The sequence below is a fragment of the Lampetra planeri genome, chromosome 3 (assembly GCF_965212315.1).
Source record: "Lampetra planeri chromosome 3, kcLamPlan1.2.h2, whole genome shotgun sequence".
NCBI classification, from domain to species: domain Eukaryota; kingdom Metazoa; phylum Chordata; class Hyperoartia; order Petromyzontiformes; family Petromyzontidae; genus Lampetra; species Lampetra planeri.
This window is the reverse complement of record NC_136109.1, coordinates 919360-1045073: the sequence shown is the minus strand read 5'-3', so window position 1 is coordinate 1045073 and position 125714 is coordinate 919360. Positions and strand designations below refer to the sequence as shown.

At 56.6% G+C, this 125714-nt stretch overlaps 4 protein-coding genes across 11 annotated transcripts; all 4 read left to right on the top strand.

The window, feature by feature from the left end:
• Positions 1-15: 15 nt before the first annotated feature.
• ZCCHC8 (zinc finger CCHC-type containing 8) lies at positions 16-16625 on the top strand. Its single transcript, XM_078618313.1, is given in 15 exon segments — positions 16-1995; positions 2568-2642; positions 2840-2921; positions 3706-3765; positions 4490-4593; positions 5185-5250; positions 5850-5910; positions 6985-7121; positions 7725-7861; positions 8599-8729; positions 13403-13489; positions 14665-14776; positions 15264-15467; positions 15826-16352; positions 16354-16625. Coding segments are annotated over 14 exon segments (1956 nt in total). The 5' UTR covers positions 16-1995; positions 2568-2622; the 3' UTR covers positions 16582-16625.
• A 3165-nt stretch (positions 16626-19790) lies between these two features.
• LOC144735798 (uncharacterized) lies at positions 19791-42555 on the top strand. Of its 4 annotated transcripts, XM_078618319.1 has the most exons (7): positions 21753-23314; positions 24645-24720; positions 31176-31261; positions 32213-32818; positions 33159-33410; positions 34392-34439; positions 37389-42555. In XM_078618319.1, exons 2-7 carry the CDS (start codon positions 24651-24653, stop codon positions 37731-37733), a joined length of 1407 nt encoding a protein of 468 aa, XP_078474445.1. In that variant the 5' UTR covers positions 21753-23314; positions 24645-24650; the 3' UTR covers positions 37734-42555. The 4 variants fall into 4 exon arrangements, with proteins under 4 accessions (XP_078474465.1, XP_078474459.1, XP_078474445.1 ...); XM_078618339.1 differs by lacking the exons at positions 21753-23314; positions 24645-24720 and adding an exon at positions 19791-19973; XM_078618333.1 differs by lacking the exon at positions 34392-34439 and having other exon boundaries at positions 21739-23314.
• A 1460-nt stretch (positions 42556-44015) lies between these two features.
• On the top strand, positions 44016-89219 carry LOC144735755 (unconventional myosin-XVIIIa-like). Of its 2 annotated transcripts, none has more exons than XM_078618266.1 (47): positions 44016-44152; positions 49569-49889; positions 50813-50954; positions 51364-51395; positions 51705-52032; positions 52286-52559; positions 53015-53226; positions 54703-54772; positions 55190-55284; positions 55709-55885; positions 56409-56616; positions 57267-57409; positions 57997-58097; positions 59018-59081; positions 59497-59638; positions 59778-59873; positions 60531-60621; positions 61448-61721; positions 62183-62269; positions 63012-63159; positions 63527-63689; positions 63853-64036; positions 64874-64963; positions 65055-65142; positions 65281-65384; positions 65484-65549; positions 65844-65972; positions 66454-66597; positions 67110-67199; positions 67827-67946; positions 74191-74305; positions 74486-74613; positions 74761-74915; positions 75248-75371; positions 75678-75765; positions 76523-76635; positions 76954-77064; positions 79270-79374; positions 80434-80580; positions 81147-81260; positions 81923-82039; positions 82658-82741; positions 83527-83664; positions 83920-84105; positions 85389-85516; positions 86753-86824; positions 87426-89219. In XM_078618266.1, exons 2-47 carry the CDS (start codon positions 49771-49773, stop codon positions 87469-87471), a joined length of 5952 nt encoding a protein of 1983 aa, XP_078474392.1. In that variant the 5' UTR covers positions 44016-44152; positions 49569-49770; the 3' UTR covers positions 87472-89219. The 2 variants fall into 2 exon arrangements, with proteins under 2 accessions (XP_078474392.1, XP_078474385.1); XM_078618259.1 differs by having other exon boundaries at positions 51705-52059.
• A 1481-nt stretch (positions 89220-90700) lies between these two features.
• Positions 90701-115345, top strand: LOC144735767 (uncharacterized). 4 transcript variants are annotated; one of them, XM_078618298.1, is made up of 3 exons: positions 90701-90710; positions 91151-91255; positions 109681-115345. In XM_078618298.1, exon 3 carries the CDS (start codon positions 109700-109702, stop codon positions 112253-112255), a length of 2556 nt encoding a protein of 851 aa, XP_078474424.1. In that variant the 5' UTR covers positions 90701-90710; positions 91151-91255; positions 109681-109699; the 3' UTR covers positions 112256-115345. The 4 variants fall into 4 exon arrangements, with proteins under 4 accessions (XP_078474424.1, XP_078474414.1, XP_078474406.1 ...); XM_078618288.1 differs by having other exon boundaries at positions 91147-91255; XM_078618280.1 differs by lacking the exon at positions 90701-90710 and having other exon boundaries at positions 90717-91255.
• Positions 115346-125714: the final 10369 nt, after the last annotated feature.

Sequence of the window (125714 nt, the reverse complement as noted above, 5' to 3'; positions counted from 1 at the left end):
TGTGTGCTTGGGGAGACAAAGGCGGCCGGGCGTGGTGCTGGCCACCCACCCCCTCTTGTGCCACAGTGCCGGCCTTCATAGGTGCTCGCTAACAGCACTTGCCCCCACAATCTGTTAAGGCTACACGGAGGATCTTTGTGTGTTTGCCGCTGCTGCTACCTTCGTCACTTTAACGTGGCCTCAAAAGTGCACCTAGCCTGGCACGAGCGCAGTGGTGACGTCGCCGTCACTGAGTGCTGAACGGCTGTCACGTGGTGTGTGGCACAGGCGGTGCGTTTCCTCTGGTCAAACTCGCTCAAGTCCGCAGTGATTTACTGCTCGGATTCACAAACAACAACAAATACTTACTCTAACGTGCGTCAATAACAACACGGTGTGTGTGTGTGGCCTTATGCTCACAGCAACGAGCGGAGCGCCGGGCGGATAAAATGTAGCAAGTTGGCACAGTAGGGGTACAGCTGGTGGGTCATCTCAGCCGACCCATGGGACCTGCAGGGTCTGTCATGAGACCTGCACCTAGCCTGGCACAGTAGGGGGTGCATAGGTGACGTTTTGGGCAAGATGCCTTATGAAATTAAAACAAAATGTGCAATTAATGAGGGCAATTTCCCTAAACGGTGCCTAATATATTTTTCCATGTAAGGCCACGCTGTTTTTGATGAACATTTGGTGTTTTAAACTTTATTTGAAGCTTTTGTGACTGCGGGAATTATTCTTTGCTTCTTTCGGTAAAGTCACGTAGAAAGAAAATAAATTAAATAATAGAATACGACGTTTCGATTGCAACACAAGCAATCGTCACCAACACAGTCGGCTAACACGACAGTCAGCACCTTACCTGGTTGATTACGTTCTTCCAAAGATTGCAAAATTTGTATTCTATTATTTTATTTATTTTATTTCTACGTGACTTTACCAAAAGAACCAAAGAGTTTTGTGTTTTTTGTTGTTAAATGTTCTACGCTATATTTTGCTATACTAGAATAGTATAGTGCACCACTGGCAATGTAGCATCATCATCACCACATAACTGGCTCGCATGAGGCATGTAGTCCATGGGCCAGAGTAGAAAGTGCTACCACTTTAAGGTCGCAAACACTGCAGCAATATCCCACCGTGTGACTTTACCGAAAGAACCAAACAGTATGGATTCGTGCAGTCACGAAAGCTTCAAATCAAGGGAGTCAAATCACTTGACAACACCGCTCATGTACAGCGGCTGCCACGTAATTCGTTCTTGTTGGCCACGCAAAGAAATCGAAACCAGTAAAGTTAACTTCCACTTGAGGTGGTACCAAAGCACTGTTGAAATATCTCGCCTGTGCTCATTGGCTAATGAGGGTTTTGCAGCTCTGAGCCGAGGGGTAGGCAGTCCACATTTCTACGGCAGGAGCGAGAATATGCTGTACGTACAGAGCACGATTTTTGTTGACTTGACCACAAAGTAGTACTGCTTTTATTGACACCTTAGGGATGATGGGCTGAGTTTGCCATAAACCAGGATTTTAACTCCCACTCCCCCTCAGTCCGTATACCCCTTAACATCCGATAATGAAGGTTTTTTTTGTTAGATTGCGTAAATATGAATGTGTCGTTAAACCCGCCACCACCCAAAATAGCCAATTCGTGAGGTTTGTTACGTAAACAGAACGTGCCAATTCGTGACTAGTACAGCACACCGGGTCTGTTGGAGAGTAAACCCACAACATTTGCACGTTTAGTCCGACGTTTCGCTGGTGATTACAACAAGCTTCGTCAGGTGATTTGTCAGAACATGGGTCTGCCTCTTAACATTTGACACTTCGCGTGATGACCTCAAAGTGCACCTAGCCTGACACGGGCGCTGCGGTGACATCACCGCCACTGGCGGCTGCTGTTGGTGGTTCATGTTGTGTGTGTCTGTTATGTTTTTTATGTTTTGGTATCGCGACAATCCTTGACGCCAGTCGCAAATGATCAGCTGCGGAGGCAGGTGCAGCTTCTGCAGCAGAGCAGGTAAGTGCCACCCATTTGACATGTATCCTTGTCTGTTTACATATTGTTATTGCTAAGATGGTCGACTTACGCTTAAGAGTTTTAAAATTCTCGCGGGACAAAACTGATTTTTATTTGTGTTATTTAGCAATCGAAATCACCTTCACTTGTGCAACCTTCTTATCCGTTACCGTATTCTCTGGAGTTTAAGATGCACTTTTCCCCTCTGCATTTTTAAAGCGAAAGTTGGGGGGTGGGGTTGCATCTCATGAATCGATAGGTGTGTGTGTGTGCGTGCGTGCAACCATATTTCGACAACTTTATTGACACCGGACGCAGGTTTGGGTGTGTCTTACTTTCCGGAGAATACGTTGCCCTGTGTTGAACAGGTCAGATGTTGCGGTTAATTTATTCCGACACGAGAGATGGAGCCGTTTGGCGGTGCAGCTGACGTGGACTCTGGCCACTCTGGGACCTCGCTTCAGGACCGAATTGCGCGCGGCAAGACCGGCGAGGGCCGCTGGTGGCGATGTGACTGGCGCACGCGTGTAACGTGTGTCGCCTGCATGCGTGCGTGCGTTTGTTTGGCCCAGCGATCTGTTGATCCCAGATCCGGTGAAGGATGGCCCTTTCCTGCACGTCCTCTACATGGACGGCGCGCGCAGCACGTGAGTGGTGATCTCATTGCCGTACGGCGTCACAAACTCTGCATTGTGTTAAGGACTTCGTGAGAGGGCGATTGCGGAGTTCCCGATACGTACGTATGTTGAACTTCTTGTTGGTGGGTCGAGCAGTTGGCGAGATGGTGATCGTGTTAATGGATGGGCGCTCTCTCTCTCTCGCGTGTGGTGGTGGCTGTGTTCAGGCACTGCCAAGCTGAGCTGGAGGGGATCCTTCTGCAACTGATGCATCAGAGTGGAGGGGAGCGGGATCCCATTCCATCGCAGGTAAGGCGTTGTGGAATGCGAGTCGTTTTTGTGTCGGTGCGCGTGTGGTACCAGCGGGGAGCGCGGTAGGGTAGCGGTTAGCGCGCCGCTGCCGTACCAACCCGGCAACCCGATTTAGATTCCTGCTCACGGCGAACACCGTGGGCAGGAATTTAACTCCGGTCCTGGGACTCCCCTAGGTTGACTCGGCCTAAAATGAGGACCTGGTGTGCCCACTAGCGAGATAAAGGCGACTGAGCGTGGTGCTGGCCATCCACCCCCTCTTGCGCCGTGTCGGCCTTCATAAGTTCTCGCTAACAGCACTTGTCCCAACAGTCTGTTACAGGCGATACGGGGCATCTCCGTCTTTGTGGTACCAGTGCCACTGCTTTCGCATGTACCACGATGCCTTTAATACTCACACGTGAAATCAATGAGAAGTTGGGTGAGGTTAGATGGTTATTCTGGCTTCCTGGAGTTTTTGGATCTTATCCTTAGGAAGTTCGACACCGAAGTTTCAAGCCGAGTGCCGCGTATCTAATTGGTGCCAAATTTGGTTGAAACTATAACAATTGACGTGTTGTTAAACGCTTGCACACGTGACAATTTAATTTGTTTGGCCACGTAGGTTGGTGGACAAACTTAAGGTTAGACATTTAGCCAAATCGTTGTGCCGCCTAACCCAGCTATCTCTTATGAATTGCTAAAATCAATAATCACATTGCCGCCGAAGAGATCGTTGACGTTAATCGCGAGTGGATTTATCTGTGCCTGTGTATGCGGATCTCTGGGCCCTCTCTCCCAGCCCTCCAGCGTGGTCCTGGGGAAGCGGACCAAGGGGAAAGATGCAGACGCCTGCATCAAGGTGAGCGCCCGGGCGGGCGGTCGGGCACGCGAGCACAACGACGCGCCGATGCCATTTCGGGTCGCACGCACACAGGGAACGCCGCCAGCAACACGCCACGGTGTGGCTTGCATGCCACGCGACCACCGCGCGGCACGTACAAAGACCACCAGCTAGATAGAGATGAATGTGCGGCCACATTAAAGAAAAAAGTAAGTTGGCAGTGCTTCTTGGTTTTTGGGGAATCGAACCAAGGGGAAGATGCAGACGCCTGAGGACGGCTGCTTGCGTTGTGGCCGAAAGGTCGTGAGAATTATTTTATTATTTCCCTTCTACGTGACTTTACCGAAAGAACCAAGAAGATGAATCCCTGTAGTCATGAAAGCTTTAAATCGAAATTTAAGTTTGCAGTTGTTGTAATAATACGCCCACGTGCACGTTCAGCTCTATTGAGCTGGTGTTCTTGACAAGGCTGAGAAATGTGTACTTGCACTGTGGTGGTCACATGGTGTTTCGTGCAAGGCATGATGGGGAGTCTTTAAACATTCCCGCACCTGCTGTGTGAGCAGTGGCAGCACAATTTTGCTGCCTTTTCCATTTAGTTACCAGCCTGCATGAAGCTTTTCTCCTGGTTTAATGGGGTCTCTCCGTTATTTACAAGACAACGTTGGGCTTTAAGGGACACCGCTGCGTTCGAGGCTTCGCGAAACGTGAGTGGCCGTGTGCCCAATGCGCCGTGTGCCAGGTGGTGAGCAACGTGCGCTATTATCGCTCGTTCTGCTTGGACAGCATCGGCCGCCCGCTTCTGCGTGGAAATCCCGCGATCACGGAAGGCTGGAACATCCCGCAGTATGTGCGCACGCAGACACACACACACACGCGTGCACTAATATCCCTTTACCAGACTGCTGGGTCAAGTGTTGTGAGCGAGTAGCATCTGTGAAGGCAGGACACTGCAGCAAGTGCTGACTAGGGGGGAGGCCCAGGACCGGTTCAGGTATTCATCACACGGGTTGGTGCCGAATCGCCCGCTTGGACACGCTCACGCACGCATGGGATCCGCCTCGTAACGCGTTGACGTCATCGCGAGGGTGTGGTGTCTTGTAGACACTGCGGGCTCGGTAACATTATTATACCGCTTGTGGGGAAGTTGATAAGGTGTCTTGTAGACACGGCGGAAATTACCGATTTGCTGCGAAGGGCCGTTGCCTGAAACGTCACTGATTGTACCTTTTGAAGGCCACGGCGTTGTTTGACGAACGTGAGATTGTAGTCATTCGTGCTTGTGTGCACACCCACTCGAACTCAGCGGAAGCAGCGCCAAGCAATCCGACTTATTTTGTCATCGTTAAACTTGTTTTTTTTATGGTTCCCCACACACTGACGCATTGCCACATCAACATCAAAACGCACGCACGTGATGCACACATGAATATGCAGGTATCAGACGATTTTCAAGCAAATCTTATCCAACGAGATCAGCGAGGGGCAGGCAAAGCCTCAGAGGTGAGTGCCAGACGTTGGCAGTGTTCACCAATGCACACCACGCTCGCTCGCACGCACACACGCGCCTGGGTGAAGCACCCAGTTCCAACCGCACCGCACTTGATAGGATTCAGAGTAAGGCAGTGAAGGTGATTGAGGATTCGGCACTCATTTGTGTTCACTCCCGTCACTCGCTCGCTGGCAATCCGTTGCCTCTGCTTGTCATCGCTACTGTCGTGGTTATGTTTCATCGCACGGTGACGGTCCTGCACACACGTTACACAAGTCGCACAAAGACAAAGATCCCCCGTACAGCCTTAACAGACTGTCGGGTGCAAGTGCTGTTGGCGAGCAGCACCTATGAAGGCCTCGCCAATGGCGATGTTTACACACCGCATCGCCAGGTACTCGCTTGAGGCTGAGTCGACCTAGGGGAGGCCCAGGACCGGTTCAGATAATTGTCACCGGTGTTGTCCGTGAGCGGGAATCGACCTCGGGTCGCCGGGTTCGTAGTGCAGCGTCCTAACCGCTACGCTACCGCTCCCCGCACACACACACGTGCATGCAAATGGCCACTGCACGTGTGCTCACTTGCTAATTGCTGCCCTGTGCCCCCGCAGGCCCAAGGGGATGTGCTTTAACTGCGGCTCTGAGGATCACATCATGCGCACCTGCCCCCAGGTGCGTTTGGGAACCCTCGTTGTCCTCCTGACGGTATTCTCCGGATTGTTTTACGACACTCTGGAAAAGTGAGATACGGATACCCCAAAAGCCTGGGTTCGTTTTGAAAGAAGAAAAAAGGTTGTATTTAATAGTCGGGAGAATGGTCTTGCTATGGGGAGCCACGGTCTTCCAAGGGTGCCACGGTGGCTACGTATGCAAGGAGGTCGTGGGTTCGATCCCGACCCTAACTACTGTATATTTGGAGAGAGACACACAAACTCCGTGGGCGTGTGGATTTTTCTCCGGGTCCTCCGGTTTTTCCCTACACGTTTAGAATTAATTTGCGTTTAGAGTATTTGGCGGGTGTCAATGTCCACATAATCAGCCATTTCGTTGAGCTATCATTTGTGGACAGTTCACTTGTTAAAAGAGCTACATAGCTCAGAGGGCTTTAACTGGTATAAAGACGCATGTTTTGGATTGGTTAGAGATGTCTTGCCGCTGATGGTTTATGAACGGCTGGCAGTGTCGTCTGCACTTCTGGGGTGGTCATTTATCTGCGACGGAGAAGTGTCTTCCGGAAGATGATTCTAATCAACCGGAGTTCTCCGAACCGTTCTTCATGGGCCTCTGCATGCTATGAAGTAGACCCATTACCCAAAACATCGCCTATTACGTACTTCTTCTGGATAGGCCACTCATTGTTCTTTTGCTTGTTATTAGTTTAAGGAGGAGGGTCAGGCCACCTTTATGTACGCGCTAATAGAATGTGCTGGGGGGAAGGACAACCAACCAAACGCACAAAGCGGTTCTAAAGCTTTAAATCTAGATGATGATTTAAAAGTGCAATGCTCCAGTCTCTTCCTCATATCGAAGGGAAGAGCGTTCCAGACGGCTTCTGCGCGCATCTGAAAGCGTGCGAGGCGATGACCGTTTTTGTTCAACGGTTCGCCAAAAGCCACTGCAAGGATGACCGGAGGAGTTTGCGCGACGATGTTGGTTCATGCTCCTTGCTTGATGTTTTTATACACCGCGCCACATGCTACTTTGTGTCTTAGCGTGTGCGCTTGGCTTCCCTCCGCGCGTCTGCAGAAGCGAGACTTGGCGGGGATAAATCTGCGGCGCCGTCAGTTCGAATCGTTCAGCAATTCTCCGAAGTCGAGGAATCCCCAGCGATATCACAATGAGCAGGAGGAGCGCTTCGCGCACTTCAAACCCGGCGTCATCAGGTGACCACCACTGTCTTGATTTGGATCCTAAGAGTGCTTCTCTCTCTCTTCTGCGCCACGTCTGCCCATCTGTGTCAGCGTCGTGTGTGTCTGCCTGTCTGTCCCAGTGTGTGGCGAGTGTCTGTCTGCCCCTGTGTGTGTGTCCCCATCTGTTCGAGCCCTGGTGTGTGTGTGTGTGTGTCTGCCTGTGTCCCGGTAGTGTAGCGGTTAGCGCTACGCTGCGCTATGAACCTGGCCACCCGGGTTCGATTCCCGCTCACGGCCAACACCCGGTGACGATTATCTGAACCGGTCCCGGGCCTCCCCTAGGTCGACTCGGCCTCAAATGAGTACCTGGTGCAATGTGTAAACATGGTCACTCGGGAGACAAAGGCGGCCGGGCGTGGAGCTGGCCACCCACCCCCTCGTGTGCCACAGTGCCGGCCTTCATAGGTGCTGCTGCTCGCTAACAGCACTTTGTATTTTGTGCATGTGCCGTTGGCCACCCACCCCCTCGCAACTAACAGCATTTGCCCCAACAGTCTGTCAAAGGCGATACTGAAGGGAGGATCTTTGTCTTTGTGGTGTCTGCCTGTGCGTGTCCGTGGGTGGCCCCGTGTGAAGTGAGAGTCTCCGTCTGGCCCTGGCGGTGGCGCCTGGGCAGCTGCCCCCGTACATCTACCGCATGCGCCAGCTGGACTACCCCCCGGGCTGGCTGCGCGAGAGCTGCCAGGAGGGTTCTGGCATCACCATCCACGGGGGTAAACCTGCCCCCACCGCCCGCCACATCGCACGCGGGGGCGCGATGCTCGCAAGCACAACGACACTACCGCCACCACCGCCACCCATACTACTGACGTTTACAAAGACAAAGACCCCCCGTATATCCACCAGAGGGGGTTAGGTCACTGCGTTACTAGTACAGCACACGGGTACGTCGGAGAGGAAACCCGCAACATTTACAATTCACTCTCCAACACACCGGTGTAGTGCTGGACTAGTAACGAATTGCCACGTTTTGTTTACTTGACGAACCTTACTAATTGGCTGTGGCGGGTTTTAACGACACATTTATATAAGTACGCGATCTAACGCTAAAAAATCCTCGTGGAGAGTATTGGTCGCGAAAGCCTACGTGTGAAATCCCCCGTATAACCTGAACAGACTGTTGGGGCAAGCGCTGTTAGAGAGTTGCACCTATGGAGGCTGGCACGGCACACGAGGGGGTGGGTGGCCAGCACCACGCCCGGCCGCCTTAAGTCACCCCAGTGGCGATGTTCAGACACCGTACCCGGTACTCGTTTGAGGCCGAGTCGACCTAAGGGAGCCCCACGACCGGTTCGGATGATCGTCACCGGTGTTGGCCGTGAGCGGGAATTATCGAACGCGGTTCGCCGGGTTCGTAGCGCGGCGTGGCGCTGACCGCTGCACCACCGCTCCACCTTGTCGAGCGCCGTCGCGTAAGTCGCTGCGTCGCCCCTCGCCGTGCCTTCTGCAGACTTGAGCGACGGAGAAATCGACGAATCGGAGGAAGCGGAAATTGAGAAACAGAAGCGGAAAGCCTTCAACCCCACGAAGCTGATCTCCTACCCCGGCTTCAACGTGCCCCTGCCTGCAAACACGCTAGACGTGAGCATACACACTCGCGTGGACACAAACACACCGGGACCTACGGGTAAAGACGCGGACTTTATTTAAATTGGTAAGACCTGTTGAGCTAAAGAGCTCTTTTACAAGGACCACCAGCCGTCAATAGTGTCAGAATTTGTACACACACTCATCACACACACACACTCCTCATCACACACACACTCATCACACACACACACTCATCACACACACACACTCCTCATCACACACACTCATCACACACTCATCACACACACACACTCATCACACACACTCATCACACACACACACTCATCACACACACTCCTCATCACACACACACTCATCACACACACACACACACTCCTCATCACACACACTCATCACACACACTCTTCACATACACACACACTCATCACACACACTCATCACACACACTCACACACACACTCCTCCCCACTACACACACACTCATCACACACACTCCTCATCACACACACTCCTCATCACACACACACTCCTCATCACACACACACTCCTCATCACACACACACTCCTCATCACACACACACACTCATCACACACACACACTCATCATCACACACACACTCATCACACACACACACACTCATCACACACACACACTCCTCATCACACACACTCTTCACATACACACACACTCATCACACACACTCATCACACACACACTCCTCCCCACTACACACACACTCATCACACACACTCCTCATCACACACACACTCCTCATCACACACACACTCCTCATCACACACACACACTCATCACACACACACACTCATCACACACACACACTCCTCATCACACACACACTCATCACACACACACACTCATCACACACACACACTCATCACACACACACACTCATCACACACACACACTCATCACACACACACACTCCTCATCACACACACACTCATCACACACACACACTCCTCATCACACACACTCATCACACACACTCTTCACATACACACACACTCATCACACACACTCATCACACACACACACTCACACACACACTCCTCCCCACTACACACACACTCATCACACACACTCCTCATCACACACACTCCTCATCACACACACTCCTCATCACACACACACTCCTCATCACACACACACTCCTCATCACACACACACTCCTCATCACACACACACACTCATCACACACACACTCCTCATCACACACACACTCATCACACTCATCACACACACACACTCCTCATCACACACACACACTCCTCATCACACACACTCTTCACATACACACACACTCATCACACACACTCATCACACACACTCATCACACACACACTCACACACTCCTCATCACACACACACTCCTCATCACACACACACTCCTCATCACACACACACACTCATCACACACACACACTCATCACACACACACACTCCTCATCACACACACACTCATCACACTCATCACACACACACTCATCACACTCATCACACACACACACTCCTCATCACACACACTCTTCACACACACTCATCACACACACTCCTCATCACACACACTCCTCATCACACACACTCCTCATCACACACACACTCCTCATCACACACACACTCCTCATCACACACACACACTCATCACACACACACACTCATCACACACACACACTCATCACACACACACACTCATCACACACACACACTCATCACACACACACACTCATCACACACACACACTCACACACACACTCCTCCCCACTACACACACACTCATCACACACACTCCTCATCACACACACTCCTCATCACACACACATTCCTCATCACACACACACTCCTCATCACACACACACTCCTCATCACACACACACACTCATCACACACACACACTCATCACACACACTGCTCATCACACACACACTCATCATCACACACACACACTCATCACACACACACTCCTCATCACACACACACTCATCACACTCATCACACACACACACTCCTCATCACACACACACACTCCTCATCACACACACTCTTCATATACACACACACTCATCACACACACTCATCACACACACACACTCACACACTCCTCATCACACACACACTCCTCATCACACACACACTCCTCATCACACACACACACTCATCACACACACACACTCATCACACACACACACTCCTCATCACACACACACTCATCACACTCATCACACACACACACTCCTCATCACACACACACACTCCTCATCACACACACTCTTCACATACACTCATCACACACACTCATCACACACACTCCTCATCACACACACTCCTCATCACACACACACTCCTCATCACACACACACTCCTCATCACACACACACACTCATCACACACACACACTCATCACACACACACACTCATCACACACACACACTCATCACACACACACACTCATCACACACACACACTCATCACACACACACACTCACACACACACTCCTCCCCACTACACACACACTCATCACACACACTCCTCATCACACACACTCCTCATCACACACACTCCTCATCACACACACTCCTCATCACACACACACTCCTCATCACACACACACTCCTCATCACACACACACACTCATCACACACACACACTCATCACACACACACACACTCATCACACACACACACTCATCACACACACACACACTCCTCATCACACACACACTCATCACACACACACACTCCTCATCACACACACTCATCACACACACTCCTCATCACACACACACTCCTCATCACACACACACTCCTCATCACACACACACTCCTCATCACACACACACACTCATCACACACACACACACTCATCACACACACTCCTCATCACACACACACTCCTCATCACACACACTCCTCATCACACACACACTCCTCATCACACACACACTCCTCATCACACACACACACACACACTCATCACACACACACACTCCTCATCACACACACTCATCACACACACACACACTCATCACACACACTCCTCATCACACACACTCCTCATCACACACACTCCTCATCACACACACACTCCTCATCACACACACACTCCTCATCACACACACACACTCATCACACACACACACTCCTCATCACACACACACTCATCACACACACACACACTCATCACACACACTCCTCATCACACACACTCCTCATCACACACACTCCTCACAACACACACACACTCATCATCACACACACACTCATCATCACACACACACTCATCATCACACTCACACACTCCTCATCACACTCACACACTCCTCATCACACACACACACTCATCACACACACACACTCATCACACTCACACACTCCTCATCACACTCACACACTCCTCATCACACACACACACTCCTCATCACACACACACACTCATCACACACATTCCTCATCACACACACTCATCACACACACTCATCACACACACACTCCTCATCACACACACTCCTCATCATACACACACTCATCACACACACTCATCACACACACACTCCTCATCACACACACTCCTCATCACACACACACATCACACACACACACTCCTCATCACACACACACACTCCTCATCACACACACTCCTCATCACACACACTCCTCATCACACACAAACTGTTCATCACACACACACTCCTCATCACACACACACTCCTCATCACACACACTCCTCATCACACACACTCCTCACAACACACACACACTCATCATCACACACACACTCATCATCACACTCACACTCCTCATCACACACACACACTCATCACACACATTCCTCATCACACACACTCATCACACACACTCATCACACACACTCCTCATCACACACACTCATCACACACACTCCTCATCACACACACACACTCCTCATCACACACACACATCACACACACTCTTCACATACACACACACATCACACACACACACTCCTCATCACACACACTCATCACACACACACACTCATCACACTCACACACACTCCTCCCCACACACACACTCCTCATCACACACACACTCCTCCCCACACACACTCCTCATCACACACACTCATCACACACACTCCTCATCACACACACACTCCTCATCACACACACTCATCACACACACACACTCATCACACACACACTCTTCACCACACACACTCCTCCCCACTACACTCACACTGCTCCTCCCTAATAAAGAGACAAAGATCCCCGTCATCGCCTTAAGACTGTTGGGGCAAGTGCTGTTAGCGAGTTGCACCTATGGAGGCCGGCACGGCACACGAGGGGGAGGGTGGCCATCGCCATGCCCGAGTGGTGATGTTTGACACACCACACCAGGTACTCATTTTAGGCTGAGTCGACCCAGGGGAGGCCCAGAACCGGTTCATATAATCGTCACTGGTGTTGGCCTTGAGCGGGAAAATAATTCGACTCGCCAGGTTCGTAGCGCTAACCGCTACGCTACCGCTCCCCACGTGTTCGCATACAAAACAAAGCTCCCCCGTATAGCCTTAACAGACCGTTGGGGCAAGTGCTGTTGGCGATCGCGCACATACACATGCACACGAGGCACACTGCCGTGAGCACGTGGAGACTACGAACGTCCCGCGTGTCCGTGTGCGTGCCGTCTGTGTCCCCGCGTGCAGGACTGGCGCACGTTCAATTCGTGCCCCATGCAGCCGCAGCAGTTGAAGGAGGCGATGATTCGCCGCTTGAAGGAGGCGAGCAAGAAGGTGGGAATTCACCCCCACACCCCCCACCCCCACCACACTCCTCCCCCACACAAAGGTAAACTAAATATTCCCTCGACCCTGGGCCGTCGTGTCAAGTTGATGTGAGCGAGCGCCTACGAAGGCCGGCATGGCACACGAAGCGGGGGGGGGGGGGGGGGGGTGGTGTGGCCGGCACCACGCACGCCCAAGTCGCCTTTGTCTCTGCAGGTGGTGATGTTTTACACACTGCAGGTGCCTCGTTTTGAAGTCTTGACTCAACGCTGGGGAGGCGCTAGGACCGGTTGATATATTCGCCGCTTTTGTGAACTCTCATTTGGAGCGCAGTGCGTTAACCGCCGCCGCACTACACCCTCCCTTATGCGCGCACACAAAGACCCCCCATATAGCTTGTTCAGACTGTAGGGGCAAGTGGTGTGAGTGAGCACCTATGAAGGCCGGCACGGCACACGAGGGGGTCGGTGGCCAGCACCACGCCCGACAACCTTTTTCTCCCCAGTGGAGATGTTTACACACCGCTTACTCATTTGAGGCCGAGTCGATCTAGGGGGAGGCCCAGGACCAGTTCAGATAATCGTCACCGGTGTTGGCCGTGAGCGGGAATCGAACTCGGGCCGCCGGCTTCGTGGCGCAGCGTGAGCGCTAACCGGTCGCGCTACGGCTCCCCACACGGGCACAAACGCACAGTTGATGTGAACGCGTCGGTTTTGGCCTCCGGTGACGCGATCCGTCGTCGTCGATTCGTTCTGACTTTCTGGGTTTGCCTTCTGGAGGCGTTGGGACGAAGCTGCTCACGTCGGAGATTGGGGGGGGGGGGGTGCGGGGGAGGGGGTCTCACGACACAAGCGTTGGCCTCCTTGGTCTTGTGCCATTTGTTTATTCAAATTGTAAAAAAAAATGAATGAACGTTTGTAGTTTTTGTTTTATTTAAAGCGATTGAAATTATGGTGGAGCTAAAATCTCGATACAGCTAGAGGGCCATGTGGTGTTTCACACTTCTCAACGGAGTTATGTAATCCCACCGTTAAACAAAGGACACTTGACCCGTGACCAAAACTCACGATCGCCAAAAATGAACGAAACTAACGCCCTGACCATTTACCCATCGCCACACCCACCGCCACCGCCGCTCATCCGTCGCTCATTCCGTGTCGTCCCCCCCCCCACCTCCGGCGCAGCAGGTGAAGCGGACAGCGCCAGCGGAACAGGGTTCCCACACCACGAAGAAACAGCGCTCGCGCGCCAGCGATGACGTCACCTTCGACAACAGCGACATGGACACGGACTCCGGTACCGAATCCCGCTGCTGCAGGACTTGCCGGGTTACGAGATGCACGTGTTGTGCCTTCTCCTCGTGGTGGTGCTGGTGGTGCTGGTGGTGCTGGTGGTGCTGGTGGTGCTGGTGGTGCTGGTGGTGCTGGTGGTGCTGGTGGTGCTGGTGGTGCTGGTGGTGCTGGTGGTGCTGGTGGTGCTGGTGGTGCTGGTGGTGCTGGTGGTGCTGGTGATTGTGTCGAAAGCAGTTGTGCAGTCATGAAGCTGATTACGTGGAAAGTGGCAGTGTGGTGATGATGATGGTTGTTGAAGCTGATAGTACGGTAAGCGGCAGTGCGGTGCTGAGCAGTTTTAGTGTGGGGTGCGGTGATGAAGGTGATAGTGCGTTGATTATGGTGACGGCGTGGTAAGCGACGGTGTGTCGTGCCTCGAGTTGCACGGTCGGTGGCGGCGGCTGGGATCGGCGCTCGCGACGCTCACGACGGCGTCGTCGTTGACTTTGCAGAGCTGACGTCCCGCGAGGCGCCGGCGTGGCCCCCGCTGCCGGCCTCTCCCGGGTTCCGCGCCCCCCTCCCGCCGGCGACGCCCCCCGTGCCACGCGGCACGGGCGGCCACGGCGGTTCCCCCATGGCGCCGCCGCCGCCGCCCCCCGACGTGACGCCTCCCCCGCTGCCCAAGGACACGCCGCCCCCCTCGCCGGCCACACCAGGTGGGTTTTGAGCGCTCGTCGTGCGTACGTGGACGCGCGTGAGCGTCGGCGTGCGTGCGTATTGGCGCCGGGGAGACGAAGGTGGCCGGGCGCGGTGCCGCCCACGCGCCTCTTGCGGGCACGCTGGTTCTTCGCAGATTTACTCCCCCCCCCCCCCCCCGCCGTTGCGAACGGAAGATGAGCCACCGATTCCTCGGTGATCGTTTGAGCAGGAAATCACTTTCGGTGGCGGCGGCGGTGGTGGGGAGGGCCTGCGGTGTCTGAGTGTAGTTCCATGCATCGACAGTTGCGATCGTTGGTGGGTGCGTGGCGGTGCCGAGCAGCGGCGATGAGAGCGACGGTGCGTGCCTCCTCGCAGACGCGCGCTCGCGCGTCGAGGCCGGCGCCCCAGAGCAGGAGGAGGAGGAGCAGGAGGAGGAGGCGCTGTCTCTGGAGGACCTGGAGGAGCAGCAGCGCCTCATACAGGCGGCGCTGGAGCAGTCGGAGGGGACCGCCGAGCCCGGCGGCGTCCATCCCGCCGCTCCCAGCGCTCCGGCCGCCCCGGCGGAACGCGACGAGCCGGCGGGCGTGCGGAGAAGTCCACGGATCAAGGTGGAGCGGGAGGGCGGTCCGAGCGTCCGTCCCGAACGTCGGCGAGCTCCGCGCGGACGCTCGCCTTCGGCCGCGGAAGCTGAGCCGTCGCCGGAGCCGTCGATGGGGGAGCAGTTGGCTGAGACGCCGGGGGAGACGCCGGAGGAGTCGTCGCCGATGGTGGTGGGAGGCGAGGGCGGCGGCGGCGGCGTGCCGAGCTCCGCCGGAGACCCGCCGAAAGCTCCCGCGCTCGACGAGGAGATGGAGGAGATGGTCTTCGACATCGCCGACGACGATGACGAGGCGGAGGAGGAGAAGGCTCGAGGCGGGGGGGGGCAGCGGCGGCGACGACGACGACGAGGCGGAGGCGGTGCCGTGGCGCGTGAAGAACGCGCAGCGCAGCGTGCCGGACAGCTCCAAGTTTGCGGCGGGAATCACGGATTTCACTCACCACTTGGAGGAGTCCGGACAGCCCACAGGGCTCTACGCCCGCCTCCGGAGCGTGCTGCAGCGCGCGCCTCGCAAGGCGGCCAAGAAGCCGTGAGGCCGCGTGCGTGTCGGGAGTGGGGGGAGGTGGGGGGGTAGGGGGGGCAGGGGGGGCCACCCGGCACAGGCCTCCGATTCTCGTAGACCGGATTCGAGCGGCGATTTGGATGTGCGGGACGTTTCGCTTGAAGCCGCGGTGAGCGTCATCCAGGACAAGATCCTGGAAGGTCCAGAATAAAAAGCGGGGGGGGTGGGGTGTTGATTCGGAAGTTGTAGAAGCTGCCTTGATGCTTGTTCCTGTTCAGATTGTTTTAATCTTTATTCCCCCCCGAATTTTAACATGCTCACAAATTTGGTCCATCTGCCACGGGCTCCCCGGAAACTGCACGGAGCAACAAGACTCCCCACGCTGGAAACGCCTCGTCGCAAACTCCACCGCTCGCCGAAATGCGCAATTTGACCGCACGGCCCCCGGCAACTTCCACCGAACAACGCAGAAGTGAGCATCGGCGGTCGCTGCCGCATCGATCAACTGGCTTATCGGTGGCCAGCCAGGGTGGCTCATGCGCAAGCGGTACATTTACAACAAGAAAATTGTATCCGTAGATCACAAACGTGCCTGATGGCAAGGGGGGGGGGGGGGGGGACGCCATTGTAGGTAAATAAAAACATTTATACATTACACCGGTCAACACACTTTTTCTGGCATAAGGTATTCCAACGGTTGTAAGATAATTTTGGGGTGCTGATTCCAAATCTGGCATCAGTTTTTGTCTATCACATCAGGTTTTTGAGATATCAAATATTGCATTTTCAATAAAAACTGCAGAAGAAAATTATTAAATAAATGTGGATATCTACATAAAATAATTTTATAAACACACTATCCTAAAAATACAGCACCATATTTTAACACCAAAGCAGTCACTGACTCGCAACAACTTGCAATCATAAGTGACAGAGTTAATTTCGGGTAAAATCAATGAAAATGGGGAATGCCGATAGCATAAAAATGAGATGTGATGGAGCAAATCTGAGATCAGATTTGGAATCGGCACCCTGAAATTAGTCTAGAATAGCTGCAAAAGTCCAGGCCAGAAAAAAAAAAAAATTTTGTTGACCTGTGTTATTGGGTGGTGTCGCTGGTGCGTCGGGCAATGTTGCACAATGCACACAACGCATTTCTCAATAACCGCACGCGCGCACACGCGTTCGCGCGCACACGGCCTTAAAAGGAAAACATAGTTGGCTACGTTTCTGGGAAAGATATGGCGAGCAAATAAATGAATGTAAGATGAGTCGTCGAAGAAGAGGGGGGCATTGCATTTCATGGAGACTTTTCGTTTTGGGAAATGTTTGAAACGGCGGTTCCATGTGAAATATCCAACGGTCTGTGAAAATCAAATGGTGAACGCGTCGATAAACAAACGGACGTGTTGCGTTCGCCAAGCTCCCCTCTGCCCGTGGTGGACACTCCCCGTGGTGGACACTGGCACCATTTTCCAGCGTCCACCGAGCAAAGCCCCTCGCTCGTCGCACGAGCTCCTCTGTGCGGATGATGGGGCCACGGTTTGGGGGAAAAACTTCGTCGTGTTTCTCGTTGGGTTGTGTTTTTGGCGCGGTTTCTGTTCCTGGAAAACATTCAATAAAGTTGGCCGACCCACCGGCCTAGGTTCACACGCGCCTCCCTCTGCTGTCTCGCCAGTGGCGTTGTCTCGCCAGCGCCCCCGTCTCGCCAGCGCCCCTCTCACCAGCGCCGCTGTTCAGTGCAGGGGGTTGTTTGCCGTGGAGCGGAGCTGGATCGCCAGTGGCCTGTCAAATTTTCGAGTCCCTCTCTCTCTCCCCGTGGTCACGAGGATTTTTTCTCCGGGTCTTCCGGCTTTTACCTCTTCCACGTTCAGGAACAACGTCGTGCGTTTCGGAGTATTTGGCGTGCCGCTACGTATTTCTACCTGATGATCATAATAATAAGCCTCTTCGTTGAGCTATTTGCGATAGAAAAGGCCGCTTCTGAAAAAGAGGTGGGCATCGCCTGGTAAAATAAAACATTGTTAGGTGGCCCATCGGAGGAGGTATTCGGGGCCCGCTCCGTGTACAGAGTGGGATTCTGGGCGCTTGTGGCCGCGTAATTATCTGGACTTTGACATTGCGATTATGACCTCCCTCCCCTCCACACCATCTACCCTCCCAAGTAAACGGCCATGAGACTGGGCGAGGTGAACGTGTGGACATCGTAAATAATAATCGGAAGGATCTGAACATTTATACTGGAGGAATTCGACGATCTATAAAGCTCCCTTTGTCACAGAGCTGTCCAGTCGGAGGGAGGGCGTTGAACGAGAGCGGGAGAACGCATCGTGCGCAAGCAGCTGCCCATGGAGCCCTGCCACACTTTGCAAGTTTGGTTTCGTTCGTTTGAATGTCCTCACTCGAAAGTGCGCTGCCACCACCACCACCACCCCACCTCCCACGGTGGGGATTGTGTGGCTTGACTCTGTGTGTGTGTGGTAACGCGTGCTGGCTTGCGATAAGCTTTGGGTTGGGTTGAAAGGCGGAACGGGGATTGACAGCTGCAGGCACATGCACACGCACACACACGGGCATCTTTCACAAGCACGCGCTCACAAAAAAACCGAGTTCCTCCGTGTCGCCTTGACTGTTGGGGCAAGTGCTGTTAGCGAGCACCTATGAAGGGCCGGTACAGCACACGAGGGGGGGGGGGGTGGCCAACACCACGCCCGACCGCCTTTGTCTCCCTAGTGGCGATGTTTACACAGCGCACTGGGTACTCATTTGAGGCCGAGTCGCCCTAGGGGAGGCTCAGAATTGGTTAAAATAATCGTCACCGGTGTTGGCCATGAGCGGGAATTGAACTCGGATCACCGGGTTTCTAGCGCAGTGTGCTGACTGCTACACCACCGCTCACCACACACAAAAAAAGACAAAGATCCCCCCTATAGCCTTAACAGACTGTATGGGCAAGTGCTGTTAGCGAACACCTATGAAGGCAGGAACGGTACACGAGGGGGTGGATGGCCAGCACCACGCCCGACCGCCCTTGTCTCCTTAGTGGCAATGTTTACACACCGCACCAGGTACTCATTTGAGGCTGAGTCGACCTACGGGAGGCCCGGGACGGGTTGAGATAATCGTCACTGGGTGTTGTCCGTGAACGGGAAACGAACCCGTGTCGCCGGGTTCATAGCGCAGCGCGCTAACTGCTGCACCACCGCTCCCCACACACAGACACGCACGCGCGGGCATCTTTCACAACGCGCGCTCAGGGACTGTGCCTCAAGGTTTCACACGCACTCGCGCGAACACCTCTTGCTACAACAGGCTGCTAAGGCTCTACTGGGGATCTTTTGGGTAGCCAGCACCACGCCCAGCCGCCTTTGTCTCCCCAGTGTCTCTACTCTGCACCAAGTGCTTCTTCAGCTACTGCGCCAGGTACTGTCCTCATTTAAGGTCGAGTCGACGTAGGGGGAGGCTCGTGGTCCAGTTCAGATGCACGTCGCTGACGTTGGCCGTGAGCCCAGGGATGACTGCTGCGCCACCGCTCCCCGCTCGCGCAAATCCCACGTTGCCTGTTGGTCGTCGGTGAGGTCGGTCGGTCCGTCCGTGCGGCAAACCGCTGGCGACCTCCTGTCGCTCGGCCCCTGGACGGACGGACGGGGCCCCCCTGATTCGGATTGGAACCTGGGCACCCTTGCGAGTGTGAGCGGCTGGCACAAGCCGCAGAGGCCGCCTTTGGGGAGCTGCCCCCCCCCCCCCCCACGGCAGGAATTCGATGGGCGATGGGGTTTGAAGGACCCTTTGGGAGGAGGAGTCGGGGTCGGTGGGGACGGTCCAGGCCCTGTTCTGTTCTGTTGCGTCTCGGCAGTCGGGACGATCCCAACCGCCGGTGACAATCCCAAATGACCACGTCAATCCCAACCGCCGGTGACAATCCCAAATGACCACGTCAATCCCAAACGTCCGTTCCAATCCCAAATGTCCACGTTAATCCCAACCGTCCGTTCCAATCCCAAATGTCCACGTTAATCCCAACCGTCCGTTCCAATCCCAAATGTCCACGTCAATCCCAACTGGCCGTTCCAATCCCAGATGTCCATGTCAATCCCAACCGTCCGTTCCAATCCCAAATGTCCACGTTAATCCCAACCGTCCGTTCCAATCCCAAATGTCCACGTCAATCCCAACCGTCCGTTCCAATCCCAAATGTCCACGTTAATCCCAACCGTCCGTTCCAATCCCAAATGACCACGTTAATCCCAACCGTCCGTTCCAATCCCAAATGTCCACGTTAATCCCAACCGTCCGTTCCAATCCCAAATGACCACGTTAATCCCAACCGTCCGTTCCAATCCCAAATGTCCACGTTAATCCCAACCGTCCGTTCCAATCCCAAATGTCCATGTCAATCCCAACCGTCCGTTCCAATCCCAAATGACCACGTCAATCCCAACCGTCCGTTCCAATCCCAAATGTCCATGTCAATCCCAACCGTCCGTTCCAATCCCAAATGTCCACGTTAATCCCAACCGTCCGTTCCAATCCCAAATGTCCACGTCAATCCCAACCGCCAGTGACAATCCCAAATGACCACGTCAATCCCAACTGCCAGTGACAATCCCAAATGACCACGTCAATCCCAACCGTCCGTTCCAATCCCAAATGACCACGTCAATCCCAACTGCCAGTAACAATCCCAAATGACCACGTCAATCCCAACCATCCGTTCCAATCCCAAATGTCCACGTCAATCCCAACCGTCCGTTCCAATCCCAAATGTCCACGTCAATCCCAACCGTCCGTTCCAATCCCAAATGTCCACGTCAATCCCAACCGTCCGTTCCAATCCCAAATGTCCATGTCAATCTCAACTGGCCGTTCCAATCCCAAATGACCACGTCAATCCCAACCGTCCGTTCCAATCCCAAATGTCCACGTCAATCCCAACCGTCCGTTCCAATCCCAAATGACCACGTCAATCCCAACTGCACCGTGACAATCCAAAATCTCCGTGACTGCCCAGTTTGTGATCGGTGGCGTCTCAACGTCCCCCCTTTGATGTTCCTCCGCCAAATTTTCCGAAATCCACGCAGCTCGTCCCGTGTCGTCGCTTCCAGGAATACACGCGTCTGTCGACACAAAGGCAAAGGTGCCCCCCCCCCCCGCCCCATCGTAGCCTTAATAGACCGTCGGGGCAAGTGCTATTAGCGCCGGCACGCCGTGTCGCTTTAGTCTCGCGCGTGGCAATGTTTACTGCCACGGCACCACCGGGTTTGAGTCGACCCAGGGTGGAGGCCCAGGATCGGTTCAGATAATCGTCACCGGTGTTTGCGGTGGCCGTGAGCGGGAATCGAACTCGGGCCGTCGGGATCGGGGGTGCAGCGTGCTAACCGCTGCGCCACCGCTCTCCCACTCGCACGGACGCGCGCCTCTTATTTTGCGAAAGTGCAAATCGGGTTAAGCGCTTCGTGCAGTTGCGAAAGGGAGTTGGGAAATCGGCGGGTGTCGTCGTTGTGGTGGTCCTGGTGGTGGTTCTTTCTTGTTCTTCTTCTGCTGTTGTTGTTGTTGTCGTAGTTCTGCTGTTGCTGCTGTTGTTGTTGTTGTCGTAGTTCTGCTGTTGCTGTTGTTGTTGTTGGTTGCCTGCTGAGGCTGCCCGCGAGTGGCGGCCGCCTCTTCCATCGCCGGCCCGGTGCCGATGCGCCGTGTGCGAGTCGGTTCCCTGGTTGATGGTCTCCAGCGATGGTTTTTATCAGAGTCCTGTCCTCAAATGTCAGACTCCCACAGTAAGGAGGGTGTGTGCGTGTGTGAGTCGAGGGAGTGATGTGGTACGGGAGGACGTGGAGCTGAGTGGACTTTCCGATGACTGTTACCAGTGGTGTCAAGATCGGCCTCTGTGGAGGAGGCTCGTGAAGGACGCTACTGGGCAGTTGGAGGCAGTCGCCCTCCAACAACAACGGAGGGCGGAGGAGCGACGCTCACAACAACGAGCGGAGCACCGGGTGACTAAAGCGCAGCAAGTTGGCACAGTAGGGGGCACAGGTGGTGCATCAGCCAGTCATCTCGGTCATCTCAGTCAGTCGACCTGTGGCACCTGCTGGGTCTGCCCCGTGACCTCCTGCCAGCGGGCGTTTCACGTGGCCTCAAGGTGCACATGGCCTGGCACAAGCGTCGTGGTGACGTCACCGACACTTCGTGGCGAATGTTGTTGTTGTTGTGAGTCGCGGGGAGCGGTGGCGCAGCGGTTCGCGCCGCAATGCGCTACGAACCCCCGGCAACCCGCGTTCGATTCCGGCTCACGGCCACCAACATCGGCGGCGAATATCCTGCCCCCCCCCCCAGGTCGACTCAGCCTTAAATGAGCACCTGATGCGTTGCATGAATATTAGCACTGGGGAGACCAAGTTGGCCAGGAAAAAAAGAGTTTCTCATGGGCTACACGGCGAGGGTGGAGAGGGGGGGTGGGGATCGATCCTTTAGCGAGCGTCTGCCTGGGCGTGGTTGTGGTTTTCCTGGAGCCCTTTTGGGTCCCGAGCGGGACCAGTGGAGGACTCCAGACCGCTGAACCTCGTTCCTCCGTGGCAGCCGCGGCGACGGCTCCTCCTCTTGGCGATCAATCGAACGAGCGATCGATCGAGCGATCGAACGAGGGAGCTGTCGAGCGAGTCTAAGGACGACGCAAGGAAGGAGGGGAGTGAAGGCGAGCCCCGCTCGTTGTCTGTGCGCCATGAATACGACCCGTCTCCCCTCCCCGCCTGCACGGTGTCGTTCCTGCACAGGTAAGGAGACGCGTTCTTCTTCTTCGCGTTCTTCGCCTCCTTCGCGTCCCTTGTCCTTGTTCGCCCTCCTTCTCCTCGTGCACAATGATGGCAACAGCAGCAGCAGCACAGAGAGAGACACGGAGAGAGTCGGCGTCGCCGTTGCTTCACCGTTGACGGATTACGAAAAGCTACGGCCCACGGCGTTGGGTTGCATCGTCAGAGTGACACTTCTTTGCAGCTGTATCTCTGTGGGTCTAGATGTGTCCCGATGTGCCTACGCGAGTCTCCACATATACAGCAGCAGCAGCAGGCGTCGTCAGTGTTGGTATCGAACCCACGACCTCCTGCACGCCAGGCGAGGTAGTTAACATCTCCTAGCCCATCGTGCTTGGGGTCTGGGCACTTCGCCTCCGGTGGCTGATTCCAATACTCTCCACGTGAGTTTGTGTCGATGGTGCAACTCCTTGCGTGGGTGGCGTTGGGGACCCCCCCCCCCTCACATCGAAGCGCTTTCTGCCCCCCTCCTCTTGAACGCGCGCAACCCGACTCAGCTGATGCATAGAGACCCATAGAGATGCATAGAGACCCATAAGACCCATAGAGATACATAGAGACCCATAGAGATACATATAGACCCATAGAGGTGCATATAGACCCATAGAGATGCATATAGACCCATAGAGATGCATAGAGACCCATTGAAATCAATGTGGGGACCCATAGAGCCGCGCGGCATTTTCCACCAGGCACGATTTGAGGTCGGAAGCCGACTTCGTGCGTGTGGAGCGATGGAAATCACCTGGCTGGGCGTCGCACGTGTTTACACCCTCCACTCCCTCCCTCCACTCCCTCGCTCCCTCCCTCCCTCCCCTCTCTCCCTCCACTCCCTCCCTCGCTCCCTCCCTCGCTCCCTCCACTCCTTCCCTCCACTCACTCCCTCCACTCCCTCCCTCCACTCCACTCCCTCCACTCACTCCCTCCCTCCACTCCCTCCCTCCACTCCCTCCACTCCCTCCACTCCACTCCCTCCACTCACTCCCTCCACTCCCTCCCTCCACTCCCTCCACTCACTCCCTCCACTCCCTCCCTCCACTCCCTCCACTCACTCCCTCCACTCCCTCCCTCCACTCCCTCCACTCACTCCCTCCACTCCCTCCCTCCACTCCCTCCACTCACTCCCTCCACTCCCTCCCTCCACTCCCTCCACTCACTCCCTCCACTCCCTCCCTCCCTCCTTCCACTCCCTCGCTCCACTCCCTCACTCCCTCGCTCCCTCCACTCCCTCCCTCCACTCCCTCCCTCCACTCCCTCCCCACCCCCGCCCTCCCCTCCCCCCTGGCTCCCCAAGAGATGAATGAACGGAGCCTCACGCTACCACGCCGTGCGAGGAAGGAGGCTAATCGGGATCGACCTTCACGTTCGCGGTTTGCAAACGCGCCGAGCCAAAACACCAGCCCCGTGCCGAGAATCGTTTCATAAAATTGATGACGGTGGTGGTGGTGATGATCGTGATAGTGGTGGTGATGATCGTGATGGTGGTGATGGTGGAGATGGTGGTGGTGATGGTGGAGATGGTGGTGGTGGTGATGGTGGAGATGGTGGTGGTGGTGGTGATGATCGTGATGGTGGTGGTGGTGATGATCGTGATGATGGTGATGTTGGAGATGTTGGTGGTGGTGGTGGTGATGATCGTGATAGTGGTGGTGGTGGTGGAGATGGTGGTGGTGGTGGCAGTGCCCGATGAAGCTACTGCGGGGCCTGCAGCTTTATGTTATAAAGGGGCCCTAAATGCAGAAAAAAACACTTAAATATTAAAACATATTTTTTTTACTTGCACAGTAAAGTAATTGCATTTTTTCTTTTGCCATACAGCCAGATAATACGACAAATCTATAACCTTAAACACCCGGTTCGCTCGTAAAAGTTGAAGGCGGTATAGTACTATAGTAATAGAGCAAGTGCAGAATCACCGAACCGGAATTGATAGCTTGACAGCATTTAGCGCGGGTCCCTTGAAAGTGCGGGGCCCGTAGCTACTACACATGTAGCAGCTACATATGTAGTAGCTACTAGTAGTAGCTACATATGTAGTAGTAGCTACATATGTAGTAGCTACTAGTAGTAGCTACATATGTAGTAGTAGCTACATATGTAGTAGCTACTAGTAGTAGCTACATATGTAGTAGTAGCTACATATGTAGTAGCTACTAGTAGTAGCTACATATGTAGTAGTAGCTACATATGTAGTAGCTACTAGTAGTAGCTACATATGTAGTAGTAGCTACATATGTAGTAGCTACTAGTAGCTACTACATATGTAGCTACTAGTAGTAGCTACTACTAGTAGCTACTACTAGTAGCTACTAGTAGTAGCTACTAGTAGCTACTAGTAGCTACTACTAGTAGCTACTACTAGTAGCTACTACATATGTAGCTACTAGTAGTAGCTACTAGTAGTAGCTACTACTAGTAGCTACTACTAGTAGTAGCTACTACATATGTAGCTACTACTAGTAGCTACATATGTAGTAGCTACTACATATGTAGCTACTACTAGTAGCTACATATGTAGTAGCTACTAGTAGTAGCTACTAGTAGCTACTACTAGTAGCTACTACATATGTAGCTACTGCACGTGTAGCTGCTTGTCCTACGAGGATCATCCGGCGCTGGGTAGATGGTGGTTGGTGATGCTAATCGTGGTGTGGCACGTTTAGCAATCGCGGCGGAAGGAGCTGACGCTGTTGCTGCTGCTGCTATCGCTGCGTTTCGCAGACACGGATCGCAGTGGTTTCACGGCTACGGCGGGTTGTGGTGGCGACGTTGCTGCGCGTCATGCCGATTGAGAAGCGACTTCCTTTGCGGTTTGAGAATTTCAAATTTGTGCAAACAAATTCGGACCGTGACCGCCAGGCGCACGATGGCGCTGCCTTCGTTTCCCCGAACGACGTCGCGGGGGAGGGAGGGGAATCTTCAACGTCCGCTGTGAACGAAGCGGACGCCACGTGGTCGCGACGAGGTTGAATACACCCACACCGCGGTATTAACCAGGGCGGCCTGCCAGGTCGCAACCGTGTCACCTCTCTAGCGAGCGGCGAATACGCTACCAGCGCGCCACGGTGGCCAGCAGATGTGAACTACCTCGCCTGGTATGCAGGAGGTCGTGGGTTCTATCCAGACGCTGACGATGCCTGCTGCTGCTGTATATTTGGAGTTTACGTCTCTCATCATCATCATCACGGTGGCTATGAGATGTTAACTACTTCTCCTAGTATACAGGAGGTCGTGGGTTCTATCCAGACGCTGACGATGCCTGCTGCTGTATATTTGGAGTTTGCGTCTCTCTCATCATCATCATCATCACGGTGGCCAGGAGATGTTAACTACCTCGCCTGGCATGCAGTAGGTCGTGGGTTCGATCCTGACCCCTCCTGCTGTATATTTGGAGTCTGCGTCTCTCATCATTACGGTGGCTTTGAGATGTTAACTACCTCGCCTGGTATGCAGGAGGTCGTGGGTTCGATCCCTACCCCTGCTGCTGTATATTTGGAGTTTGCGTCTCTCTCATCATCATCACGGTGGCCTGGAGATGTTAACTACCTCGCCTGGTATGCAGGAGGTCGTGGGTTCGATCCAGCCCCTGGCGCCTGCTGCTGTATATTTGAAGTCTGCGTGTCTCTATCCGGGTCCTCCTCCACATTTAGAATCAACATCACGCGTTGAGAGTTTTTGGCTTCTGATATACATTTCCACACGCCGATAAGCCATTGGGCTATCATTTGTGGCAGCCAGGTCGCTTCTGAAGAAGAGCTGTAGAGGATGGCCCAGTGGGCCTCACCTGGTAAAATAAAAATCGTTTGAGTTTAGTTTTAGGTGCCAGAGATTTAGGGTCTGTAGCTGCTATGTAGCCAGGAGATGGACGTTAAGTACAGCAGTCGAATCACTGAAACCATCTGTGCGGAGATGGTTTACTAATTGGCCGTGTCGGGCGGTGGCGGGTTTGACGACACATCTAACCCAACAAAAACCCACCTCTATTATGGATGATATTGGTCGCGAAAGCCCAACTCCTGCCAACTACGACATCTTCAATTTAGCCCCCTGTTCCGTGATGCCTACTCCAGAACTTGTTTTGCGTGAGATTCTCCTCCCAGTCGCGTCGAGGAGTTCACGTCGCTCACAGGAAACTCAAAACATTCGCCGACTTCTGCACCGGTGCCCCCCTCTTTGCCGCGCGACCTGGAACGACGGCCTCCCCAAATTTCAGGCCCACATTCGTGTCTCTCTCTTTTTTTATTTCACGTTCATAGGAAACAAACAAGAAGATGCTCGGTGTAGTCGGCACTTTGCTTCGTTCATCATTTCAGTTTTTTTAAAATGCTTTTCTTTATGTAAACCCCCCCCCCCCACCTTTTTAAATGAAAGATGTCACGCTCTGCTCACCTCACCCCTCTCCCTCCCACTCTCTCTCTCTGTTTGATTTCTCATCGCGCGATTCGCACGGAGTTTCCGCAGCTGGCGCCGTTCGTCTTCTCACGGACTGTTCATCGTGTCGCTACGTCCAGAGTCCGTTCCGTGAAATGGTTCAAGATCCTTCCTTAAAGGAAACAAAAAACGACAACAAAAAAATCCACGTGTTTCACCCACCCTCCCTTATGAGGGGATGTCGGGTTCCCTGGTATCCCTCCCAATCAATGAACATCGGGAAAAAAAGCACAAATTGTCGTGGCCTCAAGTGGGGACGTGGGTTGGTGGTGTCAAGCGATTTGCCACGATGGTGTGGGCTGCATCTGTTGATGTTGTTGGTTTTGCTGCTTTGCCCCAAACCTTTGTAAATCGGACATTTATAATGAATGCGGTTTTTTTCTTTGGTACATTTATATTTAGTCACTTGCTTGCATTCTTCTCGATTTGTTGTTGACGTTGTTTGCTGTTGCACCTCCGCCGACCCCGTGGCCGGACTGGACATCGGTGCAAAAGAGCTTCACAGCTCACCAGATTCACTCCTGCAGCCTAAACACACATTCTGAGTCTATGCCCCAATGCCCCCCCCCCAGCCTCCCAACATCTTCCCTCTGCCCCCCACCTCCCCCCCACGTCTCTCCCCCCCCCCACGTCCCCCCCCCCACGTCCCCCCCCACGTCCCTCCCCCCCACGTCCCCCCACCCCCCCACCTCCCTCCCCCCAACTCCCCCCACCTCCCTCCCCACCACCTCCCCCCCCCACGTCCCTCCCCCCCGTCCCTCCCCCCCACCTCCCCCCACCTCCCTCCCCCCCACCTCCTCCCCCACGTTCCTCCCCCCCGTCCCTCCCCCCCCACCTCCCCCACCTCCCTCCCTCCCACCACCCCCCACCTCCCTCCCCCCACCTCCCCCCCCATGTCCCTCCCCCCAGTCCCTCCCCCCTACGTCCCTCCCCCCCACGTCCCCCCACCCCCCCATCTCCCTCCCCCCCATCTTCTCCCACCTCCCTCCCCCCCACCTCCCCCCCCCACGTTCCTCCCCCCCGTCCCTCCCCCCCACCTCCCTCCCTCCCACCACCCCCCACCCTCTCCCCCCACCCCCTCCCCCCACCCCCACCCACCTCGTGGATCCGCCACTACACTCCACTCCTTCTGTGGTTCACGATGAGAATCTCGATCTTGTCCTGGAGGAATCCGATGAGCTATAAAGCTCTTGTTCACACGTGTCCAGGAGAAGGGGGGGGGGGTGTCAGCGGGTTACAATGACATATAATCATAAAAGTGATGCAATAATTGTGGCAATAATAAACCCGATGGGAGTGCAAAGTAAATAAAAGGTAAGCAAGTAAAACAAGCCACTGGGTAATATTTTTTTAAATATTAAAATAAATATAAAAGTGCAAATTGCACAAGTGCCTAAACTTCCTGCTGATCTTTCAACACTCAATGCGAGCTTGGGGCAAGGCAGCAAAACAACAACAGTCCCAGACCACACCAAGACAACAACAACAACAGTCCCTGACCACACCAAGACAATAACAACAGTCCTAGACCATGATGATGAGAGGGACGCAAACTCCAAATATACAGCAGCAGCAGCAGCAGGCGTCAGGGTCTAGATCGAACCCACGACCTCCTGTATACCAGGCGAGGTAGTTAACATCTCATAGCCACAGTGATGATGATGATGGGGGGGGTGGTGGTGGTGGGGGGGGGGGCTTCAGTGGAACCCACGAGTTGGAAGTTGTGGCTTTGGACACGGGACGTGGGCTCCAGACGTTTCCTCCGGAGTGACGCGCTCGCACCGCGCTCACACGCAACAGGCAGCCCGCACACAGCCACACCGCACACAGCCACACCGCACACAGCCACACCGCACACAGCCACACCGCACACAGCCACACCACCAAGACAATGATCCCCCGTGTAGCCTTAACAGACTGTCGGGCCAAGTGCCGTTAGCGAGTAGCAGCACCATTTGTAAGACACCGCTCACCACCAGTGGCAGCTCCTGCAAAATCTCTCAGGGGGGGCAAATGTCTGGATGATTGATAAGGATAAGGTCCACCAATGCAATGGATAAATTAACAGCTTAAGCATGTAAAGGCAACTTCACTTCTTTAATATTAATGAAAAATAAAGTGACTCTTACAATACATCTTGTTTGTTTCTATACTCACTATTAAAACAAACCACTCAAGTTTCTTTTATTCAAGATTCCACTAGGTGGCGACAAATTATAATGTTGGATGAAACGTGCTTACGTATGATGACGTAAGCACGTATGATGACGTAAGCACGTTAGGGCGAGCACTCCCGGAAGCCATAGAGAATGCATTGCAGCGCCCCTGTTCGAAAAAAACATCTTTGAATGTAAGTCTATGGGACCACTCGGGGCGATTCTCAGCTGGAGGGAAATCGCCCAAAACGAGGCGGTACTCCACAGAACGTAGCATGACGCTGATTGGACTATATCCAGAGGCACAGTGACGGCTAGCGTGACTCTGTGGTTGAATGACATTGGTGGTGCGTCGCCCAATCGCCCTAATGAAGAAACCGCCCCTGGTCACCACAGTGCCCAAACCACAGTTATAAATCATGCTTGAGGGTGCATGCAAGATTGTTGTAACATGGGTAGAGGTAATGGAAGGCTATTCCAACAGCGTCTTGGCTGACATTTGTGTTCAAGTTCTATCTATTGGATTTTCTGTTTGCACTCAGTCACAGATTCACTTTAAGATGTTTTTTGTTCATGTTTTTGTTTTTTGTTTGTTGCGGTTGCACCCGATTCAAGAGCCGAATGGCTCACAGGGCTATACCTAATAAATGAACTTGAAATAAATAAATAAACTTGAACTTGATTTGTGATCGCCACGTCACAGCTAAAGAGCTCAGTGGGACCTCACGTGGGGAAATAAAACATCTTTAAGTCATAGTTCGCTTACAAAATACAGGATTTTTATTGGGGTTAGATCACGTAAATATATAAATGTGTCGTTAAGCCCGCCACCACCTGGCACAGCCAATTAGTAAGGTTTGTCACGTAAACAGAACGTGGCCATTTCGTCACTGGTACAGCACACCGGTGTGTTGGAGAGCAAATCCACAACAGTTACAACTAGTTTCATCTGGCTGTCACCTGATGCAGCTAGTTGCAATTACTGGCGAAACTTGTAAATGTTGTGGCTTGGCTCTCCAACACACCGGTGTGCTGTACTAGTGACGAAATGGTCACGTTCTGTTTCTGTGACAAACCTTACTAATTGGCGAATTTAACGACACATTTATATATTTACACGATGTAACCCCAAAAAACCTCTATTATGGATGATATTGGTCGCGAAAGCCTCCTGCGTGTTAAACAGTTTGCTTGTTGTGCCTGTTGCTTACCCCCCCCCCTCCCGGTGTACTGTGCAGGTGCTGCCATGGCCATGTACCACGTGGTGGTGATCTGCACACTCCTTGCGTCCACGTCTGGGACGTCCTTGACATCATCCGTGCCGGTGAGGCTCGCTCCACTGGGGTGGCCCCCCTCGCCTGGCCGGGGTTGGAGGCGGGTCGTCACGCGTCCATCCTTCTTTGAGGGTCGCTGCGGGTGAAACCACACGCAGTCGGAGCAGAAACTGTTCTTTCTGTGAGGGGGTCACGGGAGGACACCGTCATCCGATAAAGCAAACCACAGTCTAGGGCAGTGTTCTTCATTGCAAGGCCCGCGGGCCACTGGTGGCCTCTGGTGGCCTCTCGCGCGAATCCCTGACGCACCCCCACCATGTCCCGCCAAATCCCGGTGGTCTCAAACGTTTGGCGGCCCTCACACTGATAATGTCGTATCGGCAAGAGTGGCCCCCCTCTGCAAATTAGCGAAAATGTGGACGTCAAGGGTCACCCTTCGCCTCGTCGTCAAAACAGGCCCAGGCCGGGGGCCTAGCGGTCCCCATGTCGCCGGAGAAGCCTGTCCTCCGCCGCCGAGATTACGATGCCCAATATCGGGCCTCAACCGTACGCGTCTATGTAACGGCCTCGGTATGCACCCCCCCCCCCCCCAATCACCGCCAGTGTGCCTTAGCCAGGCGACATGTCCGAAGGGCCGGAGCCTCCCGGCTGTGATGGCAGGCAAGGACACGCGTCCCAAAAACGAACGAGTGTTGGGCACAAATGCCGAGCGCGTGCGAGGTCCTGGGGGTATTATAGGTCCAGGGGCTTCCACGTGGCCCCGACAGATTGAGTGAACACCGCAGCAGGGTCACGACAGATATGCCCCAAGCACGGTCCTCAAGTGACGTCGCTATCGCGCCGTGTGTCCGCACGTTCTAAGGAGCTGCCGGTGCGTGTCGGCGAATGTAACGAGGGTGGCTCTGTTGGAACCGTTGTCGATAATTACTAATGGCCGGAGGCCTCCTGTGCTCGTGGACAGACGTGTCAGCATTTCTGTTGCTCCCTGTCCTGTTTTCCAGGTCTCCATTCCCAGCAGCCGAGTGCCCACAATGTCGCTGCCTGTGCCCATCCTGGCCCAAGTTGCCCCCACCACAGTCGCATCAATTGCAGCAGCACCAACCGCAGTCGCCCCCACCGCAGTGGCATCAACCAACGTTGCCCCCACCACAGTCGCATCAACCACAGTCGCACCAACCACAGTTGCATCAACCAAAGTTGCCCCCACCACAGTCGCCCCCACCACAGCCGCCCCCACCACAGTCGCATCAACCAAAGTTGCCCCCACCACAGTCGCCCCCACCACAGTCGCGTCAACCACAGTCGCCACAACCACAGCCGCTCCTACAGCAACCACTCCAGCAGTGATATCTGCAGCTACAGACGGTGGTGAGACCTTGGCTGCCACGGCCATAGCCAATGAAACCACAGCAGCGACAGCCGGAACCGAGCTGGGCACGGCCACCCCGATCCCGGCCAAGCAAACGACGGCCGGCCCGATTACAACCGCGGGTGCGGCCTCCTCCGAAGCCACGACCCGCGCCGTCCCTCCGACTGCTGCCACCGCCGCTCCTCCTCCGACAGCGATCACCACCGCCACCGCCGGAGGAGCGTCGCACTCCCCGCAGGTGACCGAGGCGATGGTGCAGGTGTAGTGGCTGACTCAGAGACACTAGGAGTAGGACGAAGACTTCCAGCAGCACGACGGGATGCCACTCGCTAGGGGTGCCCTTTTATCCTGCCAGCATGGCCTCGCTCCGCCCCGGCCACGCCCCCCTTCTAGAACAAACTCGCGGGTTGCCAGGCTCGCCTCACGTGCCCCCCCCTCCATCAACTTTCCCCTACATCCCTCTCTCTGACTTGTCACGTGACCTGCTGACAGACAGGGCTGCTGCAACTGCAGATCCCCTTCGCTGCCAGCAACCCGCGCCACGCTCCTTAGTGACCCATGTCCATGTCACGGCACAGGCGACGGTGGAGACGTGGAAGGTCGTGGTGATCGTGATGGCCGTGCTGCTGGCGATCGTCTGCATCGTCGTCTACGTGCGCCGCCGCAATCGGCAGAAGTGCGGCTCGGCCAACCTGTCTGGCGCCGAGATGCCACGGATGGGGCGGGAAAAGGGCAACAACGCCTGGGCAGGGCCCGCACCACGGCCCAACACCTACGTCCATGTGGATGGCGAGTTCGGCCCGGACTTGCTGCTGCAGGCCGACACGCAGGTGAGTGGGGGGGGGGAGCGATGTAGACGCAGATCAGGCGGTTGAGCCAGACAATCGCGTCGGCGGGAGCCGTAGCGGGGTAAAGCATCATCGCCGTATTCGTGGGTCTCGGGGCGTTGCGTCGTCATGTACGTTGCACGCTCTGTTCTGGATGACCGCGGTAGCACGCTGCCGCAGAGTTTTTAAGTTTCCATGTGTGCATCGGGTATCCGCGTCTGCTGCTGCTGCCATGGTTTGCGCAGTGGATGATGCGATTTAGGATAGAGCATGAGCTTCGTGGTCGATCATACCGCAGGGATCTTCGGCGTTGGGTCTTCCACAGCCCCATAACGGCAGGGGAGGTCCCCCCGGCTCATCGCCTCGCGTGCGCACATCCTCACGCACAAATGCTCCCCAGCCTTATCTAGACCACCAGCTCAGAAGGGTAGTTGTATGCGGGTCGAACTTCTCTCGCACCATACGCAGCCAACCCGTGCTCATCGGAGTTAGAGCCGGATCCAACCACAGCCTGCCCCAATCACAGGAAGGTGGCTACGCTGCTGCTGCACGTGGCTGCCTGTAATCCAGCACTGTGGAGGCAGGGCACATGGACTCATCGCCATCTGTTTCCGTCTGTACGGGGATAGAGCGTTGCCCCCTCGAGCGCCCGTGCGATTTCTTACGGGTGTTCCGTGTAATAAACGTTGATCGTGAATTGGCCGAAAGCACCTTTAAATAGGAACCCAATGCAGCGAAGACCCTCCTGAAAGGAGAAGGGTGAATGAATGGATCGGTGAGCGAGTCGGTGAATGCGCGAGCGAGTCGTTGAATGCGCGAGCGAGTGGGCGAGCGAGTGGAGTTTGAGGTTGCGTGACAAAAATGTGAGGGCGAGCGAGTTCGGGTTTATCCGCGGCAGCCTTCATGGGCTACTCGATGACCGCGGTCGCCCCGGCGGTCTGCTAAGCGTGCGATCTCTGTGTCTGGGTGCGCACCCGTGGTCAGGATGTCAACCACCAGGACGGAGACCCAACGGTGCACGGAGCGGCAGCGGTGAGGCACCGTTAGAAAAGCACCACGGGCACACGAACCCCCGCGCCGTGCCAAGACACCGCGTTGGAGGGGCTGTGTGTGGCAGGCTGTGTGTGGCAGGCTCTGTGTGGCTGTGTGTGGCAGGCTGTGTGTGTGTGGCAGGCTGTGTGTGGCAGGCTGTGTGTGGCTGTGTGTGGCAGGCTGTGTGTGGCAGGCTGTGTGTGTGTGGCTGTGTATATGGCTGTGTGTGGGTGGCTGTGTGTGGCAGGCTGTGTGTGTGTGGCTCCTGCAGCGCCACACCTATTACCATCATTAGAGGAAAAAACGGTGATCCAATCTCCGACTCCCAGGAACAGGTTTGCAGATTTGCTGAGCATTTCTGTGAGGTCCTGGGGGAGGGAAAATCTCTCAGCCAGGAAAACATCATGGCACAAAGTGGGGATAACCCTGCTGAGGCTGCGGTGCCTCAAATATTGGAAGAGGTCACCCCCTGTGAGTGGCTGGCTGAGGTGCCAGCTGTTGAGGAAGTACTGAGGGCGATCCGGAGTCTGAGACCAGGGAAGGCACCGGGCAGAGATGATCTCCCAAGCGAAATGCTGAGGGAGGGTGGCGTTTGTGCACAGACTGCCCTACATGACATCATAACAACAGTCTGGACCACTGGACGGGTTCCGCAGGACTGGAAGGATGCCCTGGTGGTCCCCCTCTTTAAGAAGGGGGACCGTACCGACTGTAACAACTACAGGGGCATCTCACTCCTCAGTGTGCCGGGTAAGGTCCTGGCAAGGATTATTCAACATCGCCTTGCTAGGCACGCTGAGGAGAGGCTTGCGGAGCCCCAATGCGGTTTCAGGAAAGGGCGGTCCTGCACAGATGCCATATTTTCTGTCCGTCTGCTACAGCAGAGGTGTAGGGAATTCCAAAAAGACCTACATCTCTGCTTTATTGACCTGGTCAAGGCCTATGATACCATCAGTAGGACTGGGCTCTGGGTTGTTCTTCGTGCTTTCGGAGTCCCTGACCCTCTGCTCACGATTATTAAGGACCTTCATGATGGTGAGCGGGCCCGGGTAAAACTACGTGGCCGGGAGTCGGAGCCTTTCCCTGTACACCTTGGGGTGCGACAGGGATGTCCTCTGGCTCCCACATTATTTAACATCTATTTCGACTGCGTAGTTCGTGAAGCCTTCAATAGCTGTACCGGGGGAATTTCCGTTTGGTACAGATATAATGGGAGGCTGATCGACGCCCGGGTGCGATCAAGGGATGGCTCCCTATTGGTCAACCACGTTATGTATGCCGATGATTTGGTAATAGCTGCTCATTCAGAAGAGGAGTTGGAGACGCTGCTGCTGAGACTGGAGCGTGCCACTAAGAGGTGGGGGCCTTACCATCAGCCCCACTAAAACTAAGCACCTGCCTGGGTATTTTGTACCATCGGACACTCCACCCCCCACAACTCCCAATTGGTGATGGGGCAGTTGTGGAGAGAGTGGAGAGTTTCCCATACCTGGGCAGTGTGCTTATGACCGGCTCCAGTTTATCAGCAGAGGTCTCACTCCGAATCAGTCGAGCGGCAATATCTTTTCATCGGTTGCGTAACGCTGTGTGGAAGCTACCTGGTCTGTCGCTCCGCACGAAGCTTCAGGTCTTTTCGGCCACGGTCATTCCCTCCCTTCTCTACGCTTGCGAAACGTGGACCCCCCTAGTGGAGCATCTTCGCCGGTTGGAAACATTTAGGCTGGCCTGCCTACGATCCATCCTGGGTTTAACCAGGCTGGATTGTGTGAGGAGCTCACAAGTCCTTGAAAGATCTGGGCAAAGTCCCATCAGTGAGCTCCTCCGGCAGGCAAGGCTGCGTTGGCTGGGTCATGTAGCCCGCATGCCCAGCCACCGCATGCCTAAGCAGCTTTTGTTCGGCCGGATCGAGGGGGCTAAACGGGCGCGGCACGGGCTAGAGAAGAGATGGAGTGATGTGGTACAGGAGGACGTGGAGCTGAGTGGACTTGCCGATGACTGGTACCAGCGGTGTCAAGATCGGCCTCAGTGGAGGAGGCTCGTGAAGGACGCTACTGGGCAGTTGGAGGCAGTCGCCCTCCAACAACAACGGAGGGCGGAGGAGCGACGCTCACAACAACGAGCAGAGCGCCGGGTGGCTAAAGCACAGCAAGTTGGCACAGTAGGGGGCACAGGTGGTGCATCAGTCAGTCATCTCGGTCATCTCGGTCAGTCGACCCGTGGCACCTGGGTCTGCCCCGTGACCTCCTGCCAGCGGGCGTTCGACACTTCACGTGGCCTCAAGGTGCACATGGCCTGGCACAAGCGATGTGGTGACGTCACCGCCACTTAGTGGCGAATGGCGGTTGTTGTTGTTGTTGTTGTTGTGTGTGGCTGTGTGTGGGTGGCTGTGTGTGGCTGTGTGTGGCAGGCTGTGTGTGGCAGGCTGTGTGTGGTGGCTGTGTATGTGGCTGTGTGTGTGTGGCTGTGTGTGGCAGGCTGTGTGTGTGGCTGTGTGTGGCAGGCTGTGTGTGTGGCTGTGTGTGGCAGGCTGTGTGTGTGTGGCTGTGTGTGTGTGGCTGTGTGTGTGTGGCTGTGTGTGTGTGGGTGTGTGTGGCAGGCTGTGTGTGTGCAGGCTGTGTGTGGTGGCTGTGTGTGTGTGGCTGTGTATGGCAGGCTGTGTGTGGCAGGCTGTGTGTGATTGTCATCTGCGTACAAGGACGGCGGACGCCTTGCCTAGGGATTTCCAACCCAGTAATCTTTGGGGGTTATATTTCAAATTCCACCGTGAAGCAGACGGCGCATGCCACCTGTGGTTTAACATAACACCCCCCCCACCCACGCCGTAGTATTAACCAGGGCGTTCGCGTGACCCGAACCGTGAAGCTCCGCAACAAGCGGCAGATGTGGGATATCGTCGCTCACGGGCACACGCGCACGCACGCTCACGTCCGTACCGCTGGTCGGCGACAGGAGCCGCCCGCGGAGGAAGCGTCGGACATTGCGGAGCAGAATCGGGGCGCGAACGGCAAGCGCTCGTCCTTCCAATCCTTGGTGACGTTCGCGCGTAAGAGCCGCAAGCGGGATCAGGCGGAGGACTGCGCCGTCAGCCTCATCGCGAGCAAGGCGGGGGGCGCCGGCGACGAGGCGATGGCGCCGCCGCCACCACCGCCGCCGGAGGAGGAGGCCGCCGCCGCCGACGACGGCAAAAAGGGCGCCGGCACGGGGCTGAGCGGTGCCCGCGAGGACACGGCCTCCACCGACACACTCAGCTCCGTGCTCACAGCCGAGGCCTTTAGCGTCACCACGGAGCTGTGAGACAGCTCGGCACGTGCAGCCTGGCTGCCGTGAGTCGCAGCATCACCACCAGGCCTGCAGCGTCGTCGTCATCACCACCATCATCACCGCCGCCGCCGGAGGGCGGCCTCACCGCTGGGCTTGCAGCATCGCCACGGAGTAACCTCACCGCCAGACGTACAGCGTCGTCATCGCCGTCACCGCCGCCGCCGGAGCGCGGCCTCATTGTTGGGCCTGTGGCATCGCCACGAAGCGACCTCACCACCAGACCTACGTCCTCACCGTCAGACGTACAGCATCGTCATCACCGCCACCGCCGGAGGGCGGCTACACCACCTGGGCCTGCAGCATCGGCACGAAGTAACCTTCCCACAGACATACAGCGTCATCATCATCATCAACACCATCAGCACCACCACCAGAACTACGTTCTCCCCTGTCACCCAGGCCTTGGCCTACGCGAAGAGTTGTCAAGTTCAAATTGATTTTGGTTTGTTTTAATCAGGTGGGATCTAGAAATATCATGATACATGAGTCTCATTTGCAAGAGAGAACTGGGGCATCGGTCTGCTGCCGGTAGTCGGGGGTGGCAATGATCGCTGCTGCTGTTGCTGTGTGTGTGTGTTTCATCGCCAATTGAGTAATGTGCGGTGTCATTTTCGAATTTGGCAACGGTAGCCCGACTTCTTGCGAATGGCGTCGGGGGGATCTTCCACCACTGTGAGCGGAGCGGTGACCGCGCGTGGGATGGTTCAGGTTCATTCGCACACTGCGCTGTTCATCGACGGGCGGCCGCTGGAGCCGAACCGTCGCCGCCTGGCGTGGAGGCATCGGAGGCTTGGCCTGGGACACGTCAAGTGTTCGTGCGATGACCGATCAAAGGAAAAGTCCCCCCCAGTTTTATATATATTGTTATTTTCTTTTTTATCCTGGAAAGCCACGCTGAGTCGTAGGATCTCAGTCTCAGGAAAAGCAATGCTCCATTGGGTCTTTAAGATGTTTGCAGCCAATGAATGTGTTTATTATACAGTGCGTGGCAAGAAACCGGAGCGCCTGGAGAAAAAGCGCACGCCTTGCGCGGCGAGGGGGCAACGCTGTATCCCCATACAGATGGGAACAGATGGAGATTCGTCCACACTTTGCTGTACCGCCTTCTGCTGGCGAGCCACGGAATGGCACCTCCCCAACACCCTCGGTTAGAAGGGAGTTTCACAACAACAACATCTGTGTGTGCGGTAATCCACCAACCCTCGCTGCTGCCTCCACAGTGGTGGATCACAAGCAGTAAACGTCGTGTGTGATGCACGGGATGCCTTGTATTGTTACGTGAGAAACTGTGGTTTTTAATGGCGTTACGGGATTGTAATAAATATACTGTAAGAGTACAATGCAGTGTTTGCGCGGCTGAAAGGGATTTCCCTGCAGAAAGCGGCGCGTTGTTCACTGGAAGGAAAAATTCTTATAGAAATATTTTAAGTTCTACTTTTAACACGGAGTAGGCTTTCGCGACCAATATCATCCATAATGCAGTTTTTTTTGGGTTAGATCGCGAAAATAAATGTGTCGTTAAACCCGCCACCATGCGACATGGCCAATGAGTAAGGTTTGTCACGTAAACAGAACGTGGCAATCTAGATTTTAAGTTTTCGTGACCGCAGGGATCCATACTCTTTGGTTCTTTCGGTAAAGTCACGTAGGTAGAAAATAAAATGAATTAAATCACGACGTTTCGATTGCAACACAAGCAATCATCATCAGGTGGGAAAACCACAGCAATAATTTTTTGGCTGAAGTGGGAGAGTTGCCGTGGTAAGAGGTTATATAGGCAAGCAAGGAGGAGGAGCAAGGGGGAGGGGTGGGGGTGTGGGGGAGAGGGAGGGCGATCGCTCGCCCTGTGGGTTTCTCACCTGATGATGATTGCTTGTGTTGCAATCGAAACGTCGTGATTTAATTGATTTTATTTTATACCTACGTGACTTTACCGAAAGAACCAACGAGTACAGAACATGCCACTTCGATGCCTATACAGCAATCAGGCTGTCCGCCTGATGATGCTGGTTGTAATTACTGGCGAAACGTCGTACTCAGATTGTAAATGTTGTGGATTTGCTCTCTCACAGACCGGTGTGCTGTACTAGTAATGGATTGGCCACGTTCTGCTTTACGTGACGGGTGGTGGCGGGTTTAACAGATTCATATTTAAGCGATCTAACCCCAAAAAAAACCCCTTTATTATGGCTTCCACTTTAAAGTTCTACTTTTTGTTGTTGTCAGCGTGGCCGGCTTGTAACGTAGAGCAGTGCATTTGCTCGACCGCTCCACAGCACCACGCGGGACCCAGTAAATGAAACAAAACCCGCACACGCACGACCGCGGTGGGAGTTGAGGGCCGGGGGTGGGGGCTGACGGCCGTCTGATGTCGTACTGCGCATTCACGACCAATGGAGAGTGGGGAGGGGGGGAACGAAGGCTGGATCGGCCACTGAACGGCACGGGCGAGAGTCCGTGTGATTCGTTTGGAAGCAATCAGGCTGTCGAGCTGCGCGATTGATCGCTTCAGTTGCGCGCGAGAAGGTTGCATGCATAATAAAGGTTTTTGGGTTAGATCGCTTAAGTATAAATGCGTCGTAACCCCTCCACCACCCGACACAGCAAGTAAGGTTTGTCACGTAAACAACGCGCCAATTAGTTACTACTTCAGCCCACCGGTGTGTTGGAGAGCAAATCGACAACATGTACAACACCTTTCGCTGGTAATTACATTCAGCATCATCGGGCGATTTGCCAGAATAGTGAAGCAATCCACCTGCTTCCAGTCTTAAATGGAGCAGCAGCAGTACGACGTCATCACTGAACCCATCCGGTGCAGAGATCAGAGGCGGAGGGAGGGGGGGGGGTATTGCAATTATATAATAGATTAGTAATCAGTTAATTAACATGTGTTTCCTCTATAAGGAATGCAGTTGTAAGATGTATTGCTTAATAAAACGCTTCCAGGCTGCACTAAGCCTGTAGCTGTCAGAGCGGTTAAAGTTATTTGTATTTCTCTCAAATTCAATGGATTCTAGAATTAGTCTCGGCCAGTAATAATTAGTTTTACACAACACTTCAACGTTATCAACATCAATTGAGTGTCCTTGTTGGAAAGTATATTCTGCAACTGCCGACAGTTGTGTTTGAGAGTATGTAATATTTCTTTGTTCTTTTAGTCTTATGCTAATGGTACGTCCTGTCTGACCAATATAGCATCTGCCACATAAGCAATTAATCTGATACACACCTTCTGTTGATAACTTAGGCAATTCATCTTTAGCACAAGATACTATATTATTTGGGTCTTTGGGTAATGTTACGTAGATAGGTTTTAAAAAACGTCGTAGTGTTTTTTTTTTACCTACCTACATGGCTTTACCGAAAGACTCAAAGAATATGAATTCCTGCAGTCACGAAAGCTTTAACACAAGATACTAGTTTATTTATTTATTTATTTTGTGTAGCGTTCCAAACCTTACTTAGATTTTTTTGGTTTTTCCAAAACGAATTTGTCAGTTACTCCCACAATCTCTGGCATTTTTTTTTTAATAACGTGATCGCTTTCAGCAGAATTGCTGTTCGATCTTGGTTTAGCATCCAATGCTCTGTTAATTTGAGCGTTATTTTAGCCATTTCCTCGTAGTGCTTCTTTAACATGTTTCATCTCTCTCCTTAGACTTTCACCATCTGACACTGTTTAGCCCGATGTATGAGCGTCTTGATGAGAGAGGATTTCTGTGCGGGGTGATGATGCGAATCTGCATTCAGATGGGCATCCGTGTGCGTTCCCTTTCGGTAAACGCTGTCTGTTATTTTACCATTTAGGCCGCGTCCGAGCAAAATATCCAGGAATGGGAGTATGTTATTCACCTCCATTTCCATGGTGAACTGGATGGCCGGGTTTTGCGAATTGAGATGATTGAGCAATTCATTAAGTGTATCTTTACCATGTGGCCACACAAACAAAATGTCGTCCACACAAGTAAACCAAACAGATGGTTTAATATACTTGAAGCAACTGCTCTTGATTCAAAGTTTCCCATGTACAGATTCGCAATAGTAGGAGACAAAGGAGAGCCTATTGCTGCTCCTTCCTTTTGTTTAAATAAATCACCTCTCCATAACAAATAAGTGTTATTTAGACAATGGTCAGCTAGTTTTGGAATATATTTTGCATGCCAACCGATCGTTCAGGTGTGCGGACCATCTGGGGTTCAATGGTAATGCAACTTTAATTTCAGTGCCAGGCAGGGTTTTGGGGCAATGCCCACCAACCCACATTGTGTGTGCACAGCACGCGTGTAAACGTGTTGTCGCGGCTTGGTTGGACGCACACCATTCATTAAACACTTCGTCTCCAGCACGTAACGGTGTCGTCGTCGCGTATTCATCCAGGTGGGCTGACCCCCTAAGTTGAATCTCGAGAGTTCAAAGCCTGTATGTACGCGTGTTGAACTTGTTTTGCGCCACCGTACGTAGACAACCGTGCTAATCGGAGGCGCGGGGGAAGGACAACCAACTAAAGACTAAAGGCAGTTCTACAGCAATGAGTTTCCAATTTTGATTGAAAAGTTCACAGCTTCAGTGGTTTCCTCATATAGAAAGGAGAGCGTTCCAGACGGCCGCATAAGCGCATTCGAAAGCACGCAATGCAGTGACCGTCCTCTGCGGTCGATAAAATGTTGGAAAGTCGAAAGCGCTTGTCCTATTAACCCCCCCCGCCTCTGCCATAGGAATGTGGAATTGCCTTCACCTGTTCTGTAAGGGCTGTAAACGGATGTGCACCAGTAAAGCCACAATGCTCCTTTGAGTCGGAACCCACAATGACTATTTTTTACACGCTTTCATTTAACTCACTGTCTGTTGTTGTTGTTGTCGTTGTATCCTCAAATCTTGTAACTCAATTTTAACACACTTCCCAATGTCGCATCGACATACTGATGACAATACTATATTCTATCATTAAAAATATTTTTTAAATATTTAAAAATCTTTTTTAAATATTTTTGAACATTCTTTTTTATATGTTATGTTTCAGCTTGGGTCTAATTGTCCACAGTCAACTGACGTTGGTTGTAATTGGCCACGGTAAAGTCACGTAGGTAAAAATAAAAATAAATTATAAAAAAGATAAAAATGATAAAATAATAATAAATCACGACGTTTCGGAGGCAACACAAGTCTCCGTCATCAGGTGGGACCGTCACAGCTACATTTACTGTATCCCAGCCCCTCCCTGCACGAGGGACGGACACAATAATCCCCTGTGGGCTGGTGTAACCAGGAGGTTACTACCAGTAAAAGGTTTGAAATGGGTGTAGCCCAAGGGTCATATCTTACAGTTACATGGTAATTTCTCACATTAACATCACTAGCCCCGGCCACTTCTTTATGACCTTTGGGCTCCACCCATTTCAAACCTTTTACAACAGTCTGCCTCAGCAGCAGGCCCCGCCTTCGCACCTGATGACGGACGCTTGTGTTGTGCCCGAAACGTCGTGATTCATTTTATTTTATACCCACGTGACTTTACCGAAATAACCAAAGAGAAGTTTCCATGTTTCTGATGCTGCTGCGTTGGCACTGATGCACAAACAATACACCACGTGTGTGTGTGTGTCTGTGGCTTTAATGGTTGGCACAGTAGGGGGGTAACAGCTCTGTTCATCTGCCAGCCATCTCAGTCAACCCACAGCAGCGAGCCTTCGACGCTTCGCTGTGGCCTCAAAGTGCACCTGGCCTGGCACAGGCGCCGTGGTGACGTCACCGTCACTTAGTGGGCCAATGGCGGGCCTTGGCCTTGAAAGGAAAACTATAATAGGCGACGTTTCGGGCAGTGACCCTTGTTTTAAACAAAGCACGTGGCCACCAGCGCGTGCCGGTTTCAAATACCGTGTGACGTCACGCGCGTTACCATCGCGCGTCACGTCGTTGTCAACGACGTCACGCAGCGGGGAATCAAACCCTCTTCACACGACTCTTTGGTTCTTTCGGTAAAGTCACGTAGGTGTGAAATAAAACAAATCACGACATTTCGATTGCAACACAAGCAATCATCATCAGGTGGGAAAACCACACCAAGAATTTTTTTTATTTGCTCACACGCCCGAAAAATGTGCACGTCACGTGAACCGCGTTCGCCGTCTGTGGCGCGATGACGTCACGGCGGTACCCTTGCGTCATCGTCATGATCTCCGCTGCGCGCCGATGACGTCATAAAGTCGGTTCCGTCGTCCCTTGGATTGGATGCGCGAGCGATGACGTCACGCGGGGCGTGGTGGGGCGGGGCCATCCGCGCGCCCCCCTCGAGTGGCGGAAGTTGTCGCGGCCTCGGCCCGGGCCTCGCTTCCGTTCGGAGACAGCGGCGGAGACAGCGGCGAGCAGCAACAACCAGCCCCTGATCCCAGGTCCTGATCCCCACCCCCTGATCCCCTCCCCCCCCTGACCCCCTCCCCCCCCTGATCCCCTCCCCCTGATCACCCCCCCCCCCCCAACATGGTCCTGATCCCCTCTTGATCCTTCCCCATTGATACCCCCCCCCTCCTCTCCGATCCCATGTCCCGATTCCTTGATCTCTCCGTTTTCCCACCCGGTATCTCCCAAGGCCCCCGATCCCTCTCTGATCCGCCCTGATACCACGATCCGATTCTGTTGCTCATTCGTCCCTCACCTCCCCTCCCTCCCCTCCCTCCCCTCCCCTCCCTCCCCTCCCTCACCTCACCTCCCCTCCCCTCACCTCCCCTCCCTCACCTCCCCTCCCTCCCCTCACCTCACCTCACCTCACCTCCCCTCACCTTCCCTCACCTTCCCTCCCCTCGCTCCCCTCCCCCTCGCTCCCCTCACCTCCCCTCACCTCCCTCACCTCCCCTCACCTCTCCCCCCCTCCCCTCACCTCCCTCACCTCACTCCCCTCCCCTCACTCCCCTCACCTCCCCTCTCCTCTCCTCACCTCCCTCCCCTAACCTCCCCTCACCTCCCCTCACCTCCCCTCCCTCACCTCACCTCCCCTCCCCTCACCTCCCCTCACCTCACCTCCCCTCACCTCCCCTCACCTCCCCTCACCTCCCCTCACCTCCCCTCACCTTCCCTCCCCTCGCTCCTCTCACCTCCCCTCACCTCCCCACACCTCACCTCCCTCACCTCTCCCCCCCTCCCTCACCTCCCCTCACCTTCCCTCCCCTCGCTCCCCTCCCCTCGCTCCCCTCACCTCCCCTCACCTCCCCTCACCTCCCCTCCCCTCACCTCACCTCCCCTCCCCTCACCTCCCCTCACCTCACCTCACCTCACCTCCCCTCACCTCCCCTCACCTCTCCCCCCCTCCCCTCACCTCCCTCACCTTCCCTCCCCTCGCTCCTCTCACCTCCCCTCACCTCCCTCACCTCCCCACACCTCACCTCCCTCACCTCTCCCCCCTCCCCTCACCTCCTCACCTTCCCTCCCTCGCTCCCCTCCCTCGCTCCCCTCACCTCCCCTCACCTTCCCTCCCTCGCTCCCCTCCCCTCGCTCCCCTCACCTCCCTCACCTCCCCTCACCTCACTCCCCTCCCCTCCTCCCCTCACTCCCCCTCTCCTCCCCTCACCTCCCCTCACCTCCCCTCACCTCCCTCACCTCCCCTCACCTCCCCTCACCTCCCCTCACCTCCCCTCCCTCCCCCTCACTCCCCTCACTCCCCTCTCTCCCTCCCTCCCTCACTCCCCTCCCTCCCCTCCCTCCCTCACCTACCCTCCCTCCCCTCACCTCCCTCACCTCTCCTACCTCCCCTTCCTCCCCTCCTCTCCTCTCCCTCCCTCCCTCCCCTCCCTCCCTCCCTCACTCCCCTCCCTCCCTCCCTCCCTCCCTCCCCTCCCTCCCCTCCCTCCTCCTCCCTCCCTCCCCTCTCCTCCCTCCCTCCCTCCCTCCCTCCCTCCCTCCCCTCCCTCCCTCCCTCCCCTCCCCTCTCTCCCTCCCTCCCTCCCCCTCCCCTCTCTCCCTCCCTCCCACCCCTCTCCTCTCCTCTCCTCCCCTCCCTCTCCTCTCCTCCCCTCCCTCCCCTCCCCTCTCCTCCTCCCTCCCTCCCTCCCTCACTCCCCTCCCTCCCCTCACCTCCCCTCACTCCCCTCCCTCCCTCCCCTCCCTCTCCTCCCTCCCTCCCCCCTCTCCTCCCTCCTCCCCTCCCCTCTCCTCCCTCCCTCCCTCCCTCCCCTCTCCCCCCTCCCTCCCCTCCCTCCCCCCTCCCTCCCTCCCCCCCTCCCTCCCTCCTCCCTCCCCCCCTCCCCCTCCCTCCCTCCCTCCCTCCCTCCCTCCCCTCTCCTCTCCTCTCCACCCTCCCTCCCTCTCCTCCCTCCCCTCCCTCCCCTCCCTCCCTCCCCTCCTCACCTCCCCTCTCATCTCCCCTCCTCACCTCCCCTCCCTCCCCTTCCTCACCTCCCCTCCCTCCTTCCTCACCTCCCCTCTCCACCCTCCTCCTCTCACTCCCCTCCCTCTCCCTCCCTCTCCCTCCCTCCTCCCCCCCTCCCTCCTCCCCTCCCTCACCGCCCCCTCCCCCAACCGCACATCCAGTTCCCCTTGCTCCCCCCCTTCTGCCGCTCGAAATCCTGCACCCCCCTCTGCCCCTCCCTCTGCCCCTCCCTCTGCCCCCCCCTCAGCCCCCCCCCTCTGCCCCCCCCCCTCTGCCCCCCCCTCTGCCCCCCCCCTCTGCCCCCCCCCCTCTCTGCCCCCCCCCTCTGCCCCCCCCTGCCCCCCTCTGCCCCCCCCCTCTGCCCCCCCCCTCTTTTCCCCCCCTGCACCCCCCCCTCTGCCCGCTCCCCCTTCTCTCCCCTTCGCGCCGTCATCATGGATGGATGCGCTACAGAGGTGGGGGGGGGGGGCTACGAGGGGGGGGGGGGGCTACAGAGGGGGTGGGGCACTCCCTGCCACCACCTCGGCCCTCCGACGAGAGGTCCCGTGAGGAAGGCCCTGGGCCGCGAGAGAGAGAGAGAGAGGTGGGGGGTGGGGGTGGAGGTGGGGGTGGTGGGGGGAAGGCCGAGGAGAGTTGCGGCCCCGCGGGAGTGAGGGACGCGGGCCTGAGCCTCCCTCCTGACCTCATCCACGCCCCTGGCCGCTCCTCGCTCGGCACCCCCCCCCACTCCCCCCACGCGCTCCATCGCCGACATTCCACATTCCCCTACACTCACCACACTCACCACTCACACACTCACCACACTCACCACTCACACACTCACACACTACTCACACTCACACACTCACCACTCACACACTCACCACACTCACACACTCACCACACTCACCACTCACACACTCACCACTCTCACAATCACCACACTGTACTCACCACACTAACACACTCACCACTCACACACTACTCACACTCACACACTCACCACTCACCACACTCACCACACTCACACACTCACACACTCACCACTCACACACTCACCACTCACACACTCCCCACACTCACCACTCACACACCACTCTCACAATCACCACACTGTACTCACCACACTAACACACTCACCACTCACACACTACTCACACTCACCACTCACCACACTCACCACACTCACCACACTCACAACACTCACCACTCACCACACTCACCACTCACACACTCACACACTCACCACACTCACCACTCACACACTCACCACTCTCACAATCACCACACTGTACTCACCACACTCACCACTCACACACTCACCACACTCATTCACTCACCACTAACACATTCACCACTCACACACTCATCACACTGTACTCACACACTCACCACACTGTTCTCACCTTCACACACTAACCACTCACCACACTCACCACTCACACTCACCACTCACACACTCATCACACTCACCACTCACACACTCACCACACTGTACCCACACACTCACCACACTGTACCCACACACTCACCACACTGTACCCACACACTCACCACACTGTACCCACACACTCACCACACTGTACTCACACACTCACCACTAACACACTCACCACACTAACACACTCACCACTCACACACTCACCACTCACACACTGCACACCCCTCACACTCGCACCCCACATCCCTCGCACCTCGCTACACTCGCCCTACACGCAGCTGCTCTTGTTGTGTGCGTGCGTTTTTCGTTTGTTGTCCTTAACCCCGCAGCTGCGATCAGCCACGTACGGGCGCGAAAGAGGTTCATCAATGCTCACCCCCCCACCAACCCCCATCGCACTCCATACAACTTCTGCGCACCGCACGCCGCGTCTGACTCCTTAGCAGTGGGCTGTGAGTGCGGCTGCACGGTGCAGAACTTGAAAGCGAAACGCAAAATGAGAAGAGGGCTCGCAAAGCGCCACGGACGTGTGGTTTGGGGGGTCAGGACGTGTGGTTTGGGGGGTCAGGGCGAGTGTGCGGTGGGCTGGGGCCGTGCGGCTGCTGGCCGGGGTTAGCGAGAGGACTTCTGGGGGTGGCTGGTGGCTCCTTTGGCTCATTGGTTTGGTGGTGGGGCGGTTTAAGAATCGAATGCGGGACCCGTTTCTGCTGTTTGTGTTGAACTTCAATTTGCGCCGCACGAAGCCAACTGTGCCAATCGGACGACCCATCGATCACAACAACAAGAAGCGGTTTTAATGTTTAATGTGAGGGTGAGGTCTGTTGTTGTCTGGTTTGGTCCGTGAGAGGGCGCGTGTGCAAGTAGTTGGTTTGTTCTGAGTAGGGCAAGCTCTCGGTTTGTCTAACCGGCACCAGCAGCTTCAGCCGCGGCGGCATCTTGATCCGGTTAGATAGGGATGTAGCGTTCGGTCTTGGCTGTTGTTGCTGCAGCCCACGCATCTCTGGTTCCCCTTTGCAAGGCATCACCTCGTCAATCTCTGCTGTCCGCAGCCCCCCACCATCCCCGACCCTGCTGCAAACTTGGGGAGGAGCGTGCTCGCAACTTTGTGACCCCACAGATGTCGTCCCGCCCTCCCGCCCTCAGCGATGAGGTCGTGAGCGCCGCTCCCCTCCAGTCAGTTACGTCAGGCGATCTCGTCTCCGGCGGGCAAGGCTCCCGTAGGCCCTGCATGACCCGGCATGTATAATCCCCGGCGGAATCCTGGCGTGCGTTTAGGCATCTGGTATGCGGAAGCCCGCAATGCCTCCCGCTCCCGGGCCACTCCCCCACATGCCGATCCCATATCCCCCCGTGTCCCACTGCACATGGCGCGTGCGGGATGGGCTCTGGCAGAGACATCTTTGAGCAGCGGCCGCTCCATCGCAGATTGGAGGAGGCACCGTGATCGCCAGTAACCCCCGTGAGCCTTCCCGTGAGCCATCGCCACAAAAGTCAAACCAAAGTAATTTCCTGCCCATTGAGGCACTGGTGCTTCTCTCCTGGGCCAGTGGTGGAAATTCCGCATTCTCCTACGGCAGGGGCGAGTCTCGCCAACAACCACTGTTGATTTCCCCCCCGAAAAAAACAAATCGGTACTTGTTTTATCGACCCCGGACGGATGATGGGATGAGTCAACCGCCCCATTGGCTCGCGACCTTTCAATTGCAGGCCGCTCGCCCGACCGCTGAGCCACCGGGGCTGCACAGGCCGAGTGATCCAAGGTGGCACTGTGCGGTGATGTTACTGACGATTGATGGTGGTGGCAGTGATGGTCATGGTGAGAGGTTTGTCAGTGGATGGTGATAATAAAGGTCGTGATCTGTAATGTCCTACGATTTCACTTGGCAATGTGATGAGTGTAATGGTGGTGATGGTTATAGTTATCTTGATGGTAATGGTATTGATATTGACTAAGGTGTTATGGCGGTGATGGTGTTGGTGACGATGTTGACCATAGCGACGGTGATGGTATCTCCCGTGTCTCCAGCTCCGTGCGGAGGAGAGAGAGAGAGCGAGCCCCCCGGTCGTCATGGTAACCCGACGAGGTTTTTGCTGGATCAGCTGACGCGGCGGCCGCCCTGCCCTGCCTCGCCCGTTGGCTGCTCTCTCGGCATTCCAGTCGAGACTCGGCGAGGACTTGTTCAGTGACGACGGCTTCGGCGTTCCCGGGAGCTTAGGACGAGCCGAAGATGTTTCCGAGCTTCCGCAAGGACAAGAAGGAGAAGGGAGAGAAGGGAGAGAAGGAGCGGCGCAAGCGGGGAGAATCCCAGGCGGCAGCACCTGCCATGAGCCAGCAGGACCTGCAGAGGTGAGGCCGAGCGTACGTGTGCGTACGTGTGCGTACGTGCGCGTACGTGCGCGTACGTGCGCGTACGTGTGCGCACGCGAGTTGCGTATGTAGGGGGCACAGGCGGTGCATCGGCCAGTCGTCTCAGCCGACCCATGGCACCTGCTGGGTCTGTCCCGTGTCCTGCCAGCGGGCGGTCGACACTTCACGTGGCCTTAACGTGCGCATAGATTGGCACAAGCCACTTAGTGACGAATGGCGGATGTTGTTGTTGTGTATGTGTGTGCGTTGAACTCTATACGCACGGTATGTAGCCAACCGTGCTTATCGGATGTGTGGGGAAGGACAAACTAAGCACGCAAAAAAAAGTGAGGTTAGCGGTGGCCCAGCGGTTAACAACGCCGCGCTATGCACCCGGCGGCCCGAGTTCAATTCCTGGTCGCGGCCACCAAGAGCCGGTGACGATTATTCGAACCGGTCCCGGGCCTCCCCGAAGTCGACTCGGCCTCAACAGAGTACCTGGTGAGATCTGTAAACATCGCCACGAGGGTGACCTTCCCCAGCAGTTGGCACATGCTACGGGGATTGAGTTTGTGTTTGGACGTGTGTGTTTGCGTCTGCGTGCGCGCTTGCGCATTTGACAAGTTTGCGTGGTCATTGTGTCGGGGGAAGTTGTGGCCCAAACTGCCGTTGCCTGCATCGACGTCCGGTCTCCCCCTCCCTCCTTCGCGGGGAGGGCGGTGCCGTGACGACCGACGCCGTGACGACCGACGCCGCGTCCGCTGCCAAAGGGCTTGGAGGAGTTCGCCGTGGACGTCCATGCCGGGATGAGATCTGTGGAGGGGGGGGGCTCTTCGCTTCACACGCGGAGAGTTGGCGGCCTTGCTGCTGCGTGTTTATTTCTCGGTCTGCGCGTCGTGCCTGCTCCCTGCCCCACCTCGCAGGCTCGAGGAAGCCGGACTGAAGAGGGGCTTCTTTAATCTGACGAGGTCGTCGCGCCGAGGGGAGAACTCCTCCTCCACCTCCTCGTCGTCGTCCTCCATCTCCTCGCAGCAGCAGCCGCCGCAGAACAATCGCGATTCCAAGGTGAGATCGGAATCTGAATATTTATTGATCCTGGAGGAATCCGATGAGCTATGAAGCTCTTCTTCACAGATGTCCAGGAGGGGCTCGGCGCCTGCGAGAGTTGCCACGATGCGGCGGTGCTGCGATATGACAATAAACTAAACTATTTTATTTTACCATAGCTCTTTTTCGAAGTGGCTAATCATGTGGAAATTCATAGCGGCAGCCAAATGTATCCACGGCCGTCGTATCGTTTGTTCGTGTGAAATATCGTCGCGCCCATGAATTTTCGTTTCCGCTTGAATTTTTTTCACTCGTTGCCGTTCAACTTTTTCCGCCCTTGACGTCCGCCGCCTCTTGTCATCGCTGTGCCTCTCCCCATCTCCGCCGCTCTCCGCACCTCTGCTCCGTTCACCCGTCACGCTTGCAGGGGTTCGAGGATTCCAACGAGGGATCTGGCAGGTACATGTCCCACCTTTCCATGCACACCACAAGCACCACCACCACTACAACCACAGCAACAACCGCTCTGACTAGCATTACTATATCTCTACTACCGCAACAAGCCCTGTTGCTATCTATACGATAACCCACCATCATTATAATCCCCTTCACTATCACCATCACAAGCCACCGCCGCTATCACAATCACTATCACCATCACCGCCATCATGACCATCACTGCCACCGTCACTGTGACCGCCACCGTCACCGCCACGATCACCGTTCCTACCACTGTCGCCATCACTGCTACCACCACTGTTGCCCCAGCCACGTCCTGCAGAGAGCGTCGGTGTTTGGCGTGCTGGCGCCCAAGCGGGCGTCTTGGACTCGAAAGGAGGAGGCCGCCGCTGCTCAGCCCTCGATCGGTAAAGCTCGGCCGAGCCTCCGGCGGCCGGACTCGGTCGACGCAGCCCGGGCCGACGCGGCGCCACCCCCGGCGGCGGGTGCTAGCGGCGCAGGCGACGCCGCGCAGGGGGCGGTGACCAGGACGGACGTCCCGCCGATGGCGACGAAGCCGGTGCCGGCTCGGAAGGAAGGCCCGACTCCTGCGCCGAGAGCAGGAGATGGAGCGGCTCGTCCCAGCGCTCCGGCGGAGGTGACGCGTTCGCTAGCGCACGCAACGGTACTGCTTTCCGGAACTCCTCCACTCCCCCCCCCCCCCCCCAAGGGCAATTTGATTTTGAGGATTTCAGATCGTTTACATGTGTACCAATGGCAAACGTATCTCTGCAAATAATAATAATAACGATAGCGACGTCGTCCGATGCCACTTGATGCAACTTTGGAGGGCAGTGGCAGCGGCCGACGGTTCTGTGACGGTGGCCGACGATGGTGTGTCCGCCACGCAGGTGAGTTTTCCGGTGCCCGTGTGCCGGGAGAAGGAGCTGGCGCTGCCCGTGCCGGACGTGCGCATTACACCGGCGCTGCTGCCTCCCCGGGACATCACCCTGCACCGCCGCCCGGCAGGAGACTTCGGCTTCTCGCTGCGGCGCGCGTACCTCGTGGCGGCCAACGGGGAGCGCAGCACGGTGCACTACGCTGAGCCCGGCGCGCGCGACCCTCCCGTCTCCACCACCGCGCACCCGGCCGCCCCCGCTTCCACGGCGAACTCTGCCCCCGAAGGTGACCGCCGGCCTCGCCGCGACCTTCGCCCTGCGTTCGCCCCTTGCGGTTCAGATTCGCCAGGAACTGCCGGGTGGCTGGAGAGGTCGGAGAGACGCTGAGCCAACACTGCTGAGATCCTGGGTTTGAATCCAGGTTTCGGCCACCTGTGATTAAACCAGTTACCGAAGTGCAGTGATTTGACGGTCTCGGTTTGACTGTCACCCAATAATCTTCGCTCACATACGCAGAGCGAGTGTGAAGTGTTGGTACTATATCCGCTTCTGTGCGCCATTTGTTCTGCAGCACGAAGGTTCTTACCGTCTCTGCGAGATGTCAGAGAGATAATACTTGGTGACACGACACCGGTAGCCCAACCGGGATCACGTTTGGGAATAGTGACGACAACAACAAAAATACGAATCAAGAATCGGTAGCTAACACCGCCACCACCGCCACCACCGCCGGGGTTGCAGGTGGCGCGTGGCAGGCGTTGCTGCCGGGGGATCGGCTGCTGGCGATCGACGAGGTGAGCGTGGAGGGGCGGTCGCGCGAGGACCTGGTGGCCGTGATCCGCGCGGCCGGGACCCTCATCACGCTGCGCGTGCAGCCGGCGCCGGAGCTGTGTGAGATCGCGCGCTGCTGCCTCGACATCCCCGACAGCGCCAGCGCTCGCAGGGCGGACGAGGTGAACGCTGCGAGGGTGTGGGGGGGGGGGCGGCTGCGGTGCTGCGTTGGACGGTGCTGCCCACGTGTGTGCGAGTTGGCAAGCTATCGTCTGTGCGAGTTCACGTGCTCTTGTGCGTGTGTGTGAGTTCACGCGCTCTCCCGTGCGTGTGTGTGAGTTCACGCGCTCTCCCGTGCGTGTGTGTGAGTTCACACGCTCTCCCGCCGGTGTGTGTGTGAGCTCACACTCTTCCGTGTGTGTGTGTGTGTGTTAGAGCTCTCACACACGAGGAATCCAGGTGCATTATGGGACGCTTGATGTTGTGTGGTCTCACCCATAACCCATTGCCGGCCAGCCTTCGAAAATCCCTGGCTGTTTTTCCTTAGCCAGGATTCATCCTTGTTCTGCTTCACTAATTCACTTCCTGTTTGTGTTCACAGTAACGCTAGCTTAATTTGGTTGTGAGCATTTTTTTGTCAACTCGCCGGTGAGTCAGCCGAAACGGTAACAATTGGCGCGCCGTTAAACTCTGTGTGTCGGGTGGTGCAGGGTTGATAACGACACAAATTTACCCGGACCATTACGTGGCCCGACCCAAAAATCCGTCTGTAATAATAAGAATAATATCGGCTGCTAAAACCTGCATGTGCTTAAGATCACACGGTGGTGCCTGTAAGCCAAACTCCAGCGCTTGGCATTTTAACATCTCCTATCTCGGGCACAAATCTATCAAGCGCTGAAGCCGATCGGCCACTGGCTGTCATCTCTGCTTGACGAGCGCGAGCGGACGTAGCCTGGCTCCTACCGCGACCGAGTTCCCCCCGGGGCTGCGGGTGGAAAAAACACACCCCGCACGGACCGCAAGCAGTGCTTTGAAATCGCTTCCTCTCTCTCCCTCTTGCCTCCCCATCTCTTTCCTGCACTCCCTCTCATAACACGGAGGCTGCGCAGACGGGCTTCTGTCGGCTCTCTGCCGTGTGTGCGCGCGTCACTTCCTGGCTTGTAAGTGTGTGTGTGTGAAGGCGTGTAATGATGTCGCTGCCATTTCACCGTCAAGGTTTCCGTGTGTCCGTGTATGCATGCATGCATATCCGTGCGTACGTGCATGTGCGTGTGTGTGTTTTTTAATAGGGGGGAGTGGTGGTGCAGTAGTCTGCACACTGCGCTACGAAACCGCAGGCCCGAGTGTGATCCCCGCTCTATCGGTCGCGAATGTCTGATCCAGTCCTGGGCCTCGGCCTAGGGCGAGCCTCAGCCTAAATTGAGTACCCGGTGCGGTGTAAAACATCAGCACTGGGGAAGACAAAGGCGGCCAGGTGTGGTTCTGGCCACACCACCCTCACGTCCACCATGCCGGCTTTCATAGGTGCTTGCTAACAGCACATGCCCCAACAGCCTGAAAAAGGCTACACGGGGAGGGGTCTTTGTTGTGTGTACGTTGTTGTGTGTACGTTGATGCGTGTCGGTGGCCGTGTGTGTGTGTGTGTGCGCGCGCAGGCTGGGGGGGAGCCCGCCTCTGGGGGAGGGGACCGCGTCTGGGTTGTTCATCAGCAAGGCTTCACACTGGGTGAGTCTTCCTGGCATTCGTGGCTGCTCTGTAACAAGAACTTTGTCCCAGAGTGTTCCGTGAAATGCTATTCGGGGGTCCTTTGGCTGTGTGTGTGTGTATGTCACTGCTCTGGGGAGCAGTGACATACACATACACACCATGGAGCCGGTGAACCGAGTTCACGGCCAACACCGGTGACGATTAACTGAACCAGTTCTTGTCCTCCCCTAGGTTGACTCGGCCTCAAATAAGTACCTGGTGCAGTGTGTAAACATCACCACTCGGGAGACAAAAGGCGGTCGGGCGTGGTGTTGTCCACTCACCCCCTCGTGTGCCGTGCCGGCCTTCATAGGTGCTTGCTAATTGCACTTGTCCCAACAGTCTGTTAAAGCGATACGGGGGATCTTTGTCTTTTTGCTGCATGCGCTTGAGCAGCGCGCATGCTGGGCCCTGCGGGCGAGGGCCGGGTCCGCGTGCGTCTCGATCACGACGGCTGCACCGTGGAGGTGGACGAAGATGATCTGGAGAAGGTGACGGGCACACACGGGGGGTGGCAAGGACGCGGGTTCCTAGCGTCGCCATATTAAGGGGACACGGTGACACGGGGGGTAGGCAGTGGGACATGCGAACACGAGGGGATGGTAACAGCCACAGGAGCACCGGGACACTTGGGAAGCGTGGGGACGTGGGGACACGGGAACATGGGATTACAGGAACAACGTGGACCGTGCGGCTGCTGTGATAGTGCGTGTGTTCGCGTGGCTCTCGCTGTGTGTTTGTAACGATTGTGGCTTTGTTACTGTGTGACGGCTGTGGCTGTGTGCGACTGTGTGTGTGTATGTTTGTGCCTGGCACAAGCGTCGTGGAGAACGTCACCGCGAATACTTAGTGGCGAATGCCGGTTGTTGTTGTTGTGGCTGTGTGGAAACTATTGTGGTGGTGGCGGCGGTGCAGGCGTCGCCGGAGAACTGGGACCACGCTCAGGACGTGTCGGGCCTCCATTTCCTCAACGAGAGCTCGGTGCTGCACACGCTGCGGCAGCGCCATGGCAACGGCCTCCTCCACACGCGCGCCGGCGAGCAGCTGGTGTGCGTGCACCCGGGCTCCCTGACGCACACCTACTCCGACAAGGTGAGCTGAGCGCCCTGCTTCGACCGGAACACTCAAACAACCCCACCGGATATACACACACACCCCACCGGACACAAACACACCTCACAGGACACTCACACACAGAACACACATCATCCACACACACCTCACTTCACCAACACCCACAGTGACTCAGACTCAGGCTTTATTGAGGACAGATGAGGCCCATTGAGCTTAACAGCTCTTTTACAAGGGTGACCTACATAAACTACTCACCCATACTCACTCTACACTCACCCTACCTCACCCACATTCACCCACATTCACCCCACACTCACCCACACTCAACCCCACCTCGACCACACTCACCCACACTCCGCGTGGCCGCTCGCACCCCTCGGCGTGCATTGGCGACGGCGGTGCTGTTAGCGGGGCCTACGGCCGTCTAATCCACTGCCTCTGTGACCCCCCGACCCCCTCCACCCCCCACCCCACCCCTCCCCCTCGCCCCCCACCCCACCCCTCCCCCTCGCCCCCCCTGCCGCTCAACCCCACGGTGTAGGTCATGCACCTGTTCCGCAGCCTGGGCAGCGAGGACCCCCCGCCGCACCTCTTTGCGGTGGTACGGTCCGCCTACCGCACCATGCTGGCCTCGCGCCGGGACCAGTCCATCGTGTGCATGGGGCCGGTGGGGTCGGGCAAGACGACGGCGCTGCAGCACGCGGCGCTCTGCACCATCGTGCTGGCCAGCGGACACAGCAGCATCACAGGTGGGGGACGCCGGCCGCCATGCGTTGGGGGTGCGTGCGTGCGTGTGTCTGGGTGTGTGTGTCTGGGTGTGTGTGTCTGGGTGTGTGTGTCTGGGTGTGTGTGTAATGGGGGGCGGTAGTGTAGCGGTTAGCGCCGCGCTGTGAACCTGGCGACCCGGGTTCGATTCCCGCTCACGGCCAACACCAGTGACGATTATCTGAACCGGTCCTGGGCGTCCCCTGGGTCGACTCAGCCTCGAATGAGTACCTGGTGCGGTGTGTAAACATCGCCACTGGGAAGACAAAGGCGGTCGGGCGTGGTGCTGGCCACCCACCCCCTCGTGTGCCATTCCGGCCTTAATAGGTGCTCGCTAACAGCACTTGCCCCTACAGTCTGTAAAGGCTATACGGGGGATCTTTGTCTTTGTATAGTTGGCACGGTAGGGGGCACAGGTGGTGCGTCAGCCAGTCATCTCAGTCAGTCGGCTCATGGCACCTGGGTCTGCCCGTGACCTCCTGCCGGCGAGCGTTCGACACTTCACGTGGCTTTAACGTGCACATGGCCTGGCACAAGTGCCATGGTGACGTCACCGCCGCTTAGTGGTGAATGGCGGTTGTTGTGTGTTTATGTCTGTGTGTCTCCACGTGTCTCTCTCTGTGTGCGAGTGCAGCGGAGCGTCTGCAGGCGGCCTTCACGCTGCTGGAGAGCTTTGGCCACGCGGCTGTGAGCGGCAGCCCCAACTCGTCACGCCACTGCAACATCCTCTCCTTGGACTTCGACGCTACGGGCGCCCTGGCCAGCGCAAGCATCCAGGTCTCGCAGACGGGTCGCGTGTGCACGCACGCACCACGTGTGCACGCTCGCACCACGTGTGTGCGTTTGGGGAGTGGGGGGGGAACGGTTGTGTAGTGGTTAGCGCGCTGCGCTACGAAGCCAGTGACTCGAGTCCGATTTCCTTTCGCGACCGATAACAGTGGCGAATGTCTGAACAGGTCCTGGTGCCTCCTCTAGCTCTGTGTATAAACGTCGGCACTGAAAAGACAAAGGCGGCTATGGTGTGGTGCCAGCCACTCGCACCTTCGTGTGCCGTGCCGGCATGTTAAGTCCTCGCCAACAGCACTTGCCCCAACGTTCTGTGAAAGGCTACACAGGGGATCCGTTGTTTTTGTGGTCAGGCAGTGGGGTTGCGCTTGGGGTCCATCAGCCAGTTTAGCCAATACCGCCGTGATGCGTCGCCACTTCACGGGACCTGAAAGTGGCCCCTTACCCTGGCACAAGGGCTGCGGTCACGTCACCGCCACTTAGTGGCGAATTGCGGTTGTTGTTGTTGTCGCGGTGTCGTGCGTTGTGCGCCGCGCGTCTCTCCACGCCGTGCGTTGTTCCGCGTGTCGCCCGCGCAGGCCATGCTGCTGGAGCGGTCGCGCGTCACGCGGTGGCCCGCGGGAGAGGAAACCTTCAACGTGTTCCACCAGTTGCTGGCCGGCGCTGACTCGGCACTGCGGTGGGCTCACGCTCGTTCACGCTCGTTCACGCTCGTTCACGCTCGTTCACGCTCGTTCACGCTCGTTCACGCTCGTTCACGCTCGTTCACGCTCGTTCGCACTCGTGCGCCGGCACGACTTGGGCTGGCGTTGTTTCATTCAAATCCCGAAAATTAGAAATGCAATCGATGAGAAACCGTTGGATGTGCGGGCTGGGATACACATACATGCAATGTGGTGGTCACGTGACATGCACGCAAGGCATGATGGGAGCTGGGCCTTCCTACTGCTGTTGGTCTAGTTTTAGCTGCTGCGTTCATACTCTGTGTGTGAGTGCGTACTGTGTGTGAGTACTGTGTGTAAGTCCTGTGTGTGAGTGAGTACTGTGTGAGCACTGTTTGTTTGTAAAATGGAATTTGAACCTGTCCTGGGCCTCATCTAGGTCAACTCGACCCAAAATGAGAATCTGGTTAGGTGTGGAGACTGGCATCTGGGCATGGTGCTGGCCGCATCACCGTCTTGTGTACGGACTGTGCCGGCCTTAATAGGAGCTCTCTAACAGCACTTGTCCCAACAGTCTGGATATACGAGGGATCTCTGTCGCATACTATGGTGAGTGGTAGTGTAGCGGTTCGCGAGCTGCACTACGAAACCCGGCGACCGAGTTCAATTCCCGCTCACGATCAATAAACAGCGGGCCTCCCCGAGGTCGACTCGGCCTTCAACGAGTACCTGGTGCGGTGGTGTGTGAACATCAGCACTGGGGAGACAAAGGCGGCCGGGCGTGGCGCCGGCAACCCTCCCCTTCGCGTGCCGTGCCGGCCTGCGTCCGTGTTACTCGCCAACAGCACTCGCCCGCCCTCAACGGGGGGTCTGTTCAAGGCGCTGCGGGTGACCTTTGTATCTGTGCCGTGTGCGTGCGTGCCATGGCGTGTTGCAGGTCAGAGCTGAGCCTGCACACGCTGAGCGAAGACCACGCGTTTGGCATCAATCCCCCACACAAGGTACCCCCGCCCCTGCCCGCCTCTCTCCCCGCCCCCCCAACACCTCATAATTACCTATTTACCCAGGTAAACCAAACGCCTGTGGCAGCCGTGCGTGTGTTTTAGCTCTGGTGGGGAAACCAGAGAGGCCGGTGACAACAGCGGGTAGCAAGGTGCAGAACGTCTCCCGAGTTCGAGGTCGTTGAACCCAGGCCCACCTTGCTGCGAGGCACATGGGGTTACCACGGCGCCATCCTCCCACGGAAGTGGGAAGCACCCCCCACCGCGTTTTGCCGCGCGGTTGGGGCGGTAGCGTTGAAGCGGGTCGTTGTGATTGAGCCGTCGCGTGCATGCGTGTGCGTGTTGAACTTCTTCACGCACCGTACGATGTCAAACGCGCGCTAATCGGAGGTGCGGCGGTTGTGGCGGTGCGCAGGACGAGCGGACGAGGCTGTCTCTGCAGCTGTCGCGCCTCGTCACCGCCATGAAGCTGCTGGGTTTCTCAGCCGAGGAGCAGAACGGAGTGTGGCGTGTCCTGGCGACCATCTACCACCTGGGCGCCTCGCACACCCTCAGCGGTGCGCCGCCTCACCTCGGCCTCGCCTCGCCTCACCTCGCACACCCTCGGCCGTGCACGGTGTCTGTGCGTGCGTGCCGCATGGTGTGCGTGTGCGTGCGCCACATGGTGTGTGTGTGTGCTGCGTTTTGTGCGTGCAGAGGCTGCGTTCTCGAGCTCGGAGTCCGCTCACCGTGCTGCTGCAGCTCTGGGTTGCGCAGTTGACCAGCTCACGGAGGCCGTCTTCGATCACAGCGGTACACCCCGTGTTACGGCACACACGGCACACACGGCACACGCAGCCTGCAGCGCACGCCGCCAGTGATAGCTACAGTACACACAGCACCTGTGCAAAAACATGCTTTGATACACACACAACATGTCCACGACTTAAAAAACAGACCAACACGTACCCACACTCCACACTGCTCACACGCGCGCACAGTCTACACACACTCCGCACACACCACGTCCAACAAGAACCTCACACCGCACAGACCGCACCGTCTCGGCGCGTTCGCTACACGCGTTAGACGCCCGCGTCGCTGTTCACACCCACGTTTGCGCGCTTTGCGGATGCGCTTCTGCGGCCGTCTGGAACGCTCTTCTTTCCGATATTAGGAAGCCAACTGGAGCTATGCCGTTTCTAAATCGTCATCTAGATTAAAGACTCATTTCTTTAGAACTGCTTGTTGTGTTTAGTTTTTTTCGTCTTTTCTCCGCACTTCCCGTGCGGTGCGAAAGAAGTTAAACGTATGTACGTACGTTAGCCTTAAAGGAGTGCCTAGTGCAGTGTGTCAATACCGCGCCGTGCAGGGCCTTCATAGATGCCCGCTATCCCCAACGCTCTGTTGAAGGCTACACGGGGGGGGGGGGCGTCTTTGTCTTTGTGCTACGCGGTGCGTGTTGCGTAGGGGTGAGGCTGCCCCCGCAGGACTGCGTGGCCGGGCTTGCGTCTGCCCTCTACGGAGAGCTCTTCAACATCGTCGTGAACATCATCAACCGGTCAGTCGGCCTACACGGCCATTTTCTCTCCCCCCCCCCCCACCACGGCCCCCTCCTATCCCCCTCCACTTGCCTCCTTCATCTACTTAAGCCCGTTAAGGTAAGATAACGCGTCGTGCTGGCTCGGCACGGACCCAGCACGGCTCGCATGTGCTAGTGGAAAAAGAGGAATAAATGTTGGGCCCGATTCAAATTAATAGATCGTACCACAGGGCAGGGCTTCAGCTAAGAAGGTCGGGCTCCACTTGAGATGCCTGCTGTCAAAGCCCACTTCTCCCTGGAATTCCTTCCACTGACCTCGTTCGCTCCATCGACTACCAGCTGGGGACGGGCTCATCTCGTTAGTTCTCTTATTCCTGGTTCTTTCGGTAAAGTCACGTAGAAGGGAAATAATAAAACAATAAAAATAAAACAAAATAAAATACAATTCTCACGACGTTTCGGCCACAACGCAAGCAGCCGTCCTCAGGTGAAGAAACAGAGCTGTCGGAGAGACAGCGTCTTAATGAACACTGCTCAGCTTGGCAGCGTATTTTAAGCTGGGTGGGAGGAGGAGAGCGCCTTGACAAAGGAGTTTACATATCAACAGAGGAAGTTAGCATATTGATGACAAATGCAGATATGGGATTCGTCACTCATTATGTTTTATTTTTATTATTTTATTATTTCCCTTCTACGTGACTTTATCGAAAGAGCCAAGAAGATGAATCCCTGCAGTCACGAAAGCTTTAAATCGTTAGTTCTCTTCGCGCCCATCGCAGCCGTGCATGGGGGGGTGGGGGTTCTCGGTGGATGGAGCTACAAAAGCGTGTGGCGCCCCCCGCAGGTCGCTGCGATGCGCCCCCCAGAACACCGTGTCCTCCTTGATGCTCGTCGACGCCCCGGGGTGGCAGACGCCTTCCACGCCCAGCGGCTCGTCCCCCGGGCCCGCCGGCCTCGCCGGCGCCCCCCCGGGCCACGCCAATCACGCGGCGGAAGCGGCGCGGCCGGCGCCTCGGGCCGCCACCTTCCAGGAGCTGTGCGTCAACTACCTGCAGGAGCGGCTGCTGGAGCTGTTTCGCGAGCGCACCGTGGACTCGCAGGTCCGCACCTACCGGCAGGTGAGAACGAGCGCTCCGCACGCCACGCACCGCACGCACCGCACGCACCGCACGCACCGCACGCACGTGGCAGTACGGCTCGTTCGGTTCCAAGTCTTTCACGCTGCGCCGCCGCACGGCGTTCGCTCGCTCTCCGAGTGAGAGACTGAACGACCCGGAGGCGCGGGAAAGGCAGTGGTAGCAGCAGCGGCGGCAGCGGCGGCGACGCGTTGAGCCGGCGCTTCACAACAACTGTCCAAGCTCTGTATATTAAGGCGGTTCTCTATAGATGAAGATGTTTTCGATCTTAACGAATGCAGTTTTAAAGGAACGCGTGTGGCAATCTAGTAACTCTGTGCGTCTCAAACCTTGAGGTGCGTCTAACGTCCAGGAGGGTCTCAGAAACCCGGAGAATACGGCGACAGCGATGAGTGTGTCAGTGTAACGCGGAGTTGCGGTGTGTGGTGTGTGGTGTGTTACAGGAGGGTGTGGAGGTGTCTATGGAGGACCTGGACTTGTCTGCGCCAGCAGTGATCGCTGCCATTGACCAGCCGGCTAGCCAGACGCAGGTACGGTGTGCACGGTGTGCGTGCTGCTGTGTGTGTGGTGTGCGTGGTGGGGTTAACACACGGTAGAAGTGTGTAGACACGGTGGTGGAGTGTACACGCGGCGGTGGTGGCTATGGTGGAGTTGGTGTTGGTGTGTACACGCAGTGGTGGTTCTGGAGTGTACACGTGGTGGTGGTGATGGTGTGTATGCGTGGTGATGGTGTGTACGCGTGGTGGTGGTGGTGATGGTGTGTACGCGTGGTGGTGGTGTGTGCGCGTGATGGTGTTTGTGCGTGGTGGTGGTGGTGATGTGTACACGTGGTGGTGGTGGTGCGTACGCGTGGTGGTGGTGATGGTGGTGATGGTGTGTACGCGTGGTGGTGGTGGTGATGGTGTGTACACGTGGTGGTGTGTGCGCGTGGTGGTGGTGATGGTGTGTGCGCGTGGTGGTGATGGTGGTGATGGTGTGTGCGCGTGATGGTGTGTACACGTGGTGGTGGTGTGTGCGCGTGGTGGTGGTGGTGATGGTGTGTGCTCGTGGTGGTGATGGTGTGTACACGTGGTGGTGGTGGTGGTGGTGATGGTGCGTACGCGTGGTGGTGGTGGTGATGGTAGTGATGGTGGTGATGGTGTGTGCGTGTGGTGGTGATTGTGTGTGTGCGTGGTGGTGATGGTGGTGATGGTGTGTGCACGTGGTGGTGATGGTGATGGTGGTGATGGTGTGTGCGCGTGGTGGTGATGGTGTGTGCACGTGGTGGTGCAGGCACGAGGAGGAGGGGGTGGAGGAGGCCGGGCGGAGGAAGCCAAGGGGCTGCTGTGGCTGCTGGACGAGGAGGCGATGATGAACACCTCGTCTGACGAGGCCGCCATGATGGAGAGGTTCTTCACCAACTTCGGCAGCGAGAAAAGAGGTGAGGACGATAGTGGTGATTCACTATCATAGGGGTGCATACTCGGTGTGCGTGTGCATAGTGTGTGCGTGCTGGTTCTGTGTGTGTGTGTGTACAGGCGGGTGTGTGTCTGTGTGTATATAGCTGGCTGTGTGTGTGTACAGGCGGGTGTGTGAGTATATAGCTGTGTGTGTACAGGCGGGTGTGTGTGTATATAGCTGGCTGTGTGTGTGTACAGGCAGGTGTGTGTGTGTGTATAGCTGGCTGTGTGTGTGTGTGTGTACAGGCGGTTACAGGCGGGTGTGTGTGTATATAGCTGGCTGTGTGTGTGTGTGTGTACAGGCGGGTGTGGGTGTGTATAGCTGGCTGTGTGTGTGTGTGTGTACAGGCGGGTGTGCGAGGCGGGTGCCCGGTCACCCCCTGCTCGTGTCTCTGGCCCACGCGGACGGGGCTCACCTGGTCACGTACGACACGAGGGGATGGATCAGCCAATCACGCGCTGCCAGCCAGTGCGGCCAGAGGGCAGGCAGCCTCCTCGCCCACACGTCGAGGTGACGCACCGCACCACCGCCACCGCCACCGCCACCGCCGTTAGCCACGGTGTCCCCGCGGCACTTCGTGCCCTGCTAGGTCCGCAACTTCACGCACACCACGGTGGGGGGCGGTGGGAGCGGGAGACGACGCCGTTGTGTTGCCGCGTCTCGGCGCGCGCAGGAAAAGCGTCGGCGTGCTCCTGGGCGGACGCACCGGCGGGGCCGTGCTGTCGGGCTCCGTCGCCGGCCTCGGCGGCGCCTCGCAGCCAGCGCTGCGACGCGCCACCAGCGTCCGCAAGGCGTTCAGCACGGGGCCCGGCGCCGCCCGCAAGAAATCGGCGCCCATCCAGGTCAAGCTGCAGGTGGTGAGTGGCGCACCGCACCGCCGTGCGCGCAGGCTGCGGCGGTGCCGAAGGAGCAGCGTCATGTTGCTACCGTGCGCGTGAGTTGGCACAGTCTGGCCTTAATGGTTGGCTGTGTTCATCTGCCAGTCATCTCAGTGAACCCATGGCACCACCTGGGTCTGTCCCCCGTGACCTCTTGCCAGCAGCGAGCCTTCGACGCTTCACGTGACCTCAAAGTGCACCTGGCCTGGCACAGGTGCCGTGGTGGTGGATGGCGGATGTTGTTGTTATTGTTGTTGATCCCACTTGAGTCGTTTGCAGTGTAATTGTTTCAAATTTGGACCGTGACAGCTGCACACCAATGGCCTAATGGAGGTTTTTGAGTTAAACTTACCACCACCACCCAAGACAGCCAATTAGTAAGGTTTGTCACATAAATGAAACATGGCAATTCGATACCCTACTAATTGGCTGTTTTGAGTGGTGGGTGGCGGGTTTAACGACACATTTACATTTACGAAATCTATCCCAACAACCGCGATTATGGATAATATTGGTCGCGTGCAACTGGCCAATGGCCTCCTTTTGCGTATGAATGTCGGCTGTGAGTGGAAGCAGACGACGCGTAGTAGTAGTATTATTATTATGATTAACAAGGGCAGTCTCAACACCGACCGCAACCTTCGCCGGAACGTCGTCGTCTTCATCGGCATGGAGCCCTCTCGAACGTTCGTCAAACTCTGACCCTCGTCCGCACCGCGTATGCGGTGTTCGCGTTGCGTGGGCGTGCGTGTGTCGCGTCGTTCGTCTGGTGATCTCTGCTGGCACGTGCGTCCGTGCGTCCGCGTGTCCATGCAGGAAGCGCTGGTGGAGACGCTGCGCCGCGCGCGCTCCCACTTCATCCTGTGCCTCTCCCCGTCGGCGAGCGTCGACGCCACCGCCACACAGGTGTGTGGGCACGCACGCACGCGCGTGAGCGGGCTGGCGCGGGGGGTGCTGGCTTGGGGCGCGTTGTGACCCCGTGCGCTCTGCTGCACAGGACGTGGTGGTGCCGTGCGACATCCCGCACCTGCGCACCCAGCTCCGGGCGTCCCGTCTCATGGACGCGCTGCGTCTGCACCGGCAAGGTGATCGAGCGCGCACACACGGACACTAAGACGAAGGTCCCCCGTGTAGCCTTCGTAGACCGCTGGGGCAAGGGCCCCCCCCGGCGCTTGGTGTCGTGGTTGTGACGTGGCGCTCCGGTTGTGCCGCGCTGGTGCCAGGGTTCCCGGAGCGCGTCGACTGTGCTGAGCTGCGCCGCCGTTTCTCCGTCCTCGCCCCCCACCCCTCCGTGCCCGACGAGGGGGTCGTCACCGATGAGAAGAAGGTGAGCGCTGGCGGTGTGCTGCCGTGGTGCGTTGTAATGGTGTGCTGCGGCGGTGTGGTGTTGTGGGCGGTGTAATGATGTGTAATTGGTGCGGTGCAGGCTGTTAAAGACTTGTTGGAGCAGCTGGAGCTGGATCGGAGCAGCTACCAACTGGGCCACACCCAGGTACAGAACCACGCAACCGCTATCGCGACCACACTCACGCTGCTCGCAACCACGCTCGCAACAACGCTGTGTACGGTGTGCTGGATGTGCGCGGTTCATGTAGATCACTGTGGTCTCTCGTACGGTGTGCCGTATAAGTCGCGTGCGTGTCTGCCTGCGCGGGGTTCATATCGATGGATTGGTGCGTGCCATCTGCGTGACGTGTGGCCACGAAGATGTGTGCGCCGTGCGCGCTGGGTGCGCGTGCTGCGCGCGTGCCGTGAACCGCGTGCACGTGCCGTGAACCGCGTGCAGGTGTTCATGCGGGCGGGCGTGCTGCGCCGGCTGGAGCGCGAGCGGGAGCACCGAGTGGGCCACAACATCACCCTGCTGCAGGCCGCGTGCCGCGGATACCTGGCCCGCGTCAAGCACAAGAAGCGCAAGGTGTGGGTGCCGCGCTCGCCGCACCGGTGCCAGGCCAGTTGCGGTGCGGTGTTGTGAGTGTGCGGTGTTGTGAGTGTGCGGTGTTGTGAGTGTGCGGTGTTGTGAGTGTGTGGTGTTGTGAGTGTGCGGTGTTGTACGTAGAGGGGGGGGGTGGGGGGGGTGGGAGTTATCTTGTGTGGTTGTGGTTGCGGTTGCGACGTCGCAGCTTTGGTGTAGTTACGCCGTGTTTGGAATGTGGTTCCCAACGTAGTGGCGGTGTCGCCGTGGATTGCTGGCGGTGCTTTCACGGTAGTGCGATTGCAGTGGTGTAGTTACAGGTTACGGTGGAGGGGTTACGGTTGTGGTGGATTGGTCACGGCTATGGTGGTGCTGTTACGGGGATGGCGGTGTTGTTGCGGTCGTGGTGCGATTGTGGTGGAGCGGTTGTGGTCGTGGTGGTGTAGTTGTGGCAGCGGTGGCGCGGTGGTGGCTGTGAGTGCAGGTGCAGGCCGTGGCGATCCGCTGCATCCAGCGGAACGTGAGGAAGCAAGGCGCGGTGCGCGACTGGCTCTGGTGGAGGCTCTACACCTACGTGCTGCCCCTCGTGCACGTCAACATCACGGAGGAGACGCTGCGCGCGCGCGATGTGAGTGACGCGGGGATACAGGAAATGGAGACACGGCGGGGGGGGGGACACGTGACCCGGGGAAGCATAGACACGGGGACACGGGCACAGAGATGGTGAACGTGGACATCTGCGAGAGAGGGCTTCATAGCTCATCGGATTCCTCCAGGATCGGTAACTATTCTGATTCTGAAACACGGGCACATGGGGACACTCGACACAGCAACATGGCACCCACAAGTGCCGGAGCTTGTGGCCAGGGCCGCCCAGAGGTGGCCGTAGGCCCGGGGCGGAATTGAAAGAAAAAATCTAAAAATCGAAGCCCCGGGGCAACTTGCTCCCAGACACATTGACTCGTGGGGGGGGGATACAAATACAAGACACGAGGATTGATTCGAGAGCATGGGACGGAGAAGTCACAACACTGAGACAGAGGCGGAGATACGGGCACACCCATGGCAAGGGCTCGAGGGAGACTCTGTGTACAGACTTAGACGCAGCACGTGCCCCCCCCCTGCCTTCCCCCCATGCAGGATGAGATCCAGCAGCTGAAGAGCCGCCTGGAGAAGGTGGAGAAGGAGCGGAACGAGCTCCGCGTGGTGACGGAGCGGCTGGAGGGGAAGGTGTGCGAGAACGCGGGGGCACACGGGAACATGGGGGTGGGAGGGGGGGACAGTCAGTTTAACGCGGCTTTCGTGACCAATATCATCCATAATACAGGTTTTTTTGGGTTCGATCACATAAAGAGAACATGCCAGTTCGTCGCTCGTACAGCACACCGGTGTGTTGGAGAGCCAAGCCACAACATTGACAATCTGAGTACGACGTTTCACCAGTGATTACAACCAGCTTCATCAGGCGACAGCCAAATCTGGCTTGTAATTACTGTTCTGTGTCCGTGACAACCACCGTTACTAATTGGCTGTGTCGGGTGGTAGCGGGTTTAACGACACATTTATTTATTTTACGCGATCTAACCCACAAAACCCTGTGTTATGGGGGGGAGACAGTGTTGTGAGTGGCTGGGTGGGTGAGTGAGTGAATAAGTGGGTCAGAGGGTGAGTGGGTGAGTGAGTGAGTTTGCTTCCACGCTTTCCCCTTGCTCGGTCCATTTGAACTCCTCCTTTGAGACCACGTTCTGAGACGTTTGTGCCTAAGGGCTTGTCATGAACGCGAGTTGCTGCTGCTTCTGCTGCTCTTGTTAAAGCCGTCTGTGCGCTGTGCCGCGTGCGTGCGCTGCACGTGCACAGGTATCGGAGCTGTCCGCCGATGTTTTGGACGAGCGTGGAGCCTCCGAATCGGCCAATCAGCTGCTGGAGACGGAGACAACTGACCGGCTGAGGATGGAGCGCGAGAACCGCGATCTGAGGGTACGTGCCTGGCGCTCACACGCGGACGCAGTGGACGGGCACGAAGTGTCATTGGACACTTGCTGGCAAGTGTGTGATGGTGTTTGCACGATGGTGTGCGATGGCCATCTTCTTGTGTGGGCCGTGCCGGCCTTCATTGGTGCTCGCTAACGACGGTGTGTTGGTGTGTGTTATCGTTGTGGGGTGTGTGTTATCGTGGTGGTGTATGTGTGTGTGTTAACGTGGTGGGATGTGTGGTGTGTTATGGTGGCGGGATGTGTGGTATGTGTGTGTGTGTTAACGTGGTGGTCTATGTGTGTGTGTGTGTTATCGTGGTGGTGGTGTGTGTGTGTGTTATCGTGGTGGTGTGTGTGTGTGTTAACGTGGTGGTGTGTATGTGTGTGTTATCGTGGTGGTGTGTGTGTGTGTTAACGTGGTGGTGTGTGTGTGTGTGTTAACGTGGTGGTGTGTGTGTTATCATGGTGGTGTGTGTGTGTTATCATGGTGGTGTGTGTGTGTTATTGTGGTGGTCTATGTGTGTGTGTTATCGTGGTGGTGGTGTGTGTGTTATCGTGGTGGTGTGTGTGTTTGTGTGTTATCGTGGTGGTGTATGTATTATGGTGGTGGTGTGTGTGTGTTATCGTGGTGGTGTATGTGTGTTAACGTGGTGGTGTGTGTGTGTGTGTTAACGTGGTGGTGTGTGTGTGTTAACGTGGTGTGTGTGTGTGTGTGTTAACGTGGTGTGTGTGTGTGTTATCGTGGTGGTGTGTGTGTTATCGTGGTGGTGTGTGTGTGTTATGGTGTGTGTGTGTGTGTGTTATCGTGGTGGTGGTGTGTGTGTTAACGTGGTGGTGGTGTGTGTGTGTGTTAACGTGGTGGTGGTGTGTGTGTGTGTGTGTGTGTTATCGTGGTGGTGTGTGTGTGTTATCGTGGTGGTGTGTGTGTGTTAACGTGGTGGTGGTGTGTGTGTTATCGTGGTGGTGTGTGTGTGTGTGTGTGTTAACGTGGTGGTGTGTGTGTGTGTGTTAACGTGGTGGTGTGTGTGTTATCATGGTGGTGTGTGTGTGTTATCGTGGTGGTGTGTGTGTGTGTTATCGTGGTGGTCTATGTGTGTGTGTTATCGTGGTGGTGGTGTGTGTGATATCGTGGTGGTGTGTTTGTGTGTTATCGTGGTGGTGTATGTATTATGGTGGTGGTGTGTGTGTGTTATCGTGGTGGTGTATGTGTGTTAACGTGGTGGTGTGTGTGTGTGTGTTATCGTGGTGGTCTATGTGTGTGTGTTATCGTGGTGGTGGTGTGTGTGATATCGTGGTGGTGTGTTTGTGTGTTATCGTGGTGGTGTATGTATTATGGTGGTGGTGTGTGTGTGTTATCGTGGTGTGTGTGTGTGTGTTAACGTGGTGGTGTGTGTGTGTGTGTTAACGTGGTGGTGTGTGTGTGTTATCGTGGTGGTGTGTGTGTGTGTTATCGTGGTGGTGTGTTTGTGTGTGTGTCTTATCGTGGTGTGTGTGTGTGTGTGGCACAAGCGTCGTGGTAACGTCACCGCCACTTAGTGGCGAATGGCGGTTGTTGTTATCGTGGTGTGTGTGTGTGTTAACGTGGTGTGTGTGTGTGTTAACGTGGTGGTGTGTGTGTGTGTTATCGTGGTGGTGTGTGTGTGTGTTATCGTGGTGGTGTGTGTGTTAACGTGGTGGTGTGTGTGTGTGTGTGTGTTATGGTGTGTGTGTGTGTTATCGTGGTGGTGGTGTGTGTGTTAACGTGGTGATGGTGTGTGTGTGTGTTAACGTGGTGGTGGTGTGTGTGTGTGTGTGTTATCGTGGTGGTGTGTGTGTGTTAACGTGGTGGTGGTGTGTGTGTTATCGTGGTGGTGTGTGTGTGTGTTAACGTGGTGGTGTGTGTGTGTTAACGTGGTGGTGTGTGTGTGTTAACGTGGTGGTGTGTATCTGTGTTAACGTGGTGGTGTGTGTGTGTTAACGTGGTGGTGTGTGTGTGTGTGTTATCGTGGTGGTGTGTGTGTGTGTTATCGTGGTGGTGTGTGTGTTATCGTGGTGGGATGTGTGTGTGTTATCGTAGTGGTGTGTGTGTGTGTTAACGTGGTGGTGTGTGTGTGTGTGTTAACGTGGTGGTGTGTGTGTTAACGTGGTGGTGTGTGTGTTAACGTGGTGGTGTGTGTGTTAACGTGGTGTGTGTGTGTGTGTTATCGTGGTGGTGTGTGTGTGTGTGTTATCGTGGTGGTGTGTGTGTGTGTTATCGTGGTGGTGGTGTGTGTGTTATCGTGGTGGTGGTGTGTGTGTTATCGTGGTGGTGTGTCTGTTAACGTGGTGTGTGTGTTATCGTGGTGGTGGTGTGTGTTATCGTGGTGGTGTGTGTGTGTTAACGTGGTGGTGTGTGTGTGTGTTATCGTGGTGGTGTGTGTGTGTGTGTGTTATCGTGGTGGTGTGTGTGTGTGTGTTATCGTGGTGGTGGTGTGTGTGTTATCGTGGTGGTGTGTGTGTGTGTTATCGTGGTGGTGTGTGTGTTATCGTGGTGGTGTGTGTTATCGTGGTGGTGGTGTGTGTGTTATCGTGGTGGTGTGTTTGTGTTATCGTGGTGGTGTGTGTGTGTGTTAACGTGGTGGTGTGTGTGTGTTAACGTGGTGGTGTGTGTGTGTGTGTGTTATCGTGGTGGTGTGTGTGTGTGTGTTATCGTGGTGGTGGTGTGTGTGTTATCGTGGTGGTGTGTGTTATCGTGGTGGTGGTGTGTGTGTTATCGTGGTGGTGTGTTTGTGTTATCGTGGTGGTGTGTGTGTGTGTTAACGTGGTGGTGTGTGTGTGTTAACGTGGTGGTGTGTGTGTGTGTGTTATCGTGGTGGTGTGTGTGTGTGTGTTATCGTGGTGGTGGTGTGTGTGTTATCGTGGTGGTGTGTGTGTGTGTTATCGTGGTGGTGTGTGTGTTATCGTGGTGGTGTGTGTTATCGTGGTGGTGGTGTGTGTGTTATCGTGGTGGTGTGTGTGTGTTATCGTGGTGGTGTGTGTGTGTGTTAACGTGGTGGTGTGTGTGTGTTAACGTGGTGGTGTGTGTGTGTGTGTGTTATCGTGGTGGTGTATGTGTGTTATCGTGGTGGTGTGTGTGTGTTATCGTGGTGGTGTGTGTGTGTGTGTGTGTTAACGTGGTGGTGTGTGTGTGTGTGTTATCGTGGTGGTGTGTGTGTGTTATCGTGGTGGTGTGTGTGTGTGTGTGTTATCGTGGTGGTGTGTGTGTGTTATCGTGGTGGTGTGTGTGTGTTATCGTGGTGGTGTGTGTGTGTGTTAACGTGGTGGTGTGTGTGTGTGTGTGTTAACGTGGTGGTGTGTGTGTGTTATCGTGGTGTGTGTGTGTGTTATCGTGGTGGTGTGTGTGTGTGTTATCGTGGTGGTGTGTGTGTGTGTTATCGTGGTGTGTGTGTGTTATCGTGGTGGTGTGTATGTGTGTGTGTTATCGTGGTGGTGTGTGTGTTATCGTGGTGGTGGTGTGTGTGTGTGTGTTATCGTGGTGGTGGTGTGTGTGTGTGTTATCGTGGTGGTGGTGTGTGTGTGTGTTATCGTGGTGGTGGTGTGTGTGTGTGTGTTATCGTGGTGGTGGTGTGTGTGTGTGTTATCGTGGTGGTGGTGTGTGGGTTATCGTGGTGGTGGTGTGTGGGTTATCGTGGTGGTGGTGGTGTGTGGGTTATCGTGGTGGTGGTGGTGTGTGGGTTATCGTGGTGGTGGTGTGTGTGTGTGTGTGTTATCGTGGTGGTGTGTGTGTGTTATCGTGGTGGTGTGTGTGTGTGTGTTATCGTGGTGGTGTGTGTGTGTGTGTTATCGTGGTGGTGTGTGTGTGTGTTATCGTGGTGTGTGTGTGTTATCGTGGTGGTGTGTGTGTTATCGTGGTGGTGTGTGTGTGTGTTATCGTGGTGGTGTGTGTGTGTGTGTTATCGTGGTGGTGTGTGTGTGTGTGTTATCGTGGTGGTGTGTGTGTGTGTGTTATCGTGGTGGTGTGTGTGTGTGTGTTATCGTGGTGGTGTGTGTGTGTGTGTTATCGTGGTGGTGTGTGTGTGTGTGTTATCGTGGTGGTGTGTGTGTGTGTGTTATCGTGGTGGTGTGTGTGTGTGTGTTATCGTGGTGGTGTGTGTGTGTGTTATCGTGGTGGTGTGTGTTATCGTGGTGTGTGTGTGTGTGTGTTATCGTGGTGGTGTGTGTGTGTTATCGTGGTGGTGTGTGTGTGTGTTATCGTGGTGTGTGTGTGTGTGTTATCGTGGTGGTGTGTGTGTGTGTTATCGTGGTGGTGTGTGTGTTATCGTGGTGGTGGTGTGTGTGTGTGTGTTATCGTGGTGGTGGTGTGTGTGTGTGTGTTATCGTGGTGGTGTGTGTGTGTGTTATCGTGGTGTGTGTGTGTTAACGTGGTGGTGTGTGTGTGTGTGTTATCGTGGTGGTGTGTGTGTTATCGTGGTGGTGGTGTGTGTGTGTGTGTTATCGTGGTGGTATGTGTATGTGTGTGTTATCGTGGTGGTGTGTGTGTGTGTGTGTGTTATCGTGGTGGTGGTGTGTGTGTGTGTGTTATCGTGGTGGTGTGTGTGTGTTATCGTGGTGGTGTGTGTGTGTTATCGTGGTGGTGTGTGTGTGTTAACGTGGTGTGTGTGTGTGTGTGTTATCGTGGTGGTGTGTGTGTGTTAACGTGGTGTGTGTGTGTGTGTGTATTATGGTGGTGGTGTGTGTGTGTTATCGTGGTGGTGTGTGTGTTATCGTGGTGGTGTGTGTGTGTTATCGTGGTGGTGTGTGTGTTATGGTGGTGGTGTGTGTGTGTGTGTTATCGTGGTGTGTGTTAACGTGGTGGTGTGTGTGTGTTAACGTGGTGGTGTGTGTGTTATCGTGGTGTGTGTGTGTGTGTTAACGTGGTGGTGTGTGTGTGTGTTATCGTGGTGGTGTGTGTGTGTTAACGTGGTGGTGTGTGTGTTAACGTGGTGGTGTGTGTGTTATCGTGGTGTGTGTGTGTGTGTTATCGTGGTGTGTGTGTGTGTTATCGTGGTGTGTGTGTGTGTTATCGTGGTGTGTGTGTGTGTTATCGTGGTGTGTGTGTGTGTGTTATCGTGTTGGTGTGTGTGTGTGTGTTAACGTGGTGGTGTGTGTGTTATCGTGGTGGTGTGTGTGTGTTTTATCGTGGTGGTGTGTGTGTTATGGTGGTGGTGTGTGTGTGTGTGTTATCGTGGTGTGTGTTAACGTGGTGGTGTGTGTGTGTTAACGTGGTGGTGTGTGTGTTATCGTGGTGTGTGTGTGTGTGTGTTATCGTGGTGTGTGTGTGTGTTATCGTGGTGTGTGTGTGTGTTATCGTGGTGGTGTGTGTGTGTGTGTTATCGTGGTGTGTGTGTGTGTGTTAACGTGGTGGTGGTGTTTGTGTTAACGTGGTGGTGGTGTGTGTGTGTTATCGTGGTGGTGTGTATGTGTGTTAACGTGGTGGTGGTGTGTGTGTTATCGTGGTGGTGGTGTGTGTGTGTGTTATCGTGGTGGTGGTGTGTGTGTGTGTGTGTTATCGTGGTGGTGTGTGTGTGTGTTATCGTGGTGGTGTGTGTGTGTGTGTGTTATCGTGGTGGTGGTGTGTGTGTGTGTTATCGTGGTGGTGTGTGTGTTATGGTGGTGGTGTGTGTGTGTGTGTTATTGTGGTGTGTGTTAACGTGGTGGTGTGTGTGTGTTAACGTGGTGGTGTGTGTGTTATCGTGGTGTGTGTGTGTGTGTTAACGTGGTGGTGGTGTGTGTGTTATCGTGGTGGTGGTGTGTGTGTGTGTGTGTGTTATCGTGGTGGTGGTGTGTGTGTGTGTGTTATCGTGGTGGTGTGTGTGTGTGTGTGTTATCGTGGTGGTGTGTGTGTGTGTGTGTTATCGTGGTGGTGTGTGTGTGTGTTAACGTGGTGGTGTGTGTGTGTTATCGTGGTGGTGGTGTGTGTGTGTGTTATCGTGGTGGTGTGTGTGTGTGTTATCGTGGTGGTGTGTGTGTTATCGTGGTGGTGGTGGTGTCTGTGTGTGTGTTATCGCGGTGGTGTGTGTGTTATCGTGGTGGTGTGTGTGTGTGTGTGTTATCGTGGTGGTGTGTGTGTGTGTGTGTTATCGTGGTGGTGTGTGTGTGTGTTAACGTGGTGGTGTGTGTGTGTTATCGTGGTGGTGGTGTGTGTGTGTGTTATCGTGGTGGTGTGTGTGTTATCGTGGTGGTGTGTGTGTGTGTGTGTGTTAACGTGGTGGTGTGTGTGTATTATCGTGGTGGTGTGTGTGTGTGTGCAGGCCCAGCTGGAGACTGTGCGCCGGCAGCTGGAGTCGGTGTCGAGTCTCCAGTCGCGGCTGCTGGAGTCGGACGTCACGGGGGGAGACGAGGGCGGCGACGACGACGATGACGCGGGTACGGAGCAGGCACGCGTGCGTGCGTGGGTGTCTACACGTGCGTGAATGAGAATAGGCGAGTCTCTGCAAGTGTGCTGCGTGGGGCGGTGGCACGGTGCGGCGTGTGGCACGGTGCGGCGTGTGGCACGGTGCGGCGTGTGGCACGGCGTGACGTGGCGTGGTGGTGTGGCGCTGCCAGGGGCGGCGTGGAACGCGCGTCTCGCCCGCGTCAAGCGCGACGCGGAGCTGGAGCGGCGCCGGCTGCAGCAGGAGGCGGAGGAGCAGTTGCAGGCCGAGACGCAGCTCCGGCGCCAACTCGAGCGCAAGGTGAGAGGAGGAGGAGGAGGAGGGGGGGGGTGGGTGGGGGGGGGGGTGGGTGGGTGGGTGGGGGACACGGCAGGGAGGCCCAGGCCTTGTCGATGGCGACATGGAGGAGGGGATGTTTGTCTCTCCGCGTGGCCCCGCGCGCTCTAGATGGCGGACGTGCAGGCGGACGGCGAGGACATGGAGCGTGCCCTGCAGCAGGCGAAGCGCCGCGCTGCGCGGCTCACCGCCGAGCTGCAGGACACCAAGCTGCAGGTGGACGCGTTGGCGGCGCGCAACGCCGAGCTCGAGAAGAAGCAGCGCAGGTGCAGGGCGACCGCCGGAAATAGCGCGCAATCGCGCGCTATTACACGCAACCGCACGCAATCGCACGCAATCGCTCGCATCCACGGGAAATCGCACGCAAACGCACGCGACCGCGTTCGACCGTTCGCGGCCGTGCAACTGCGTGCAACTTGCACGTGAGCATTCGTAAACGTGCAGCCACGTGCAACCAAGCGCAACCACGCGTCCGGATGTAACCGTTTGTAACCATTCGACCACGTGCAACCGTTCTTAAATGGCTTGAAAGTGCTTGCAACCACACGTCGATGTCGCGATGTCGTCATGTCGCGATGCCATCGCTGTGCGTGCGCAGGTTTGACACGGAGCTGGCCCAGGCGCAGGAGGAGGCGCGGTCGGAGAGGCAGACCCGCGAGCGCGTGCTACGCGACAAAGACACCGTGGCCACGGACGCCCACGGCCTCCGCACGCAGCTCCAGGTACACGCGCAATGCCGCGCGGCGAGTGCCCGTATGTGTCCCCGTGTGTGTCTCCGTGTGCGTGTCCTCGTTTGTGTGTCTTATGTCTGCCCCCGCTTTTGTCCGCACGTGTCGCTATGTTATCCGCGTGTCCACGTGCAGGACCCTGTCTGTCTCCATGTGCGACCCGTGCGTGTGTCCACATGTCCCCGCCTCTGCCCTTGTCTGTATCCCGTCGGTCTCCTTGTGTGTTCCTCGTGTAACCCGCGTGTGTCCTTGTGTCTGTGCCCGCGTGCGTCCCCGCCATCCGCTGCCCCCACCGTGCAGGACTCGGAGCTGCAGGTGGCGTCGCTGCAGCAGAAGGTGGAGTCGTTGGAGGCGGAGCTGGAGACGGTGTCGTCTCAGGAGTCTAAGGGTGCGCCCTCGTGTGCGCGCGTGCTAGAGTCGAAATAGTGAGGTGCATCTGCCAGTCCTCTCGGTCAGTGAAATAAGTGCTGGGTCTGTGCCGTGACCTCCGACCAAGGAGCCTCCGACTATTCGCGAGGCCTCCGATGGGACGTCGCCGCCACTGAGTGGTGATTGGCGGCCGTTGTTCATGTTGTTTTTTAATCAGGCCGCGATGATGTCACATTCAGTCTCCAGTCGTCTGCATGATGTGCCCAGTTGAAGCTGCTTGGCAAGGGCCTTCTGTGTGTGCTCCCTGGGTCCAGAGGGAGAATTCTGAGCGTCTCGCTCCGATGTTAACGTAACCAGGAGTGGGAGATGTGGCTGGGTGGCACGGCCGGATCGAGTTTAATTCCCGGTCCAGATTACAGGATTGTCCCGTAGATTTCTTCGCTCTTGCCATAGGAATGTGGAATTTCCACCACTGGTTCCTGCAGGGCTGCAAACGGGGGATGAGCACCGATCGCTCGGCGCTCGTTTGAGCAGCATAAAGTCTCCTCTGACCTTGCGAGTGGACCTTCCTGGAGAGGGGACGCTGATTGTTTATAGGTTCCCCGGCAAACACGGCCGCGTTACGTGCGTCCCGAGCGCTTTCTAATTCTGCGGCCACCACCCCGAAGGCCCGGCCCCCGGGCCCCGCGCTCCTGGCCGCTGCTCGGAATCCCCCGTCGCTCGCGTTTATCCGTCGCGTGCGGTTGTGTGGTCGGGACTCGTGCGGTTGCGCTCAGACGAGGCGTCGGTGGCTCGGCTGCGCAAGACGGTGCGGGAGCTGGAGGGCAAGACCAAGGAGCAGGAGGAGGAGTTGGATGAGCAGGCGGGGACCATCCAGATTCTCGAGCAGGCACGTCGGGGGCTTGTGGGGGGGTCACATGGGGCCACGGCACTGAGGGGTCACACGGGGGGCATGGGACCGTGGGGTCACGGGACACGGTTACTACACTGGGTCACGAGGAACAGTGTGGTGTGTGGTAATTCCTGCGTGCTGTATCACACACACGCGTGTGTGATGTATGTGAGCTGCGGTGTTCTGTGCGTGTTGAACGATGCGCATGGGATGTGGTGGGGGTCTCGCCCGGCGGTGTGGCGCGCCACGCGGGGCTGCGGTGACGGTGGCGCGGTGACGGTGACGGTGGCGCGGTGGTGCGGTGGTGCGGTGCAGGCGAAGCTGCGCAGCGAGATGGCGCTGGAAACGCTGAGGCAGTCGCATCACAAGGAGCTGGAGTCTCGGGACGAGGAGGTGGAGGAGACGCGGCTCGCCTGCCAGAAGAAGGTGCCGCGTCGTGCCAGCTCCGCTCTCCGGAGCGCGAGAAAATTCCTCCGTTACACTCGTTTCGCCTCGCCCTTGAGTCTGCGTGCCCACACGTGTGTGTGTGTGCGCGTCTGCGTGTAGGCACACGCGCACAGCAGTGCGGCGGGTAGCACCTGCGATTAGCACGGTTGGCTGAGTGCAGTGTGAAAGAAACCCAACGTAGATACAGTCATGCATATGTAATGACGACTTGACACGCACGTCTTAGGATGATGGTTTCTTTATTGTTGACACGTTCACTCGAACAGGCGGAAACCCCTCTGCAAGAGGTGTTTCCGTGGCCACCAGTCCACTCACACTGCAGGCTGACTCCACTGTCATTACCTCCCGTGGCCACCAGTCCACTCCCACTGCAGGCTGACTCCACTGTCATTACCTCCCGTGGCCACCAGTCCACTCCCACTGCAGGCTGACTCCCCCTGTCATTACCTCCCGTGGCCACCAGTCCACTCACACTGCAGGCTGACTCCCCCTGTCATTACCTCCCGTGGCCACCAGTCCACTCACACTGCAGGCTGACTCCCCCTGTCATTACCTCCCGTGGCCACCAGTCCACTCACACTGCAGGCTGACTCCCCTGTCATTACCTCCCGTGGCCACTAGTCCATTCGCACTGCAGGCTGACTCCCCTGTCATTACCTCCCGTGGCCACCAGTCCACTCATACTGCAGGCTGACTCCCCTGTCATTACCTCCCGTGGCCACCAGTCCACTCGTACTGCAGGCTTACTCCCCTGTCATTACCTCCCGTGGCCACCAGTCCACTCACACTGCAGGCTGACTCCACTGTCATTACCTCCCGTGGCCACCAGTCCACTCACACTGCAGGCTGACTCCACTGTCATTACCTCCCGTGGCCACCAGTCCACTCACACTGCAGGCTGACTCCCCTGTCATTACCTCCCGTGGCCACCAGTCCACTCATACTGCAGGCTGACTCCCCTGTCATTACCTCCCGTGGCCACCAGTCCACTCATACTGCAGGCTTACTCCCCTGTCATTACCTCCCGTGGCCACTATTCCACTCCCACTGCAGGCTGACTCCCCCTGTCATTACCTCCCGTGGCCATCAGTCCACTCACACTGCAGGCTGACTCCACTGTCATTACCTCCCGTGGCCACCAGTCCACTCACACTGCAGGCTGACTCCCCCTGTCATTACCTCCCGTGGCCACCAGTCCACTCACACTGCAGGCTGACTCCACTGTCATTACCTCCCGTGGCCACCAGTCCACTCCCACTGCAGGCTGACTCCCCCTGTCATTACCTCCCGTGGCCACCAGTCCACTCACACTGCAGGCTGACTCCACTGTCATTACCTCCCGTGGCCACCAGTCCACTCATACTGCAGGCTGACTCCACTGTCATTACCTCCCGTGGCCACCAGTCCACTCCCACTGCAGGCTGACTCCCCCTGTCATTACCTCCCGTGGCCACCAGTCCACTCACACTGCAGGCTGACTCCACTGTCATTACCTCCCGTGGCCACCAGTCCACTCACACTGCAGGCTGACTCCACTGTCATTACCTCCCGTGGCCACCAGTCCACTCCCACTGCATGCTGACTCCCCTGTCATTACCTCCCATGGCCACTAGTCCACTCACACTGCAGGCTGACTCCCCTGTCATTACCTCCCGTGGCCACCAGTCCACTCACACTGCAGGCTGACTCCCCTGTCATTACCTCCCGTGGCCACCAGTCCACTCATACTGCAGGCTGACTCCCCCTGTCATTACCTCCCGTGGCCACCAGTCCACTCGTACTGCAGGCTGACTCCCCTGTCGTTACCTCCCGTGGCCACCAGTCCACTCGTACTGCAGGCTGACTCCCCTACATACAGCGTGCTGCGCAGATAAAGCCGCTCATCAGAGTTCGATTCTAGCTCACGGCCAACACCGGTGGCGATTATCTTACCTGGTCTTGGGTCTCTCCTAGGTCTACTCAGCCTTAAATCACCACCTGGTGCAGTGTGTAATATCGCCACAAGGGAGACAAAGGTGGCCGTGCGTGGTGCTGGCCTCCGACCCCCTCGTGTGCCGTGCCAGCTTTCACTGGAGCTCGCTGACGACCCGTTGACTGCTCGGGGCGGGGTCGGCGGGCCGGGTGGGATCTTCGTGTTTGCTTCGTGTGCGATTGCGGACGTGCGTGTGCGGTTTGTGCGCGCAGCTCAGGCAGATGGAGATGCAGCTGGACGAGGAGGCGGAGGAGAAGCAGAAAATCCTGAAGGAGCGGCGGGAGCTGGAGGCCAAGCTGGCTGCTGTCGGGGAGCAGGTGATGGCGGCTCTCACACACGCATGTGCACGTGCACACGCGCACACACTCACACGCAACAACAACCGCCATTCGCCACTAAGTGGCGGTGACGTCACCACGACGCTTGTGCTAGGCCATGTGCATCTGTCGGCACGCCGGTCGCGCTCGGAGCTGAGCCCTACACTGGTTGTGCGAGCCATGCGCTGTTGTCTGCTGTGCTGTGTGTGCTGTGTGTGTCAGCTATGTGGGGAGCGGCGGTGCAGCGGTTAGCACATTGTGCTACGATCCCGGCAATGCTCGTGGCCGACATCGATGACCAATATCCGAAGCTGTCCTGGACCTTTCCCTTGGTCAACTCGGCCTTAAACAACGAGTATCCGGTGCGGTGTGTTAACATCAGCACTGGGGAGACAAAGGCGGCCGGGTGTGGTGCTGGCACCACCCACTCCCCCACGCTCATGGGCCCCGCCAGCCTTCGTAGGGGCTCGGGAACAGCACTTGCCCCCAACGTCTGCTCGGGCTATACGGGGAACTTTGTCTTCATGACCGGGTGTGCTGCCGGCCACCCGCCTCCCCAGCAACAACGTTGCTCCAGCAGTCTGCTTCAGAGGTCGCAAACGAGTTTTGATTCCTTACCCGTACCCGTACCCGGCTGCACCAGGGTCGCAAACGGGTACCCGTACCCTACCCGTACTCGGCCGGGTACGGGTAGGGTGCGGGTATCGGGTACCCGATTGCGACCTCTGGGATGAAGCCATGTTGCAGGCGCGGGTGGGTTGATTCTAGGAACTTGAATTGTGAGAAGAGACAAGACGTTGGGAAATGAGTGACAAACGGTTACTCACCAGTCACTCACGGCCTACCCGTACCCGGCCGCACCAGGGTCGCAAACGGGTACCCGTACCCGTACCCGGCCGGGTACGGGTAGCCGGGTATCAGGTAGGGTACGGGTATTGGGTACCCGGTTGCGACCTCTGGTCTGCTTTAAAGACTGCACGGGGCGGGAATCTTTGTCGTCGTACGCCAGTTCTGCACGCGCGGCTCACGTGCGTGGCGCGCTCGCGTGCGTGCGTGCAGGCGAGCTCGCGGGACGTGGAGGCCGAGCGTACGCTGCGGCTGGAGCTGCGGCGCACGCGGGCGCTGCTCAACGACGCGCAGACGCTGTGCGCCCACCTCTCGGAGAAGAACTCCTCCCGCAAGGAGGTGGCCACGCTCAAGAGCCAGGTGGGCAGGGGCGGCGACGACGAGGTGGAGGCGACGGCAGGGGCTGGGAGGGAGGATGTGTGGAGCGGAGTCACGGGACGCGTGCGGTGGGGGTGGGTTTTGGTTGGGTGCACCGGAGTGAGGTGCGGTGGGTTGTGGTGTGTGCGGTGTGCGGTGTGTGGTGTGTGGTGTGTGCGGTGTGCGGTGTGTGCGGTGTGCGGTGTGTGGAATGTGGTGTGTGTGGTGTGTGGAGTGTGCGGTGTGTGGAGTGTGCGGTGTGTGGAGTGTGCGGTGTGTGCGGTGTGTGGTGGTGTGTGGCGAGGCAGGAAGGCGTGTGTGGATGTGTTCAGGTTTGTTTTCCATCTTCTTGTTCGCCATAGTACGGAAGTAGAGCAGGTGGATTAATGTCCACCTGTACGGGGATTGAGTATCACCCCCCCCCCTCGCATAGGCGTGTGACGACGTGTGACGGCGCGTGACGCACGTGTGACGCGCGTGTGACGGCGCGCGTGACGGCGCGTGTGACGGCGTGTGACGGCGCGTGACGGCGCGTGACGCACGTGTGACGCACGTGTGACGGCGTGCAGCTGGAGGAGGCTGAGCTGGCGTGCGCGGCGGCGGTCAAGTCGAGGAAGGCGCTGGAGAGGGAGCTGGAGGAGGCGGTGACGTCGCTCGACGAGGAGAAGAGGGCACGCCAGCAGGTAGCGGCTCTCCCCTCCCCGCCTGACCCCCCCCACCCCGACCCCTGACCCCACCGCCCCCCCCCCCCTGCCGTTGTTCGTCGCCACCACGTCGTGCGGCACAGTCCGTCGTTCGTTGTACTGCACTCCGCTGCAGCATCTATGCTTCCTACCTTCACCAACCAGGATTGCAAAACATCGAAAGTGAACTCCGGCTCAAATGAACATTGTGGCGGTGGTCATCTTCCATTTACAGCACTGAGCCAGTGGTGTCAATTCTGCATTCATATGGCAGGGCCGGGTATGTCCGTAGGACAACGACTGCTGACGGCCATCTCCGCGTGTGTGCCACCTTGGCCTACGTAGGTGCTGCTCGCAAACAGCACTTGTCCCACGAGTCTTTTAAGGCCATGGGGCGGGGGGGGGGGGTATCTTTATCCTGTGCGCGCGTGTGTGCGTGTAGCATGGCGGTTAGCGCGCTTTCACGACGAACCCGGCGAACCGAATTCGATTCCTGCTCACGGCCAACACAAGTGACGATGATCTAAACCGCTCCTGGGCCTCCCCTAGGTAGACTCAGCCGCTCGTGTGCCGTGCCGGCCTTCGTGGGTGCCGCTCGCTAACAGCACTTGCCCCAACAGTCTGTTAAGGCTACATGGGGGGGGGGATCTTTGTCTTTGCAGGCGGAGGAGCAGCTGAGCCTTCTGCAGCGGGAGGTGAACGAGCTGCAGAACCGCGCAGAGGAGGCCGAGGAAGACTCCACGGAGACGCTGCGCAAACACAAGGCGTTCATTGCACAGGTGGAGCGCGGTGGGGGAGGGGGGGGCGGCACGATGCGGTGGGGCACTGAGCCAATCCCTGGCTCTCTTAAGACTCGGTGGTGGCCACAGTCTACGGAATCTCTTCATCATTGTCATCAGCGTCAAGTATCTGGGCATCTCCTGCCGTGGTTTGTGCAGCGGATGCGGTTCAGGGGTTGTGTGCGTAAGCTTTTGTTGCCAGCTAAAAGGGTAAAAAAAACAATTATCATATTTTGCTATTGGCAAAGGAGGTTTCAATTGTGCGTAAGCTTGGTTATAGTGGCTGCCGTGAAGATGGTCAGAATCGTAATCGGAATATTTATTAATAACTGCAGGAGGCACGGGGTAAGAACGTCACACCAACAAACGATACAAAAACACGATTGCGGTGCAAAGTACAAGAAAGTTAAAGAAATCACTTAAAAATATATATTCGAATGCAACTAAACGATTTGTATCTCACGAGGTAAAGCCCATTGAGGTATTAACTTACTTCTCAGAAGCGACCTGCCCACAAATGACAGCCCAACAAAGTCGCTTATCACGCGGGAAATGCATCGCGGTCGCTGTGGCGCTAATGTAGTTGCCGCGGCGATGACGCGGCGGGTGCTGCTGCAGGCTACGCAGGACGCGCTGCGGCTGGAGGAGGTGCGGGCGGAGGTGGACGAGGTGAAGAGGGAGCGGCAAGAGCTGCAGAGCAAGGTGAGCGCGAGGGCGCGGGGGGGGGGGGGGGACGCAGGCCGCCGGGGAGGGGTGGCGGCAGAGGTCGCAAACGGGTTTTGATTCCTTACCCGTACCCGGCCGCACCAGGGTCGCAAACGGGTACCCGTACCCGGCCGGGTGCGGGTAGGGTACGGGTATCGGGTACCTGTTTGCGACCTCTGGGATGAAGCCATGTTGCAGGCGCGGGTAGCTTGATTCTAGGAACTTTTATTGTGAGAAGAGACAAGACGTTGGGAAATGAGTGACAAACGGTTACTCACCAGTGACTCACGGCCTACCCGTACCCGGCCGCACCAGGGTCGCAAACGGGTACCCGTACCCGGCCGGGTACAGGTAGCCGGGTATCGGGTAGGGTACGGGTATCGGGTACCCGGTTGCGACTTCTGGGTGGCGGTGGGTGGCGGCTGGGGATGGTGGCAAACGAGGTGGCGATGCTGGTCGTCATCGTGGTGGTGGTGGTGTGTTGCATTCATGAGGATGTATAAATATGTCGAAACTAATTCGCAACGTACGTAGCTAACCGTGAAAGGACAACAAACTAAACACAAATAGCAGTTCGAAAGAAATTAGTTGACAGTCTGGATTTACAAGTGCATAGCGCCAGTGCCTTCTTTGTTCGCGCAGTGCGAGTGACCGCGATCGGTGAGCGTGGCAGCGAGGGCAAGTGAGCACAGATGGTGGTGGAGAATGCAGAGGAGTGGAGCGGCGGGCCTTGTGGTGAGGAGCTGCTGCTGATGCTGCTGCTGCTGCGTGTGCTGCTGCAGGTGTCGGGGCTGGAGGGAGCTCTGCTGGAGCTGCAGCAGTCGAGCGTGGAGCGCACCGTCGTCGGGAGGCTGGAGGCTCGAGTCCGCGAACTCACGGCGACGCTGGACCTCGAACGCTGCGCTACGCGCCGAGTCGAGGTACGCGGGTGTCTTGGCTTCCGTGCGCGCGTGTTGTCGCGTACCGGGGAGCGGCGGTGTCGTGAGTGGTTAGCGCACTGCACGATGCAACCCGCCAGCCAGGTTTTGAATGTCGCAAAGTTTCCGATTGCAAGCCGCTCAACTCTACCGCTGAGACGCCACATCCTGACGCAAGTCCTGCACCGATACCACCACTGACAGTTGGCGATTGGGGCGGCGAATATGCGTGCGTCTGTGTGTGCGCGCGTGCATCAGTCCCAGCTGGCGCGTTCTCGGGAGACGGTGGAGAAGCTCACCTCGGAGAAGGAGAGCGGCCCCAACGCGGAGCTCCGCCGTGGGGACACAGCCCGGGCGGCGCAGAGGCAGCTGAGGGAGCTGCGCGAGGAGGCCGCCGTCACGGAGGACAAGCACGCGGACGCGCTGCGCAAGCTGGCGCACGCCGTGCGTGCATCCACACGCCCCCACACGCGCGTCGTCACGTCGCTAGCGCCGCTCCCCCTTGCGGAACGAGGCTCTCGTCCCGGTCTCTCTCGGGCTCTCGCCCTCGTTAAACAAAACCGACTTGAACATCCTCAGATGGGTCACGCCACCGCTGGAGGAATATCTTGGGTGCAAGGTTGCTGCGAATGTCCACGACGAGGTGGTTTACGGCTCCTGTCGTCCGGCGGCGCCGCTGGTTTGGTATTTTATTAGCTCCGTCCTTTACGGGCGCTGGCGGTGGTCCCTGCGATTGGTCCCCGGTGTTGGCGGCCGCCCTGTGGTGCGAATACAACCATGGTAGTAGGAATAACAACACGCGATGTTTGCTTCGCTAAGAATGAGAATATTTATGCTGGAGGAATCCGATGAGCTGTCAAGCTCTTTTTCACGGGCGTCGAGCAGGGGCACGGTTTTCAGAACGGTGCAACAACAAATTATATAAAAACACGATGAAAGTACAAAGTATAGGAAAGTGTAAAAAAAACACTTAAAAATATACAAATAAAACTATTGTCATCTTACCAGGTATATCCCACTGAGGTATTAACTTATTTTTTCAGAAGCAACCTGGCCACAAATGATAGCTTAACAAAGTGGCTTTATCGTCACGTGGAGATTTACAGCAGCGAAATAATCTACATCATCTCAATGCAATGTTTCACCTTGGGTGGCCAAGGCTAATCGACCACAGGAGCAGGCAGGGTGTAGAGAGAGGAGAGGGCCCTTACGTGTGAGCATCTGGCTATTCTCTCACCACCTTTGGGTCAAAGCAAGCCTGATTTGGCTGCTGACAAGACGCTGAATGTTAAAGCCGGTCAAGGAGTTTGCTTGTGTTGAACTGATGCCGCTGAAGCTGAAGCAGCCACCTGATGACGGAGGCTTGTGTTGCCTTCGAAACGTCGTGATTTGTTTTAATTTAGTAGTTTTCATTTTAATTTATGTTATTTTGTTTTTTACCTACGTTATCCTTGCAGTCACGAAAACTTCAAATCTAGAATTGATGTCGCTGAAATTGCGCAATCTCAGAAGGCCGCGTGGCCGGTGGGATGTGTACGGGAAAAAAGAACGCTTTAGTTATTTACGCGGAGACACAACGCGTCTCAAGGAAGGCGTACTGTCCGCTCGCTCATCGTGTTTGTCATTGTGCGTGTGTGTCAGATGCCATTACCATACTCCATCATAACCTCACGGCCATTGACCAGCAGAGATTGCCACGTCTGCTGAGACTCATTAATATTGCACAGGAGGCGGAGCTGGAGCGGGTGGAGGCGGCCAATCAGAGTGCGCAAACGGAGTTGAAGCTGGCCTTCCGACGAATCACAGAGCTGCAGGCAGCGCTGGAGGCGGAGCTGGGGAGTGACGATGGGGAGAGGTGTGGCTCCCTGACTCCTCCCCCTTTCCTTAGAGTCCCGAAGTGACGTGGTCCCCTAATACCTCCTGGGGTCCCAATCCATCTGAGTCCTGTCTCTGAATCCCTGTCTCTGAATCCCTGTCCTGAATCCCTGTCTCTGACTCCCTGTCTCTGAATCCCCGTCGCTGAATCCCTGTGTGTGAATTAGGGCTGAACGTCTTCTTGGTTCTTTCGGTAAAGTCACGTAGAAGGGAAATAATAAAATAATAAAAATAAAACATGATAAAATAATTCTCACGACGCTGTCTTCCCGACAGACCTGTTCTTTACCTGAGGATGGCTGCTTGCGTTGTGGCCGAAACGTCGTGAGAATTGTATTTTATTGTTTTATTTTTATTATTTTATTATTTGACTTCTACGTGACTTTACCAAAAGAACCAAGAAGATGAATCCCTGCAGTCACGAAAGCTTTAAATCGAAATATAGGGCTGAACGATGAATCGATTTCAAATCGAAATCGCAATTTCAAACAATGCAATTAGCAAATAGCAAAGGCTGCGATTCTTTTGATGTTTTAAAAAGTCCCATTACTTTCTTATTGGAATTGTTTTTATTTTTTATAATGGTAACTTTATTTATTGAACAATTGTTCTATGTTTGATTGTTATATTTCAATTAAAACATTTGAATAAGTACATGTTGGAAGCAATTCATATCTTTTAAGTCCTAATCCTTGCATTAGAATATATAGAGCAATTCATATTTTGATCGTATCATGTGATAATGCTCCATCACATGTTTTAAATCTATTACACAGTGAATATTGAACTTAAGTTTGACTTACATATTACGATTGCGATTTGATTTGCGATAAATTGTCAGAAAAATCGCAATTCGATATTTTCCCCAAATCGTTCAGCCCTTGTGTGAATGCCTCTGTGTCTCCCAATCTCTCCCCATGTCCTCGGTTTCTCTTACTGCCCTGACTCCGCATCTTCAAGCCACCGCCCCTACCTCCATGGTGTCCATGGCTTCCCCGTGTTAGCCACTATGCCCCACACCCCAAGGCAACTTCACCTAGTCCCTTCTCTCTCTCTGCTTTCCAGCCTCTACTCAAAACCTTCCTCTTCAAATCCTGTGCCTTGACAAGGGTTGTCTGTTTAGCTGGATGTGGGGTACGTGCTGGGATGTGAGGGCGATGAGTGGCGGGCATGTGCAAGCGCCATTGTGGTGTGTGCTTTGTATGTGTGGTGACAGCGACGGGTACGGGATGGATTCGGATGAAGACGGAGCCGAGAATTGGATGCCACCACGACGCACGCACAACACGTAAAGACGCTCGCCGCAGTTGCACGGCACCCATCCTCACCACACGACACACCACAACACACCGCACCTCTACCAACACCTCACCCAACCTAACGGGTTACCGCAATAGATACACAGAGGCAAGGCCACAGAGGATTGCCAAGTCTGGTGGAGTCGATTGCCAAGTCTGGTGGAGTCGATTGCCAAACCGGTGGAAAGCCACCTGTGCCACTAGTCCCCTGCGCCCTGCTCGGCCTGCTTGTGCCAGAGAGACGGTGCCACGCATGGGGCTGAGTTGGGAAGCATTGCTGGCAGTAGTGTGGCACAAGCTGTGTGAGCACGGTCGAGGTAATGAGCGCCGTGGCGTTCGGTCTCACGAGGCCTGCTTGGCACGGCTCGGTCCCGGCAAACGGTCGGTGGAAAACCGGCTGTCCCTTGCGCTGGCTCGGCTCGGTATGTGGCAGTGGAAAAAATGGGTAAATCTGGAGGTCCCTCGCCTGCTGCACGGGCGGCCGTGATATTCCTTTGAGCGCTCTGTCCCGCGTGATGCCCGCGCGCCGCTTGTGCCGACGAGCAGAGGTGGTGCAAGCTGGCGTGACGGTGCGTGTGCCTGCGTGTGCAGGCTCGCTGCGGGCAGCTCCGACGACGACGACGACGACGCGGCCTAGCGGGGGAGGGGTGGGCGGGGGACTGCTTGGCGCCGCCACACGAGGCCGGCGGGATGAGGATTTTTGTGTCCTTGTGGCGGCCGTCGCCGAGAGGTCTCGACTGGGAACCCAAACGGGGACTGAAACCACTACGGGGGACGAGCCTTCCAAACGGCCCACGCCGTCCAATCAACGGGAAGCGTTCCTGGAACTGGAATGACACCGCGAAGGAAGCAGCAGCGTATCTGGAACTAAAACTGGAATTGTTAAAATCCAGAACTGGAACCCACCGTCGGACCCAGAATGAAATCGGACGGTGGTCTGGATGTTGGGATTAAATCGTGAACGGGGGGGGGGCACTGCGTTTGAATCCGCGGGTGTGTGCGGATTTCCCATCGCTAATGGGGTCCCGCGGAGATGCTGAAAGTGCAGCTGCAGAGGTGACCCCGGTGGGGGGGGGGCCGGCGGCGAGTTTGGGTGCGGCCGCGCTCCCGGCTACTTATATCTCTTAATCAGACTTATCCTTGAATTTAACTTTGCTTGTGTAACTGGAGGACCCCGCCCAGGTTTATATTTTTTGTTGATGAGATGGGCGGCCGATTTCCCCCCCCCCCCCTCCGCACGTTAATTCGTGTATCGGTAACGCTGCCCTCGCGTCGTTTACGGGGTAGGGGGGGCGGGGGGGCAGCTTCACAGGGTCCACGTGGGTGCTCTCCTCGCTCTGCACGGGGTCCATGTCGTCACAGCGGAGCTCGAGACGTCTTAGACGTGCAGCCCGGCCTGGCAGCTACGTCCACGAGAGTACAATACCTGGGAACGCTGTTCCCCGTGAGTGCCTGGGGGGGGACACACGCTCCCTGTGTCCTGCAGCTGTCTCTGATTCTTGCTTGGACCTCTGCTGCACGGAGTTGCCACCGGCTCCTGCGGGGCAACCTTAGTGCTGCTTTCTAGAAAGCAAAGTCCCGCATCGGAGCACGCGGGCTCCGATGCGGCCGTGCAAGCTCCGGAATTTTGCCGAGTGACTTGGGCCTCTCCGCCACCTTCGTGGGAAGGGCGGCCACGTTACGGACTGCCCTGCCGGATGATACAACGGGGGAGGGCGGGAGTCCAGCGTAGAGGTTGTGTGGTCTGACCAGTCGGCCTTGACGCGCGCGGAGTGCAGACGCATGCACGGCTTGCACGCAACTCGGCAAGGAGCACTACACCCTTGCCACTGCCGCGGATCGGATGGCAGCTGGAAGCTCTGCGAGACATGTCCACACCGTGGCCCAGCATGGATGGTGCACCGAGGGTGCCCCACGGCCCCCGCGCCGCGCTGCGTACACTGCCACCGCTGCGCGGCATGGGGCACACGCATCATCGCGACACACCGCTCCACGCACGTCATCACGCGTCGAACGCCACACCACCACCACCACGTACGGCGCCAAGCACACTGCCACAAAGCACGCTGCCATCACAGCGCACCTGACAAATCGCCGCACGGCACCCTGGTAAGCGGCGCGCCACACCAGCAGCAGCAACAACACCACAACAACAACACCACAACAACAACAACACCACAACAACGACAGGCCAGGTACACGGCACACATCGTGCAACACGCAGCGTGGATGTGCCGTGCCGGGACGTTACAATCATTACACGCACACACAAAAACAAAAGTATTTTATTTTAAAATATCAACTTTTATCGTGTAATTATCTCCGTCTCTATATCTGGTGTTGGTGGCTATCCGTGATATCTACAATAAATTGTTTATCAAAGCATCTGCCGTGTCACGCCGTAGTGCCACTCAAGACGCCAGCACCGTCAGACGACATCACCTGGCACCACGTGACACCCCCCCTGAGTGCCCCCCTCCCTCCCCCCTCCCTCAGTACCCCCTCCCCCCTTCAGTGCCCCCTCCCTCAGTGTCCCCTCCCTCCCCCCTCAGTGCCTCCCTCCCCCCTCAGTGCCCCCCTCCCCCAGTGCCCCCCTCCCTCCCCTATCCCCCTTCCTCAGTGCCTCCCTCCCCCTCCCTCAGTGCCCTCTCCTACCCCCCTCCCCTACCCCCCTCCCCTACCCCCCTCCCTCAGTGCCCCCCCTCCCTCAGTGCCCCCCCCCTCTCTACCCCCTCCCTCAGTTCCCCCTTCCCCCTCCGTCAGTGCCCCCCTCCCCTCCCTCAGTGCCCCCCTCCCCCCTCCCCTCAGTGCCCCCCTCCCCCCCCCCTCAGTGCCCCCCTCCCCTCCTCAGTCTCCCCCCCCCTTTCTCCCCCAGTGTCCCCCTCCCTCAGTTCCCCCTCCCCCCCTCCCTCAGCCCTCCTCCCTCCCTCACTACCCCCTCCCTCCCCCCTCCCTCACTACCCCCTCCCTCCCTCCTTTCCCCCTCCCTCCCTCCTTCCCCCTCCCTCCTCCCCCCTCCCTCACTACCCCCCTCCCTCCCCCCCTCCCTCCTTTCCCCCTCCCTCCTCCCCCCCTCCCTCACTTCCCCCCTCCCCTCACTACCCCCTCCCTCCCTCCTTTCCCCCTCCCTCCTCCCCCCCCTCCCTCACTTCCCCCTCCCTCCCCCCTCCCTCACTACCCCCTCCCTCCCTTTCCCCCTCCCTCCTCCCCCCCTCCCTCACTACCCCCTCCCTCCTTTCCCCCTCCCTCCTCCCCTCCCTCCTCCCCCCCCTCCCTCCCTCCCCCCTCCCTCCCTCCCCCCTCCCTCCCTCACCCCTCCCTCCCTCACTACCCACTCCCTCCCTTCCCCCTCCCTCACTACCCACTCCCTCCCTCCTTTCCCCCTCCCTCCTCCTCCCCCCTCCCCCTTCCCCCCTCCCTCCTCCCCCCTCCCTCACTGCCCCCTCTCTCCCCCCTCCCTCACTACCACCCCTCCCTCCCTCCTTTCCCCCTCCCTCCTCTCCCCTCCCTCCTCCCCCCCTCCCTCCCCTCCCCCCTCCCTCCCTCACTACCCACTCCCTCCCCCCTCCCTCACTACCCACTCCCTCCCTCCTTTCCCCCTCCCTCCCTCCTTTCCCCCTCCCTCCTCCCCCCTCCCTCACTGCCCCCTCCCTCCCCCCCTCCCTCACTACCCCCTCCCTCCTTTCCCCCTCCCTCCTCTCCCCTCCCTCCTCCCCCCTCCCCCTTCCCTCCTCCCCCCTCCCCCTTCCCTCCTCCCCCCTCCCTCACTGCCCCCTCCCTCCCCCCTCCCTCACTGCCCCCTCCCTCACTACCCCCGCGGCGCCACGAGAGGTCGCCACTGAGTCGCCGCTGGCGGCGAGGGACGCCGCGGACGAGGTGAAGGCCTCTCTCGCTCCCCATGTGCCTCTCTGTGTCTCTCTCGCTCCCCATGTACCTCTGTGTCTCCCTGTGTCTCTCTCGCTCCCCATGTGCCTCTCTGTGTCTCCCTGTGTCTCTCTCCCCATGTGCCTCTGTGTCTCCCTGTGTCTCTCTCGCTCCCCATGTGCCTCTGTGTCTCCCTGTGTCTCTCTCGCTCCCCCTGTGTCTCGGTGCCTCTCTGTGTCTCTCTGTGTCTCCCTGTGTCTCTGTCTCCCTCCCTGTGTCTCCCCGTGTCCCCCGCGCCTCGCCACGAGTCGCCTCTCGGGGCGAGGAGGCGGTGGAGGCCTCCCGGCCCTGGGCCACTCGGCTGGGCCTAGAACCCGCCAGGCCGCGCGTTCCCCTAAACTAAACCTCGACAAACTTGTCTTGTTGTTTTGTTTCCTTTCTTGTGAAGCCAGGCTCGTCAAACCCGCAGTCTCCACCACCACCGCCGCCGTCTCCTGCACCACCGCCTGGCAACACATTTATACACCAGGCGAGGCAGTTAACGTCTCCACGCCACCGTGGGTATCCCAGCACCACCACCTCCACCTCCACCACCATCAACTCCACCTCCACCACCACCAACTCCACCTCCACCATCAACTCCACCACCACCAACTCCACCTCCAACTCCACCTCCAACTCCTCCACCAACAACAACCGCCATTCGCCACTAAGTGGCGGTGACGTCACCACGACGCTTGTGCCAGGCCATGTGCACCACCATCACCAACCAGAGGTCGCAATCGGGTACCCTATACCCGTACCCTGCCCGATACCCGTACCCTGCCCGATACCCGGCTACCCGGGTACGGGTATGGGTACCGGTTTGCGACCCTGGTGCGGCCGGGTACGGGTAAGGAATCAAAACCCGTTTTCGACCTCTGCCACCAACTCCACCACTTCCACCACCACCACCGACTCCACCACCACCGACTCCACCACCACCGACTCCACCACCTCCAACTCCTCCACCATCAACTCCACCACCACTTCCACCAACTCCACCACCATCTCCTTCACCACCTCCACCACCTCCAAATCCTCCTCCACCACCATCAACTCCACCACCACCAACTCCACCACCACCAACTCCTCCACCACCAACTCCACCACCTCCACCAACTCCTCCACCACCAACTCCACCACCACCACCAACTCCTCCACCACCATCTCCACCACCTCCAACTCTTCCTCTACCATCAACTCCACCACCACCTCCACCACCACCTCCACCACCACCTCCACCACCAACTCCACCACCAACTCCACCACCTCCACCACCTCCATCAACTCCACCTCCACCACCTCCACCACCTCCACCACCTCCACCACCTCCACCACCTCCACCACCACCGACTCCACCACCTCCAACTCCTCCACCATCAACTCCACCACCACTTCCACCAACTCCACCACCATCTCCTTCACCACCTCCACCACCTCCAAATCCTCCTCCACCACCATCAACTCCACCACCACCAACTCCACCACCACCAACTCCTCCACCACCAACTCCACCACCTCCACCACCACCTCCACCACCACCTCCACCACCAACTCCACCACCTCCACCACCAACTCCTCCACCACCACCTCCACCACCTCCAACTCCTCTACCATCAACTCCACCACCACCTCCTACACCAACTCCACCACCTCCACCACCAACTCCACCACCTCCACCACCAACTCCTCCACCACCATCTCCACCACCTCCAACTCCTCCTCTACCATCAACTCCACCACCACCACCACCACCTCTACCACCACCTCCACCGCCAACTCCACCACCACCACCAACTCCACCACCATCAACTCCACCTCCACCACCACCAACTCCACCTCCACCATCAACTCCACCACCACCAACTCCACCTCCCAACTCCTCCACCAACAACAACCGCCATTCGCCACTAAGTGGCGGTGACGTCACCACGACGCTTGTGCCAGGCCATGTGCACCACCATCACCAACCAGAGGTCGCAATCGGGTACCCTATACCCGTACCCTACCCGATACCCGGCTACCCGTACCCGGCCGGGTACGGGTATGGGTACCGGTTTGCGACCCTGGTGCGGCCGGGTACGGGTAAGGAATCAAAACCCGTTTTCGACCTCTGCCACCAACTCCACCACTTCCACCACCACCGACTCCACCACCATCGACTCCACTACCTCCAACTCCACCACTTCCAACTCCTCCACCATCAACTCCACCACCACTTCCACCAACTCCACCACCATCTCCTTCACCTCCACCACCTCCAAATCCTCCTCCACCACCATCAACTCCACCACCACCAACTCCACCACCACCAACTCCACCACCAACTCCACCACCTCCACCACCACCACCTCCACCACCACCTCCACCACCAACTCCACCACCACCACCAACTCCACCACCACCTCCACCACCTCCATCAACTCCACCTCCACCACCACCCTCCACCACCAACTCCACCACCTCCACCACCACCTCCTCCACCACCACCTCCACCACCAACTCCACCACCTCCACCACCAACTCCTCCACCACCACCTCCACCACCTCCAACTCCTCTACCATCAACTCCACCACCACCTCCACCACCAACTCCACCACCACCACCTCTACCACCAACTCCACCACCTCCACCACCAACTCCTCCACCACCATCTCCACCACCTCCAACTCCTCCTCTACCATCAACTCCATCACCACCACCTCCACCACCAACTCCACCACCACCACCAACTCCACCACCTCCACCACCTCCATCAACTCCACCTCCACCACCTCCACCACCACCTCCACCACCTCCACCACCAACTCCACCACCACCTCCTTCACCTCCACCACCAACTCCACCACCTCCACCACCAACTCCTCCACCACCACCACCTCCAACTCCTCTACCATCAACTCCACCACCACCTCCACCATCAACTCCACCACCTCCACCACCAACTCCACCACCAACTCCACCACCACCACTTCCACCTCCACCACCAACTCCACCACCACCAACTTCACCACCACCAACTCCACCACCTCCACCACCACCTCCACCACCAACTCCACCATCACCACCAACTCCACCACCACCACCACCACCTCCACCACCTCCAACTCCTCTACCATCAACTCCTCTACCACCACCTCCACCACCAACTCCACCACCACCATCTCCTTCACCACCTCCACCTCCAAATCCTCCTCCACCACCACCATCACCATCAACTCCACCACCTCCACCACCAACTCCACCACCAACTCCACCACCACCTCCACCACCAACTCCTCCACCACCACCTCCACCACCAACTCCACCATCACCACCAACTCCACCACCACCAACTCCACCACCACCACCTCCACCACCAACTCCACCATCACCACCAACTCCACCACCACCTCCACCACCACCACCTCCACCACCTCCAACTCCTCTACCATCAACTCCACCACCACCTCCACCACCAACTCCACCACCACCATCTCCTTCACCACCTCCACCTCCAAATCCTCCTCCACCATCACCATCAACTCCACCACCTCCACCACCAACTCCACCACCAACTCCACCACCACCTCCACCACCACCTCCACCACCAACTCCACCACCACCAACTCCACCACCTCCACCACCACCTCCAACTCCTCTACCATCAACTCCACCACCACCTCCACCACCACCACCTCCACCACCAACTCCACCACCACCACTTCCACCTCCACCACCAACTCCACCACCACCAACTCCACCACCTCCACCACCACCACCTCCACCACCACCTCCACCACCAACTCCACCATCACCACCAACTCCACCACCACCTCCACCACCTCCAACTCCTCTACCATCAACTCCTCTACCACCACCTCCACCACCAACTCCACCACCACCTCCACCACCAACTCCACCACCACCACCATCTCCTTCACCACCTCCACCTCCAAATCCTCCTCCACCACCACCATCACCATCAACTCCACCACCTCCACCACCAACTCCACCACCAACTCCACCACCACCTCCACCACCAACTCCTCCACCACCACCTCCACCACCAACTCCACCATCACCACCAACTCCACCACCACCACCACCACCACCTCCACCTCCACCACCAACTCCACCATCACCACCAACTCCACCACCACCTCCACCACCACCACCTCCACCACCTCCAACTCCTCTACCATCAACTCCACCACCACCTCCACCACCAACTCCACCACCACCATCTCCCTCACCACCTCCACCTCCAAATCCTCCTCCACCATCACCATCAACTCCACCACCAACTCCACCACCAACTCCACCACCACCTCCACCACCACCTCCACCACCAACTCCACCACCACCAACTCCACCACCTCCACCACCAACTCCACCATCACCACCAACTCCACCACCACCAACTCCACCACCTCCACCACCACCACCACCACCTCCACCACCACCTCCACCACCAACTCCACCATCACCACCACCCTCCACCACCACCTCCACCACCACCACCTCCACCACCTCCAACTCCTCTACCATCAATTCCACCACCACCTCCACCACCAACTCCACCACCACCATCTCCTTCACCACCTCCACCTCCAAATCCTCCTCCACCACCACCATCACCATCAACTCCACCACCTCCACCACCAACTCCACCACCACCTCCACCACCACCTCCACCACCAACTCCACCACCTCCACCACCACCTCCACCTCCAAATCCTCCTCCACCACCACCATCACCATCAACTCCACCACCTCCACCACCAACTCCACCACCAACTCCACCACCACCTCCACCACCAACTCCTCCACCACCACCTCCACCACCAACTCCACCATCACCACCAACTCCACCACCACCAACTCCACCACCACCACCTCCACCACCAACTCCACCATCACCACCAACTCCACCACCTCCACCACCACCACCTCCACCACCTCCAACTCCTCTACCATCAACTCCCACCACCACCTCCACCACCAACTCCACCACCACCATCTCCTTCACCACCTCCACCTCCAAATCCTCCACCATCACCATCAACTCCACCACCTCCACCACCAACTCCACCACCAACTCCACCACCACCTCCACCACCACCTCCACCACCAACTCCACCACCACCAACTCCACCACCTCCACCACCACCTCCAACTCCTCTACCATCAACTCCACCACCACCTCCACCACCACCACCTCCACCACCAACTCCACCACCACCACTTCCACCTCCACCACCAACTCCACCACCACCAACTCCACCACCACCAACTCCACAACCTCCACCACCACCTCCACCACCAACTCCACCATCACCACCAACTCCACCACCACCTCCACCACCACCACCTCCACCACCTCCAACTCCTCTACCATCAACTCCACCACCACCTCCACCACCAACTCCACCACCACCATCTCCTTCACCACCTCCACCTCCAAATCCTCCTCCACCATCACCATCAACTCCACCACCTCCACCACCAACTCCACCACCAACTCCACCACCACCTCCACCACCAACTCCACCACCACCAACTCCACCACCTCCACCACCACCTCCAACTCCTCTACCATCAACTCCACCACCACCTCCACCACCACCACCTCCACCACCAACTCCACCACCACCACTTCCACCTCCACCACCAACTCCACCACCACCAACTCCACCACCACCAACTCCACCACCTCCACCACCACCTCCACCACCACCTCCACCACCACCACCTCCACCACCTCCAACTCCTCTACCATCAACTCCTCTACCACCACCTCCACCACCAACTCCACCACCACCATCTCCTTCACCACCTCCACCTCCAAATCCTCCTCCACCACCACCATCACCATCAACTCCACCACCTCCACCACCAACTCCACCACCAACTCCACCACCACCTCCACCACCAACTCCTCCACCACCACCTCCACCACCAACTCCACCATCACCACCAACTCCACCACCACCAACTCCACCACCACCACCTCCACCTCCACCACCAACTCCACCATCACCACCAACTCCACCACCACCTCCACCACCACCACCTCCAACTCCTCTACCATCAACTCCACCACCACCTCCACCACCAACTCCACCACCACCATCTCCTTCACCACCTCCACCTCCAAATCCTCCTCCACCATCACCATCAACTCCACCACCTCCACCACCAACTCCACCACCAACTCCACCACCACCTCCACCACCACCTCCACCACCAACTCCACCACCACCAACTCCACCACCTCCACCACCACCTCCACCACCAACTCCACCATCACCACCAACTCCACCACCACCAACTCCACCACCTCCACCACCACCACCTCCACCACCTCCACCACCACCTCCACCACCAACTCCACCATCACCACCACCTCCACCACCACCTCCACCACCACCACCTCCACCAACTCCAACTCCTCTACCATCAACTCCACCACCACCTCCACCACCAACTCCACCACCACCATCTCCTTCACCACCTCCACCTCCAAATCCTCCTCCACCACCACCATCACCATCAACTCCACCACCTCCACCACCAACTCCACCACCAACTCCACCACCACCTCCACCACCACCTCCACCACCAACTCCACCACCTCCACCACCACCTCCACCTCCAAATCCTCCTCCACCACCACCATCACCATCAACTCCACCACCTCCACCACCAACTCCACCACCACCTCCACCACCACCAACTCCACCACCTCCACCACCACCTCCACCACCAACTCCACCATCACCACCAACTCCACCACCTCCACCACCACCACCTCCACCACCACCACCAACTCCACCACCACCACCACCAACTCCACCACTGCTGCCTCCCAGCGCATTTACCATCGTCGCTTCAGAAGAGTTCTCTCTCTCTGCTTGTGTGTGTCTCTGTGTGTCTCTCTGCTGTCTGTGTGTCTCTGTGTGTCTCTCTGTTGTCTGTGTGTCTCTGTGTCTCTCTCTGCTTGTGTGTGTCTCTGTGTGTCTCTCTGCTGTCTGTGTGTCTCTGTGTCTCTTTCTGCTTGTGTGTGTCTCTGTGTGTCTCTCTGCTGTCTGTGTGTCTCTGTGTCTCTCTCTGCTTGTGTGTGTCTCTGTGTGTCTCTCTGCTGTCTGTGTGTCTCTGTGTGTCTCTCTGTTGTCTGTGTGTCTCTGTGTCTCTCTCTGCTTGTGTGTGTCTCTGTGTGTCTCTCTGCTGTCTGTGTGTCTCTGTGTCTCTTTCTGCTTGTGTGTGTCTCTGTGTGTCTCTCTGCTGTCTGTGTGTCTCTGTGTCTCTCTCTGCTTGTGTGTGTCTCTGTGTGTCTCTCTGCTGTCTGTGTGTCTCTGTGTCTCTCTCTGCTGTCTGTGTGTCTCTGTGTGTCTCTCTGCTGTCTGTGTGTCTCTGTGTCTCTTTCTGCTTGTGTGTGTCTCTGTGTGTCTCTCTGCTGTCTGTGTGTCTCTGTGTGTCTCTCTGCTGTCTGTGTGTCTCTGTGTCTCTCTCTGCTTGTGTGTGTCTCTGTGTGTCTCTCTGCTGTCTGTGTGTCTCTGTGTGTCTCTCTGCTGTCTGTGTGTCTCTCTGCTGTCTGTGTGTCTCTGTGTGTCTCTCTGCTGTCTGTGTGTCTCTGTGTGTCTCTCTGCTGTCTGTGTGTCTCTCTGCTTGTGTCTCTGTGTGTCTCTCTGCTGTCTGTGTGTCTCTGTGTGTCTCTCTGCTGTCTGTGTGTCTCTGTGTGTCTCTCTGCTTGTGTCTCTGTGTGTCTCTCTGCTGTCTGTGTGTCTCTGTGTGTCTCTCTGCTGTCTGTGTGTCTCTGTGTGTCTCTCTGCTGTCTGTGTGTCTCTGTGTGTCTCTCTGCTGTCTGTGTGTCTCTGTGTGTCTCTCTGCTGTCTGTGTGTCTCTGTGTGTCTCTCTGCTGTCTGTGTGTCTCTGTGTGTCTCTCTGCTGTCTGTGTGTCTCTGTGTGTCTCTCTGCTGTCTGTGTGTCTCTGTGTGTCTCTCTGCTGTCTGTGTGTCTCTGTGTGTCTCTCTGCTGTCTGTGTGTCTCTGTGTGTCTCTCTGCTGTCTGTGTGTCTCTGTGTATCTCTCTGCTGTCTGTGTGTCTCTGTGTGTCTCTCTGCTGTCTGTGTGTCTCTGTGTGTCTCTCTGCTGTCTGTGTGTCTCTGTGTCTCTCTGCTTGTGTGTCTGTGTGTCTCTGTGTATCTCTCTGCTGTCTGTGTGTCTCTGTGTGTCTCTCTGCTGTCTGTGTGTCTCTGTGTGTCTTTCTGCTTGTGTGTCTCTGTGTCTCTCTCTGCTGTCTGTGTGTCTCTGTGTGTCTCTCTGCTGTCTGTGTGTCTCTGTGTCTCTCTCTGCTGTCTGTGTGTCTCTGTGTGTCTCTCTGCTGTCTGTGTGTCTCTGTGTGTCTCTCTGCTGTCTGTGTGTCTCTGTGTATCTCTCTGCTTGTGTGTGTCTCTGTGTGTCTCTGCCTGTGTGTCTGTGTGTTTCTGTGTGTCTCTCTGCTTGTGTCTCTGTGTGTCTCTGTGTGTCTCTCTCTGCCTGTGTGACTGTGTGTCTCTTTCTGCTTGTGTGTCTGTCTGTGTGTCTCTGTGTGTCTCTCTCTGTGTGTCTCTGTGTGTGTGTCTCTCTCTGTGTCTGTGTGTCTATGTTGTGTCTCTCTCTGTGTCTCTGTGTTGTGTGTCTGTGTTGTGTGTCTCTCTCTGTGTTTCTCTCTCTGCTTGTGTGTCTGTGTGTCTCTGTGTGTCTCTCTCTGCTTGTGTGTCTGTGTGCGTGTCTCTGTGTATCTCTTTCTGCTTTTGTGTCTGTGTGTCTCTGTGTGTGTCTCTCTCTGCCTGTGTGTCGGTGTGTCTCTGCTTGTTTGTGTGTCTCTCTCTGTGTGTGTGTCTGTGTGTCTCTGTGTTGTCTTTCTCTGCTTTTCTGTGTGTCTCTCTGCTTATGTCTGTGTGTCTCTCTCTGCCTGTGTGTCTGTCTGTGTCTCTGTGTGTCTCTTTCTGCTTGTGTATCTGTGTGTCTCTGTGTTGTCTCTCTCTGCTTGTGTCTGTCTGTGTGTCTCTCTGCCTGTGTGTCTCTCTCTGCTTGTGTGTCTGTGGGTCTCTGTGTGTCTCTCTCTGCTTGTTTGTCTCTCTCTGCCTGTGTGTCTGTGTGTCTCTGTGTGTCTCTCTTTGCTTGTGTGTCTGTGTGTCTCTGTGTGTCTCTCTCTGCTTGTGTGTCTGTGTGTCTCTGTGTGTCTCTCTCTGCTTGTTTGTCTGTGTGTCTCTTTGTGTCTCTCTCTGTCTGTGTCTCTGTGTGTCTCTCTCTGCCTGTGTGTCTGTGTGTCTCTCTCTGCTTGTGTGTCTGTGTGTCTCTGTGTGTCTCTCTGCTTGTTTGTCTGTGTGTCTCTTTGTGTCTCTCTCTGTCTGTGTGTCTCTTTGTGTCTCTCTCTGCCTGTGTGTCTGTGTGTCTCTCTCTGCTTGTTTGTCTGTGTGTCTCTCTCTGCCTGTGTGTCTCTGTGTCTCTCTCTCTGCTTGTGTGTCTCTCTCTGCTTATGTGTGTGTCTCCGGCAAAACAACCTCCTACCTCCTCGCGGTGCCGGACGGGCAACACTGTCGTGGGCAGTGCTGTGGGGGGAGGGCCAATGCCCATTGGCCTCTCCCCTCATGGCGTCTGTGACCACCACAGTGGCTAAACGGGGGCTCTGGACGGGTGCGAGGGGCTGGTAACCCCTCCACCTTCAATTAACCACCACTAAACTACGAATTAAACATAAACCTGTAATTAATAAGCTTGTGCCGGAGGCCCCGGGGGGTCAGGCTTTTATGACGTCTCCTGGCCAAACCCCATTTGGCGGAGCCAGGAGATTGAATTTTAACCCTCGGGGCTTCTCCAGAAACAACGAAAAACCATTGCGGATGGCCACGTGGAATGTTCGAACGCTCACTGCGGAGGAGAGGCTGCCACTCCTCTGTCGGGAGCTGGACCGGTACCGCCTGGATCTCTGTGGCATTCAGGAGGTCCGGTGGACCGGTTCTGGCTCCTGCCACCATGAGGGGTGGACAGTCCTCTACTCGGGGCAGGAGACTGCCAAACAACAGGGTGTGGCTCTTCTTCTGAACAAAAGAATGAAGGGGGCGTGGGAGCGTGGCGGTGAGGTGTGGGAAGCTGTAAGCCCCAGGATACTTTGGGCTCGCCTTCCCATCAACCAGAGGCGAGGAGTGGTGGTCGTGGTTACTTATGCCCCCACCGAAGACGAACATCCGTGGAGGGATGCAGGCAAAGCCGATGAGTCGGACGCTTTCTATGACCTCCTGTCACAGGTGCTGGCTAAAGTGGCCACTCGGGACAGAGTCATCTTGTTGGGTGACTTCAATGCCCGAGTTGGTCATGATGCTGGCACCTGGTCTGGAGTGATTGGAAGGCATGGGCCAGATCAGCTCAATAATAACGGTAGGAGGCTGCTAGATTTTTGTGCAGCCCATGGGCTTGTAATTACCAACACGCTCTTCCGGCATCGGCGCATCCACACAACATCATGGATGCATGCCGGGTCCAAGCAAGAACATCTGCTGGACTACATAGTGACGGACCAGCGGATGCGAGCCCATGTCCTTGACACCAGGACCTACCGTGGAGCTGATCTGCCCTCTGACCATCGACTAGTCATCTGTAAGATGCGCCTGCCATTCTTCCACTCCGGTGGTGGGTGTACACCCAGGATCCCATTCCAACCAAAAGTGGCCTGGTCTAAGTTAGCTGATGAAAGTTGCAAGCGAGAATTTCATCATCGCTTGCAGCTGGGGTTGGCATCGTCCCCCACTCCTCCTGATGTCGAGGGTAAATGGGCGAGGTTTAAGACTGTGACTCATGCAGCTGCAATGGCTGCTTTGGGTACGCGGTCCAGACCTCCCCGGGAACCCTGGCTGACGGAGGAGGTGTTCAGGTTAATTGAGAAAAAGCGACAGGCCCACTCTCATCGCCTACAGCATCCCACGTCAGAGAATGAGGAGGTTTACCGCAGCCTTCGCTCGGAGGTTCGGAGAGCCGTAAGGCGCTGTAAGGATGGGTGGTGGTCGCGGGTTGCTGAGGAGATGGAGTCTGCCTCAGTGGCCCGCGATCACAAATCACTATTTAACTCCATCAAAAAAGTAACCTGCAGCGCCACACCTATTACCATCAGAGGAAAAAACGGTGATCCAATCTCCGACCCCCAGGAACAGGTTTGCAGATTTGCTGAGCATTTCTGTGAGGTCCTGGGGGAGGGAAAATCTCTCAGCCAGGAAAACATCATGGCACAAAGTGGGGATAACCCTGCTGAGGCTGCGGTGCCTCAAATATTGGAAGAGGTCACCCCCTGTGAGTGGCTGGCTGAGGTACCATCTGTTGAGGAAGTACTGAGGGCGATCCGGAGTCTGAGACCAGGGAAGGCACCGGGCAGAGATGATCTCCCAAGCGAAATGCTGAGGGAGGGTGGCGTTTGTGCACAGACTGCCCTATATGACATCATAACAACAGTCTGGACCACTGGACGGGTTCCGCAGGACTGGAAGGATGCCCTGGTGGTCCCCCTCTTTAAGAAGGGGGACCGTACCGACTGTAACAACTACAGGGGCATCTCACTCCTCAGTGTGCCGGGTAAGGTCCTGGCAAGGATTATTCAACATCGCCTTGCTAGGCATGCTGAGGAGAGGCTTGCGGAGCCCCAATGCGGTTTCAGGAAAGGGCGGTCCTGCACAGATGCCATATTTTCTGTCCGTTTGCTACAGCAGAGGTGTAGGGAATTCCAAAAAGACCTACATCTCTGCTTTATTGACCTGGTCAAGGCCTATGATACCATCAGTAGGACTGGGCTCTGGGTTGTTCTTCGTGCTTTCGGAGTCCCTGACCCTCTGCTCACGATCATTAAGGACCTTCATGATGGTGAGCGGGCCCGGGTAAAACTACGTGGCCGGGAGTCGGAGCCTTTCCCTGTACACCTTGGAGTGCGACAGGGATGTCCTCTGGCTCCCACATTATTTAACATCTATTTCGACTGCGTAGTTCGTGAAGCCTTCAATAGCTGTACCGGGGGAATTACCATTTGGTACAGATATAATTGGAGGCTGATCGACGCCCGGGTGCGATCAAGGGATGGCTCCCTATTGGTCAACCACGTTATGTATGCCGATGATTTGGTAATAGCTGCTCATTCAGAAGAGGAGTTGGAGACGCTGCTGCTGAGACTGGAGTGTGCCACTAAGAGGTGGGGCCTTACCATCAGCCCCACCAAAACTAAGCACCTGCCTGGGTATTTTGTACCATCGGGCACTCCACCCCCACAACTCCCAATCGGTGATGGGGCAGTAGTGGAGAGAGTGGAGAGTTTCCCATACCTGGGCAGTGTGCTCATGACCGGCTCCAGTTTATCAGCAGAGGTCTCACTCCGAATCAGTCGAGCGGCAATATCTTTTCATCGGTTGCGTAACGCTGTGTGGAAGCTACCTGGTCTGTCGCTCCGCACGAAGCTTCAGGTCTTCTCGGCCACGGTCATTCCCTCCCTTCTCTACGCTTGCGAAACGTGGACCCCCCTAGTGGAGCATCTTCGCCGGTTGGAAACATTTAGGCTGGCCTGCCTACGATCCATCCTGGGTTTAACCAGGCTGGATTGTGTGAGGAGCTCACAAGTCCTTGAAAGATCTGGGCAAAGTCCCATCAGTGAGCTCCTCCGGCAGGCAAGGCTGCGTTGGCTGGGTCATGTAGCCCGCATGCCCAGCCACCGCATGCCTAAACAGCTTTTGTTCGGCCGGATCGAGGGGGCTAAACGGGCGCGGCACGGGCTAGAGAAGAGATGGAGTGATGTGGTACAGGAGGACGTGGAGCTGAGTGGACTTGCCGATGACTGGTACCAGCGGTGTCAAGATCGGCCTCAGTGGAGGAGGCTCGTGAAGGACGCTACTGGGCAGTTGGAGGCAGTCGCCCTCCAACAACAACGGAGGGCGGAGGAGCGACGCTCACAACAACGAGCGGAGCGCCGGGTGGCTAAAGCACAGCAATTTGGCACAGTAGGGGGCACAGGTGGTGCATCAGCCAGTCATCTCGGTCATCTCGGTCAGTCGACCCGTGGCACCTGGGTCTGCCCCGTGACCTCCTGCCAGCGGGCGTTCGACACTTCACGTGGCCTCAGGGTGCACATGGCCTGGCACAAGCGTCGTGGTGACGTCACCGCCACTTAGTGGCGAATGGCGGTTGTTGTTGTCTCTGTGTGTCTGTGTGTGTCTGTGTTGTCTCTGTGTGTCTTTGTGTGTTTGTCTGTGTGTCTCTGTGTGTCTCTCTCTGCCTGTGTGTCTGTGTCTCTGTGTGTCTCTCTCTGATTGTGTGTCTGTGTGTCTCTGTGTGTCTCTAACTGCTTGTGTGTGTGTCTGTGCGTCTCTGTGTGTCTCTCTCTGCTCGTCTGTCTGTGTGTCTCTGTGTGTCTCTCTCTGCTTGTGTGTCTGTGTGTCTCTGTGTGTCTCTCTCTGCTGTCTGTGTGTCTCTGTGTGTCTCTCTGCTTGTGTGTCTGTGTGTCTCTGTGTTGTCTCTCTCTGCCTGTCTGTGTGTCTCTGTGTGTCTCTCTCTGCTTGTGTGTCTGTGTGTCTCTCTCTGCTTGTGTGTCTGTGTGTCTCTGTGTGTGTCTCTCTGCTTGTGTGTGTGTTTGTGTGTCTCTGTGTGTCTCTCTCTGCTTGTGTCTGTCTGTGTCTCTGTGTGTCTCTCTCTGCTTGTGTCTGTCTGTGTCTCTGTGTGTCTCTCTCTGCTTGTGTCTTTGTGTGTCTCTGTGTGTCTCTCTCTGCCTGTGTGTCTATCTGTGTGTCTCTGTGTTGTCTCTCTCTGCTTGTGTGTCTGTGTGTCTCTGTGTGTCTCTCTCTGCCTGTGTGTCTATCTGTGTGTCTCTGTGTGTCTCTCTCTGCTTGTGTCTGTCTGTGTCTCTGTGTGTCTCTCTCTGCTTGTGTCTCTGTGTGTCTCTCTCTGCCTGTGTGTCTATCTGTGTGTCTCTGTGTGTCTCTCTCTGCCTGTGTGTCTGTGTGTCTCTCTCTGTGTGTGTGTCTGTGTGTCTCTGTGTTGTCTTTCTCTGCTTTTCTGTGTGTCTCTGTGTGTCTCTCTGCTTATGTCTGTGTGTCTCTCTCTGCCTGTGTGTCTGTGTCTCTGTGTGTCTCTTTCTGCTTGTGTGTCTGTGTGTCTCTGTGTTGTCTCTCTGCTTGTGTCTGTCTCTGTGTGTCTCTCTCTGCCTGTGTCTCTCTCTGCTTGTGTGTCTGTGGGTCTCTGTGTGTCTCTCTCTGCTTGTTTGTCTGTGTGTGTCTCTCTCTGCCTGTGTGTCTGTGTGTCTCTGTGTGTCTCTCTTTGCTTGTGTGTCTGTGTCTATGTGTCTCTCTCTCTGCTTGTGTGTGTGTCTCTGTGTGTCTCTCTCTGCCTGTGTCTGTGTCTCTCTCTCTCTGCTTGTGTGTGTGTCTGTGTGTCTCTCTCTGCCTGTGTCTGTGTGTCTCTGTGTGTCTCTCTGCTTGTGTGTGTGTGTCTCTGTGTATCTCTTTCTGCTTTTGTGTCTGTGGGTCTCTGTGTGTGTCTCTCTCTGCCTGTGTGTCGGTGTGTCTCTGCTTGTTTGTGTGTCTGTGTGTCTCTCTGTGTGTGTGTGTCTGTGTGTCTCTGTGTTGTCTTTCTCTGCTTTTCTGTGTGTCTCTCTGCTTATGTCTGTGTGTCTCTCTCTGCCTGTGTGTCTGTGTCTCTGTGTGTCTCTTTCTGCTTGTGTGTCTGTGTGTCTCTGTGTGTCTCTCTTTGCTTGTGTGTCTGTGTCTATGTGTCTCTCTCTGCTTGTGTGTGTGTCTCTGTGTGTCTCTCTCTGCCTGTGTCTGTGTGTCTGTGTCTCTCTCTCTCTGCTTGTGTGTGTGTCTGTGTGTCTCTCTCTGCCTGTGTCTGTGTGTCTCTGTGTGTCTCTCTCTCTGCTTGTGTGTGTGTGTCTCTGTGTATCTCTTTCTGCTTTTGTGTCTGTGGGTCTCTGTGTGTGTCTCTCTCTGCCTGTGTGTCGGTGTGTCTCTGCTTGTTTGTGTGTCTGTGTGTGTGTGTCTGTGTGTCTCTGTGTTGTCTTTCTCTGCTTTTCTGTGTGTCTCTCTGCTTATGTCTGTGTGTCTCTCTCTGCCTGTGTGTTTGTGTGTCTGTCTCTCTACTTGTGTGTCTGTGTGTCCCTGTGTGTCTCTCTCTGCCTGTGTGTCTGTGTGTCTCTGTGTGTCTCTCTCTGTCTGTGTGTCTCTGTGTGTCTCTCTCTGCCTGTGTGTCTCTGTGTGTCTGTCTCTGCTTGTGTGTCTGTGTGTCCCTGTGTGTCTCTCTCTGCCTGTGTGTCTATGTGTCTCTGTGTGTCTCTCTCTGCTTGTGTGTCTGTGTGTCTGTCTCTCTGCTTGTGTTTCTGTGTGTCTCTGTGTTGTCTCTCTCTGCCTGTCTGTCTGTGTGTCTCTGTGTGTCTCTCTCTGCTTGTGTGTCTCTGTGTGTGTCTCTCTGCTTGTGTCTGTCTGTGTCTCTGTGTGTCTCTCTCTGCTTGTGTCTCTGTGTGTCTCTGTGTGTCTCCCTCTGCCTGTGTGTCTATCTGTGTGTCTCTGTGTTGTCTCTCTCTGCTTGTGTGTCTGTGTGTTTCTCTCTGTGTGTGTGTCTGTGTGTCTCTGTGTTGTCTTTCTCTGCTTTTCTGTGTGTCTCTGTGTGTCTCTCTGCTTATGTCTGTGTGTCTCTCTCTGCCTGTGTGTCTGTCTGTGTCTCTGTGTGTCTCTTTCTGCTTGTGTATCTGTGTGTCTCTGTTGTCTCTCTCTGCTTGTGTGTCTGTGTGTCTCTCTCTGTGTCTGTGTCTGTGTGTCTCTGTGTTGTCTTTCTCTGTTTTTCTGTGTGTCTCTGTGTGTCTCTCTGCTTATGTCTGTGTGTCTCTCTCTGCCTGTGTGTCTGTGTGTCTCTGTGTCTCTCTCTCTGCTTGTGTGTCTGTGTGTCTCTGTGTGTGTCTCTCTGCTTGTGTGTGTATTTGTGTGTCCGTGTGTCTCTCTCTGCTTGTGTCTGTCTGTGTCTCTGTGTGTCTCTCTTTGCTTGTGTGTCTGTGTGTCTCTGTGTCTGTCTCTCTGCCTGTGTGTCTGTGTCTCTCTTTGTGTCTCTTTCTGCCTGTGTGTCTCTGTGTGTCTCTCTCTGCTTGTGTGTCTGTGTGTCTCTGTGTGTCTCTCTCTTCTTATGTGTGTGTCTCTGTGTGTGTCTCTGTGGGTATGTGTGTGTGTCTGTGTTGTCTCTGTGTTTCTGTGTGTTTGTCTGTGTGTCTCTCTCTCTGCCTGTGTGTCTATGTGTCTCTGTGTGTCTCTCTCTGATTGTGTGTCTGTGTGTCTCTGTGTGTCTCTCTCTGCTTGTGTGTGTGTCTATCTCTGCTTGTCTGTCTGTGTGTCTCTGTGTCTCTGTGTGTCTCTCTCTGCTTGTGTGTCTGTGTGTCTCTGTGTTCTCTCTCTGCTTGTGTGTCTGTGTGTCTCTGTGTGTCTCTCTCTGCTGTCTGTGTGTCTCTGTGTGTCTCTTTGCTTGTGTGTCTGTGTGTCTCTGTGTTCTTTCTCTCTGCCTGTCTGTCTGTGTGTCTCTGTGTGTCTCTCTCTGCTTGTGTCTCTGTGTGTCTCTCTCTGCCTGTGTGTCTATCTGTGTGTCTCTGTGTTGTCTCTCTCTGCTTGTGTGTCTGTGTGTCTCTGTCTTGTCTCTCTCTGCTTGTGTGTCTGTGTCTCTGTGTGTCTCTCTCTGCTTGTGTCTCTGTGTGTCTGTGTGTCTCTTTCTGTGTGTCTCTGCTTATGTCTGTGTGTCCCTGTGTGTCTCTCTGCTTATGTCTGTGTGTCTCTGTGTGTCTCTCTCTGCTTGTGTGTCTGTGTGTCTCTGTGTGTGTCTCTCTGCTTATGTGTGTGTCTCTGTGTGTGTCTCTGTGTGTCTGTGTGTCTCTGTGTTGTCTCTATGTGTCTCTGTGTGTTTGTCTGTGTGTCTTTGTGTGTCTCTCTCTCTGCTTGTGTGTTTCTGTGTGTGTGTCTTTATGCTTGTGTGTGTGTTTGTGTGTCTCTCTCTGATTGTGTCTCTGTGTGTCTCTCTCTGCCTGTGTGTCTGTCTGTGTGTCTCTGTGTTGTCTCTTTCTGCTTGTGTGTCTGTGTGTGTGTTTCTTTCTCTGCATGTCTGTCTGTGTGTCTCTGTGTGTCTCTCTGCTTGTGTGTGTGTTTGTGTGTCTCTGTGTCTCTCTCTGCTTATGTGTGTGTCTCTGTGTGTGTCTCAGTGTGTCTGTGTGTCTCTGTGTGTGTCTGTGTTGTCTCTGTGTGTCTCTGTGTGTTTGTCTGTGTGTCTCTGTGTGTCTCTCTCTGCCTGTGTGTCTGTGTGTCTCTGTGTGTCTCTCTCTGCTTTTGTCTGTCTGTCTCTGTGTGTCTATCTCTGCTTGTGTCTCTGTGTGACTCTGTGTTGTCTTTTTCTGCTTGTGTGTCTGTCTGTGTGTCTGTGTGTCTCTGTGTTGTGTCTCTCTGCTTGTGTCTGTTGGTGTGTGTCTCTGTGTTGTCTCTCTGCTTGTGTGTCTGTGTGTCTCTGTGTTGTATCTCTCTCTGCTTGTGTGTGTGTCTGTGTGTCTCTGTGTCTCTCTCTGCTTGTGTCTGTTGGTGTGTGTCTCTGTGTTGTCTCTCTTCTTGTGTCTCTGTGTGTCTCTGGGTGTTTCTCTTTCTGCTTGTGTCTCTGTGTGTCTGTCTGTGTGTCTCTGTGTTGTCTCTTTCTGCTTGTGTCTCTGTGTGTCTCTGTTTGTCTCTGTCTGCCTGTGTGTGTGTCTGTGTGTCTCTGTGTTGTCTCTCTCTGGTTGTCTGTCTGTGTATCTCTGTGTTGTCTCTGTGTCTGTGTGTCTGTGTGTCTCTGTGTGTGTCTCTCTGCTTGTGTCTGTCTGTGTGTCTCTGTGTTGTCTCTCTCTGCTGTCTGTGTGTCTCTGTGTGTGTCTCTCTGCTTGTGTCTGTATGTGTGTCTCTGCGTCTCTCTCTGCTTTTGTGTCTGTGTGTCTCTGTGTTTGTCTCTCTCTGCTTATGTGTGTGTCTCTGTGTGTATCTCTGTGTTGTCTCTGTGTGTTTGTCTGTGTGTCTCTGTGTGTCTCTCTCTGCCTGTGTCTCTGTGTGTCTCTGTTGTCTTTCTCTGCTTGTGTGTCTGTCTGTGTGTCTCTGTGTCTATGTTTTGTCTCTCTCTCAAATTTAGTTCTACCTGATGACGGTTGCTTATGTTGCAATCGAAACGTCTTATTCTATTATTTAATTTATTTTCTTTCTACGCGACTTTACCGTACGAACCAATAATAACAATGCATACCTGTCAACCCATACAGTTTAGCCATATTCTTGTACAGGGAAATTTAGTTTTCAGGTCCATACGGCTTACAGCCATTTCAATACTGGCAAAAAAAAAATGTCTATTCGTTTGTGTGCTTCTCCCTTGCGATCGGGCTTTGTAGGATTGACGTTGAGGTTTGTAAGGGCACGGGGAAACCAACAAGGTCTGAATTGGTCTATAATAAGAAAGGCACTGATAAGGGGTTGACAGGTATGAGAATGTGCGTCATCCATGAACATTTTTATTGTAGCCTGTGATGGCAACATGGTGCAAAATGCCGAAACAGGAGGAGGATTTCTCCACAACTCTGTGGCTGTCGCCTGACGATTCCGGTTGTAATTACTGGCGAAATGTCACGGTGCCCGAATTGTAAACGATGTCGTGGATTTACTCTCCAACAGTCAAGCGGTGTGGTGCTGAACCAGTAACGAATTGGCCACGTTTTGTGTACGCGACAACCCCTTACTAATTGACCGTGTGTGTGGGCGGTGGTAGCGGGGTTTAACGACGCCACATTTACGCGGTGTAACCCAACAACAAAATATCTCCCCTCTGTCATGGATATCCACCGCACCGTTGCATTGTTATGCTTTGAACGGTTCGAGAAGGAGCGATTAAAACGGTTCGACCGCTTTCGTTTGAATTCCAGCGTCGGGCGTCCCGCAGAAATGGAGGCGAGAGACTCGGTGGAGGAAACGGACTCGTCCTCCCCGGACGCCGGCCGGCGGAGGAATTCTTGCAACTCCTCCTCGCCCGACTCGAAGTGCGCCATCTGCCTGGACCGCATGGACAACCGCGCCCTGGCGAGCTCCTGCATGCACAGCTTCTGCTTCCTGTGCATCCTCGAGTGGGCCAAGAACAAGGCGGACTGCCCGCTGTGCAAGCAGCCCTTCCGCTCGATCATCTACAACGTCAGGAGCAACTCCAGCTTCGACGAGTACTGGCTCACGCCCGAGGAGAACGGCTCCTTCTCGAGCCCCGAGGGCCGGCGCTTCCGCTACCGCTCGACGCTCACGCACGAGCGCCTGCGCGCCGAGCGGCGGGAGGAGTCGGGCGTGCTCTTCGAGGCGGCTTCGAGGCGCCGGCCGCCCTCGCACGTCGACGCGCACATCCAGCAGATGCTGCAGCAGCTGCGCGAGCGCCGGCGTGCCCGCCTCAACAACCGCAGCCTGCGCTGCCTCAAGGAGGAGGAGCTGATGGCGTTCCGCAGGGCGCTGTACCGGCGGGGCGTGCGGGTGCGGCGCGTGGAAGACGGCGGGCGCCACCGCACCGTCAGCCCCGAGTTCTTCCTGCAGAACCCGGCGACGCTGCACCGCCTGGTGCCGTGGCTCAAGCGCGAGCTGACGGTGCTGTTCGGGCGCAGGGAGGCGATCGTGAGCTTCGTGCTCCGCCGCATCCTGGAGAACATCACGCGCTTCCACCTGGAGAGCGACGCCTTCCTGCGGGACCTGAGGCCCACGCTGCTGAACCGCACGGAGCACTTCCTCCACGAGTTCGCCAGCTTCGCCCGCTCGCCCTTCAACATGGAGGCGTACGACGAGCGCGCCTTCTACGACGCGGTCGTGCCGGCCGAAGGCGCCGGGAGCAGCGAGTCGTCCGTCATCGCCATCTCGCCGGAGCCCGCGGACGACCCGCCCGGCACGCGCACGCCGTGCCTCCTCGGGTCCCCCTCGTCGCCGCCATCTCCCCCGGGGCTCTCCGAGTGGGACGACGAGACCCCGGGGCCCTCCTACGCGAGCCGGGAGGAGACGGTTCCGGACGGCAGCCCGGAGACGCCGGATCTGCGGTGCTGGAGCAGGCGCGGCGTCGCGGGGACGTACGCGGCGTCCGCGACGCCCAGCTCGTCCGCACGCAGCAGGGACAGCGACGAGGATGGCAACGTCACCCCCTTCGCCACCGCCGCCTCTCAAGAGGTCCTCCCCGACGTGAAGATGCCGAAGCCGTGCCCGCCGCCGGACGGCGGAGACAGCGACGCGGACGACTGCGTGATCGTCGGCTACGTGAAGCCCCTGGCCGAGCGCACGCCCGAGCTCGTCATGCTGTCGTCTGACTCGGGCGAGGAGGAGGAGGAGGCCGCCGCCGCCCCCGGCACGTCCGGGATGGACAATCCCGGCGCCGCCGCCGCCGTCGCGAAGGAAGCGCCGACCACGGGCCCTCGGGACCGCAAATATCCGCCGGCGCCGCCGTCCATTTCTCTGTGCGAGACCGAGGTGGACGGAGACAGCGACAGGACGCAGTGGCTCTCGGACAGCTCCGTCGGCAGCCGGAGGAGGAGGAGGACGACGACGACGAGCAGCAGTAGGAGGAGGAGGAGGAGGCGGTCGGCGGAGAAGCCCAAGTGCGGGACGTCGAGTAGGAGCGACGCGGCGCAACCCGGGGGGGAGGTCCCTTCCCGGAGAGAGAACTCGCGTAGCAGGAGCAGGGAGCCGAGGTCGTCCAGGAGGAGCAAACAGAAACACCGGCAGTCGAGAGAGCCGAGCGTGGACGTCTTCGAGGACTGGGACAGGAGCGTGTCGCGCTCCCGCAGGTCGAGGGACGAGGACGATCGCCGCGATTGGGACCGATCCAGGGGATACGGGGATAGATCCCACAGCAGAGACAAAGCGCACGGCAGGTTGTACGGCAGCGACTGGTCGAGCGACAGCGAGCGGTCGGCGGGCAGAGGCTGGTTCGGCGAGCAGGGGAGGAGCAGGAGTCGGAGGGAACGTTCTCGGGACCGCCACGGGGACAAGACGCGCAAGAGGAGCCAGGAGAGCTCCTGGGCGAGCGAGAGGCACAGGGGCCACAGGGCTCCGGCTGTGAGGGAGAGGTCGTGGAGCGACGAGAGGACCCGCGCTCGGGAAGACAGGGCGGCCGAGGACCATCGCCACCACGGCGGGCGCTCGGAGAAGCCGGGCGGCAAGCGGAAGTGCAAGACGCACCACATCGAGCACGCCTACTACCTCTCCTACTCGAGCGGCGCCCGCGAGCGCAGGGAGCCGGCGTCCGCCAGCCACTCGCCGGAGCGCTACCGGGGCCACTACCGCAACGCCCCCTCCCAGGCGCTGGAGCTGGCGCCGGGCCCGTCGCACCACAAAGCGTGCGCCGTGCCGCACGGCCGCGGCAAGGGCAGCCGCAGCTCCAGCGTGGAGATCGTGTTCGAGGGGAAGTTGACCATCGACGCCGAGCACTTCCGCAAGTCGCGGAGGAAGAGGAAGAAGTCGAAGCACAAGCGACGGCACTAGCAGGGCCCCCACTCGGACGTGGGCCAGAATGCCACGTAGGCCCCCGCCCCCTCCCTGCTACGCTAATTTCTCGGTCTGATTTTGTACGAGGCCCCGGGGCGAATTGCCTCGTTTCCTCTTCGACCAGCAACTACGACGACCGCCCTGGACGCTCAATTAGCACGGAGGCCGTGCGGCCGCACGTTCGATTCCCTCCCTCCCTGTGGAAGCGTTCCCGTCGACGCTGCCTGCGGTCGGAGCTAGTGACCACTGCGAGAGAGAGCGCCGAAGCCTCGGGGCGCGTTGCGCTTTGGCGCGTGCACGCAATACCGGGCTGCGTTTGAGAGAGGCCATCTTCCGCCCGGGCCTGACCCACGGCCCCACAGAACCTGAAACTCGTGACGGGGCGGGTGGCGGGCTATGTGGTGGCTTAGATCGGCCACCAGGGGGCCCCCCAAATCAACAGAAAACAAGCAACATTTTTTGTTTGTTTAAGAAAATGTGTTCCAAAATGTTTTTTTCTCCCAACAATTAACAATTTTTTTCGTAGAAATACACAAAGCGTAAAATCTAGTAACACTACTGCTGTTTGTAACTGAACATCGGCTTTTTATTTTGTTAGAGACTGTCTTCCTCTAAGCCCAATGCACGGTGCGGCTAAAATAATCCGTAGACGACATGTTATTAAAAATCATCCGTAGCAACTTGGCGAAAATTGAGTCGTGAGAAAGGAGGGGAGCGAGCACACAAACGGATCTTGCATCGCCCCCACACGTTCAAGAGCTCTCCCCCAATAGAGCGCCCGTCGCACACAGCGCCTCGTCCTCAGGGCAGCGGCTGCGACAGCCCTGCCTGCCTGAGGGCAGCACGCGTCGCGTGCGGTTTGCGGGAGGCTCCGGGGGGAGCGGAGGCGGTGAGCGTTGTTACCAGTGGAGGAAGCGCGGACGCCTGTGCTGGGTGGTACGGTGGGGGCGGTGGGGGCGGTGGTAACTAATTCACTCGCCGCAGTTTGTCTCGGGGCTTAGCTCTTTGCTTGTAAGATCTTGACACCTGTTGCTACTGCTGCTAAGATTAAAATGTTTTGCTTTGATTCGGAACTCGATGGCACGGTCTTAATGCCACCGTGAACGACCGGTGATTGGGTGTGGTGGTGGTGGCACGGCCGAGAGGTTCCCCTCCCCTTGGCTTTGGGGGGGGGGGGTGGTGGGTGGTGGGTGAGGGCTCGTGCTCGCTAGGAACACGGCGAGACGCCACAGACCCTGGCGCACGACCGCGAGAATGTTTACGACGAAGGTCGGCACGGGGAAAAAAATAATAAAAATAAAGAAACGGAGCATTGGCGATTTTCCCAATGCTCCCCAAGTCCAGCTACCATCCGGCCGGTGTCATCATGACACTGATATTGCATTTTTGGTCGTTGTGTGGGTAATCCGTACGTCGGCAAACCTCGTGGCCGGGTTCCAGCTGTTGAGGGTCACCGAGTCCATCACGGTGGGCCGTGTGTACCAGCGGGGGATGGTGGTGCGGCCGCCGGCCGCGTTGGTGGCCGTTGCTTGATCGCCGGTGCCGTGGGTTTGACACCGCGTGTGTGACACCGCGTGTGTGAAACCGCGCGTGTGACACTGCGTGTGTGACACTGCGTGTGTGGGCGAATCTCGCGTGAGTTACGGGGGTTGGCGGGGGAAGAGAAGCAACCGGTCCCGTGTAATTTCACATGCGTGCGGGCTTTGGCGTGCAACATCACGATTGATAATTGAGGTTTTTTTTGGGGTCAGATATAAATAAAACGTGTGTCCATAATCGAACGTTTTGGGTGAGATGGCGTGAATATAAATGTGTCGTTAAAAACCGCCGTGACCCCACACGGCCAATTAGTGAGGTTTGTCGTGTAAACGAAACGTGCCAAGTCGTCGGTCGTGCAGCACACACACGGGTTGTTTTGGAGAGTAAACCCGCAATATTGACAATTCGAATACCGTGATGTTTCGTCAGTAATTACAACCAACACTTGTGGAGACATCATCCCCCGGTCTTAAATTTGACACGTTCTGTTTACGTGACAAACCTTACTAATTGGCCGTGTCGGGTTGCAACGGGATTAACGACGCATTTATATTCACGCGACCTAACCCAACAACCGCTAGTATGGATGATGTTGGTCGTGAAAGCCTCCTACGTGTCAAAAACTGCGCCGCATACACCCTCCTTGACCACCGACCCAGCCGTGCTGCAGCAGCAGTTGCCACCGGTGTTGTTGCAAGATCAATCTCAGAACATCGAAATGGGGGTGCGGTCGTTTAGCTCAACGGTCCCCAACCTTTGTGGCGCCAGGGATCAGTTTCGTGGAAGACAATTTTTTCACGGACCCGGGGGGGGGGGGGGGGGTGAGGGGGTTCATCATTGGGTCTTTCCCCCTTTTCAAAGAAGCTCTTCAGCGACGTTTGTTTTTTACTCATTGTGGCTCTGGGTTAGTTGACTTGTGGGCTCCAAACCTGCTACTGAGACGAGTGCGCAGTGCGGGGAGAGAGGCGTGGACGGAAGTGGTAAATAATAAAGTAATGGGGGCGGGCACGCGCGGACTCACCGCGGCCCATGGGTTGGGGACCACTGGTTTAGCTGATGACGGCTTGACGACCAGCAGCGTCAGGCAGTAGCCAGAGTTGTCACAATGTCCCCTCTGGTGTTGGAGGGGTGGGAGTGTGACGTCACCAACGTGCGCCCACAGGAAATGGCAGGAAGTGGATTGTCACGTTAACGTGGCTCCTAATCTTTACTGCAGCCTTGCACCCCTTTGGTTCTCGATCGTAGAAGAATAATGTATTAATGCATCGGGGTTCGATGAAACAAAGTCAATTGTACTTCGATGATTTACCATTGAAAAGAAAATCTGTCCGTGTCTCGCATCCCCAGAAAGGGCATCTCGCACCCCCCAGGGCGTGCGTGCACCCCCCAGGTTAAGACTAACCACTGATCCTGGGTTAATTAATTTGCATAACTTATTTCGTCTGACCCAACGATTTCAACGTTAAGTTCGTATCGCTACGCTGCGCCGAGATGCTGACGAAGCCGACGTAATCTGATTGTGATTTTAGAATAAATATGCATCGCACATCTTTTTTTCCTCTTACGTTTTCTGTTAACGGTTCTTTGGTTGTGCAGATTTGTACGTGGGGTCGTGGGTCCTTGGGTCCCTCTGGTGGGTAACCCAGTGCCGCTAACGAAAGCTTCACATTCTGACCCCTTACCTCCCACCGGCGCCTGCGAGTGCGCGTGTGTGTATCCGTGCGATGTGGAGGAGGCTCACGAAGGACGCTGCAGGCGAATGGCGGCAAGCTGTTGTAATAGGTGCTCGCTAACAGCACTTGCCCCAAAAGTTGAAGGCTACACGGGGGATCATCGTATTTTATGGGGACTGGTAGCAATGGTTGGCTCACTGGACTAGGAGCTCGGCAACCCGAGTTGGATTCCCGCTAAGGGGCCAACGTTGGTTATCTGAACCAAGGCTGGGCTTCCCCTAGATCGACTCGGCTTCAAAAATGAGAACCTGGCGTGGTGTGTAAACGTCGGCACGAGTGGAGTTTTTTTTTTATCCGGCCACAAACGACCACTTGGCCCAATCACAGGAGTGGAGCCCCCCAGGCACCTTCTGTGGAAACCACACCGCGGTCCGAATACCAGAAAGCTGGAAAAACGGAGACCCGCCTGGGCAAAGGCCACCAGTAGTCAAGAGACCTTGACGAGTGGAAACAACTCGGCATTGAAAGAGACACGGGTCGCAGCCAACGTAACCTATCCAAGGCCCCGACCAACCAGGGCAAGAGTTAACATCTCCCCACGGTGGCGGTGCGATGTTAACTCCCTCGCCTGGTATACAGGAGGGACCTGGGTTCGATCCCGACCCTGATGCCTGCATGTTTGGTGTTTGCGTGTGTGTCTCTCTCTCTCTCCCTGGTCGCGTGGATTTTTTCCCCAGATCATCCGGTTTTCACCCTCCACATTTAGAATCAACATCACGCTTTTAGACTATTCGCTGCTCTCAATTGACACACGATGATGAAAATCCACTTCGTTGAGCTCCGTAGCTCGGTGGGCCTCACCTGGTCAAATGGAAAAAGGTTCGTTTAGTTCTGCAGTGCAATCGACACCATCGAGCCATGGCCAATCCACTGCTGGATGAAGGCCTCCTGAACCCAAGCCGCCACCCGTTGATACGGTTGCGCGAGGTGCCTCTGATAAAACACGGCGCTGTCTTGTCGAGTGGCCCTGTCTTGTGGCCCTGCGTGGCGCCTTTGGCAATAAAAAAAATCTGTCACTCAAAGCGCCATCACGTCTACGGCACGCTGAGCTCCTTTCGCACCGCGCGCGTAGCCAACCGAGCTAATCGGAGGTGCGGGGAGGAGAGAGGCAAACAGCTTGACACTAGGCTTCACAACGGGACATTCCTGTATACAATGAGAAACTAAAAATATACATGCTATCTACGGTTCTTCAAAATATACAAACTATAAGCGAGTTGTGGCTCTTGAGTTCTTGTGTGCACCGTGAGCTTCGTTTGATCTTCCACGAAGCTAAACCGCATCAAGCGCTGCGCCAATCATGGCAGCAGCAGCAGCAGTAGATGCGGCTGATGGCTGATGGTGCGGTCATTCAGAACAAGAGCGTCGTAACGACGGTGGATCAGCGACGCCAATGCCCCGATCCGCGATATGCCCCTCCGCTACTGGCTGCTCCTAACGCAGCGGCGATCTGAATGTGGCATCGTTAGCTGCAAGTGCGAAGAGGCGCGTTTCGAGTTGTGACCCATTCAACCATCCCCCCCCTCCTACCTCTCACCCGCCCGCCCGCCACAAATATTTCTCGCCCTGACTTGGGATGAACGCCCGAGGCTGTTTGGGGGGTTGGGTGGGCAGTGAACGGGGCAGTGAACGGGGCAGTGAACGGGGCAGTGAACGGGGCAGTGACGCACTTTCCCTGGCCGCACCGGCACGTGATGCGGTCATTTACAGGGGGACGCTGCCCCCCCTCCCGCTGCACCCCCCCCCCCCCGAGGGGGAAGGGGGACGAGGAGGGGGGGGGGGACGAGGAGGAGGATTTTGAAGTTTCGCTGGCTGAGTGGGCCGCTCGCATTCTCGTTCTGGGCAAATTGCGTAGCGGCCGTTGAAGTTTGTTGTTGTTTGGCAAGTGGAGATTGTGCATGTGTGTGTTGAACTTCTTTCGCACCGTACGTAGCCAACCGTGCGAATTGGAGGAGGGGCAGTGTTGACTCTATTGGCAGACAGTGTTGAGTCTGGGCAGTGCTTAGTCTATGGACAGTGTTGAGTCTAAGGGTAGTATTGAGTTTGTGAGCAGTGTTGAGTCTCTGGGCAGCGTTCAGTCTATGGGCAGTGCTGCGTTAATGGGAAGTGTTGAGTCTATGGGCAGTATTGAGTCTATGAACAGTGTTGAGTCTATGGGTAGTATTGAGTCTATGAACAGTGTTGAGTCTATGGGCAGTATTGAGTCTATTGGCAGTGTTGAGTCTATGGGTAGTGCTTAGTCTATGGGCAGTGTTGAGTCGATGGGCAGTGCTGAGTCTATGGGTAGTATTGAGTATATATGCAGTGTTGAGTCTGGTCAGTGTTGAGTCTATGGGCAGTGATGAGTCTATAAGCAGTGTTGAGTCGATGGGCAGTGTTGAGTCTATGGGCAGTGCTGAGTCTCTGGACAGTGTTGAGTCTGTGGGCAGTGTTGAGTCGATGGCCAGTGCTGAGTCTATGGGCAGTGTTGAGCAGAGGTGGGACAAAGTCATTGTTATGCAAGTCCAAGTCGAGTCGCAAGTCATCAAATTCATGACTCGAGTCTGACTCGAGTCCAAGTCACATGACTCGAGTCCACATCTCAGAGGTGGGACAAAGTCATTGTTATGCAAGTCCAAGTCGAGTCGCAAGTCGTCAAATTCATGACTCGAGTCTGACTCGAGTCCAAGTCACATGACTCGAGTCCACACCTCTGGTGTTGAGTCTATGGGCAGTGCTGAGTCTCTGGGCAGTGTTGAGTCTGTGGGCAGTGCTGAGTCTATGTTGCAGTGTTGAGTCTATGGGCAGTACTGAGTCTATGCTGCAGTGTTGGGTCTATGGGCAGTGTTGAGTATGTGGGCAGTGTTGAGTCTGTGAGCAGTGCTGAGTCTGTGTTGCAGTGTTGAGTCTATGGGTAGTACTGAGTCTATGCTGCAGTGTTGGGTCTATGGGCAGTATTGAGTCTATGGACAGGGTTGAGTGTATGGGCAGTGTTGAGTCTGTGGGCAGTGTTGAGTCTGTGGGCAGTGTTGAGTCTATGGGCAGTGCTGAGTCTATGGGCAGTGTTGAGTCTATAGGCAGTGTTGAGTCTATGGGCAGTGTTGGGTCTATGGGCAGTGTTGAGTCTATGAGCAGTGTTCAGTCTATGGGCAGTGTTGAGTCTATGGGCAGTGTTGAGTCTATGGGCAGTGTTGAGTCTATGGGCAGTGTTGAGTCTATGGGCAGCGTTGAGTCTATGAGCAGTGTTCAGTCTATGGGCAGTGTTGAGTCTATGGGCAGTGTTGAGTCTATGAGCAGTGTTGAGTCTATGGGCAGTGTTGAGTCTATGAGCAGTGTTCAGTCTATGGGCAGTGTTCAGTCTATGGGCAGTGTTGAGTCTATGGGCAGTGTTGGGTCTATGGGCAGTGTTGAGTCTATGAGCAGTGTTCAGTCTATGGGCAGTGTTGAGTCTATGGGCAGTGCTGAGTCTGGTGCAGTGTTGGGTCTATGGGCAGTGTTGAGTCTATGGGCAGTGCTGAGTCTATGGGCAGTGTTGAGTCTATGGGCAGTGTTGAGTCTATGAGCAGTGTTCAGTCTATGGGCAGTGTTGAGTCTATGGGCAGTGTTGAGTCTATGAGCAGTGTTGAGTCTATGGGCAGTGTTGAGTCTATGAGCAGTGTTCAGTCTATGGGCAGTGTTGAGTCTATGGGCAGTGTTGGGTCTATGGGCAGTGTTGAGTCTATGAGCAGTGTTCAGTCTATGGGCAGTGTTGAGTCTATGAGCAGTGCTGAGTCTGGTGCAGTGTTGGGTCTATGAGCAGTGTTGAGTCTATGGGCAGTGTTGAGTCTATGAGCAGTGTTGAGTCTATGGGCAGTGCTGAGTCTATGGGCAGTGTTGAGTCTGTGGGCAGTGCTGAGTCTGGTGCAGTGTTGAGTCTATGGGCAGTGCAGGGACTACAGCGGCCGTCCCTGCGGCAGGGAGTCGCCCCTCGGGCACGTGGGAGTCTCTGTGCGGCTCCGCAAAGGCGGCTGCGGCTAAAATCGCGTCGCTCCCCTCCTTGGGGCGCGGTTCGGCCCCAAGGGGGGTCGTGGGTTCCTCCTCCTCTCCTGCCCGCTTAGCCGAGCCACCTCGCGGGGGCTTGGGGCAGCTCGTCCCACGGCTCTCAGCGGTGGCTCATTAAGCGCTAATCTGCTCAAATCCCTCACGCTGGTGGTCGCAGCCGCTGCTGCTCCCTGCTCATGAGCTCAATGTTGAATCCCAGGCTGTGGAGCTTCGTTTTATCAGGAGGAGCCTGATGATGATGGTGGTCGAGGTGGTGATGGTGGTGGAGGTGGTGGTGGTCGTGGTCGTGGTGGTGGTGGTGGTGATGGTGGTGGTGGTGATGGTGGTGGTGATGGTGGTGGTGGTGATGGTGGTGGTGGTGATGGTGGTGGTGGTGATGGTGGTCGTGGTGGTCGTGGTGATGGTGGGGGTGCGAGGGGGGTGGTACGGGGTGTGGAGGGGGTGTGAGGGGGTGGGGGGTGGGTTCGGGGGGGGGGTACCGGGGGGGGGTTATTTCCATCAGGAAAGTGTCCGCTTCTTGGGGGGGGTGTGCGGGGGTCACCAGTCCGTCGTCTCCTACCCTCCATCGCTGAACGAGCCCCCTGGTGTGTGCTGCTGCTGTGAGAGGCGGGGGTTTAGTTGGGGTTCAAGCGCAGCCGAGAGGGGCCGGGAGGGGTCGAGGAAGGGGACCGGGGAGGCGGCGGCTGGGGGGGGGGGCCGATGCGTCCCAAGGGGAAGGCCCCGGCCTGGGGCCCCGCGACTCGCGAGCGAAACCGGTCGGGGGACATTCTTCGCTGTGGCACGGCCCCCTTGGTGTCGCGTGGAGGCGAGAGTCGATTGCGCGCGTCGCGACCCCCGCGCGTGTCGCGACACGAAGGGGGGACGAAGGAGCTGGGGGCCCGTTTCTTGGTGCGTGCGCGCGTGTGTGTGGTGTGTGTGGTGTGTGGTTGTGTAGTGTGTGTGTGGTGTTGTGTAGTGTGTGTGTGGTGTGTGGGTGTGTGGTTTGTGGTGTGTGTGTGTGGTGGTGTGTAGTGTGTGTGTGTGGTGTGCGTGTGTGTGTGGTGTCGTGTGTGGTGTGTGTGGTGCGTGTGTGTAGTGTGTGTGTGCGGCGTGTGTGTGTGTGGTGTGTGGTGTGGTGTGTGGTGTGTGGTGTGTGAGTGTGTGGTTGGTGTGGTGTGTGGTGTGTGTGGTGTGTGGTGTGTGGTGTGTGGTGTGTGGTGTGGTGTGTGGTGTGGTGTGTGTGGTGTGTGGTGTGTGGTGTGTGGTGTGGTGTGGCTGGTGTGTGTGGTGTGTGTGTGTGTGTGGTGTGTGGTGTGTGGTGTGTGTGTGGTGTGTGGTGTGCTGTGGTGTGGTGTGTGGTGTGTGGTGTGTGTGTGTGATATGGGGAAGCGGTAGTGTAACTACGATTCTCTTAACCGGTCACGCCTCCCCCTGAGTCAACTCAGCCTGAAATGAGCACCCGGTGTAGTAAACATCGCCACTGGGGAGACAAAAGGCGGCCGGGGCGCGGGTTCTGGCCACCCACCCCCTCGTGTACCGTTCCGGCCTTCACAGGTGCTCGCTAACAGCACTTGCCCCCTACAGTCTGTTAAGGCTATATGGGGGATCTTTGGTGGTGGTGATGGTGGCCCTGGTGGTGATGGTGGTGTGTGGTAGTGATGGTGGTGGTGATGGTGATGGTGGTGGTGATGGTGGTGGTGATGGTGGCCCTGGTGGCTGATGGTGGTGGGTAGTGATGGTGGTGGTGATGGTGATGGTGGTGGTGATGGTGGTGGTGATGATGGTTGTGGTGGTGATGGTGGTGGTGGTGGTGGTGATGGTGGTCGTGATGGTGGTGGTGGGTCTTGGTGGTGGTGGTGGTGGTGGTGGTGGTGATGGTGGCCCTGGTGGTGGTGATGGTGGTGGTGATGGTGATGGTGGTGGTGATGGTGATGGTGGTGGCCCTGGTGGTGCTGATGGTGGCCCTGGTGGTGGGTGGTGATGGTGGTGGTGATGGTGGTGATGGTGGTGGTGATGGTGGTGGTGGCCCCGCGAGCCACTCGCCACCCTCGGCGCTGCTCTCGACGGCGCTGGAGGAATCCCCTCTCCCCCTCAGCTGTCCTTCACCTTCCCTCGCGTAACGCTCCACTCCCCCAGATGCCGCCTGCCGCCTGCTCCCCCACCACCTCCTCTCTGCTCTCCGCTCTGCTCCCTGCCAACTGTCCAGTGTGCTCCGTGCCACCAGATCTCTGCTGCCTGCCACTTATTTCACCCCCCGCTCCCTGCCACCTGCTCCGATCTCCCTGCTACCTGAGGCCGCTGCGAAACCCTCCCTGCTGCCCTCTGATCGTGCCGAATCTCACTGCCCGTGACACCTTCTGACTGCCAGGGCCGAGGTCTCAGCGCGGCCCCCTGGGGCGAGGCGCAGTGCCGGATGAAGCTCCAGCGGGGCCTACAGCGTGATGTAAGCAAGGGGGCCCTGAATATTAAAAACACGTAAATATTAAAACACACATTTTTAATTTTCGATTTAAAGCTTTCGTGACTGCAGGGATTCATCTTCTTGGTTTTTTTCGGTAAAGTCACGTAGAAGGGGAAGTAATAAAATAATAAAAATAAAACATAATAGAATGAAACAATTCTCACGACGTTTCGGCCACAACGCAAGCAGCCGTCCTCAGGACGGCAAGCAGCCGCTGCTTGCGTTGTGGCCGAAACGTCGTGAGAATTGTTTCATTCTATTATGTTTTATTTTTATTATTTTATTACTTCCCTTCTAACGTGACTTTACCGAAAAAACCAAGAAGACACATTTTTAACTTGCACAGTGTAACGTAATTTTATTTTTTCATTTGCTATACAAACAGATAATCGCTAACCTTAAACACCCGGTTCGTTTGTAAAAGTTGAAGGCGGTATAGTACCTATAGTAATAGAGCAAGTGCAGAATCACCGAACCGGAATTGATAGCTCGAAAGCATTTAGCGCGGGGCCCTTGAAAGTGCGGGGCCCGTAGCTACTACTACTGAATATGTAGTAGCTACTACATGTGTGGTAGCTACATATGTGTAGTAGCTACTACACATATGTAGTAGCTACTACACATATGTAGCTACTACATATGGGCAGTAGCTGCATGTGCAGTAGCTGCAAGTGCAGTAGCTACATGTGTAGTAGCTGCATGTGTAGTAGCTGCACGTATAGTAGCTGCACGTGTATTAGCTACTACATGTGGTAGTAGCTACATATGTAGTAGCAGCTACGGGCCTCGCACTTTCAATGGCCCCGCGCTAAATGCTTTCGAGCTACTCAATTCCGGTTCGGTGATTCTGCACTTGCTCTATTACTATAGTACTATACCGCCTTCAACTTTTACGAACGAACCGGGTGTTTAAGGTTAGCGATTTGTGGTGGGGGGGGGGGGGGTAGTTGGGGGGGGGGGTGTAAGTGTAGGTGGTGGGGGGGGAGTGTAGGTGGGGGGGGTGTAGGTGGTGGGCGGGGTGTAGGTGGGGGGGGGGGGGTGTAGGTGGTGGGTGGTGTACGGTGGTGGGGGGGGTGCAGGTGGGGGGGGGGTGTAGGTGGGGGGAGGTATAGGTGGTGGGGGTGTAGGTGGGGGGGGTGTAGGTGGTGGGGGGTGTAGGTGGTGGGGGAGGTGTAGGTGGTGGGGGGGTGTAGGTGGGGGGGTGTAGGTGGGGGGGGTGTAGGTGGGGGGGAGTTGGTGGTGGGGGGGGTGTAGGTGGGGGGGTGCAGGTGGGGGGGGGGGGGTGTAGGTGGGGGGGGGGGGGTGTAGGTGGGGCGGAGGTATAGGTGGTGGGGGTGGTAGGTGGGGGGGGTGTAGGTGGGGGGGGTGTAGGTGGTGGGGGGTGTAGGTGGTGGGGGGTGTAGGTGCGTGGGGGGTGTAGGTGGTGGGGGGGTGTAGGTGGGGGGGGGTGTAGGTGGGGGGGGGTGTAGGTGGGGGGGAGTTGGTGGTGGGGGGGGGTGTAGGTGGGGGGGTGCAGGTGGGGGGGGGGGGTGTAGGTGGGGGGAGGTATAGGGTGGTGGGGGTGTAGGTGGGGGGGTGTAGGTGGGGGGGTGTAGTGGTCGGTGGGGGGGTGTAGGTGGGGGGGGTGTAGGTGGGGGGGGGTGTAGGTGGGGGGGGAGTTGGTGGTGGGGGGGGGTGTAGGTGGGGGGGGTGTAGGTGGGGGGGGGTGTTGGTGGTGGGGGGTGTAGGTGGTGGCACCCTCCCAGAGGTGCCGCGTCGCCAGCTGCCCCGTCCGCCGCTGGGTCCCCACACTGGCCGCTGCCGCCGCGCCGTCGCCGTCGCCCCGGCAACGTGAACGAGGTAGTCGCGTGGCGCCTTTCATCCGTCGCAGGCAACGCGAAAGGGGGGGCGGGGGGGGGGGCGAGCGTGGACATATAAAAAAACCGCGCGTCCCATTCATAGCAGCGGCAGCCCCCCCCCCCCACTCGACCAACCACCCCCCGCCCTCCTCCCTCCAAAGACAAAGCTCCCCCGGCTCAGAAAATGTTGACAAATGCTTGGGGGGCAAGTGCCGGCTCGCGGGCAGCTTTCGCGAGCGGCACTTGCCCTAGGAAGGCCGGCACGGCACACGAGAGCGGTTGGGTGGCCAGCTCCCACGCCCCGCGGGGGTGCCGATGTTATTTTTTGTGCGCGCTCGCTTGAGGCCGAATCGACCCCTCGGATGATCGCCCTCACCGCCGCGCCACCGCTCCCCACGAAACTCGACCACGCCACCGCCGACACAGAGACACGGACGAACAGGAAAACACAAAAACGAGCCACTCGGGAGAGCCGCTTTCATCCCTGGTGGGAGCCGCGAGCCAGGCCCCGCGGCGACTCGTCTCCGCCGGCTCTCTGGCCGGCTCTCTCGCAGGCTCTCTGGCCGGCTCTCTCGCCGGCTCTCTGTCTGGCTCTCTGTCTGGCTCTCTCCTGGGCTCTCTCTGTCTGGCTCTCTCGCCGGCTCTCTGACCGGCTCTCTCCTGGGCTCTCCTGACTGGCTCTCTCGCCGGCTCCCTCGCCGGCTCTCTGTCTGGCTCTCTGTCTGGCTCTCTGTCTGGCTCTCTCCTGGGCTCTCTGTCTGGCTCTCTGTCTGGCTCTCTCGCTGGCTCTCTCCTGGCTCTGTCTGGCTCTCTGTCTGGCTCTCTGGCCGGCTCTCTCCTGGGCTCTCATGGCTGGCTCTCTGGCCGGCTCTCTGGCCGGCTCTCTCGCAGGCTCTCTGGCTGGCTCTCTGTCTGGCTCTCTCTCCTGGAGTTTCTCTGTGCTGGCTCTCTCCTGGGCTCTCTGTCTGGCTCTCTCCTGGGCTCTCTGTCTGGCTCTCTCCTGTGCTCTCTCGCCGGCTCTCTGGCCCGGCTCTCTCACCGGCTCTCTGGCCGGCTCTCTGGCCGGCTTTCTCGCTGGCTCTCTCACCGGCTCTCTGTCTGCCGTTGTTGTCTCTGCGCCCGGTAATTATTGGATCCGAGGGGCGCTTTGTGACTTCAGAAGGTGGAGCGACAATGGGGAGGAGAGGCGCGAGAGGAGGCATCGAGGAACCCGCTCTTAACACACGCACTACCATTAGCGGTGGGGGCGGGGGGGCGGGGGGGCAATGATGGGGGGTGGTGGCATGGGGGTAATGAAGGGGGGGGGGCAATGATGGGGGGGCGGGGGGTAATGAAGGGGGGGGGGCAATGATTCCGAGTGCTCAGAGTCATTGCTCCTCCCCCCCCGCGAGGGGGGCTTGTGGTGGTGTGCAGTGGTAGAGGTGAGTACAGGTGAGTACAGGTGAGTAGAGGGGAGTATGCTGGAGGTGTGTGTGTGTGTGTGTGTTTAGAGGCGTGTGTGGTGTGTGTGTAGTGTGTGTGTTTAGTGTGTGTGTAGAGGTGTGTGTGGTGGTGTGTGTGTGTGTGTGTTTAGAGGCGTGTGTGTGGTGGTGTGTGTGTGTGATTAGAGGCGTGGTGTGGTTGTGTGTGTGTTGTTAGAGGTGTGTGTGGCTGTGTGTGTGTTAGAGAGTGTGTGTTGGTGTGTGTGTGGTGTGGTGTGTGTGTTTAGAGGAGTGTGTGTGTTTAGAGGAGTGTGTGGGTGTGTGTGTGTGTTTAGAGGTGTGTGTGTGTGTGGTTGTGTGTGGTTTAGAGGAGTGTGTGGTATAGGTGTGTGTTTAGAGGTATGTGTGGGTGTGTGTGTGTTGTTTAGAGACGTGTGAGGTGTGTGTGTGTGTGTTTAGAGGTGT

Coding starts and splice junctions, on each gene's coding strand:
- LOC144735798 (XM_078618319.1), top strand. CDS start 24,651: ATGAACGGAGCCTCACGCTACCACGCCGTGCGAGGAAGGAGGCTAATC. Junction 32,819..33,158: donor GAGCGTCGCACTCCCCGCAG/GTGACCGAGGCG, acceptor GTCACGGCACAG/GCGACGGTGGAGACGTGGAA. Junction 33,411..34,391: donor TGCTGCAGGCCGACACGCAG/GTGAGTGGGGGG, acceptor ACCCGTGGTCAG/GATGTCAACCACCAGGACGG.
- LOC144735767 (XM_078618280.1), top strand. CDS start 90,801: ATGTGCCTCTCTGTGTCTCCCTGTGTCTCTCTCCCCATGTGCCTCTGT. Junction 91,256..109,680: donor GTTAACGTCTCCACGCCACC/GTGGGTATCCCA, acceptor TTTGAATTCCAG/CGTCGGGCGTCCCGCAGAAA.
- LOC144735755 (XM_078618259.1), top strand. CDS start 49,771: ATGTTTCCGAGCTTCCGCAAGGACAAGAAGGAGAAGGGAGAGAAGGGA. Junction 52,060..52,285: donor GTTCGCTAGCGCACGCAACG/GTACTGCTTTCC, acceptor TCCGCCACGCAG/GTGAGTTTTCCGGTGCCCGT. Junction 65,973..66,453: donor TCAAGCACAAGAAGCGCAAG/GTGTGGGTGCCG, acceptor CTGTGAGTGCAG/GTGCAGGCCGTGGCGATCCG.